This window comes from Coregonus clupeaformis, chromosome 5 (genome assembly GCF_020615455.1).
Source record: "Coregonus clupeaformis isolate EN_2021a chromosome 5, ASM2061545v1, whole genome shotgun sequence".
NCBI classification, from domain to species: Eukaryota; Metazoa; Chordata; class Actinopteri; order Salmoniformes; family Salmonidae; genus Coregonus; species Coregonus clupeaformis.
Window position 1 is genome coordinate 18,396,359 of NC_059196.1, and position 125,560 is coordinate 18,521,918.

The 125,560-nt window shown below is 45.0% G+C and overlaps 4 protein-coding genes and 1 long non-coding RNA gene across 15 annotated transcripts; all 5 read right to left on the reverse strand.

The window, feature by feature from the left end:
* Window positions 1-26,580: 26,580 nt before the first annotated feature.
* LOC121567115 (SPARC-related modular calcium-binding protein 1-like) lies at window positions 26,581-46,282 on the reverse strand. Of its 2 annotated transcripts, XM_041877056.2 has the most exons (11): window positions 45,767-46,278; window positions 39,311-39,485; window positions 38,189-38,292; window positions 33,235-33,334; window positions 32,835-32,891; window positions 32,595-32,675; window positions 32,273-32,465; window positions 30,922-31,001; window positions 30,468-30,561; window positions 28,415-28,713; window positions 26,581-27,092 (listed from the first exon to the last, which is right to left on the reverse strand). In XM_041877056.2, the coding sequence occupies exons 1-10, from the start codon at window positions 45,842-45,844 to the stop codon at window positions 28,416-28,418; spliced, it is 1,260 nt and encodes a 419-aa protein (XP_041732990.2). In that variant the 5' UTR covers window positions 45,845-46,278; the 3' UTR covers window positions 26,581-27,092; window position 28,415. The 2 variants fall into 2 exon arrangements, with proteins under 2 accessions (XP_041732990.2, XP_041732991.2); XM_041877057.2 differs by lacking the exons at window positions 26,581-27,092; window positions 28,415-28,713 and adding an exon at window positions 28,767-29,555 and having other exon boundaries at window positions 45,767-46,282.
* Window positions 46,283-46,748: 466 nt separating this feature from the next.
* LOC121564090 (alpha-actinin-4) lies at window positions 46,749-88,070 on the reverse strand. 9 transcript variants are annotated; one of them, XM_041875614.2, is made up of 23 exons: window positions 87,722-88,070; window positions 61,686-61,800; window positions 60,961-61,080; window positions 60,085-60,171; window positions 59,087-59,174; window positions 58,697-58,775; window positions 58,517-58,598; window positions 56,650-56,735; window positions 55,523-55,615; window positions 55,027-55,257; window positions 54,512-54,659; window positions 53,958-54,108; window positions 53,649-53,757; window positions 53,245-53,385; window positions 52,639-52,821; window positions 52,235-52,369; window positions 51,763-51,942; window positions 51,104-51,250; window positions 50,860-50,898; window positions 49,903-49,983; window positions 49,432-49,497; window positions 48,919-49,077; window positions 46,749-48,737 (listed from the first exon to the last, which is right to left on the reverse strand). In XM_041875614.2, the coding sequence occupies exons 1-23, from the start codon at window positions 87,854-87,856 to the stop codon at window positions 48,579-48,581; spliced, it is 2,814 nt and encodes a 937-aa protein (XP_041731548.1). In that variant the 5' UTR covers window positions 87,857-88,070; the 3' UTR covers window positions 46,749-48,578. The 9 variants fall into 9 exon arrangements, with proteins under 9 accessions (XP_041731548.1, XP_041731547.1, XP_041731557.1 ...); XM_041875613.2 differs by lacking the exon at window positions 56,650-56,735 and adding an exon at window positions 58,023-58,108; XM_041875623.2 differs by lacking the exon at window positions 50,860-50,898.
* A 2,416-nt stretch (window positions 88,071-90,486) lies between these two features.
* On the reverse strand, window positions 90,487-98,932 carry LOC121564157 (calpain-9). Its single transcript, XM_041875651.2, has 20 exons — window positions 98,316-98,932; window positions 97,079-97,148; window positions 96,443-96,561; window positions 96,136-96,269; window positions 95,644-95,815; window positions 95,336-95,407; window positions 95,043-95,134; window positions 94,875-94,949; window positions 94,570-94,733; window positions 94,198-94,355; window positions 93,780-93,988; window positions 93,016-93,055; window positions 92,819-92,893; window positions 92,654-92,714; window positions 92,296-92,360; window positions 91,833-91,901; window positions 91,459-91,537; window positions 91,154-91,270; window positions 90,836-90,894; window positions 90,487-90,645 (listed from the first exon to the last, which is right to left on the reverse strand). Exons 1-20 carry the CDS (start codon window positions 98,562-98,564, stop codon window positions 90,619-90,621), a joined length of 2,106 nt encoding a protein of 701 aa, XP_041731585.1. The 5' UTR covers window positions 98,565-98,932; the 3' UTR covers window positions 90,487-90,618.
* Window positions 98,933-99,737: 805 nt separating this feature from the next.
* Window positions 99,738-101,096, reverse strand: LOC123484910. Its single transcript, XR_006658779.1, has 3 exons — window positions 101,062-101,096; window positions 100,720-100,870; window positions 99,738-100,499 (listed from the first exon to the last, which is right to left on the reverse strand). It is a non-coding gene; the product is annotated as an uncharacterized LOC123484910 (long non-coding RNA).
* Window positions 101,097-109,130: 8,034 nt separating this feature from the next.
* LOC121567116 (eukaryotic translation initiation factor 3 subunit K) lies at window positions 109,131-114,044 on the reverse strand. Of its 2 annotated transcripts, none has more exons than XM_041877059.2 (8): window positions 113,862-114,044; window positions 113,319-113,417; window positions 111,568-111,688; window positions 110,370-110,444; window positions 110,006-110,072; window positions 109,830-109,907; window positions 109,563-109,688; window positions 109,131-109,276 (listed from the first exon to the last, which is right to left on the reverse strand). In XM_041877059.2, exons 1-8 carry the CDS (start codon window positions 113,921-113,923, stop codon window positions 109,245-109,247), a joined length of 660 nt encoding a protein of 219 aa, XP_041732993.1. In that variant the 5' UTR covers window positions 113,924-114,044; the 3' UTR covers window positions 109,131-109,244. The 2 variants fall into 2 exon arrangements, with proteins under 2 accessions (XP_041732993.1, XP_041732992.1); XM_041877058.2 differs by having other exon boundaries at window positions 110,370-110,447.
* Window positions 114,045-125,560: the final 11,516 nt, after the last annotated feature.

Below are 125,560 nucleotides of genomic sequence, written 5' to 3' on the forward strand. Positions count from 1 at the left end.
TCTCAATTTGTCTGTCATAGTTGACGTGTACCTATGATGAAAATTACAGGCCTCTCTCATCTTTTTAAGTGGGAGAACTTGCACAATTGGTGGCTGACTAAATACTTTTTTTCCCCACTGTACATCTCCGAGTCCCTGCGCCAGGGGTTCATACGTCCCTCCACTTTGCCCACCTCCTCGAGTTTCTTTTTTGTGAAGAAGAAAGATGGAGGTCTGCGCCCTTGCATTGATTACCAAGTACTGAACAAGGGGACAATATGTTATAGTTATTCCCTACCTCTCATTCCATCTGTGATCGAGTCAATGCATGGTGGTACAACCTGGTGCGTGTCCGAGAGGGGGACGAGTGGAAGACAGCATTCAGCACAACCACGGGTCATTACGAATACCTGGTGATGCCTTACAGTGTGATGAATGCTCCTTCTGTCTTCCAGTCCTTTGTGAACGATGTGTTTCGGGACATGCTTGGTCGCTGTGTAGTGGTCTACATTGATGACATTCTGGTGTACTCCACTACGCGCACCGAGCATGTGTCCCTGGTTCGCAAAGTGCTGGCCCGACTGTTGGAACATGACCTTTATGCCAAGGCAGAAAAGTGTCTGTTTTTCCAACAGTCCGTCTCCTTCCTCAGATACCGCATTACCACCTCAGGTGTGGAGATGAAGGGAGATCGCATTTCAGCCATGCGTAACTGGCCGACTCCAACCACGGTTAAGGAGGTGCAGCGCTTTATTGGCTTTGCCAACTACTATCGGAGGTTTATCTGGGGCTTTGGCAAGGTTGCAGCTCCCATCACATCTCTGTTGAAGGGTGGGTCGTCCCGGCTCCGCTGGTCTGCTGAGGCTGACAGGGCCTTCAGTAACCTGAGGGTTCTGTTCACCTCAGCCCCGGTACTGGCCCATCCCGATCCATCACTACCTTCGTAGTGGAGGTGGATGTGTCCGAGGTAGGGATAGGCACTGTCCTATCTCAACGCTCGGGCACGCCACCCAAGCTCCGCCCCTGTGCCTTCTTCTCCAAGAAGCTCAGCCCAGCAGAGCAGAACTATGACGTTGGTGATCAGGAGCTGTTGGCTGCCCTGACCGTGTGGAGGCACTGGCTCGAGGGGGCGAAACACCCTTTCCTCGTCTAGACGGACCACCGTAACCTGGAGTACATCCGGGCAGCGAGGAGGCTGAACCCTCGCCAGGCCAGGTGGGCCCTATTCTTCACCCGGTTTGATTTTACACTATCTTACATCCCGGGTACAAAGAACGTGAAGGCAGATGAAGAAGAACGTGAAGGCAGACGCACTGTCACGGCTGTACGACACAGAGGAGAGGCCCATAGATAACACCCCCTTCCCGGCCTCCTGCATTGTGGCGCCGGTAGTATGGGCGGTGGAAGCAGACATAGAGCAGGCATTATGCACAGAGCCATCTCCATCTCAGTGTCCAGCTGGGTGCAGTACATGCCATATGTTGTCTGTGACTGTCTGATCTATTGGGCACACACGTGCCCCTTCTCTGGTCACCCAGGTATCGGTTGTACAGTGCGCTGCCTGACCGAAAAGTACTGGTGGCCTACCTTGGCTAAGGACGTGAGGGTGTATGTCTCCTCCTGCTCGGTGTTCGCCCAGAGTATGGCACCTAGGCACCTCCCAGCGGGTAAGTTACAGCCCTTACCAGTTCCACAACGACCATGGTCCCACCTGTGTATTGACTTCCTCACTGATCTTCCCCTCTCTCAGGGTAACACCACCATCCTGGTCGTTGTGGACCGCTTTCAAAAGCCTGCCGCCTCCTTCCTCTGCCCGGTCTCCCCACGGCCCTGCAGACTGCGGAGGCCCTGTTTACTCACGTCTTCCAGCACTACGGGGTTCCAAAGGACATAGTGTCTGACGGGGTCCCCAGTTTACATCCACGGTCTGGAAGGCGTTCATGGAACGTCTGGGGGTCTCGGTCAGCCTGACCTCTGTTTTTCACACCGAGAGTAATGGGCAGGTGGAACGGGTGAATCAAGACGTGGGTAGGTTCCTGCGGTCCTACTGCCAGGACCGGCCGGGGGAGTGGTCGGTGTTCTAGCCATGGGCAGAATATGCCCAGAACTCCTCCACTAACCTATCACCCTGTCAATGTGTTTTAGGTTATCCACCAGTTCTGGCACTGTGGCATCAGAGCCAGACCGAAGTTGCTGCGGTGGATGACTGGTTTCGGCGTGCGGAGGAGACGTGGAACGCTGCTCACGTTCACCTCCAGCGCGCCTTGCGTCGCCAGAAGGCCAACGCTGACCGCCACCGCATTAAGGCCCTGGTCCCGTGTAGCTCAGTTGGTAGAGCATGGCGCATGCAACGCCAGGGTTGTGGGTTCGATTCCCACGGGGGCCAGTATGAAAAAATGCATGCACTCACTAACTGTAAGTCGATCTGGATAAGAGCGTCTGCTAAATGACTAAAATGTAAATGTCTTGGTACCGGGTGATCGGGTCTGGCTCTCGACCTGGAATCAGTTCCTCCGCCTGCCCTGCAGGAAGCTGAGCCTGCGGTTTGTGGGGCCGTTCAAAGTCCTGAGGAGGATAAACAAGGTTACATATAGGTTATTACTCCCTCCAGATTACCGTATTAACCACTCATTCCATGTGTCTCTCCTCAGGCCGGTGGTGGCTGGTCCGCTCCAGGAGTCTGAGGTGTGGGAGGTCCCTCCGCCCCCTATGGACATCGAGGGGGCCCCGGCGTACTCCGTCCGTTCCATCTTGGATTCGAGGCGTCGGGTGGGGGGCCTTCAGTGCCTCGTGGAGTGGGAGGGTTACGGTCCGGAGGAGCGGTGCTGGGTTCCGGTGAGGGATCTCCTCGATCCCTCCCTATTGCGGGATTTCCACCATCGCCATCCTGCTCGCCCTGCTCCGCGTCCTCCTGGCCTTCTCGGAGTCCGGTGTCGGCTCCGCTGCTGGAGCTGCACGTCAAGGGGGGTACTGTCACGACTTCCTCCAAAGCTGCCACCTCTCCTTGTTCGGGCAGGCATCGGCGTTCGTCGTCACCGGCCTTCTAGCCACTGCCGCTCCTCATCTCATCATTCCATTTGTTTTGTCTTGTTTATAATAATATAATAATAATAATAATAATAATAATAATAATATGCCATTTAGCAGACGCTTTTATCCAAAGCGACTTACAGTCATGCGTGCATAAATTTTTTTTTTTGTGTATGGGTGGTCCCGGGGATCTAACCCCCTACCTTGGCGTTACAAGCGCCGTGCTCTACCAGCTGAGCTACAGAGGTTATAACAGACACCTGGTTCATATCCCCTCATCAGTACCTGTATAAGTGTTCCCTCTGCCCCCTTGTCTTTGTGTGTGATATTTTATTGTGGAGGATAGTGAAGCTCGGTGGAGCTCCATGTATTTTGTATCGCCAGGATATTTCCCTGTGTGCCTTGTACAGTGGGGAGAACAAGTATTTGATACACTGCCGATTTTGCAGGTTTTCCTACTTACAAAGCATGTAGAGGTCTGTAATTTTTATCATAGGTACACTTCAACTGTGAGAGACGGAATCTAAAACAAAAATCCAGAAAATCACATTGTATGATTTTTAAGTAATTAATTTGCATTTTATTGCATGACATAAGTATTTGATCACCTACCAACCAGTAAGAATTCCAGCTCTCACAGACCTGTTAGTTTTTCTTTAAGAAGCCCTCCTGTTCTCGACTCATTACCTGTATTAACTGCACCTGTTTGAACTCGTTACCTGTATAAAAGACACCTGTCCACACACTCAATCAAACAGACTCCAACCTCTCCACAATGGCCAAGACCAGAGAGCTGTGTAAGGACATCAGGGATAAAATTGTAGACCTGCACAAGGCTGGGATGGGCTACAGGACAATAGGCAAGCAGCTTGGAGAGAAGGCAACAACTGTTGGCGCAATTATTAGAAAATGGAAGAAGTTCAAGATGACGGTCAATCACCCTCGGTCTGGGGCTCCATGCAATATCTCACCTCGTGGGGCATCAATGATCATCAGGAAGGTGAGGGATCAGCCCAGAACTACACGGCAGGACCTGGTCAATGACCTGAAGAGAGCTGGGACCATAGTCTCAAAGAAAACCATTAGTAACACACTACGTCGTCATGGATTAAAATCCTGCAGCGCACGCAAGGTCCCCCTGCTCAAGCCAGCGCATGTCCAGGCCCGTCTGAAGTTTGCCAATGACCATCTGGAAGATCCAGAGGAGGAATGGGAGAAGGTCATGTGGTCTGATGAGACAAAAATAGAGCTTTTTGGTCTAAACTCCACTCGCCGTGTTTGGAGGAAGAAGAAGGATGAGTACAACCCCAAGAACACCATCCCAACCGTGAAGCATGGAGGTGGAAACATCATTCTTTGGGGATGCTTTTCTGCAAAGGGGACAGGACGACTGCACCGTATTGAGGGGAGGATGGATGGGGCCATGTATCGTGAGATCTTGGCCAACAACCTCCTTCCCTCAGTAAGAGCATTGAAGATGGGTTGTGGCTGGGTCTTCCAGCATAACAACGACCCGAAACACACAGCCAGGGCAACTAAGGAGTGGCACCGTAAGAAGCATCTCAAGGTCCTGGAGTGGCCTAGCCAGTCTCCAGACCTGAACCCAATAGAACATCTTTGGAGGGAGCTGAAAGTCCGTATTGCCCAGCGACAGCCCCGAAACCTGAAGGATCTGGAGAAGGTCTGTATGGAGGAGTGGGCCAAAATCCCTGCTGCAGTGTGTGCGAACCTGGTCAAGACCTACAGGAAACGTATGATCTCTGTAATTGCAAACAAAGGTTTCTGTACCAAATATTAAGTTCTGCTTTTCTGATGTATCAAATACTTATGTCATGCAATAAAATGCAAATTAATTACTTAAAAATCATACAATGTGATTTTCTGGATTTTTGTTTTAGATTCCGTCTCTCACAGTTGAAGTGTACCTATGATAAAAATTACAGACCTCTACATGCTTTGTAAGTAGGAAAACCTGCAAAATCGGCAGTGTATCAAATACTTGTTCTCCCCACTGTATTTTCCAGTGCGCCTGTTTTGCACTGAAGTGGTTTTGATGCATTACTGCGTAACTCTGTATTTGCGGAATAAAGCCTGTTATTCTGTGATTTACCCTCCTGCACCTGACTCCTTCGACATCACCTCATCACAGTTGGGCTTGTGTCATTGATAAGTCATTGTTTCAACGCAGCCTTATTATTCGGATGGATCCCATCCTCCTTTTAAAACGTGTTTTGTTACCAAAAGGTATTGATATTGTCATGATGTTGAAATGTTGAAGTTGCAATTGTGCTGGAATAGTGAAGGCAACTCCTGACTTGCGCTAACGCTACGTGGTTCAAAATAAATAGTTGTTTAGTAGTCCGAAAATGTCGGAAACATTACCTTGCTTGACCATGCTGGAGGTCATGTTACTGTTTGTTACATGCAATATGTTTTGTGGACATCACCGGACAGATGTTGCTCTCCAGTTTTTGTAATCAAACAAATGTGTGGTTGAATTTATTCTGCCACTGTGTCTTCTTATTGTCTCGGCCTTAGGCCTATATATCACTGTGTCAAGGCATATGAACTAACAGGTTATAGAGCAAAGAACGCAAATATCACAAAACATAGTTTGCAATATGGCTATTTTTTCTAGATTGGCTTCCCCAGTGATTTTACCCATGCACCGCTACTGGTAGTGGAGAAGTGGCATGACAGTCCAGCGCTCAGAGCACTACATACATGCACACACACAAACACACACATATAGACACACACGCACGTACGTGCGCACGCACACACATACACGCATTCACACACACACACACTTTTCCTCTTTCTCTCTCATGCTGAAGCCGCACAAAGAGAGGTTAATTAAATCTTTCAATTTAATTGATTTTGGTCTACTTCCGTTTGTTCGGTGTAATAAAACCTACTACTGTCTGAAATCATCTGGCGGGGGCCGAAATAGAGCAATAAATCCCACTGCAGTAGCAGTAAAAAAAAGAGTTGACCCTTCGTATTCAGCAGGAGTGAGTACATTTACATTTTAGTCATTTAGCAGACACTCTTATCCAGAGCGACTTACAGTTAGTGAGTGCATACAGTTTTCATACTGGCCCCCTGTGGGAATCAAACCCACAACCCTGGCGTTGCAAGCGCCATGCTCTACCAACTGAGCTACAGGAGACCCCTCCCTCGGCCTGTCCTGGCAGTAGGACCGCAGGAACCTACCCACACTGAGTACACTGTATATTCGACTGCGCATACAAATAAAGGAATTTAAATTGAATTCAAATAAATCAGTATATCTGCAGATGAATGAATAAATTCACTCACTCAGTCATTTATTGATGTATTCATTAATTTATCATGAATTCTACAATGTGGCTCACATGCCTGACAAAGTCCATACAGTACAAGTCTCCAGGGCAAGAGACTAACAACATGACTAATCATAAAGCCTGGAGTAAAACGGCCCGATTACCAGCAAGACCTGAGGAGGAAGACATCTCATAGGGACTCGATTTGTAACACTTCACCAAACCTCCTCCTCATTATGCTATAGCCACACAGACAGAAAGGCAACAACAATGGAAGAATAGGAGTCAACTGTAGAAGAGTATAACAGTATAACATACTAAGCAAATGGCACCCTATTCCCTATATAGTGCACTACTTTTGACTGGAGCGCCTTGGTCAAAAGTAGTGCACTATAAAGGGAATAGGGTGCCATTTGAGACACAACCTGACTCTGTAGCACCTGGAGTAAGAAGTGAATAGGTTAATTGAGGTCCAGACAGTGAGCAATACTTCAGCTAAGGCCAGTACATAAAGCTCTTTGGTTCTCCCAAGTTCAGTTCATTAAATCTTTACTGTCCCTGGGAGACAGTTAGAGTGCCTCATGAAAGAAACAAGATACAGTAAGCAGCTCAACCAACACACAATGGCTTATAGTTCCAACACGGTTCTTTAGTCAGCACGCATTTGTGTGTTATTCAAAGCACTATCATTATTATCAGGATCATTCAAACATGCAATTACACTTGGAGGTTATTTGTAAGGTCTAAATGGGAACTCATTCTGAATATTAATGATCACGGCCATGGCCACAGTGTACAGAACTTTTTCACAGCTCGGCACTTAATATGGAAACCTTACATTTATACAAATACAGTTCAGAGCTAACCAAGTAGAACATTGCCTCTTAGTTATAACATTATAATGTGCCCTCTCTGTAAACTACAGAGCACCAGGAAAGCCCAGGCTATCCCCATGTCCCCAGGTTGTCACTCTTAATGTCCGTGACAGAGGCTTGTGGGTATTTGAGGTTTTTGCTGTCGCCTGGCACGGCCCAGCTCACCTCCTGTCAGATGCTGTCACCATATCCTCTTGTCCTCTTGCTCTACCGCTCCGAGGCACTAAGCTGCCCAACCCACCCTGTGTGTTTGTGTGTGTGACTGGGAGAGTGTGTGTGTGTGTGTGTGTGTGTGTCACTCTGTGTCAGGCTGCACCACTCCCACACAAAGCCCAGAGACCTCAGCGTGACAGCAAGGGAGGATTGGATGAACAAGAGAGAAAGAGAGAATGAGATAATCAGGAAAGGAGTGGGTCTGAGAGAACACACTGATACAGACAACAGCACTTGCAGTTTTCATTATCTCTCTCTCTCACTCACACACACACACCTACACGCACACACACACTGTTTTCTTCCCTTCCCTTGTTGTTCCTAACGACCATTACATTTCATACGATATACCTGGTGGGTGAGAGCTGTGCTCGAGCAACAGACAAACTGAAAACAACAGAAAAACAGTGCTGCTGATCCCTCCCCCTGGACAGTCACGACTGCCCCCACCTGCATGCTTACACTCCTGTTACTGAAATAGGGCTGGAGTCAAGGCCACTCCTGCTCTCCTCCCTCACTTCTTCCCTCGTTCCCCATCCACTTATCCCCATCTCCCTTACCCTCAGCTAACTCTGCACTCATTCTTCCGTTCTCCATCACTGGGTATGTTCTCACTAGGTAGCTAACTGGATGACAGAGCTAACTGCCATGCTAACTGCCTGCTGCTAACTGAGGCATCCAGCGCAACAAAGTGTTAAACAGCAAAACCACCCGGGCAGAGAGATAACAGCCTAGACCAACACAAAGCTACAGGCTACATGGGGAGAGAAAACAAAACGCTCGCTCACGTTTAGAAAGAGAGAGCACCCTGTGTGTGTGTGTATGTGGGTATGTGTGCATACGTGCGTTTGTGTGCATGCGTGCGTTTGTGTGTGTGTGTGTGTGTGTGTGCACGGGCCGAAGTGCTGAATAATAGCCTCTGTGACTTTGTGCCAACGGACCAACAGTAACAATGAGAGCTGCACCACCCTGCCTAGCCCTGGGCTGACGGCCCTTTGCTCTCAAAAACAAACCCCGCTAACACAGCCAATGCAGGCAGGCAGGGGATTCACTCTCTATCTTCCACACAGAAAGGATTCCAAGGGCTGCAAGCTGATGGATAAGCACACAGCTCTAACATACGCAAACACAATTTGCACGAAAGCACATGAAAGCTGGTTTGCTGTAAATCAACATGTTACGTAACAACTCTTCGGATTAGACCAAGACTTCACACAAGAGTGCTAAGAGTTAAAGAAACGATCTCAATGCATGAGATCAACTTCTTATATCAGAAAAAAAGCTAAGTAAAGAGAGAGTCACATGCAGAAAATCTCTGAGTGGCTGATGGGAGAGTAAATTCAGCTGCATCTAGAACACTAAGCTGTGTTCTTCACCACCCAACACACACACACACACGTCCATCATTGGCACAGCAGCCTGTTTGCGTTTGGCCTCTGCCAATTCAAGGGTCATTGTGTGGATTGGAACGGAGTGTGGTGGCGCTTCAGCAGCCCTGAATCTTATTACACAGGACAGATTGATAAAGATCTGATGGAGCCTAAGAGAGAAAGAGCAAGCGAGAGAGAGAGAGCGCAAGAGCAAGAAACAGCGAGAGAGAGAGAAATAGAGAGAGAGAGAGAGAGAGAGAGAGAGAGAGAGAGAGAGAGATAAGGAAAGAAAGAGAGAGAGAGAGAGAAGGAAAGAGAGAGAGAGAGAGAGAGAGAGAGAGAGAGAGAGAGAGAGAGAGAGAGAGAGAGAGAGAGAGAGAGAGAGAGAGAGAGGGAAAGAAAGAGAGAGAGAAAGAGACGTGACTGCGGATGGTGTGCACGTTACGCACAGCAGAGACAGGAGCCCCTTCCTCGACGACAGCAGAACCGACCAATAGCGGGACAGCTGGTCCCACAGTGCCTGGATATAAGCCATTGGGAGTATGTGGGCGAGAGCAGTTGGGAACTTGGGCATGTGTCCCGACTCCTTGGCTACCGTGTTCCCATGTGTATGACGAGGCATCGCAGCGGGACTTGTGTTTCCCATGTGAGATATTCTACATGGATCTGTTTGGTTGAAGGATGTTAGGGTCAAGAGGGAGTCAAAACCAATCACTAGTTCCTCCAATCCCATAGGTACAGCATCAATACAGCGGACATAAAGACTATGATAAACTCCTGTCACCAAGAGACGGGGTCAGAACCACCTGGCATTTGTTCTGACTACACCAATCCCAAAAGGATCACCAGAAAGAATACGACCCTGTCAATCACATCCCCTGAAAGAGAGGGTGAAAACGAAAGAGTGTACAAGGCAACATACCCTACCCAGAGTCCTTTTTACCCAAGGGGTCCAATGAGAAGATCAGCCAACCAGGGCAGAAAAACAGAGCCTGCGTTCCAAATGGCACCCTATTCCCTTTATGTATGCCCTGGTCAAAAGTAGTGCACTATATAGGGAATAGGGTACCATTTGGGATGCACAGAGAGCAGGTCAAATACCCTCAATCCTGAAGAAACAAAAATTGGACATTATAATCCTCATAAATATTCATGGAAGCCATGTCAGAGAGAAAGGATAAGTCCACTGTGTAAATCAGCAGCCTGAACGAGGGAGTGGGAGAGAGGTGAAAAAAGTGACAATGAAATGGTGAGAGGAGAGAGGCTTCTTGTCACGAGTGTCAGTGTAATGCGGTGGAAGAAGTCAGGCGCAGGACACAGAACTCTAAGAAACGTACTTTACTAAACGAAGTAAAGAACACAACACAGAATACCTCCACACAGGGAGGAACTAACCCGCTCACCAACGACAACACGTAACAAAAAAACAATAACACACAAATTCCAAATGAGAGACAGGGGTAAATTTAGGGAATACAATCAAACATAATGGGGAACAGGTGTAAACAATAAAGACTAAACTAGACAAACACCGAAACATCGATCGGCAGCAGCTAGTACTCCGGGGACGACGAACGCCGAAGCCTGCCCGAGAAAGGAGGAGGAGCAGCCTCGGCTGAATCCGTGACACTTCTGTTCACAAGGGAAAGCTAATTTCTGTTTACTCTTACTGCAGATTATTCATTAATTGATCTAAGTTCTATTAAAATATTTTTAAAAATATGCCATTTAGCAGACGCTTTTATCCAAAGCGACTTACATTTTTTACATATGGGTGGTCACGGAGATCGAACCCACTACCCTGGCGTTACAAGCGCCTTGCTCTACCAATTGAGCTACAGAGGACCACTATGATGAGGGGAACCACTCCCCATACACACTTCTGTGCTGTTGTTCCCACACCAATAAGAAGTTGGCTCACACACTGAGACACACCCAACAGACAGACCAGACAACACGCTCCTCAGCACCACAGCTGGGCATGAGGAACAGCAGAGATGTACAGTGCACTGAACAGACACACACACACACGCACGCGCACACACACACACACACTGTGCATTCATAGACTGTACTACATACAGTAAGACCAACATACACACAGCATAGGAGCACATACAGGACATGCACACATACACCCCCACCCAAACTGCAGAGGGAGTGGGAGTGATGTTTGTGCTGGAGAAGGGAGCTCCCTCAGTCATCCTCAGACCGCCCCACATTGTCCATGCACTGCAACAGCTCCCTCTCTCCCTCTCTCCTGGAACACCCCGCTCACGTCTCACTGCTCAGCCTCACATTGCACGGACGCACGCATGCATACACACACACTACACATTGTGTCCCCTGTCTCCCCCACCCATCCTGCAGGGGTCTGCATAAACACCATGTTACTCTCCACCCTCGCACTAAACCTCTCCACTCCATCACTCCAAAGGCCAAGCGCAAATTTAGCTTCAACCAATCAAGCACCTAATTTGTGTAATTAAAAAACTGTGAAAATTGCTTTTGGGTGGCATTAGACAGATTGAACAGCCTGTGCACCCCTCAGAGAGCAATCAGGACTGTATTTCCTAACTGAATGAGATGTTTGTTCTGGGGAATTAGAATCTCTAACAGAGGAGAGAGGTGTGCGGTGGATATGCAGACTGTGAAACAGCTACACTCTAACCTCTGAGAGAGATAGAGAGAGAGAGAGAGAGAGAGAGAGAGAGAGAGAGAGAGAGAGAGAGAGAGAGAGAGAGAGAGAGAGAGAGAGAGAGAGAGAGAGAGAGAGAGAGAGAGAGAGAGAGAGAGAGAAACAGACAGACAGATTACAATTGTGTTTCCTCTAACAGTCTAGTCTGCATTCTGTATAATTCTACAAACAATATCCTGTATGAAAATAGCCCAAAATAGATCAATTGTGAGATGAGCACTTGGATACATTGAAGAGAAAATAATCCCTTTTGGGATACCGAACTGTAATGAAAAAAGGAGGAATGAAACATATAGCCTACATGTAGTCAATGTGCACAAACTGCCATCCAAGGAGCAATAAATAGTGGGTTATCCTCCATTAGTTTGGGGGTGGGGAGCGGAGGGATAAAATCTGAACTGCAGAAAATTGCCACACCGAGGAAAGCCCCACTACAGCCTGCCCCACCACAGCCTGCACTGAGCTGGGTGAATCCCCACTTCCCATCTCTATGATGCAAGCACAATTAATAGAGGATCAGTTTTAAAGGAGGACCAATTGAGCCTTGACTTGCACTTGTTTAAAAATGATGCTGCTGATTCGGTATAGGGTATAATGGTATATCTTTATCATTAGAAAAGCCCATTATACAATGTATTTTTGATGTTAGGCTATATATGGAGACATGGGGCAGGATGATGTTTGGGGTTGGGGGTGCTTTCAAGGGGGGTGGGGGGGTTTGACGAGTATTTTTTCTCAGCTCATACAGAAGTAATAAAGGTCTAGTTCACTAATTTTGTGAATTAGTGTTTTAATTTATTATTATTCATTTCGATTTATCAGGTGGTGCTGCAGCACCCTCAGCACCCATAATTCCCGCGGTTATGAATCACTCGGGCTCCCGAGTGGCGTAGCGGTCTAAGGCACTGCATCTCAGTGCTTGAGGCGTCACTACAGACTCCAGGCTGTATCACAACCGGCCGTGATTGGGAGTCCCGTAGGTCCGCGCACAATTGACACAGCGTCGTCCCGGTTTGGCCCGTGTACGCCGTCATTATAAATAAGAATTTGTTCATAACTGACTTGCCTAGTTAAATAAAGGTTAAAAAAATAATATATCACGGTGAACTAAAGGTCTCTAGGTTTCCAATTGATAGGCTATACGTTGAGCTTTATGCTATATCATAAAGAAACACTTTATGTCAACTAATAAGCTATACGGACACTGTTGAGTAGGCCTATGCAATTGACATAAGGACATTTGCCTTACATTTAATTGAATGGAGCTTTTATCCTTGGACAAATAAAGGTATTGGTTCTACACACTGTGCACACAGTGTTGAGTAGCCTAAAGCACGCTTCCATCTCTGCAACATCTTTAGTATTTCAATCACGCAGTGGAACACTTCAGGGTAGCTTCTATTGATAATATATGTGAGCGTGCATTTTATCAACACTGCCTTTTACAATATACGAAAATAGAGTGACAGGGTTCAATCTTGGTTATGCTCACAATTTTTCCATCAATATAATTTGCTTGATTGTAAATCCTACTTCTGATTACAACTTTGCATTTTCAATTATTATTAAATCAATGGATCAAATGCGAATATTAGAGCTACCCCACATGGTACATTGTTGTAACATATTTATCCATAGAGAATAGCCTACCCATTACCCAAACAAACATCGACCAAGTCAGTGTAGAGCAGATAGAAGATTGTTAAAGTGTCAAAAGCTATGAATTAGTCAATATTTCAACACATCTGACATGTCCTCAACATTCAAAACCGAACACTTTTCTAAACAGATTCTTACCTTATATCCTAGTTTTTAGTGTCGTTCAAAGCAGGTGTGGTCGTAATGCACATATTGCTGTAGTTAACATGAAAAACTGCTCCCGTTAATTTGACTGTTCTAGCCGCGGATCGACTCGCACTCTGACATACCCTCACAAACAGTAGCCTACACACGCTTAGTCAGTCTCTCTTACAAACAATCACATTGGAAGTGCGCGTTCGGGGAAGGGAGGGAGTTATCTTCAGGAGCGCGCATGGCACAGTGTTACGACCGCGTGTCATGCACTCGAGAAATGATTTATAAGCTAACCTACTTTCTTTGTTAATAACAGTAGTATTTCATGTGGTCTAAAATATGTACAGGTGGAACACTATCCGTTCCTCAATGTAATCACTGAGCTGACATTATTTGATGGGAGGAAAGCTAAGGTTTTCATCATATTGATGGAACCATGTCAGTGTCTGTGATAGCCTCAAAAATGAAGGATATGTATATTTTCAAAGTCTTGAACAGGGTCCTTTACTTTTTTTTTTTTACTGTTCACTAACTCCCTTGTTCCTGCTGATGTTTGCTGACCAAGCACATTTTCAGTGGATGGTACTCAATAACAGGCTTCCTAGTGGGGTGTTGTTCCCAATGATATTTGTGGAATTCTACTCCACTTCAAATAGGTAACGTTGAGAGAATCAGAAACATATGAATGGGAAGGTAGACTAGTGCCTCTTCACTCAGGTCTTTGAGAGAGGACACTTTCAGGAACAAGAAATAACAAATATAAAGATGTATGAATGACAGAGTGAAGAGAGTGGTGGCGAGACCAGAGAAAAAGAGAGAGAAACAGAAAGACAGACAGGGATGTCCAAGGAGAAAAAAGGAGAGAGAAAGAGTACCTCTACAGCGTCTCAAGTGTTTGGTTTTTGCTCACCTCAACTAGGACACAGTGGCAACCTCCCCCAGTCTTTCTGAGCGGCTCTCCAACAGGCCAGGACTGAGGCTGGCAACACAGGACAGTAATTGACCTTTTCCTCCGGTCATCTGTCTGATAGCTATCTCCAAATAGGATGTCACTCATCTTCTGCACCATGCACACACACACGTACCTTTAGCTTTATCATCCCGGTGGCAGGCGTATTGGAGGTATTTTGTAATATATCATCAATAACAATACATATTTCCACCGACTAGTACTGCTATATGTACCAGTGAGTTGTGAAGACAGAGCTGTGTATTTCTCCTACAGACGTTAGTGCCTTCAAGCATGTCGATGATTCAGTATGATCCTGTGATTATGTCGAGATGAGAAGTGAGCTGAGCTACAGTGGGGGAAAAAAGTATTTAGTCAGCCACCAATTGTGCAAGTTCTCCCACTTAAAAAGATGAGAGAGGCCTGTAATTTTCATCATAGGTACACGTCAACTATGACAGACAAATTGAGAAAAAAAAATCCAGAAAATCACATAGTAGGATTTTTAATGAATTTATTTGCAAATTATGGTGGAAAATAATTATTTGGTCACCTACAAACAAGCAAGATTTCTGGCTCTCACAGACCTGTAACTTCTTCTTTAAGAGGCTCCTCTGTCCTCCACTCGTTACCTGTATTAATGGCACCTGTTTGAACTTGTTATCAGTATAAAAGACACCTGTCCACAACCTCAAACAGTCACACTCCAAACTCCACTATGGCCAAGACCAAAGAGCTGTCAAAGGACACCGGAAACAAAATTGTAGACCTGCACCAGGCTGGGAAGACTGAATCTGCAATAGGTAAGCAGCTTGGTTTGAAGAAATCAACTGTGGGAGCAATTATTAGGAAATGGAAGACATACAAGACCACTGATAATCTCCCTCGATCTGGGGCTCCACGCAAGATCTCACCCCGTTGGGTCAAAATGATCACAAGAACGGTGAGCAAAAATCCCAGAACCACACGGGGGGACCTAGTGAATGACCTGCAGAGAGCTGGGACCAAAGTAACAAAGCCTACCATCAGTAACACACTATGCCGCCAGGGACTCAAATCCTGCAGTGCCAGACGTGTCCCCCTGCTTAAGCCAGTACATGTCCAGGCCCGTCTGAAGTTTGCTAGAGTGCATTTGGATGATCCAGAAGAGAATTGAGAGAATGTCATATGGTCAGATGAAACCAAAATATAACTTTTTGGTAAAAACTCAACTCGTCGTGTTTGGAGGACAAAGAATGCTGAGTTGCATCCAAAGAACACCATACCTACTGTGAAGCATGGGGGTGGAAACATCATGCTTTGGGGCTGTTTTTTCTGCAAAGGGACCAGGACGACTGATCCGTGTAAAGGAAAGAATGAATGGGGCCATGTATCGTGAGATTTTGAGTGAAAACCTCCTTCCATCAGCAAGGGCATTGAAGATTAAACGTGGCTGGGTCTTTCAGCATGACAATGATCCCAAACACACCGCCCGGGCAACGAAGGAGTGGCTTCGTAAGAAGCATTTCAAGGTCCTGGAGTGGCCTAGCCAGTCTCCAGATCTCAACCCCATAGAAAATCTTTGGAGGGAGTTGAAAGTCCGTGTTGCCCAGCGACAGCCCCAAAACATCACTGCTCTAGAGGAGATCTGCATGGAGGAATGGGCCAAAATACCAGCAACAGTGTGTGAAAACCTTGTGAAGACTTACAGAAAACGTTTGACCTGTGTCATTGCCAACAAAGGGTATATAACAAAGTATTGAGAAACTTTTGTTATTGACCAAATACTTATTTTCCACCATAATTTGCAAATAAATTAATTAAAAATCCTACAATGTGATTTTCTGGATTTTTTTTCCTCATTTTGTCTGTCATAGTTGACGTGTACCTATGATGAAAATTACAGGCCTCTCTCATCTTTTTAAGTGGGAGAACTTGCACAATTGGTGGCTGACTAAATACTTTTTTCCCCCACTGTATCTATAAATAACACATGTTAATCATTAAATAATCTACACTGCGGAGAATCTTGCATGTATCAACAATGCAAATTTGGCAATTAAATACAGTGTGAAGGAGCCTTTGATGTTACTTTAATGAGTTATTTTCTGTTATCCTCCTTTGCTGATCATATATTTCATATTATTCTATTTCCACTGTGTTGTGGTTATAGGCTATTTATGAATATGAATCTGATGGATGCCATAAAGGAGCATGCACTGTGCATAAGCAACAATCATATGTTGATATTGTAGAGAACGGCGGGGCAAGGTTGCTGGCGTGAAAGGCAAACACCCTATTCATCACGCCAATAGGATTAGCCCACTTGGTGGGAATTGTAATGTGGCTCATATAGCAAGGATCGCTACAACATGTTCACAAAGAAGTAGATGAAACATGCATTAAAATTGAGTGGTTGCCAAATGGCACCCTATTCTGTATATAGTGTACTACTTTTGACCAAGGCTACTTTTGACCAGGGCACCCAAATTGTGAGTGACACATGATCGGTGCCCTGTACAGGATTCCATCCTGTCCCAAAAGAGTCCCTGTGCACTGTCACCAATTCCAGTGGTGGAAAAAGTACCCAATTGCCATACTTGAGTAAAAGTAAAGATACCTTAATAGAAAACGACTCAAGTATAAATGAAAGTCATGCAGTAAAATACAACTTGAGTAAAAGTCTAAAAGTATTTGGTTTTAAATATACTTAAGTATCAAAAGTAAATGTCATTGATAATATATACTTGAGTATCAAAAGTAAAAGTATAATCATTTAAAATTCCTTATATTAAGTAAACCAGATGGCACAATTTTTAATTTTTTATTTACAGATAGCCAGAGGCACACTCCAACACTCAGTGACTCCGCCAGATCAGATGGAGTAGGGATGACCAGGGATGTTCTCTTGATAAGTGCGTGAATTGGACCATTTTCCTGTCCTGCTAAGCATTCAAAATGTAACAAGTACTTTTGGGTGTCAGGGAAAATGTATGGAGTAAAAAGTACATGATTTGCTTTAGGAAAATAGTGAAGTAAAAGTTTTCAAAATTATAAATAGTAAAGTACAGATACCCATGAAAACTACTTTTGGGGTTAAGGATAGGTTTAGGGGTTAGGAAAAATAGGATTTTGAATGGGACTGAATTGTGTGTCCCCACAAGGTTAGTTATACAAGACTGTGTGTGTGTGTGTGTGTGTGTGTGTAAGCTATTCCTGTGGAACGAGAACAGCTGAGGTAATCAACAATTCTGCAACGTAGCTCAACCAAGACGGTGCTGTGCCAGAAATCCATCCACTCTCAGACCAGTCGGATGGAGAAGTGATGGAGATGGAAGCAGTTCAGGGCAGGACAATGCTGCCAATGCAATGCTGCCAGTGCTGAGTCTTCCACAGAGATATACAGATGTAGGATCTTAATTTGAGACAGTTTGCTACAGCAGGAAAATAATCCTGCAGCAACAGGAAATGTGAATTATTATGTGGATTATAATTAATGGAATTATTAGAGGTTGATACATTTTTCTTAGGGCAAATCAAGTCTGACATTTTAAAGTGGAAATTGCAAAATGTAGAAGCCTTTTTAAACCTTGAATACACTACACATTTGCATTTCCTGTGTGCAGGAACATTCTCAGCAACAAAAGTGTGATCAAATTAAGATCCTACATCTGTACTTACTCAAAGTAGAGAAGTAGAGCAGGTGTTATGTTTTGATACTGAACACATCTCTGAAAAATACAGTAGCTCATTTTATAATGACTTACCACCATCCACAGCACAGACCCACTGGGCACACCACGTCATTACAATGTGGAAATGTGGGTAATATTTGGTTGAGATATTGATCAATGGGATTTCAGCCTTTATTCACCCACTCAAAAAGACAGCCAGAAGTTTGTTGAATTCCCAATGTGTTATCACTATGCTTTCAACCATGTAAAAGCACAACCAAGTTCAAATGGGAATAAAATGTCAGATAGTTTGTATTTATACAACAACTTAATGTGTTATCACTGTGCTTTTTTAGTTTAGTTGGAGACGTGAATCCAACATATCATTTGTTAACTTTTTGACAAGTTAATAGACTTTTTACTGTATTGCAAAAGTGATTTTGAATTGTGTTTGGTTGTCAACCAAATATCAACATTTGAAAGAGATGCATATTTTGTGCCACTGACTTAGTTTGGCTTTATATCCAGTTTGTCTTCAAATTAATAATTGATATGTTGGATTCACGTCTCCATCTCAACCAAAAATCTAAGATGTAAGAATATGACTAAATCAAATCAAACTGTATTTAAAGGGCATTTAAAGCTTAATTTGATTTAGTCCTATTCATTCATTTCAATTTTTGGTTGAGATGCTAGATCAGGGGTGTCAAACTCATTTTAGCTCAGGGGCCACATGGAGGAAAATCTATTCCCAAGTGGGCCGGACCGGAAAAATCATGGTATATATAACTTAAAAACAACAACTTCAGATTGTTTTCTTTGTTTTAATACGATCAACATACAACATAAAGCTGGAGCCTGAGGACAGTGTGTCCAAAATAGTACAAGCACAACATCACTATTAATCATAAAACACGTCAAGTTTATTTGAAAATTCTAAAGAAAAAGAACACACAAACACACAATGCCTCAGTGATTAACAGAACTGTTTCACAGATCACAGAACTATATCAGGGTGTCATTTCTCAGGCAGAAATGTAGATAAAAATAATGAAATCCTGTTCCCCAAACAAGTGCAAGAACTACAGAGTCAAGAATATGTTAAATATACAAATAAAATCAATTAAAAACAATAGCACATCAACATAAAAACATAAACATAAATCTGAAAGCGTTGCTCAAACTCCCGTAACAGTCCCGTTATTTTATCTTTGAACCGCTTCATGTCTGCCACATGTTGGGTCGCGCACACATTTTTCAGACAGGGGAAGTGAGCTACATCACCACCGGCAAGTTGCGTCTCCCACAATGACAGCTTCAACTTGAAAGAACGTATGCTGTCATAATACTGCGTGACAACTTTGTTGCGCCCTTGCAGCTGTTTGTTCAAGTTATTCAGGTGCTCTGTAACATCCACCATAAATGCAAGGTCCTGCATCCATTCTGCGGAATGAAATTCTAACACTGGTTTGCCCTTTTCTTCCATGAACTGTTCAATTTCTTCTCGTAAATCAAAGAAACGCCTCAGAACAGCACCTCGGCTTAACCATCTTACCTCAGTGTGGTATGGCAGGCCATAGATGTGGTCTTTCTCTCTGAGAAGGCTGTCAAACTGACGGTGATTCAGGCTTCTGGATCGGATGAAATTAACAGTTTGGATGACCACCTTCATGACGTTATCCATCTTTAATGACTTGCAACACAAAGCCTCCTGGTGCAAAATACAGTGAAAAGTCAAAAATCACATCCACCATTTGCAGATTGCACTTTCTCTCTGAACTTTGTCACAACGCCTGCTTTTTCCCGATCATTGAGGGCGCACCATCTGTAGCCAGGCTGACAGCGCGGGACCAGTCCACTCCGACCCTGTCCAGCGCGCCGACGAGTGCGGTAAAAATATCAGCTGCTGTCGTTGTATCTGTCATCGGCACCAACTCCACGAACTCCCCGGTGACGGTCAATGTGTCATCAACTCCGCGGATGAAAATGGCCAGTTGTGCAACATCTGTAATGTCCGTGCTTTCATCAATTGCAACCGAAAACGCAATAAATGACTTTACTTTTTGCTTCAACTGGCTGTCCAAATCCACTGAAAGATCGGAAATCCTGTCTGCAACTGTGTTTCTTGTCAGGCTGATATTTGCAAAAGCCTGCCGCTTTTCAGGGCACACAATCTCCGCTGCCTTCATCATGCATGTTTTTACAAATTCACCCTCACTAAATGGTTTTGAAGCCACTGCGATTTCATTAGCAATGAGGTAGCTAGCTTTCACTGCAGCGTCACTGATGTCTCGGCTGTGAGTAAACACAGACTGCTGTTTCTTCAGACCCGCCAACAGTTCATTCACCTTCTCTCATCTCCGCTGTCCTTGAAAGTTGTCATATTTGTCGGCATGAAGACTCACATAGTGGCGACGAAGGTTATATTCTTTCAGCACTGCAACATGCTCTGAACACACCAAACATACAGCTTTCCCATTCAATTCCGTGAATAAATAGGATGACCATTTTTCTTGGAACACTCTGCGTCCACTTTTCTCTTTTTTGAAAGAGACATATTGGGGCAATGAGGGTGCCAAAGCACATAATGTTAAAAGTAGAAGCCGTAATAAATATCGCGGGCAAAACAAAGTAGCTCATTGGCTGCACGTGCTTGACCTACTTGCTCTGCCCCGGTATAAACAGTTTGCTTGCTTAACACAATTGCTATTGCGCCATCCAGTGGACGCAAATGGAACAGCAGTTTATTTTATTGAAAAATTGCAGCGCATTTGTATACTTTTTTTTTTATTAAAAAATTTTTTTTTCTTTTTTTTTCAAAATCATCTCGCGGGCCGGATTAAACCCGTTTGCGGGCCTGATCCGGCCCGCGGGCCGTACGTTTGACACCCCTGTGCTAGATGCTCTCCAGTAGGAGGTACTGCCCATCTCTGACATTGTTTCAAAGGTACAAATTCAACATATTTCATACGAGGTTTGTGTATGTTAATAATTGGTTAAAATTATGACATAATCCTCTGATTGAAATTTCACCATCAAACTACAGTTTACGTTGATTAATTTTTACAAATCCAATGTATTTTCCACATAGATTCCACGTCACAATATGTTGACAAATTACGTTGAAACAACATTGATTCAACCTGTTTGTGCCCAGTGGGGACTGTGGTGGTGGAATTGCTTCATCTTTCATAACTGGGACCAGGAAGCCCAAGAGCTCAAACACCAGACTGCCTGCCATGCTTGTCGCCTCTTCAAATGCAACAGAGGGCAGCTTTTTTAATAATGCATCTGCCAATGTCTGGTACCCATAATATAGGTACCAGGCAGGCAGACAAGACAGGAAGCCTCGGTTTGGGACAGCCAATCCCTGTGTGTCACACTAATCTAAATTAAATCTGCACTGACCACTGGGAGGCAATTTCTGCTCTCCACAAAGAAAAACAAATTAGAGTTAAATCAATGCCCTCGGAGGTACGAGTACTGAACACGACACATCTGTTATCATGTCTTAGCTGAACTGTGACTGGGCGGGGTGGGCCTATTGGAAATCATTAAGAAGACACCTTGCTTTGAACTGAGGCACAGTATAAATAAAGCCCTAAGATCTCAGTTTTAACTCAAGGAAACCCCTTCACAATGGCTGGAGAGAATGCAGGAGGGGAAGGATGCAACACTGGGTGAGAGAGAAAGAGAGAGAGAGGATTCTGGAATAGGGAGAAGAGGAGAGAGAGGAAGGGAAGGGAATGGATGGCAGTGCCCTGTGATCATCAGTGTAAGAGCGGTGCCTTTTTTGCGTATGAAATTAGAATGAATATACTGATAACACTATATTAGCACTAAACTGCTCATGCCCTGAGGAGTGTCACAGTGTGCAAGCTGTCCAAAAGGAGTGAGAGAAAAAAGAAGAGATGATGAACAGGAGAGAAGGAGACTAGAGTAACTCAACAACAGAGAAAAGTGAGGAGAGAAGAAAAAGAGAGATATAAGAGCCTTATACACTGACTTGTGAGCTTGTCTCCTGTCAAAACAACTTGTTTGCCAACAGAGCATCTGAGAAAAATGATGAAAAATAGAACAATATTTAGATGTCATACAGTCATGCTGTATGACACATGGCAATTGTCAAGACAACAGAGAGAGATGCTGCAGGCAGCTCAAGCACACAACTTTAACCAGAGACTCCAACCCAATTAGCATGTGATTAGTTGGAAAGTCAATTAATTCAATTACAGGTGTGCTTTCTTAATTGGATCACTATGTTGTCTCAGTGAATTTCCACTTGAAAATATCAGACTTGATTTCTTAACAAAAAAATGAAAATCAGCCCCTACAAAAATGTCTATTAATTAAAATCCACATTATTCACATTTCCTGTTGCTGGCGGATTATTTTCCTTGTGTTAGAAAATGGTCAAATTAAGGTATCATATCTGTACACAAACACATTAATCCTCCTCATTCAGAAAAGAGCTCTGGGCCCGAATTCATGAAGCTTCTCAGAGTAGGGAGTGCTGATCTAAGTCAGTTTTGCCTTTTAGATAATAATGGATAAGATTACCTAGACAGGGAGAACCTGATCCATATCAGCACTACTACTCTGAGACACTTTGTGAAAACAGGCCCTGGAGAATGAACCAAATCCAGCTATGTGACTGAAAAAAAATCTGTATTTTATTTAATAAAAATAGCCACATTTATTGTGTGCCGTATGTAAAGTTGAATGTTCCAGACAAATCAACCCCACAGTGGAATCTAATAGAATCTCCTCTGTTTCCATCTCGTAAAGTCAGTGAGATGCATTGAACAGTAACAGCAGAATGGGAAAAACATAGATGTCAATATCCAAAGTATATGGTATTGCAAAAGGAGCTATGGATTGCATGAATTATAGATTCATCATAGCATGCAAATGTCTGAGTTTCTCAAGGGGCTGTGGTAGTGGGAAGGGGGAGTGAGATATGTCATCAATTTGGAGATTGCTGGGATATTTATCACCCTGTGTGACCTCATGGTCACTCTACAGCCATTGTCATGGTCTTGGCCCTTTGATACAGGACCCCAGTGGAGGGATCAACCACAATATCATATCACATATGTAGCATATGGATAACCTTACATATCCATCCAAACATTCACACAGGCACGCAAACACACACAATGCAACCACTCATTTTATGTATGAAAGCACTGAGGTGCTATTCTGCCTCTGGGCTGGCAGCATATCTGGCAAAATAGCCCCCTCTCCTGGTAAAATGTTAGAGATTACCTGAAATACTGGGTCTCTTGCAGACTTTTGACCTCACAACAAGAGTAGTTTTAAACACAACAATATCCCAATATTTAACACACAAAACCATGCATACCAGACAATAGTAAGATCATTGGCTAATAGTTTGCAATTCTTCAACATGGCAATAGCACCAACATAGGTGTGCACAAAATTATGTTGCAGATATGTTTATGTAATGGGTCAGATCATACATGATAAATTCACCCCTCAGCTTGAAATGTCGCCAGTGGCACCATCAAATCAGATCCTTTTCGTTGGCACGATTGGTTTGCACTTTGTCAAGCTAGCAGTCACAAGTGTTTGAAATCAGAGGACCACTACTAGTTCGAGGAGCCCATTAAAGGGACAGGGACAGTGGAGGAAGTGAAGCTGTTCGCAGTGTAGCAGACCCTTGTCTAACAGTCATGACGTTGGTTTCTCACGTGGGAGATCAGGGTTCAGATCCTGCACGTGACAGCAGCACAGTGAACCCAGTTAGATTTGCACCAAATAAGTGCCGCTCTCATTCTCACCAGGCTGTTTTCTGTCATAGGCTACTTGTCCAAACCTCTGGGAGAGGACTGTCTTGACCTGGCTACTCCTCTGGGAGAGATAAGCAGGCAGCCATTGAGAGTGAAAAAACATGTCTTGTTGTCATGCCTGAATCAGCCTAATGGCCTTTTTCAGTCAGTTCAAATGCAATTTGACCTATGTGACACCCTGGGCAATGACCCAAAGGATAATGGGAAATCGCTTCTGCTTCTTTTTCTTCTTCTGTGGATTTTTATGGCGGTTGGCAACCAGCTTTAAGGTTCATTACCACCACCAACTGGACTGGAGTCTGGACCAGAGACAGGGAAGGTTTAAATCCTACCCAATATTCTCGTCTCCTTAAGGAAACGAAATACATAATTAAATATTACATCCCCTGAAGATTTCCCCAGCTGTTCACTTAATATTGGCTCTTCAACCCCATTACCACTCAAATCTAATAACAATCGCTCCCTTTCACTCCTATATTTCTGGCACTGAAATAGAACGTGTTACACTGTTTCCATCTCCTCCTGACAATGATCACACCGCCCAGTCGGATGTTTCCCCACCAATTTCAATGTACTACTGAGCCTTGTGTGTCCCAGTCTCAGCCTTGTGACTACACTTTCCTCCCTTTTCTCTCGGCCTGATGACCTCCCTGCCTCCACCTTTTCCTGAATCTTATACAGGTGTCTTCCCTTTCCCTCCCTGTTCCACAACTCTTGCCATTTGTTTTTAACCACAGTTTTTATCAACCCTTCGGTTTCTGCTTTACAATTCCATCTCAACATTAGGATGTTTAAGAGCCTGCTTGATGATAACATCCACCTCCTCATTCCCCTCTACTCCCACATGAGCTGGTACCCAGGGGAACATCACAAATACGCCCATCTGTTTCACCCGATACAAGCACTGCAAAACCTCATACAATACATCCCGTCTGCTCCGAGACACACATTAATTTAAGCTCATCAGTGCTGCACATGAGTCAGAGCAGATTACTTCTCTGTCTGGCCTCACCTCCCCACCCACTCTGCAGCCAAGAGTATTGTCATCAACTCCATTGTGTAAACGGATAAATGATCCGTTGCTTTTTTTGTCACTGCCACCTTAAACTCAGGAACACTAAAAGCTGCACCTGTCCTCCCTGTTTTAGGGTCCTTAGATCCATCTGTGAATCTACTCCTTCCTCAACAGCTCTTACCCTCTCAAGCAACCCTAGATCGATCATTGGCTGAGGGAGCAACCAAGGTGGGATAGCAGGAAGAACCACAGAGGGGCTAAACTCCCTCCCAAACAGTCCCATCTCTCTCGCCATGCCATTGCCGATCCACCCAAAACTTGTATTCAGATGTTGTTCATGTTCCCAGCACTCTAGGAGCACCTTTTTTGTAAGATGGGTAACCGTATGTCCCTGTAGATTTACCCAATATGCCATGGCTAGCTGTTGTCTTCTTAACTTTCACAGCATCTCTCCCAAGTCTACCTGCATCGCTGCCACCGGGGAGGTCCTGAGTGCTCCACAACATCTAGCTTTTTTAAAGATGTCTGAGCTGCTGATCCATATGCTACACTTCCATAATCCAGTGATGACCTTAACAGCACTATATATAGCATTTTCAACGCCATTCTATCTGCCCCTTACTCCATTCCTGACAGGCAACGTATCCCATTCAATATTTTATTTCCTTTGACAACTAGTCTGATAATATGCTCTGCCCATGTCATTCGAGTGTCAAACCAGACCCCTAGGAACACTCCCACCCTCTCCAGATTCCTTCCATACAAGTATATTTCCTCCCCAGCCTTCCTTCTAGAAAAAAACACAGTCTGTGTTTTCTCAAATGAAAACTTAAAGCCCCACCTGAGGGACCAATGCTCAACTTCACTGATTGCTTCTTGAACTCTCCTGGCTGTATGGGTAATATTTCTCCCTCTCTTCCACAGTGTCCCGTCAACCGCAAACAATGACCTCCCAATTTCAGGTCTCACCTGGCAGAATACATTGTCAATCATAATGGAGAACAACACATGACTAATGACACTTCCCTGGGGGATACCATTATCTACTTCATAACTTTCTGACAGAGCTCCCACCCTCACTTGTATTGATCGCCCAAAAATATAAACTTTTATCCAGTTAAAAACCCTTCCTCCAACCGCCATGATACCCAGCTTGATAAGTACGCCCTCCTTCCACATCATATCATAGGCCTTCTGTACATCAAATAAAACAGATACCACCACCTCCTTATTTGCCTGTGCCTTCCATGTGACTGACTCAAGGCACAGTACAGGATCCATCATTCCCCTGCCTTTCCTGAACCCACTTTGATCTGGTGACATTAGTCCTCTACTCTCCAGGAAGTAAGTCAGCCTTTCCGTTATCATCCTTTCCATAAGTTTACATACGTGAGATGTCCACGCTATCGACTTATAGCTTGAAGGACTAGTAGAGTCTTTCCCTGGTTTCTGTATCGGCACCACTACAGCCTGCTTCCAACTTCCAGGCAGTTTCCCTTCCTGCCACACCTTATTGTAAAGGCCCAATACTTTCCCCATTTCAGTGTCACTGCGATGAGCCATCATGATGTAACACATCTTATCCTTCCCAGGAGATGCTACCCCAGCTTTAGCTAACGCGCTCTTCAAAATCACTGCTTTACTTTCAGGAATGTATTTTATGTCCAGTCCTCTATCAGTCACATTGTAGGCTTGAGCGCCATACGTCTCCATTTGTTAGTGATTCCTTCAAAAGATATTGGAAATTATTGTTGCATTCATCATAAACAAACACAGATGAAAACCCTAAGTCATTTTACTATGCCACTTGCTCCCCAGGTGGGTTAATCCATATAGGGATCTGTACACTGCATAAAACAGTATTGTATTTTTAAAATCCATTTTATTTATAGTCAACAAATATTTGAGCACGGTTTACAGATTAAAATGACAAAAACACAAGTTGCACTGTGGTTTTACAGCAGAAGACCATTACTGATAAACATGAATATGAGGAAATGATCAGAGCCAACAAGATAACACAAAAGACATAGGACACATTAAAATAAAGCGGCGACTATATTCTCTATTCTGTGTACTGTATATTCTGCAACGGTGCTTCAATTGAGGCCTTATGTTTGTGTTTTACAAAGTGCTGTAGAACTGGATCTTCCAATGACAATTTGACAGGAGTGGAGCAGAATTCAGGTCTTCAGGGCCTTTATTTACCAAGCGTTTCAGAGTAGGAACACTGTTCTAGAATCAGTTTTTCTTTTTAGATCATAATGAATTAGATTGATCCTAGATCAGCACTCCTACTCTAAGACACTTGATAAATACAGGCCCAGGACTTCAGGCTTGGATCTTCTGTTGCTCTATGCTCTCCTCTGCCTTCTCTCCTCGATTCTACTGACAGATACTGTAGGTAAAACAGGAAAGGATAGAAAAGGAGAGGTGAGGGGAGGAGACGAGTGGGGAGAGAGAGACAGATTCATGAATGACTGTCTTGTTTAATTCAACAGCACCTCTAACCTATGTCTTGTGGGCTTTAGTTCTGTTTCAGGTGAGTCGTTCTGAATAATTGGAGGCGTCCCTCATTATTCCTATTACTGTCACCAGGAGTGTCTGGGGGACAGATAAGTGTGTTAGGTAGAACCCCATTACAACAACTCTCACCTTCTCCCCTAGCTGTCACTACACCTCAGCTAGACTGAATTATTGGAGGTTAAGGGCGGGGTTGGATTGATAGCTAACAGGGTGGCCATTTTGGCTCGAGGTTTGTTTTGGTTTCTAAATGTACATAAACACACAGCAGCCTTTTAATTTATCTGACACCGAGCCAAAAACAGCCGTCCCTGGTGAGCTAGCACTAACCTTGAGGAGGTAAAAGAGCCTCTTTCTCTCCTCTGTCTCGTTCTCTCTCTCTCTCACCCTCTCGTATATGGAACGGAGAGAAGGAGAGAGAAACCCAAACACAGAGACCAATCTGGAGCTGGTATGGAGTGGGTATGGGCCAGTGGATGCTGCTGAGGGGAGGACGGCTCACAATAATGTCTGGAACGGCGCAAATGAAATGGCATCAAACACATGGAAACCATGTGTTTGTTGTATTTGATACCATTCCACTCCAGCCATTACCACGGCCTGTCGTCCCCGATTAAGGTGCCACCAACCTCCTGTGGTCTGGGCCCCTGAGGGACGTTGCTGACAGGTCTATACATTGGGGTGAGAACACACAGCTTCTGTTACTGCTCAAACCACATCTTGTCACAGTCTTCACATCCTTTAACCATTTGGCTAAATGGCATGACACTATGTATGTGTGGAGTTCATTAAGAGTGATCGATTCTCTCTCTCTCTCTCTCTCTCTCTCTCTCTCTCATGAAGAAGAGTAGAGAAATCCAATTTCCCAGCTAGAAAGGACTCGTTTTCTCTGACAAAACATGTACCTGGCACCGACCCCAACAAATAAAGTGTTCCACTTAAAAGATCCCTGAGTGGTTTTCTAAACCGATCTTGGACTTTTCATCAAATACAGTAGGTCTTACATAACATATACAGAAGGGCTAATCTCACAACTTAAAGCCTCTCAGCTCAAAGTGGTAACAAACTAAACATATCACAAAGCCAAATTTGAACCCATATTCACCTCTTCAGATGTTTTTTCTCAAAGCCCAAACCCACCTCACAACTACCCAAACCCACCTCACAACCTCAACTCTCTCCTAGAACCAAACCCACCTCACAGCCCCAGACAGGCACTGAGCTCAGACAGGGTGAGACCGCGGTCCCCGTCGCGGTCGCAGTACTGGGCAAACTTCTTAGCACAGCGTCGTGGCTTTACCCTCCTGCGCAGGTAGAGGCGGAGGGGCCGGGCCTCACGTTCAGTCAGCACTCCACTGTCATCCGTATCCAGCTGTCTGAAGTGCCAACGCAGCCCCCCATCCACCCCTGACATGTCCCACTCCTCCACCCCCAGGGAGGGGACCGAGGTGGATGGGGGAGGGGACATGGTGCCTGACAGGGGGGCGTCCGACACCCTGGTAAAGAAATTACACATTTCAGACCAGTAGCATCGCTCTTCTGCGTACAATAGTAATGTATTGGCTTGTATAGTCTTGAATTGAAATCAAATGTTTATTTTAAGATGAGCCACATGCAGAGAAAATCTAGCAGTGACTTCTTAAGAGGGCCTCCTGCTGACATACTGAAGATGACATTCCAATGTGTTTTTTACAGAACCACAGTGTCTGACTAGTCATTGAATCTACATTTATGAGATTCCTGCAGTCAGGATGAAATAATTCATTTCTCATAAGCACTCCATTCCTGAACCTTGCTTATCAGTCATATTGAACATAACCATATTCCAATTTCTGTGTCGAGCCGAAAAGAGCAAACAAATTATTTATAAACAGAAAGGCTATCGGTATGAAAATGATTTATTCAAGAGAACAAATGTATATCTAAAGATATGTTTGAAATATTTAATCACATACTGGAGTACTATCAGATCCATTACGGCACAACAGTCAATCAGTGGCCTGGTAAATTGGTAATGTATTCAGAAATCCACTATACTATCTGTCAGGGAATAGAGGAGGGTTTTGGAGAGAGCAGGGTGAGAGATACAGGGAGTTACAGATGGATGGACGGATATGTAAAACAGAAGAGGTTGAGTGAAGGAGAGAGTTGTGTGTATAAATTAACAGAGTGAAAAACTTTCAGATGGTGAGAGAGAAAGGAAAAGATGTACGGAGCATTTAAGTGGCCACGAGAAGGAGGAGAGATATAAGCGTGAGAAAGAGAGCGATGAACTGGAGAGAGAGAGAGATGGGATGAGTAGGTCCATGGGGTTTAATAGAGTGGTATGCAGACTGACCTGTAGTGAGAAAGAGAGGGATGGAGTCAAGATATAAACAGACGGCAGGGCGAGTAAGTCCAGTGGGTTTAATTATACTGAACAAAAATACAAACGCAACATGCAACAATTTTACTGTGTTACAGTTCATATAAGGAAATCAGTCAATTTAAATAAGTAAATTAGGCGCTAATCTATGAATTTCACATGACTGGGCAGGGGCGCAGCCAGTGGTCGTCCTATGCCCTCCCAGGCCCACCCATGGCTGTGCCCCTGCCCAGTAATGTGAAATCCATAGATTTCACATGAATGAGTTTCTCCCCACAAAAGGGCTTTATTACAGACAGAAATACTCCTCAGTTTCATCAGCTGTCTGGGTGTCTGGTCTCAAACGATCCCGCAGGTGAAGAAGCCGAATGTGGAGGTCCTGGGCTGGCGTGGTTACACGTGGTCTGCGGTTGTGAGGCCGGTTGGAAGTACTGCCAAATTCTCTAAAACAACGTTGGCTTATGGTAGAGAAATGAACATTAAATTCTCTGGTAACAGCTCTGGTGGACATTCCTGCAGTCAGCATGTCAATTGCACGCGCCCTCAAAACTTGAAACATCTGTGGCATTGTGTTGTGTGACAAAACTGCACATTTTAGAGTGGCCTTTTATTGTCCCCAGCACAAGGTGCACCTGTATAATGATCATGCTGTTTAATCAGCTTCTTGATATGCCACACCTGTCTGGTGGATGGATTGTCTTGGCAAAGGAGAAATGTTCACTAACAGGGATGTAAACAAATTTGTGCACAACATTTGAGAGAAATAATATTTTGGTGCATATCTTTCTGGGATCTTTTATTTCAGCTCATGAAAAATGGGACCAACACTTTACATGTTGCGTTTATATTTTTGTTCAGTATAAATAGAGTGGTATGCAGACTGACCTGTGAGGGCTGAGTATTCCAGACTGTTCAGCCTTCAGCTGCAGGGCTCTCACCAGACTCTGCAGGAACTCTTTCTTCCGGGCCCCAGGGCACCCTGGGAGCAGAGAGAGGGTGTTAAGGCAAGGCAAGGGGGTCAGTTTAAGTTGTAACTCTTGACAAAATGAGGAACGCCTACCCGCTATGATGTAAACTAGACAAGAGACCACATTGCATTCACCACAGCTCATTGACACAGTACCTACAGTACTCAATATAGACAGTACCAATCAAATGTACAGTGTTAGTGTTAGCCTGGTCCTAGATCAGTTTGTGATGTCTGCCAATGACTCTAGGAGTGACAATGACTATAGGAGTTGGCAGAAAGAGCCAACTGATCTGGGACCAGGATAGTAAAAACGAGAAAGGTCATTGTTGATCTATCCAGGTATAGTGAAGTACAGTATGAGGATCTGACCTGGTAGGGATCTGTCTCTGTAGTTCCTGTCAGGCTTGCTGCTGTGGGGCTCCTCCAGACTGCAGTCTGGCAGCCGGTTCCTGAAAGGGGCAACAACAGCCATGGGAATGATCTACATCTGCAGCAGTAACTCATAGACTCCTCTCCAACCATTTAGTCACTATCATCATACATCCCAGTGCATTTACCCAATGGTTTGCTCCCTTTTGCCATTTGTTATAATCTTTGTTATCATCCACCATTGACAGGAGGAGATGCAGTAGAGGCTACACTATACCCTATGAGCACAAGACGTTGAAAAGTTGAGACTTTCAACCAATTTTGCTCACAGGGGTGTCAGTGGCATTGTTAGTCAGAGAAGTATATGAAGCTAAGAGAAAATACAGTGGAAATGGATGGAAATGTCCATTAAATAATGCTATGCAACCAGGATACTGAAGAAGGTAATCAATAAAACCATAGCATTGCACTATCAAGACTTCAGCACGTGCAGGGGGCTGGTCTAGTTGTAGTGCTGCCACCAGACCACATATGCCCCTGGAGGCAGTGGTTCAATCCCCCGTTCTGCCACTCACCACTCACTGTTCCCTTTCCTCTATCTCCCCATCTATAGTACATACTGTACCTACTAAAACTTGAAAATATTTGTTTTAAGTAGTAGAAGGTTTTATTGGTTTCTCACGGTCATAGACTGAATTGCACACCAATTTATAATATAATTATATATAATTAATTATAATTAGATAATAGATCATTATCAAATAGTAAAATTCTAAACCAGCACAACACTTTAAATATAATACAATGTTAAAATATGCTATATTTGCTGGCCCATGTTGACTCCAATGCACCCCACAGTTGTGTCAAGTTGGCTGGATGTCCTTTGGGTGGTGTACCAATCTTGATACATATGGGAATTGTTGAGCGTGAAAAAAACCCAGCAGCATTGCAGTTCTTGATACAAACCGGCGCGCCTGGCACCTACCACCATACCCCATTCAAAAGCACTTAAATATTTTGTGTTGCCCATTCACCCTCTGAATGGCACACATACACAATCCATGTCTCAATTGTCTCAAGGCTTAAAAATCCTTCTTTAACCTGTCTCCTCCCCTTCATCTACACTGATTGACGTGGATTTAACAAGTGACATCTGATAGCGTTCTGAGAGTTCTGATAGCGGCTTGTGTGTGTCATGGGAGTGCAGTATGCATTTAGGTAAAGCTTTATTGTACTGCCTAGTTAAGCTGGTACAAGTCATTCCTATGTAACTACCTGATAATTATCAGGCTGTAAAATAAAGCGTTATCCACATTTCTCTATCCACTAGGTGCCTTGTTTGAGGCCATACCTGGCAGAGGTGCCTGGTAGAGGCCGTCCCGTGTCTTCCCTGACACACCAGCAGTACCCTGTGGTGACGTGGCACTGGATGGGGCTGTAGCGCCCGTCTGCACTGCATTTTGGGATGAAGCGCTCCTCCTGCCACAGAAGATGCACCTCGGCCATCAACGCTGCTCTCTCCCTCTCACACGTCTGATGACTTTCTGTGGAAGGACGAATGTACGCACACGCACATGAACACATATGTGCACACACACTAATCATTACAAACACTTAAACATTATCTCACAGAAGGGATAGCTATGGAAGCTCATTAAAAAAAAACTCCTTACCTGTAGGGTGTTTTACAGAACGATTCCCTTTGGAGTCAGAGTTCAACAGGATGGTCACCCAGAGCGGAGGAGCGGTGATTCCTGTACAGGAAATAGAGTGATATTAGTGTAAACAAACAATATGGTAGTATCATTCTGAAAATGTCCATCATTACGGGACGGTTTCCCGGAGACAGATTAAGCCTAGTGCTAGACTTAAAAGCATGTTCAATGGAGATTCTCCATGTCCACTCCTCTCACCTGCTGCAGACTGGGGCCTGCTAGGGTCAGCGGTGGGCCGGGAGGGACCACCCTCACCTGTGTCCACAGAGACAAGAACATTTCAAGGACCAAACTGACTGTGATTAAAGCCCGTACCAGAGTAGGTATGTGTGTGCCAGTGTTTGAGTGAGTATTTATATTAGTGTCAGTGGAGCACTATTGATTGATATACAGTACAGTACCTATGCATGTAAGTCAGGTGAATTCTCACCTCTTTGGGCTAACTCCAGATCAGCCATCTGTGTCATTTCAGACAAATGACTCATGGCACAACACAACACACCAGAAAGAGGGCTGTGTGAACTGTTTTATGGGTGGATTGATAGATGCTAATTCACAGCTATTTCCCATTGCCTGTTTGATCTAAACTCTGTCTCACCTGTGCAGTTGGGTCTGAGGTGCAGGACAGAGGTCCCACTGACAGGCTTCCCATCTGGAGTAGAGCACCAGCAGTACCCAGTTTGGTTGTGGCACTGCACCTGAGAAAGTGGGACATTTGTCAGAACCTATGTTTTGCCAATTTAATCAAAGCCAAGTAGTGAAATGTATGCTCACTAAAGGGTAGCCATAGACTGTTCACTCTGCTACCGTCCGGCAAACGGTACCGAAGCATCGGCTCTCGGACCAACAGGCTCCGAGACAGCTTCTACCCCCAAGCCATAAGACTGTTAAATAGCCATAAGACTGCTAAATAGTTCATTAAATGGTTAACCAGACTATTTGCACTGACTCTATGCACACTCACAATACTATATATACAGTGGGGAAAAAAAGTATTTAGTCAGCCACCAATTGTGCAAGTTCTCCCACTTAAAAAGATGAGAGAGGCCTGTAATTTTCATCATAGGTACACGTCAACTATGACAGACAAAATGAGGGAAAAAAATCCAGAAAATCACATTGTAGGATTTTTAATGAATTTATTTGCAAATTATGGTGGAAAATAAGTATTTGGTCAATAACAAAAGTTTCTCAATACTTTGTTATATACCCTTTGTTGGCAATGACACAGGTCAAACGTTTTCTGTAAGTCTTCACAAGGTTTTCACACACTGTTGCTGGTATTTTGGCCCATTCCTCCATGCAGATCTCCTCTAGAGCAGTGATGTTTTGGGGCTGTCGCTGGGCAACACGGACTTTCAACTCCCTCCAAAGATTTTCTATGGGGTTGAGATCTGGAGACTCCAGGACCTTGAAATGCTTCTTACGAAGCCACTCCTTCGTTGCCCGGGCGGTGTGTTTGGGATCATTGTCATGCTGAAAGACCCAGCCACGTTTCATCTTCAATGCCCTTGCTGATGGAAGGAGGTTTTCACTCAAAATCTCACGATACATGGCCCCATTCATTCTTTCCTTTACACGGATCAGTCGTCCTGGTCCCTTTGCAGAAAAACAGCCCCAAAGTATGATGTTTTCACTCCCATGCTTCACAGTAGGTATGGTGTTCTTTGGATGCAACTCAGCATTCTTTGTCCTCCAAACACAACGAGTTGAGTTTTTACCAAAAAGTTATATTTTGGTTTCATCTGACCATATGACATTCTCCCAATCCTCTTCTGGATGCACTCTAGCAAACTTCAGACGGGCCTGGACATGTACTGGCTTAAGCAGGGGGACACGTCTAGCACTGCAGGATTTGAGTCCCTGGCGGCGTAGTGTGTTACTGATGGTAGGCTTTGTACTTTGGTCCCAGCTCTCTGCAGGTCATTCACTAGGTCCCCCGTGTGGTTCTGGGATTTTTGCTCACCGTTCTTGTGATCATTTTGACCCCACGGGGTGAGATCTTGCGTGGAGCCCCAGATCGAGGGAGATTATCAGTGGTCTTGTATGTCTTCCATTTCCTAATAATTGCTCCCACAGTTGATTTCTTCAAACCAAGCTGCTTACCTATTGCAGATTCAGTCCTCCCAGCCTGGTGCAGGTCTACACTTTTGTTTCTGGTGTCCTTTGACAGCTCTTTGGTATTGGCCATAGTGGAGTTTGGAGTGTGACTGTTTGAGGTTGTGGACAGGTGTCTTTTATACTGATAACAAGTTCAAACAGGTGCCATTAATACAGGTAACGAGTGGAGGACAGAGGAGCCTCTTAAAGAAGAAGTTACAGGTCTGTGAGAGCCAGAAATCTTGCTTGTTTGTAGGTGACCAAATACTTATTTTCCACCATAATTTGCAAATAAATTCATTAAAAATCCTACAATGTGATTTTCTGGATTTTCTTTTCTCAATTTGTCTGTCATAGTTGACGTGTACCTATGATGAAAATTACAGGCCTCTCTCATCTTTTTAAGTGGGAGAACTTGCACAATTGGTGGCTGACTAAATACTTTTTTGCCCCACTGTACATACAGACACACTACATTGACACTCTCACACAAAACCCACACACATTCACATACACTGCATACACACACACACACACATATGCATACCAACACAACATAAATACAAACGCACACTTTTACACTCAACATACACTGAGTGCATAAAGCATTAGGAACACGTTCCTAATATTGAGTTGCACCCCCTTATTCCCTCAGAACAGCCTCAATTTTTCGAGGCATGGACTCTACAAGGTGTCGAAAGTGTTCCACAGGGCTGCTGGCCATTTGTTGACTCCAATCCTTCCCACAGCTGTGTCAAGTTGGCTGGATGTCCTTTGGGTGGTGGACCATTCTTGATACACACGGGAAACTGTTGAGTGTGAAAAACCCAACAGCGTTGCAGTTTTTGACACACTCATACCAGTGCGCCTGGCACCTACTACCATACCCCGTTAAAAGGCACTTCAATATTTTGTCTTGCCCATCCACACTCTGAATGGCACACATACACAATCCATGTCTCAGTAGTCTCAAGGCTTAAAAATCCCTTATTAACCTGTCTCCTCCCCTTCATCTACACTGATTTAAGTGGATTTAACAAGTGACATCAACAAGGGATCATAGCTTTCATCTGAATTCACCTGGTCAAAGCAGGTGTTCCTAATGTTTTGTACACTTAGTGTATGCTGCTGCTGCTACTCTGTTCTTTATTTTACTCGTATTACTATCCTGATGCCTAGTCATTTTACCGTGCCTTCATGTACATACAGTGCCTTCGAAAAGTATTCCGACCCCTTGACTTTTTCCACATTTTGTTACGTTACAGTCTTATTCTAAAATTGATTAAATTGTTTTTTTCCCTCATCAATCTACACACATTACCCCATAATGACAAAGCAAAAACAGGTTTTTAGAAATGTTTGCTAATTTATTTAAAATAAAAAACTGAAATATTACATTTACATAAGTATTCAGACCCTTTACTCAGTACTTTGTTGAAGCACCTTTGGCAGCGATTACAGCCTTGAGTCTTCTTGGGTATGACGTTACAAGCTTGGCACACCTGTATTTGGGGAGTTTCTCCCATTCTTCTCTGCAGATGCTCTCAAGCTCTGTCAGGTTGGATGGGGAGCGTTGCTTCACAGCTATTTTCAGGTCTCTCCAGAGATATTAGATGGGGTTCAAGTCCGGGCTCTGACTGGGCCACTCAAGGACATTCAGAGACTTGTCCCGAAGCCACTTCTGCGTTGTCTTGGCTGTGTGCTTAGGGTCGATGTCCTGTTGGAAGGTGAAGCTTCGCCCCAGTCTGAGGTCCTAGCACTCTGGAGAAGGTTTTCATCAATGATCTCTCTGTACTTTGCTCCGTTCATCTTTCCCTCGATCCTGACTAGTCTCCCAGTCCCTGCCGCTGAAAAACATCCCCACAGCATGATGCTGCCACCACCATGCTTCACCGTAGGGATGGTGGCCAGGTTTTCTCCAGACGTGATGCTTGGCATTCAGGCCAAAGAGTTCAATCTTGGTTTCATCAGACCAGAGAATCTTGTTTCTCATGGTCTGAGAGTCCTTTAGGTGCCTTTTGGCAAACTCCAAGCGAGCTGTCATGTGCCTTTTACTGAAGATTGGCTTCCGTCTGGTAACTCTACCATAAAGGCCTGATTGGTGGAGTGCTGCAGAGATGGCTGTCCTTCTGGAAGGTTCTACCATCTCCACAGAGGAACTCTAGAGCTCTGTCAGAGTGACCATCGGGTTCTTGGTCACCTCCCTGACCAAGGCCCTTCTCCCTCGATTGCTCAGTTTGGCCGGGCGGCCAGCTCAAGGAAGAGGCTTGGTGGTTCCAAACTTCTTCCTTTTAAGAATGAAGGAGGCCACTGTGTTCTTGGGGACCTTCAATGCTGCAGAAATGTTTTGGTACCCTTCCCCAGATCTGTGCCTTGACACAATCCTGTCTCGGAGCTCTACGGACAATTCCTTCGACCTCATGGCTTGGTTTTTGCTCTGACATGCACGGTCAACTGTGGGACCTTATATAGACAGGTGTGTGCCTTTCCAAATCATGTCCAATCAATTGAATTTACCACAGGTGGACTCCAAGTTGTAGAAACATCAAGGATAATCAATGGAAACAGGATGCACCTGAGCTTAACATCGAGTCTCATAGCAAACGGTCTGAATACTTATGTAAATAGGTAGGAACCCCTACCTGTCCCAGACCTGCTGTTTTAAACTCTAATGATCGGCTATGAAAAGCCAACTGAGATTTATTCCTGATTATTATTTGACCATGCTTGTCACTTATGAACATTTTTGAACATCTTGGCATGGTTCTGTTATAATCTCCACCCGGCACAGCCAGAAGAGGACTGGCCACCCCTCATAGCCTGGTTCCTCTCTAGGTTTCTTCCTAGGTTTTGCCTTTCTAGGGAGTTTTTCCTAGCCACCGTGCTTCTACACCTGCATTACTAGCTGTTTGGGGTTTTAGGCTGGGTTTCTGTACAGCACTTCGAGATATTAGCTGATGTAAGAAGGGCTATATAAAATAAAATTGATTGATTGATTGATGTAAATAAGGTATCTTTTTTATTTGTAATACATTTGCAAACATTTCTTGTTTTCGCTTTGTCATTATGGGGTATTGTGAGTAGATTGCTGAGGATTGTTTATTTTTTAATCCATTTTAGAATAACGCTGTAACGTAACAGAATGTGGAAAAAGTCAAGGGGTCGGAATACTTTCCGAAGGCACTGTATCTACCTCAAATAGCTCGTACCCCTGCACATTGATCTGGTACTGATACTCCCTGTAGATAGCTCCATTCTTGTGTATTTTATTCCTTGTGTTACTATTTTTCTTTTTATTATAATTGTTTGACTCTACATCATTGGTAAGCAAGCATTTCAGGGTAAAGTCTACACCCGTTGTATTCGGCGCAAGTGACAAATAAAGTTTGATTTGCTTAGATTTTCTGTAATTGAATTTGAATTGAATTTGAATTGAATTAAATTTGAAATACCTGCAGGAAGCTTCCGTCCGCACTGCATTCTGGGACGGTGTGGCTGCGGACACTTGACTCCAGGGCCTGACTACGAGCAAGCTGGCACTTGGACTGGGTGGAATCTGAAGGGGGATGTCCAGCAATGACCTCTACTACTTCCATTGGCATATATAATCAATGCAGAAGTGTGTATAGATTGTGTGTACTGTATATATCAGGGATGGTCAACTGGCGGCCCTTTTGAGGCCCTCGGATCAATTTCCACAACAACAAAAAAACTGACTGAGTTTTTAGGAACTCAGTCGGGGTCTCAACTTACTGTTGAGAGTTAGAATAGTAGAATACACAAGGTGCAATTTCGAAATGTGGTTGTGCATCAGCAGTTTTTCTCTTGTTATGTCAGTCAGTGATAGCAGTGGAGGCTGCTGAGGGGAGAATGACTCATAATAATGGCTGGAATAGAGTGAATGGAATGGTATCAAACATGTTTTGGGGGGGTTTTCATGTGTTTGATACCATTCCATTCACTCCATTACACTCCATTTCAGCCATTATTGTGAGCAGTCCTCCCCTCAGCAGCCTCCACTGACTGATAGTCAGTCAATTTTCCAATGTCAGCTTTTTTCTTCCAGATTGCTAAATTAGTTTAGCGGCCAGCTGTCTAAACTTGTTATCATGGTCGAATTACCAGACGGGGGGCCCCCCATTGATTTTGTTAGTCAGTCTCACTCAGATATCATATTAAAAACTGCAAACATTTCTCGCCACCCTATGGCAAAATGTGTAGAATTGCAGGAAATTAGCAGTAAAACAGCTCATTTTCCTCTCTGCCCCATGGCAAAATGAGTAGAATTGCAACAAATTTGCTTTAAAACTGCAACATTTTCTCTACACCCCATGGAAAAATGTATAGAATTGCACAAAATTTAATCGCAATGTGATTAACTGCAGCCCATCATGATGAGTTCAGATTTTTTAGTGGCCCCCACCCCCATCAAAGTTGCCCATCCCTGGTATATATGGTGAATAATAGATGGTATGTATATATGTGTATAGTGTGAATACGTGTGTATAGATGGAGGCGTCTATGACTTACTTTCATAGAATGTACACAGTTTATGCTCACTAAAGGGTACTTACCTGCACAGTGTGCTCGTGGTGCCGTCCGTAGCTGAGTGTTGATGCACTGGGCTCTCTGGAATGTACACAGGGACTTGTAAAGGCGTCCGTTGCTGCCACATACTGTCCGGTGGCGCCCCCTGTGGCAGTCCAGCGCACAGCCCCGGGGCCACATGTTTTCTGTGATCAGAAATGGCTGGACACAAGCAGCAACACAGGCAGTACAATGCAATTACACCCTGCTGACCTGTACTCTCATATGACACACTTTGACCCCCAGCAGCGTACTGTATCAGAGAAAGATTTGGAGGTTTGGAGTGCATTGGTGTGGATAGACTTAAGCAGAGTTGGTGAGAGAGCGGGATTAAAAAGGAGATATTTGTTGGTGCCTTGGCTAGTGATTACTCCGTCTGCTGCTTGTCTGGCACAGGAACAGCGTTTCAGTGTCACGCTAGGAAAAGCTGAGAGAGGGAGCACGTAAAAGATAAGCACTGCAGCAGTGAACACATGGTCAAAGTATGGGAACATTTAAAATAGAAACCAGGGAAATGAGTCTGTATGTGTGTGTATATATATCTTGGCCTTCACCTGCTCCTGTACCTGTGAGAGCTGGTTTTGCTAGCTCTGTAAATAAACAGGCCTAATTGAGGGGACGATTCCAGACCCTTCAGGCCCGCCTCACCCCCCTGCCTGTCAACTGTGGGCTCAGTCTGTAGCTCATTGACATGGCTGGAGTAAAGTATTGTATTTTGCAGGCCTGCATCCAAAGGGAAGATGCTGGAACATTTCTGTTCTGCCATCTGAATATTGCTCTAATACTGGACCATACACCACACATGCATGACCTCTAAAGTCTCTTACCTGTCCTTGAGTCACTACTTGAGTACATGACACACACAATCGTAGAGAATGTGACACTTATTCAGTGGTGTAAAGTACTTAAGTAAAAATACTTTAAAGTACTACTTAAGTAGTTTGAGGTCTGTACTTAACGTTTCTATTTATATTTTTGACAACTTTTACTTCACTACATTCCTAAAGAAAATAACATACTTTTTACTCAATACATTTTACCTGACACCCAAAAGTACTCATTACATTTTGAATGCTTAGCACGACAGGAAAATGGTCCAATTCACGGACTTATCAAGAGAACACGTGGTGATCTCTGCTGCCTCTGATCTGGTGGACTCACTAAACACAAATGCATATTTTGTAAATGATGTCTGAGTGTTGGAGTGTGCCCCTGGTTAGCCGTACATTTAAAAAAACAAGAAAATGGTGCCGTCTGCGTTGCTTAATATAAGGAATTTGAAATGATTTATACTTTTACTTTTGATACTTAAGTATATTTAGAACCAAATACTCTTAAACTTTTACTCAAGTAGTATTTTACTGGGTGACTTTCACTTTTTACTTGAGTAACTTTCATTTAAGGTACAGTTGAAGTCAGAAGTTTACATACACTTAGGTTGGAGTCATTAAAACTCGTTTTTCAACCACTCCACAAATTTCTTGTTAACAAACTATAGTTTTGGCAAGTCGGTTAGGACATCTACTTTGTGCATGACACAGGTAATTTTTCCAACAATTCTTTACAGACAGATTATTTCACTGTATCACAATTCCAGTTGGTCAGAAGTTTACATACACTAAATTGACTGTGCCTTTTAAACAGCTTGGAAAATTACAGAAAATGATGTCATGGCTTTAGAAGCTTCTAATAGGCTAATTGACATAATTTGAGTCAATTGGAGGTGTACCTATTTCAAGGCCCATCTTCAAACTCAGTGCCTCTTTGCTTGACATCATGGGAAAATCAAAAGAAATCAACCAAGACCTCAGAAAAAAAATGGTAGACCTCCACAAGTCTGGTTCATCCTTGGGAGCAATTTCCAAACGCCTGAAGGTACCACGTTCATCTGTACAAACAATAGTCCGCAAGTGTAAACACCATGGGACCACGCAGCCGTCATACCGCTCAGGAAGGAGACGCGTTCTGTCTCCTAGAGATGAACGAAAAGTGCAAATCAATCCCAGAACAACAGCAAAGGACCTTGTGAAGATGCTGGAGGAAACAGGTACAAAAGTATCTATATCCACAGTAAAACAAGTCCTATATCGACATAACCTGAAAGGCCGCTCAGCAAGGAAGAAGCCACTGCTCCAAAACCGGCATAAAAAAAGCCAGACTACGGTTTGCAACTTCACATGGGGACAAAGGTCTTACTTTTTGGAGAAATGTCCTCTGGTCTGATGAAACAAAAATAGAACTGTTTGGCCATAATGACCATCGTTATGTTTGGAGGAAAAGGGGGGGACTTGCAAGCCGAAGAACACCATCCCAACCATGACGCACGGGGTGGTAGCATCATGCTGTGGGGGTGCTTTGCTGCAGGAGGGACTGGTGCACTTCACAAAATAGATGGCATCATGAGGAAGGAAAATGATGTGGATATATTGAAGCAACATCTCAAGACATCAGTCAGGAAGCTAAAGCTTGGTCGGAAATGGGTCTTCCAAATGGACAATGACCCCCAAGCATACTTCCAAAGTTGTGGCAAAATGGCTTAAGGACAACAAAGTCAAGGTATTGGAGTGGCCATCACAAAGCCCTGACCTCAATCCTATAGAAAATGTGTGGGCAGAACTGAAAAAGCGTGTGCGAGCAAGGAGGCCTACAAACCTGACTCAGTTACACCAGCTCTGTCAGGAGGAATGGGCCAAAATTCACCCAACTTATTGTGGAAGGCTACCCGAAACGTTTGACCCAAGTTAAACAATTGAAAGGCAATGCTACCAAATACTAATTGAGTGTATGTAAACTTCTGACCCACTGGGAATGTGATGAAAGAAATAAAAGCTGAAAGAAATAATTCTCTCTACTATTATTCTGACATTTCACATTCTTAAAATAAAGTGGTGATCCTAACTGACCTAAAACAGGGAATTTTTACTAGGATTAAATGTCAGGAATTGTAAAAAACTGAGTTTAAATGTATTTGGCTAAGGTGTATGTAAACATCCGACTTCAACTGTATCTATAATTTTACTCAAGTATGACAATTGGTTACTTTTTCCACCACTGCACTTATTGCCATCATGAGAGCAAGGCTCTTTTTTGCTGTCCGAGGGCTTTCCCTGTATCCCTGCTATAGTATGGGTACACTGCAGCTTTTTCCAGCCTTATTCATAGGCACAGTGGTATCCCTAATCGTTAGTGGGATGCCCTAGGCCTAGACTGCATTTGATAAACTTCTATTGACACACCATGTGTCTTTTTTACATCAACATTCCAGTGAGGTGGGCGGAGGAGAGACGAGAACAGAGAGAGAGAGGTACTCCGAACGCAGCCCACAGGCTTGTGCTAAATTGCTAACACATGCTGCCCAATGCCAGACATCGCACTAAAAGCTAGGTATCACACATGCACTCACACATGGGTCCCTCTCTTGTCACTGACCTTCCCTCTCCCAATCCCACTCAGATAACCCTGGAGCCAGACCATGGCCTCGTCCGTTCCCTCACACTACTACCCTTGCCCCCCCCTCCCCGAGCCCCAGCCATCCTCCATCTTCAATACCTCTTTGTCTCCGGCTCTCCCTCATACACTCTGTCATAGCTCAGCAAATTTGCCATGGTGTGTGTTTCACTGTTTACATAATTTTCCCTGATTGAAAAAAAACTGCTACTGAAAGGACTGCCTGTGCTGCTAGGTCAGGGCATTATTTAATCGATTGATTCCTTGTGGAGGAAAGCATATTGAATATGTGTGTGCATGTTGAAGATCTCCGAGATAGAGGTAGCGTCCTCATTGTGACTGGAGGACGGGGGAGATAGCTTTCTAACTAGGAGACAGACAGAGGAGGAGTGTCCAGGTGCAAAGTGTAGCTAGTAGCCTTGAGCAGTATTCTCTGTTCAGGTGCAGTGTTACAATGTGTTCCCGGCTACAATTAGTGTCAGTGTTCTGGGCAGAACGTTGAGCAGTGCAGCGTGGACGAACAAGGTGACAGTGTTTTAGGCAACCTCGTGTTAGATTGACTGATTTTATAACTGTATATGAAAATATAGATATACCTCGAGAGAGTTTTGGCTAAGACTGTGAAATGCTGCTGAAAGACTAGCACACTTCTTTTTTACATCCATACCAGTAACTGTTATGTTTAAATAAGCCCCCACCCGTCATATGCGGAGTAAGAGTAGTGAATCAGTCACTTGTGAAGAGTTCTTCTCCATGAATCCCTATGGCATGGCAGGACAGCTGGACAGAGAAACAGGCTGTTTGTGCAATTCGTCATACGCCTGTAGAATACAAACCACCAAACATTGCACACACACACGCAGACATGCTAAACAGGTGCACTTTCACCACCGAGTCGTGTACAAGTACACCTTCTCTCACACTTCAAAATTGGCATGGTAACCAAACACACTGAAACCTGCAAACACATGTACTGTATGCACACACTCAAACACATATAGTGCCTTCAGAAAGTATTCATACCCCTTGACTTATTCCACATTGCTGTGTTACAGCCTGAATTCAACATTGATTAAATAGATTCTCACCCATCTACACACAATACCCCATAATGACAAAGTGAAAACATGTTTTTAGGCATTTTTGCAAATGTATTGAAAATGAAATACAGAAATATCTAATTTACACAAGTATTCACACCCCTGAGTCAATACATGTTAGAATCACCTTTGGCAGCGATTACAGCTGTGAGTCTTTCTGCACAAGTCTCTAAGAACTTTGCACACCTGGATTGTACAATATTTGCACATTAAAAATGATTCAAGCTCTGTCAAGTTGGTTGTTGATCATTGCTAGACAGCCATTTTCAAGTCTTGCCATAGATTTCCAAGCCGATTTAAGTCAAAAGTCTAACTAGGCCACTCAGGAACGTTCAATGTCATCTTGGTAAGCAACTCTCCAAGTCTCTGTTGGAAAGCAGACTGAAGTAATTTTCCTCTAGGATTTTGCCTCTATTCAGTTTATTTTTATCCTAAAAACTCCTTAGTCCTTGCCCATAACATGATGCAGCCACCACCATGCTTGAAAATATGAAGAGTGGTACTCAGTCATGTGTTGTGTTGGATGTGCCCCAAACATAACACTTTGTATTCAGGACATTTAGCAGTTTTACTTTAGTGTCTTATTGCAAACAGAATGCATGTTTTGGAATATTTTTATTCCGTACAGGCTTCCTTCTTTTCACCCTTTCCTTTACTGTAGGTTAGTATTGTTGAGTAACTACAATGTTGTTGATCCATCCTCAGTTCTCCTATCACAGCCATTAAATTCTGGTGAAATCCCTGAGCGGTTTCCTTCCTCTCCAGCAACTGAGTTAGGAAGGACGGGGTGTATTGATAAACCATCCAAAGTGTAATTAATAACTTCACCATGCTCAAAGGGATATTCAATGTCTTATTTATTTTTACCCATCTACCAATAGGTGCCCTTCTTTGTGAGGCATTGGAAAACCTCCCTGGTCTTTGTGCTTGAATCTGTGTTTGAAATTCATTGCTCAACTGAGGGACCTTACAGATAATTGTATGTGTAGGGTACAGAGATGAGGTAGTCATTCAAAAGTCATGTTAAACACTATTATTGCACAGAGTGAGTCCATGCAACTTGACTTAAGCACATTTTCACTGCTGAACTTATTTTGGCTTGCCATAACAAAGGGGTTGAATACTTATTGACACCAAGACATTTCAGCTATCATTTTTTATTAATTTGTAAACATTTCTAAAAACATAACTCCACTTTGACATTATGGGGTATTGTGTGTAGGCCAGTGACAAAAGTCAAGGGGTGTGAATACTTTCTGAAGGCACATGCCCGTTTTCCCTCGGGTATAAGAAAAAAAATTGTTTCAATATTTGCCTTGAGGCGGTTTCTGGGCTGTGGTCCGGGCTAGTTGTCCAGTGTTTGTCTACTCCATCTCCTCTTTAGGGAACATTGGCTTTATAGACTTTCTCAGATTCCACTCCATGGCTTGGAGGTAGGTGTGGCCCCTAAACACTGATCTTATATCAGCTTGTCATACTCTAGTACTGACCATAACCATTTAGTAAATACAACTAAACTGACTTTAGAACACTTTGAGAGCTCTATGACTCAAGGTAACAGGTATATGCCCTTAATTCATGGATGTAGCCAATCTGAATGAAAAGGGTTTTAGCACTGCTTGAGATGCCAACCACTCTTTTCTGGCTATTATAGTCTACTTCACTCAGCAAGATCACAGATGTAATATAACGTTTTGCACTCACGTTTAGTTTTTATATTTTAAAACGCACCATCATCGGTGATTCGATGTTGGTTTAAATTCAGGTGACAATCACAGAGAGAATAAAAAATTATAAAGAAAAAAAGATGCAAGTGAAAATGTAACAGTTCATGCTAGACTACGTCTCAAAATGGGCACTTCTGAAGTGTGAAAGTATAAATCCTTGAGGACTTACCGGTGAGCTCTCAGTTTGAATAGACTCTGAGAACAAGATGATGAGCAGCACGCGACAGGTGAAAGTCAGCACCAGCATACTTCCCACTGCCACAGCCCAGGCGCGTGGCTCCGATAGAGGTGTTGCGCGCGCTTCGGTCTCTGTGGCAAAGCGCGGTGCGCAAGTCGCCAGCCAAGCCAGCCTTTGGTAGCGCGGTTAACGCAAGAAAGGACAGATTTTTATCTTATCTTCTTTCTTTTCACTTTCAGCAGGCCATTTTGTTGGTGAGCGGAAGATCTCTTCACAGGTAGCACGACAAAACGGTTAGTTCCCAAATTGTTGCGCTTTTACGCAAAACCGGTGGCAAGTGATGAATAATCAGAAATAGTTCACGGGGAAATTTCTTCAAAATCTACACTATATTGTAAATATGGTTCTCTGTCATCCTGGATTTGAGCGTAGACTATATGAGCATCAGGACCTCCCCTGTCAAATCCCTACCTTGGATTTATTCCCAAATAGCCAGCCCCCTTCCGTTCGAGAATAACATGTGCATAACTGCTGCACAAATGGAACTGGTTGTCATACTTTAGGCCTACTTATTCACAGTGGGCTATTGTTTGAAAAGTAGATATAGCAATACACATAGTATTTTTATCTAAATCTACTAGTGTTTCATAAACGTTAATAGGCCCATTTGCTGAGGTTAAAACGGTCTACTCCTGGTGGTCTGTCTACTACTAGGCTACTGGTGGTCCTAAGTCTCCCTCACGTGGACATAACCATGCAGAATAAGCAGCCCATAGGGCAAGCAGCTGACCTACACTTATCCTACCAGGAGGAAATTACTGACTATTTGCTTACTTAAAAAAGGTAGTATGAGTAGGCCCATTAACTGTCCAGAGTCAAATATGACCAACAATATGTTTTACAGAGGATGCATAGGCTATGTATATATATTTAGAAGTAGGCCTAGAGAAAGGGAAAAAAGACAACCAAGTAGTAGTATTTTATAAGGAAACTTTATGTGTGCTTGTGAAATTCACTTTTAGACAGAAGGCCATTTTGCAGTTTCCAGTACAGCAGATAAGGTTTGATATTAAAGAGTACAAAAAAGAAGAAATCACAATTCCAAAGCTCAATGCTTTCCAGCCTTCCAGGTAAAAGTACAAGCTTTTGGCCCAAGGCTTCTTTTTTTTCCTCCAGTCCCTCTGGCTCGCTTTCCCCTCCCCCTAAGCTCCTCAACCCCTCCCATTTACAAATATTAAAGAAATAAAACCAATGTCTTGCACTTAATTTAGTCAATGAATTTCTTCAAATCAATTCTCTCTGAACTCTGTGATATTGGATATAGATAATTGCATAGATTGGTAGACAGTAATTTCCTTTTATTAAGACATAATGGAATGTTTATTAAGACTCTGGCGCCCTCCCTTCGCACTTCTTTACGCTGGGTCCCTGTCCGTCCTGCTGCAGAGAGAAGACGGACAGGGAGATGGAGGGTTGCTAGGGAGCGAGAGACAGGGCTGTAGCCATTAACAGGCACATTTTTAGTTCTCCCATTGTTTCCAACTTCCTCGGGGAACTCTCTAAAGCGGTGTTCCTATAGAAACAACTCAGCAGAGGGTAGTGTTAGGCCTTCACTTTGTCCATGTAAGCTTTACATGACCTGACATGCTGTGCTTCTAGGGGATATTTCTTAATATGTTCTTCAGTTGAAACTATAATAAATGAATAGATTGGGTAAACATGAGCACCTTATATGCCTCCATGTCAAAGTGATATATCACGAAAGCAAAGTTTCATAAATGGCAACATGTTTATGTCATGTGATGTTTACATAGCTATAAAGGCCTCACGTATACTTCCATCAACTAAATATGACAGGATTCCATATTTGACCGTTTGAAAAAACGTTTAATCCAAATGGAGACTCACAGTAACTCAAACCTATCTACGGTACTCAATGTGTGAAACTGCTATTGTTTTGCTCTATTTGTTGTTTTTGCTTTTAAAAATGGCACTTTTTTTGCCCTACAAGCCTGCAATGAGTATTCTGACTGTGTTGCGTACTGGAAAAATAAGTATGTACAGCATTGAACCCACTTACTCACATTTGCTGGAGAAAAGAAACAAACAAGAAAAGGAAAGTGTTGAGGTTAGATATCCGAGTTTCACTTATCCAGCAAAATGCGGTACGGGTATATGTCATTATTCTCTGTTCAACCCCCTGCCCCCCTCCCATTCATATATCTCTGTGTTCTAATACGCAAACTCCCCCCACCCCCCCAGCAAGATAAAATAAACACAAAGTAGTATAAGAATCAGAATAGCTCGTGCTCCCCCATCCCCAAGGCAGAGGGTGAAGATGGGACCAGTGTTCCCATCCTGTCCTGACCCAGAAGTGCACCCGTGGTTGCTAGTTTTCACCCCATAACATGATGTGCATTTGATTGTAGTTGATCTGTGAACAAAGTAAGTTACGTTCAATAACCGCTTGCAACAGCCAACCAGTTTGAGATGAAAACCTGCACACTCAGGGGCACTGCAGGACCAGAACCTAGAGGGAGCAGTAGCGCTGTCCACCAATCACTTCCCAGGACTCTCCACCTGCAGCCCCTCCCTCTTCTACAGAGCCAATCAAACCACTGGCTTCAGACTCACTCCCCTCTTCTCTCCTCCTCCTCCCACCCCTCCAGGTGACTGCAGGCTAGACCTAGAGGGGTGGAGAGAGTCTGCTCTGCAATGGGCCTGGCAAGCCTCTATGTACACCCCCTTTCACCCCAAACCTCATCCCGTCCCCCTCCCTCTCTCTCCCCCCTCTGGTGTGCTCTTAGAGGTCACTCTCCCCGTAGAGGGCGGTGGAGAAGGACATGTAGTCGAGGGCTCCGGGCTTTGCATCGGGGCCCGAGTAGGGCGCCATGCGAGCGATGCAGTACTCCGCCTGGTCTGGAGGCAGCTCCCGCCTCAGCTCCTCAGCCGTGATGAAGTTCTGACAGAGAGAGGGAAAGAAATGGAGGGAGAGGGAGGGATGGTGAATAACAGTGATAGTTGAGTAATAATAGTGTCTATTTCAGCCGTCTCAAGTAGCTGCAACACACATTCTCTCTCACACACACACACAAAATCACCACACGAGCCCAACACCATTCCACCCCCACAAAACCCCTAACCTTGTCTGCAGCCAGGATCTTGAAGGAGGCGATGACCTGGTCGGCTGTGTCTGTGTCCGTGGTCTCCCGGGACATGAAGTCTATGAAGGCCTGGAAGGTGACCACGCCGCTGTTGTTGGGGTCCACTATGCCCATGATGCGGGCAAACTCCGCATCGCCCTGGAAACCACCACCACAGAAAAACACAGGTTAACCCAGACACACCAAAGGAAATCAAGGGCATCATTGACCAATGACCAACCTCTGAGCAATTTTACCACTAATTCATTAAACATTTAACTTATCCATTTGAGTTGAATTTGACAACATGCCTCAACGATAAAGGTTAATATCTGCTAGGAGCAGGGTTGTTACGAGGGATTGTTACAAGAGACAGTTACTACACATTACGCTTACTATGTTACAGTAGCTACAACAGAAAGGGTCTTATTCTAAACTCAAGACAGAGGGAGAAAAATAAGGATTGAGATGAGAGAGAGAGCAGAAAAAGCAGAGAGATGCGGCAGGCAGTACCAGGCTGTTTCCAGTGGCAACGAGCAGAGCGCGGTAATTGTCCATGTCCATCTGCCCTGTGCGTTTCTGTTCCCAGGGACGGAGAGGAGGAGGAACAGATATGGAAGGAAAAGGAGAGCAATAGAGAGAGCGTGGATTCGAGGAGGACAGAAAAGTACGAGAGGAGGAAGACATGAGCAGATAGAAGCATGGAAAGAGGAGGAACAAAGGAGGGGAGGTGCGGAGAGGTGAGTGAAAAAAAGGAAAAAGCAAAAACAACGTTAAAGAGGAGTCAAATCAAGGCAATAAAACCAGCAGTGTGTTGGAGCCGAGGCTGGAGTGGAGGCTAGTGAGTGAGTGAAATGAGAGTGAATGACAGCACAGGCAAGCAAAGAGCCAGACAGAGAGCGCCCCCAGCAGGTTAGACAGGGGTAACAGCAGCAGCCCCTCTCTCCTCTGCTCTCGCCCCCCTGGCTTGTCTGCACTCCTTACCGTTTTGTTATTCTCCACATCGTAGCCCAGGCTGATCAGGCACGCCTTGAACTCCTCAGCCATCAGGCCCCCGCTGTGGTCCTGTGAGGTCACCATCAGCCAATTACAGAGCAAACCATGATGACGGACACCATGATGGACCAATCACAACACAGGGATGCCAGGTGGGAGTGGTCAGGTGATGATGGGACCACGGCATGCAAAACGAGGGTGATGTGGATGATGGACAGACATGTGAGGACAGACAAACGGATGTTAGATGTTAAACAATGACAACAGCATATGGGGAAAACACATCCGTGATACTAGACACACTGACAGGCACACCAGTGACAGTGAGGGGCCAGTGTCTCCAAAGGAGAGCAAAGGCAAAGTGCTTAGGAACACATATGCGATACTCAAGCACTGTTTAACTGTGTCCCATATATATATCTTTATGGAAATGACAACAAGTCCTCAAAGATCACCATAGTGCTAGTGACAGGACCACTTTGTCCCAAATGGCTCCCTATAACCCTCAAATTCAACTGGACCTCGAAGTTCCACAGCTTTTTTTCACTGTTCCCCTCTAATCAGGGACTGATTCAGACATGGGACACCAGGTGTGTGTCTTAATTATCAGGTAGAACAGAAAACCAGCAGGCTCTGGAACTCATTGGGTAATAGTTGAATACCCCTGCCCTGGTCAAAAGCAGTGCACTATGTAGGGAATAGGGTGCCATTTGGGACATAGCCTCTGTGTTGAGCCAAACACAGCATGCATAAAGACAGTGAGGTGAAGTAATGAGGTATGGTGTTGTGGGATGGTTGAGGTGAACTCAGGGGTTACACCCCCCCCCCCTCAGTGCACTCAGCTACACTCTACACATGCCCAGCACCAACCACCTCCAACCCAGGGTGAAACACTACTAGTTCTACCAGTGAATGTCAACAAACAAGGAATAGGTTCGTCCTCACAAGTCTAGTCCATTTCTTACTCCCACCTGAGTTTCCCTTCTGAAATAAGAGGGGGACTTAACTACTATGCATAAGACTTAAGAATATGCACACAGGAGTTAAGAGTAAAACACTCAACTGCAAAAGTTGGTGGCAATAACAGCATTCTCGCAGACATTTTTTAAATGGTATTTTACACAAAAAGATGCCCTCCTGTTCCCTCTCGCCTGATCCACCATGTTGACCCCCGGTGTTAACCCCTGACCTTGTCAAAGTGGTTGAAGGAAGTGCGGTACTCATGCAGCTGCTCCTGGCTGATGCCCTTGGCGTCGCGGGTCAGGATCTGGTTCTCGATCTCGTTGATGGTGCGGGCGATGGTGGTGAGGAGCTGCTCCCAGCCCACCCGCAGGTGCTGAGATGGAGGGAGAGAGGGAGAGGGAGGGCGGGAAAGATGGAGAGAGAATATACATTGAAGGTTAACCACATGAAGAAACAGTATTGAGTAAGGAGGAGAGATAGTAACAAGTGTAACGTGATATGTAGAACAGAGATGAACAGACAAACCGATCTAAAAGGAGGGAGGACAGCAAAATCCTCCAGGCTGTCATTGTAAATAACAATATGTTCTCAAATGACCCACCTGGTAAAATAAATAGGTCAAATAAAATAAATAATAGGACAGACGATGAACACCGTAGAAAATAATGGCAAAAAATAGTGACCTATTCCACATAGAAAAATAACAAGAGAAAGAGAACCAACAGATAGTTGAGAGCAGGGTGGCGTCCCAAATGGCCCCCTACTCCCTACATAGTGCACTACATTTGACCAGGCCTGGTCAAAGGTAGTGCACTATAAAGGGAATAGGGGGCCATTTGGGACGCCCAGGGGTGCACTGAAAAGTCTGTTTTTTTGTGTAGCTACCTCCATAGTGTAGGCGGTGTATTTGTTGTCGAAGATGAGGGCCTCCTGGATGAGCTGATGGTCTCCCTCGAGCTGGTCGATGTTGGGCTTGTACTCTATGATGCTCTGCTCATACTCTCTCAGGTTCACCAGCTGGTCCTCCAGAGTGCCGTTCATCTCAATGGATATCCGCCCAATCTCCTACACACACAAACAAACAATCACATATATATTCAAGGATCAGATCCCTAAAAAGGCCAGGGCCGGCGTGTATTCACTAGGCACCAAACGGAAGAAAACAAGCTGAAACAGGTAGGGTCAACCTGGATGCTCAATTTTGTTTCCCGTTACAAATCATTTTCTGCCGAATGCCATAATGAACACGACCCAGGTGGCACAGAGCCAATAGAACTAATGACACTAAGAGGGTTGGATCAATCTTATGTAGTATGGGTCGGCACAGTAAGGGTATGTCTCGGTTTCTTTACTGTACCTCCATTTTGGTCTGTATCCAGGGCCCGACGATGTTGGCCTGGGTGGCAAACTTGCGGCGCAGGTGGTCGTTGGACTGCTGCTTGGCCAGCTCCTCCTGCAGGGCCCGGTCACGCTGGGGCACCAGCTGTTCCACCTACAAACACACCACATGAGGGCGCCACAGTCAGCACAGAACACACTCATTCCCATAGTAGCAGCAATGCCACAAGGCTGAGGCTCCCTCAGGAGCCTTTTAGGTAGGTTAGGTAAGGTTATTAACTACCACGTGGAAATAGAACGAATTATATATATATTTGGATTCAATTCAAACCGGCAAAAGCAGTAATTGCACACATCGCAAAGCATATATGAACATACAGCCACAGGTTCACATTGAAAACATGCATGCACACACACACACACCTTGTCCCACTTGTTGTCGATACTCTTGGGGGTGATGGTGGTGTAGGGGTTGCCCCCGCTCAGCTTGATGCCATTGTACTGGGCAATCTTCTGCACCTCCGCCTGAATGGCCTGGATGGCCTCTCGCTCCTTGTTGGCCTCTGGGAGGGTAGACTTGAACTGCTCATGGGCTGTGATTAGGCCCTGTAAGAGAGAGGAGGAGGAGGAGGGAGAAGGATGGGAAATGAGGTGAAGGACAAAGTGAAAGGACAGATGAAAAGAAAGATCAGCATAGTATTACAGTACGTACCCATATCAGTCACATGAACTCATGGATACCATGCGTGCAGTATGAAGGAAGTTACCAGTAGTTTTACGAGCCATTGCTAAGTAGCATTAGCGCAATGACTGGAAGTCTACAGGTACCGTAGCATTGCTACTGTACCTGTAGATTTCCAGTCATCCCCATTCATTCTAAACGTTTGTTACCCAGTATGAGACTAGATTACAACTTTATTGACACCTACTGTTAACAGCAAAGGTCATGATGATACATTGTGATAGTGGAGACCCTATGGAGACACAAGGCAGTAAATGGTTGGTGATGGGTGTCCCCATGACTTTTACCTGGATCTCTTCGATGTTGTGAACGATGAACATGTCCTGCAGGTCCTCCATGGCCCCCTCCATCCAGTTGTTGAAGGGCGCCGCTCTCTTGGCGTACTCCAGGTACAGCTCGTCAATGGACTCCAGCTGCTTCTCTGTCCTCTGTGAGGGGAGAGAGGGAGGGAGGGAGGGGGAGAGACTGGGGTCAGGTGCCTGCTGGGAACACTAGCATCTATGTGACAGGGTTTCAACATAAGACACAGTGGGGTAAGAGAACCCTGGTAGACCGTCTGTGTGTGTATGTGTGCGTCTACCCATTTTCGCAGTGTAAACGTGTCCTTGTCATGACCTTAGAAGCATGTAGTGTATGACTAGATGGGAGTGTGTGAAAGGTGGCTGGCTGGGGGGGGGGTAGGTGGGCGCACCTCCAGAGACTCCCTGCGGCTCTGGGTGAGAGAGCCCAGGGCATCCCACTGCTCACAGATCTTCTGACAGCGGGCGTTCACACTCGGGGAGTCGTAGTAGTCCAGCTCACTGAGGCACGGGGAACACACACACGTAATTATTATCTTTCTACATGAGTCCTACTCAACCTGACCACAACCTCCATCCTTGCATTCTTCTGGATTATTTCTCCATTCATCTCTTCCTCCTGACTCTTCCCAGTCTCCCATCCACCCTCAGTCCCCTCCCACGATCTCCCATCCCTCCCTCCTTTTCTCCCGCTCTCTTACTTGAGTTCCTGTGCGATGGCAGCGATCTGCTCCACACGGTCCTGGTGGGCAGCCAGGTCAGACTCAAATGCCTCGTGTTTCCTCAGCAGAGCCTTTACCTCCGACAGGCTAGCAGTCTCATAGTCCTTCTGGGTCAGCATGGCCTCCTTACCTGGGGAGGGAGGGATGTTGGGGAGAAAAGGGTTAAAGACAGTAAGCCTCAAGATATCCAAACCCAAATCAACTCACTCAAACCCTTACTTCTACATTATAAATATGGTAAAAGCTCCACCTAGTACTTTGAGATCTACAGGGAGCGGGGGAATCAACAAGTGTCTAGGTAGAGTACGGTTGCAAAATTCCGGTAAACTTTCCCCAAATTCTAAAGTTTTCCAGAAATCCCAGTTGGAAGATTCCCAGAAGGAGGGAACAAGCAGGAAATCCAGAATCCTCCAGCCAGGATTTCTAGAAAACCTGGGAATTTTGGGAAAGTCACTGGAACTTTGCAACCCTAAGGTAGAGTGAGGGTAAAGGAGCAGTGTAGCCTGTACAGTAACTGGTGAATGTCTCCATACCATCGGTCCAGGACTCGTGGATGGTGGCTTTCTGACGGAACTTCTCGGCCAGGTGGTCAAGTCTCTCCAGGCGACGAATCTCGTTGAGCATCCACTCCTCGTAGCCCTTCTCCGCCCCCTCCAGGTTGTGCCATGACCCGTTGATATCCTGCAGCCAAGGAGAGGACACTGTGATCCACCATATAGTAGAAAGAACACTGTACTGTATCACAGCATTACTCTCTCTAGTGCAATTTCTATATAGATGTATTTGGTGATACGTATGCTGTTGTTATAAGTCATGTTGTCATGTCTTTTATACTGTCACAAACCAATTTCCCATTGTGGGACAATAAAGTGAACTACTATTATAAAGACCTAAAGAATAATGATACTGAAATAATACAGCAGAGTTTTAGGATGGACATGTGAATTGTCCAATAGATATGGATGGTATCATTGGTACAACTGCTCTACATGTCTAAACATCTAAAACTGAGTGAGTGTCCATGCGTCCGTCCGCCAGTCCCACTCACCGACACCATGCGTCCCTCGGAGGGCATGAAGGCGGGCCTGTTGCTCAGCCTCAGCTTGGTCTGCAGGGTGTTGAAGTTGATCTCCAGCTGACACTTCTCCTGCACCTTGGGGGGCTTGTGGACGCGGCGGTAGTCTCGGAAGTCCTCCAGCTTCTGCTGCATCTCGGCCATGGTCTTCTCTGGAGCCCGGTTCTCCAGCCACGGGATGGTCCGGCGGATCCATTCCAACAGCTAGGGCAGAGGAGGAGAGGAAAGGGGGATATAATGACACAAACAATGAGAGAGAAGTGTGAGAGAAAGGAAGACAGATGTTTATGCGAGATTAATACAACTGTAAAGGTAGAAGGGAAGTTTAGTGGAGAAATTGCCTATGTGGAGGTGATGAGGGGAAATATAAACTATGGATGTTACTAGAGGAGCTAGGGAAACAGACAGAGTAGATGTGTGGTGAGGAGGGAGGTACAGACAGACAGACAGACAGTGGGGTACTACTCACATCACTAGCCAGCTTCTCGTAGTCCTCCATCAGGTGCTCATTCTCCTGGTTGACAGCCAGCACCTTGCAGATCCTATTGGCTGCAGTCTCAGCCTATCACAGATGAGAATCGTCAGCAGTGCCAATAAACAGGTTGCTTGATATGGATTAGGTCGTCAACTCCAAGGAGCATGTGCACAAATGTGTGTGGCTTTTACCAGAGTGGGGTCAAATGTACAATTCAGACCAGCTGCCTACCAGTCGAAGAAAAAGACAACTGCAGTGCAAGCTCAAACTGAAGGTACTATGTACCGTGTGATGGCCTTACTTAACTAGAGTTAGTTTAAAGTCTAACTAGACAGAGTGTAATTTCTAGTTTTTAGCTATGAATAACTTAGTAAACTGAGTGAACACACAAAAACCACACATTAGCCGTGACTTGCACTCACACGCACAGGTTATTTAAACACCGTGCACACACAAATCCATTGGATGGCTGTACAGTAGTAAGGGTATAGGCTAATGCAGCATGCTACAGCTGACAATGGTTAGTTCCATGTACTCGGTGTGCCATCTTCACACTCTGTGCCTCAAAAAGCTACATGCTTCTCCTGTACAATAGGAGCATTCAGTCACTGGTTCTGTACCGCTTTTGTCCACATCAGCTGGTGTGTTTAGGGACTTAAACTTAAACCCCTGAAATAAAGAACCAGTAAGAAACTGTATTATGCCTTGACCTAGGAACTTCTAACAACACACTATGGAATAATCTCCATATAAAAACACATTATACACATTGAAACAGTTGTAATGTTAATAGTTGGACATTTGAACCGTCGTTAACAGTGCTTCCCGCAAATTAGTTGAAGTTTATTTCATCCCACTTTAGACTATACATTTCATAACTTGTTTGTTAGTGTACCGCCTTAACTGTAGCTATGGGAAACACTGCTAATGATCAGTCTATGGGGGCAGGGTTGAAACAGGGCAGTTATTGAGTAAGGAGGAGCGTGTGTGTTGTTGTTTCATAGAGGTGTACTGTGAGCCCAAAGCGTCAGTGAGCATCCTTGGCCAGTGTGACATTGCCAGTGACCCTGGCTGGTGTCACAGAGGTCAGGGGTTAAAGGTCGCGTAGTGGCGGTGCTCACCTTCTGGGCGCCAGAGAAGGCGTGATAGAAGCAGGAGACATAGGTCATGATGGCCTTCTCGTCGGGCCTCAGCGTGCCCACGATGTCTACACAACCATGGCCAGGCAGTGAACGGAGGGAGGTAGAGAGAGAGAGAGAGAGAAGTGGTGAAGCCAAGCTACCCAAAGCCAGAGGGTCCCGCCACACAGCGAGGTGGGGGGTGAGATGAGAGGGGGGGTAAGGGAGGGGAATAGACCCCGGACTCCACTGCTGCTGCCCCCCCCCACTCTGGGGCCTCCAATGGGTCACTGTGGGGTTACCATGGTAACCAGGAAAGAGAGAGAAAGCGTGACAGAGAGAGAGAGACAGAGAGAGAGTACCTCGGGAGAGAGGAGGGGTCTGCCGGGGCCACGATGTGGCGGTTGGGACACACCTCTTCACTCAATACACACACATCATGTTTAATCTTCTCTATGCAGATTATAATATTTCAATTGTCAAGCTGGTAATAGCAGAAAAGGTCCTCCTAGTCCTAAAACTAAAGAGAAAGGGTACACTAGTCTATCCAATGTCCATACTGTTTTTGTATTAATGATTGTTTTCCAAAATGAACAATGATTGCCCAAAGAACTGTATGTAACCCAGCATGGGCCCACTAGCAGCTTACTGTGGTGTTCTGTAGTGTAGGCAACAGTGGGACTGTGGCAAACAACAGTTCTGCACGCGCACATGCACCTCTCCTGAGACTGGAGCTCATAAACAACTTCTTAATGAATAAAAAACTAATTACAGCCCCGTCAGCAGGCTTCCTGTTCTCAGTCCACAGGGAGAGGAGGAGAGTGAAACGAGAGGAGTGAAAGGAGGAGAAGAGAACAGTAAGGAGGAGAGGAAAGAGAGAGGAGGGAAAAGAGGAGAGGAATAAGAGGGGGGAGGAACAGATGATGAATACAGCAGACAGAGAGCTAGAGGGGTTGTGGTGGAGGGTGAAATCACAAACAGATAAAACATATTTAAAGAGTTCTCAAGAGTCCCTCTGACTAGCCTACTCTCTGCTCAGACACAAACTGACCCAGGGCTGATTGTGATCTGTGTCTGATTTAATATGATCCATTTAACTACCAAGGGCCCCTGAAGCCTGATCCACTCCAAATGAATCACTATACACAGACAGGCCACTACACAGGAGCAAGAGGGCCCTGTTATTACCAGCAAGACTGTAAGATTCAGAGACTTAGTGTGTGTAGCGCGCGAGTGAGTAAGTAGTGTCCCGAACCAGTTTCCGATGAGGCCGACACCAATGCTGCAGGAGAAAGCCATGCTGGAGAGGAGAGGAGCAGAGGGTGGGGGTAGATGTGGAGGGGCAGGGGGGGTAAGGTGGGATGGGGTAGGGGTACCTTCTGGGCTCCAGAGAAGGCATGGTAGAAACTGGACACATAGGTCATTATGGCTTTCTCATCCGGACGGGCAGTGTTCACAATGTCTGTAGGGAAACCACAGTTACACACATACAGGCGGACAGAGACAGGGATAGTTATACACGTAGAGGGAGACACACACACACAAACACTTCACAACAGGTATACACACTGGAGGATAGAATTGCGAACACACAGACAAGGGAAATAGAGGATGGACAATCCAACAGCAAAAACAGTGAGAGTGAGATGAAGGGAGGGAGAGGGAGGAGGGGGGCTGGGGGGACAGTGGCTAAGGGTGTGTAAGGGTGACCACAGCAGCCGTGATGTCACACAACACATCCACCTGCACGCTGGAGTCATGTAGTCTTGGGATGGAAGAGTAGTCAGATGAATGAAAACATTACAGTATGAATATGCAGAAACACGCTACAATCTCACACACACAGGAGTAACCTGTGCCCCATGCATACCTTCTGCGTCCATCATCTTGGGGATGTCCAGGTACTTCTCGGCCACCTCAAAGGCATTGTTCAGGTTGGTCAAGGGGTCATCCTGAGCAACCAATCAGAGGGTGAGAAAACAAGCCACGGACGTGGCATGCACTCAAAGTGAGATGTGTGAGCTGACGGAGTGCGTGTGGATCCACTCACCTTCCTTAGCTTGTCGTAGTCAATGAGCTCTGGCCTGTGTCTGTGGATCAGAGCGTTGAAGGCAAGGCCATCCTTCCAGCTGTCAATATGAGAGAGAGAGAGATCAGAAAGAGACAGTTCTACGAAGCACATCCATAGGTTATGCACATACTTCTAACGTCTATCCTACGTTTCACCAGCAGAGGGCAGCCTTTCTAGAAAAGCTGGTGGAGTTTACCGGAGTGTGTGGGTGACGCAATGTTTGAACAGGCTTCACTACTGTGGAATTTTATAGAGGTCAAACAAAGAATGTCTTTGGAGAAATACTGTAGCCTGTTCCGGTCTCAGGTTCTGTAGTCAGGCACGACGTCCAGCAGCTGTCGAGGCTGTGTGTGTGTACATGTAGGCTACCTGATGTGGAAGTTCTGCACGTTGACATTTTTGTAGGGCGCGGTCTTCCTCTGGCACCACAGGAGCAGGCCCTCCTTGGCAGAAGTCTCTGGAACGGGGAGAAGAAGGAGAGTTAGATAACAGTCTATGGCAGGGATATTCAAATCCTACCCTGGAGGTCCGGAGTATGGAGTACTGCTGGTTCTGTTCTACCTGATAATTAAAATTGCACCCACCTGGTGTCCCAGGTTTAAATCAGTCCCTGATTAGAGGGAAATGAATGAAACAAATCTGTGGAACTGGCTTCAAAGTCCAGATTTGGCACCCTATTCCCTATATAGTGCACTACTTTTGACCAGAGCCCTATTGGAATAGGGTGACATTTCAGAGTCAGACGCAGCCTAGACCTAATTTCCACCATGTTTGAGACTGCAGTATAGATAGCCAACGGGTTTACTGCAGTACAGTGGAGCTGGGGAAGCTAGGGCTAATGATCTCTCCTGCCATTGTTTGTCTTAGTGCCAGTGAGAGCAGAGCAGGCATGTAGGCCAGACTTATATTCACTTGGCTAGGCTCACTCAACCTCCTCTGGTCTCAGCAGAACAGTTCAGAGCAGGGGAGGGGGTGTGTTTTTAGTGTGTGTGTGCATTGCATCTGAGAGACCCAGTTGCTTCCACTCCACTTCCCTGTGGAATCCCCTCAGCACATCTGTGATTTGAGTAGGAGTGTGTGTATGTGTGAGTGGAGGAAGAGGGAAATGCCTGCTCTGTTACTAGCATAAGAACACGGAGCAGCAATGGATCTAATGAATATGAGGGGTGATTTAAGGACAGTGACATCCCCCAGGTTCAAAGAATATGCTTTAAAATCAGTTATACCGTTTTCAGATGAGTTTCTGATTTAAAATAGAACAAGGAAGAACATAAAGCAAAGTTTTGTTTTCTAAAGCAACCTTAGGGGCACATTAAATCATAGCTGCCTATTGACTAGGTCTAATGGGGGGAGAGAGAGAGACTGACCCTCCACAGAGATGTCCTGGATGGCGAAGCGGAGGATGATTGTCCAGATCATTCCCAGGGTCATCTTGGCGTTGCCATCCACAATTTCTAAGGAGGAGAGAGAGAGAGGTTATCACTCACAAATATAATAAACATCAACTCAGTTATGCATTAGCCTGGTCCCAGATCTGTTTGTGCCATCACGTCAACTCCTTGTCATAATAGCGCAAACAGATCTGGGACTAGTTCTGCATATATTTGTAGACTTAAAATATGTAATTTATAGTGCAAATACAAATAGATAGACTGGGTAAGGCATGTATAATGCATTTAAGCAATGTCCCGAGTTGTTGCGGTGGCTTTGAACAGATAAGAGACAATGGTTTTGTCTGTCCCCCTGTGATCCTCCAACGCTTCATCATTGAGTCAGTCTGTTAGTTTCTATCACCCTCTCTCTGTGCCTGCCTCGGTCTCTCCATCTCTGTCCTCCTCTCTCTCAGTCCCTCTCCCTGGGGTCAGGGTGTTTCCAGCAGGTGACCCTTGACGGTATTGGGAGGTGGGCTGCTGATCAGGGTGGTGGAGGCTAGGGGGCTAAGCTGGAGCGCTGACAACTGGGCTGTGTGGATCATGCAGTAGGAATGAGGGGATGGAGACTGGCGGGCCGTTTGTCATGACAGCTGGAGCAGAAAGGTCATTGTCGCCGTCAGTCGGACTACACGTCCTTTCTCCTCCTGATTTACTGGCCTCTTGCCCCTCCCCTCCCCTCCCAGCCAAATGCCATCGCTCCCAAATGGGAGATGTACTTTGTAGGATGCTGTGAGCTTTGGAGTTGTTTGTCAATACTGTCCGTCTGTCCGTCTATCCGTCTGTGTGTCTGTGTGTGGTAGGTAAACTGACCCTCTGCACCGATGGACACCAGCTTGACACCCTTGCCGGCGATGTAGTCCAGTGCTTTGTTGACGTTGTTGATCTTGTGGACCCTCATCTTGCCTCTCTCGGGCTTAGGTAACCGTTCCCCTGTGGATGAACACACACACACACACACACACACACACACACACACACAGGCACATGGACACAAACAGCCAAAAACACAGGCAAACAAAATGCAGTGAGCCCAGATAGTCCCGTGACAAAAACAGCCCTTTCCACTGTGTCAGCAGAACAGACAGGCACAGCTCCTTTTAAAGACACAGTACCAACCTTCACAACACAAGGCTGCCAGTCAAAACAGACAGCATCCTCTACAGGGTCAAAACCATGGCCTACAACCAGACTACTTAGTTGAAAGGCATCAAAAGAACAGGAAACACTAACGCTTTAAAGAGTCCTTCTCTGGCACCGCACTCGGGTGTACCCAAATGATACTCTATTCCCTACATAGTGCACTACTTTTGACCAAAGCCCTGGTCAAAGGAATTGCATTTTATAGGGGATATGGTGCCATTTGGGACCCAGCCTCAGTTTAGCGCACAATTCAATCACTTCACCATCACAGTAAGTTGCAGCTCAGCAACCTGCCACAGCAGATTGGTGCTGAGTGCAGTAAAGTAGATTGGCGCTTAGCTGTGGTAGTAGCTCTCTGTATGTGTCATGATGATCAAGTCAATGGGCTGGCTCACCTGAGATGACCTCCAGCAGGAGCATGAGTTTGAGGCCATCCCTGAAGTCCTCCTCGATGTTCTCGATCTGCGTGCCTGCTTTCCTCAGGTGGGAGTTGCACCAGGCCGTGAATGTCTGGAGAGAGACGGGAAGTGAGGTCAGAGGGGGCGGAAGTGAGGTCACAGAGTGGTGTTGGAGGGCCAGTAGGGGGCACTCTTTCCTCTGGCCAAATAATAAATATCCCAATGTCTCAGGGCAGTGATTGGGGACATCTTTCGGATGGGACATTAAAACGGGTGTCCTGACTCTCTGTGGTCACTAAAGATCCCACGGCACTTATCGTAAGTGTTAACCCCGGTGTCCATACCATCTTGGCCACCTAATCATCCCCAGCTTGCAATTGGCCCATTCATCCCCCCTCCTCTCCCCTGTAACTATTCCCCAGGTCGTTGCTGTAAATGAGAATGTGTTCTCAGTCAACTTACCTGGTAAAATAAGGGTAAAATAAATATAAATGTAACAGACAGGAACAAACAGAAACAGGAAGAAGGGGGCTGCAGTTCCTCAGAGGGCACAGACAGTAGGCTACACGTGGCAGGAAGTGCACCGTGATTGGTTGACGTAATTCTGAATAGAAGTGCTTATGTAGTATCAGGACCCCCCGTCCGTACAATCATATTCATTATGATTAAAAAGGCAAAACTGATCCCATTTCAGCACTCCTACTCCGAGACTCTTTGTGAATACAGGCCCTGATCTCTTTAATTCAACTAACAGTAAGTATTTACCCGAGTGATTCAGGGGATAGTGAGTGAGTTGTAAGGTTGACATACTGAAGGTTATCCTATCCTGGTCACATCTGTTTGTACCATCATGTTAACTCCGTCACTCATTGTCATGCCAAACATGTTTCTGTGTTCAGTGACACATTCTTTAAAGAGCTCGCATGACAAGGAGTTGACATGATAGCACAAACAGATCTGGGACCAGGTTAACTGTAAACATTATAAAAAACTAGACCAGCACCCAAGATAAAAAGAACGTGTTTTATCCCCCATACATTAAGTCACGAGGCACTTTCTTTCTAGTGACAGTCATTGGAAAACATGTGTTTTGAATCTACTTATTTTGAAAACTTGTGGCACACACTATTCATTAGTGGAGGGTTAAAAACGTTCTTCCCAAACTCCTCATCTTTTTTTAAAAGGAAGAAAATAATCCCACAGAAAAGGAAACTAGGCAATGTCTGAAATGTGAGCTAAATAGTGTTCCTTTCTGACTGGGCTATTCTTTATCATCAGAAATGGCATCATAAGAGCAGCACTTGTGATTCTTAGCTCTGTGTGTAGTAGACTGGAATATAGCTTCTCTAATACACACCAACAACAAAACACACCGATTCCTGAATGGGTCAAACAGTAGAGATAGCGGACACTTTAACCCTTGCACGCCTCTCTTCTTGTCCAGTCAACGAGACCCAACATGGCTCCATTCAACCTCTCTGAGCTACCGTTTGAACACACCTCTTTGCCCTCTGCCACTCTCCCCCCTTTTAACTTCTGTTCACCGCCTCCCTGTATCACCCCCTTCTCCCCAAAAGCCTAGTTTCCCAACCCCAAGTTGGGATCAGTCGATCTCCCCTCCCTCCCCCTAGGATAGGCATGTCCCGGCAGGGTGTTATGATGTGTGTTGCGGTATGACAACATTATGACAGGGTGCTGGGCCTGGCCCTGCCGCGCTCCCCATTCAACTGGGCTGCCACACAAAGGGCCCATTGAGCGGCATGTATATAATGAGTCCCTTCCGCCCCCCCTCCCTGCCCTCCAGCCCCTGCCTGAGCGAGATGGGACCCACAGGGACAGGGGAGGGGCGGGAGGGCTGACACACAAACAAACATCCCCTGCAAACAATGCTCCCACACGGTGTAGCTAGCTATCAGCCTCTGTAACAGAGCAGGGCTGTGGCACAGCACAGTACCATTAACATGCACAGATAATTACCAACACAACATAAACTAACTTGAACATAGACAGAGTAAACCAGGTCACATTCTAATTATTCTAGCTAGACACCAATAGCCTATACGATACAAAACCACCAGTTGAAAATATCTATTGTATTCTACTTCCATGTTGTATTAACAGTGACACCACTAGGCTACTACTAACCCTATGAGGAAGTGCTAAGGCTCTGGCGCCATATCCCTAACAGTCATGATGTCACAGGGACATAGGTGTGCATCTCAGGAAGGGATTGGGCATGGCAGACCTGTGAGCATTAACAATGGCATTTTACACCTCAGCGTTGCTCAAGCGTTAAATCAACTTCCATAGTGAGCAAATAGTTTGCCCTTCTATGGCCAGGTATGTGTTGGTTGAGAGTGTGCGAGGTGTGCAGTACTAACAACTAGGTGACACTATTCTTGTCATGTTGAAGGACAGAGCAGGATCATTTCCACTCAGGTCAGATCCACAGGCCAAGTGGATTACAGGGATCTCTGCTCTCTGTCTTCAAACGATGACCTGGCCTAAAATTGGACACATTCACACAGGGCAACAGCCAGGAGGAAACATTGTCTCAATATCTGGAGATAAAAGCCATGTGTTTTTCATTCTAAAGCTACTTCCAGGGGTGGTATGGTATTCCTACCAGCTTGTATGTCCATGTTTGACTAACGAGGATCAGAATAACTCAGAGTTCCGCTGTGTTCTGCTCAATTTGACCACAGCAAAGTTCACCTTTGGCCTTTGGGTCAGGGCTGAGCCTCACAGGTGTTAACTTAAGGGTCATGTAGATCGCTGGATAGCCCAGGTTTTAGACAACAAGGAGACAAACAACTCAGGTCTCTGCCTGCCAGCCAACCGACCCACGACCAGCACTCCCCGAGCAGGAATGTAAGGGAGACGCAAGAACTGACAACCTACACACCCATTTCCTCCTCCTCCTGACAGACTTTCCCTGACGACGCACGCAGCTCCCTAATCAAACATCTGCTTTTGTGACACGCTAAACGGGTAAGGGTGTGGCTGGCTGGCTGCACCTAGAAAGAATGAGGTAGGCTCGCACACAATGTTATTGCACAACTGCCGTGCATTCCCCATGACCATGGTGTGGTGAAGAATCCCCACCCCCCACTGCTGTAATGAATGACAGCCTACCCAAATCACTCACTGATGTGCTCACTCTCTCACCATATTGTGCTTGTCCTGTAACTACACACATGTACACACAAAGTCCCACACAGTCAGTAACACGCCGTCTCCCAGTCAGAAAACAAGGCAGGCACCAACATGCAGCAGCAGGGCCAGCTTAGCTCTGGGAGCGTAGCTGGTAATCAGTGGCATGTCTGCTAGCGGCTACGCCCGACCGTGTGTGCGTGCCCTAAAACCATTAAGGTCTAAGGGACAACAGCTGACAGGCCCTGTCGGGGGGTACTGGGAGTGTGTGTTCTCAACTGTCACAGGTGAGGAAACCAATTAACAGAGAGGAAGCTCCCATGCTACTGATTATAAAGTTGTGAAGTTATTATCATCATTATGACTGCTCCTTTATGAGGTGTGGAGGGGACTGTGTGTTATTATGGAGCACCTGTGAGGATTTAGTCAGAGGCGACAGCAGAGGTGTGTGTCGTCCACCTCTGCGTGAGTACAGGGAGGGGGTGGAAGGTAGCAGGCAGGTCTGGGAGTCAACGCCTTGGCCGACACAAGGCCACCTATTCTTAGGCTACGGCTCAATTAGCTAGGTCTGCCTGCTGGCCAAGGCACTAGAGGTCTGTGAGGGGGTCATTGTCTCACGCAGTAGTCGAATAATAGCCACTCTGTTCAAACACACTGGAACAGGTAGCTCATTGCGCCTGCCCACAAGCACCACATGCCAGACTATTTCACTAGTTGACTACTCGGAGTAATAGCATTTTCCTGACAAGAGCACACTTGGAGCAGGAGGAAGCTTGGTTATCCGACACCACTTCCTTCAAGTTCATACATGTATGGAAGAATGACCAGGGCCCGTATTCATAAAGCAACGTAGGAGTGCTGATCTAAGATTAGGTCCCCCCTATCTATATAATCTTATTCATCTAAAGAGCTAAACTGATCCTGGATCAGCACTCCTAATCTGAGGCACTATCAATATGGGCCCAGGTTTCATTTGAGACACATTCATTGTAGAATGAACCTACCTAGTACTCAACAGAGCTTAACATGACACACTCACTGGGGAAGCTGACTGGCTATGCAATCTGGGAAGGCTGTACAGTGCTGACTCTCACCTACCCCGTGGCAGCTTTAGTGGAGCGGCACACAAACAGTCCCTGCTGCTCTATAACACTACCTCTCACCTTTAAGGCTCTCCTACAGCACACACACGATACATAGCGAGGGAACCATGCAGAGCATCAGCACACCCAGAGGGCACAGAGGACTGGTAAGGGGTGGTGGGGGTTTTTGAGGCGAGGTTGCACTAAAATGCAAAAGCACTGGCAGGGTTCGTTTTCCTCAGTGTTCAGCCTCTGCAACAGAGAGAGGCAGAGAGAGATGGAGACAGAGCCACACTCCAGCTGAATTCATAAACAGCTGTTTCTACAATATCAGCACTCTCTCAAGGTCAGCTCTACCATAGACAGCAACGCACCACTCCACCTTGGTCTTCCATTCTTCCATGTTGCCCACCTTTTATCATTGACTCAATACAGCAACACAAAAGGCAACCTTGTGGGAATTGGATTCTTTGATGGCCAGAATGTTTTTATTACTGTAGGCCCTACGGACCATGATTCTACTTACATAACGCCAGTCTCCAGTCCAAACTCACGCATGGCAATAATCTAGCTAGCTACCATAAGTACTGAGCACTCATCCTCAACCATTTTCCCAGACACTTTCTGTTGTTAGAGACAGTTAATGGTTGAGTAGTATATCCCTGGGCTGATCCAGACCTTATATTAAAGAAGTCCTGGGCTGTTCCCTTCGACTGGCTCCCTCCCTGGAACGGCCCATCTATTACAGAAGCCTTTAAAGAGTGTGCCGAGGTCGCTCTGCTCTCATTACCCCATCAGGTCTGGACAGGTGATCATTAACACACACACACACACACACACAACCTCCCTCTCTGTGTGTGCTGACAAGCAATCACTAAAAGAGGAACTCATCCGAGTACAGATTCTCATCCAGTGAGGAAGTGTTGTTTCAGTTTGTTAGTAGAAGTGACCATCAGGGCAAACTGCTGTAAACAGAAGCTGATAAACATAGTCTGATAAATGACAGTTTATCCTGACATCTCTAGTGGGCTCTCTTATGGTCGCCCAGAAAAACAGATGAGGAAAATCAGGAATGCGATTTGGTTGAGGTGTGACGCATGAAGATACAATGTAACATGAGCGTCAAAGCCCTCCAACATGACAGTGACCCACACATGATCTACACATGTTATGTGATGGCTGTAGGCTACACCTCTAGTGGGGAAGAGTCTCAGATTTTGTCCCAATAAATCTCTCCTTCCTCCTGAGGTGCGCACTAGTTCACTACACCCCACAAACATAAAAGCGTTGGATTGGTGGAGGCATGGGTTGGTGGGAGTTGCCTTAATTTCTTTCAAATCTGTGAAGGGAAGTGAACAAGTGCACACTTTGGAAGGAAGGAGAGATAATTGGGAGTGGGACACAGTGTGTTGCATAGCAATGGTGGGCAGGAGAGTTGTCCCCAGGTCAGGTTGACTCAACTAGAGGAAGCTCTGCCTAAAGAGAAGTAGCGACCTAGAAGTGTTAGTGCTGAAGTCCCATGTTGTTACTGGCCTTTCTTTTGAAGTCTCCTGCCACAGGGGGCTAGAACGGATAGAGAGAGAGAGAGTAAATACCGGGGGCATATTTTGTACTTTGCACGCACCGTAAAAACTTCCAGCAGAGGGAAGCAATGTTTATTTGTTGATTTATTTATGTGGCTTCCCTTCTTTGAGAGAGGCCGGGTTGGGTTTCACCGAGCAAGGGGGCTCTACTGCGCTGTTAACACTTTCAGTAACCTGCCTAGGGCCATATCCTGTTACAAGCCAAGACCTGGGGAATGAGCCAGGCTGGGAGGAGAGGTACAGCTACAGCGGTACAGCAGGATTGGGCCACACAGCCTACAGACCAGCATGTCAACTCTCAGGACAGTTAGGACACACCGTTGTGCAAATGTGGACTGTTGTGTGTCAATAATAGGGCTCTCATCACAGTCTGTTGCTTAATGTCAACAACTACCAATTAGCTTTTACGTTGTGTCAATAGTCAAGTCTTAAACACCTGCAGCTCCTATGTTCAATACACAAACCAAATTAGACAACTATCTGACCACAGACACACACACACACACACACACACACACACACACACACTTGACGTACATGCTGTAATTCTAGTTAGCAGCCTAGGATTTAGTAGGGCCGAGCAGGCAGTCCTAGGAGAATCTCTCAGATACCTTAAAAGGATGACAGTAAAAGAGACACCAGGTAGCGGTCACAGAGAGGTGAACAGGCCTAGTTGCATCCATTCAGCAGCAGCAGTAGCCTGGGGCATGGGCTGGTTAAAGTATGTAGGCCACAGGCAGCTCAGCTGACACAGGCAATATGGCCGCCCACCCTAGCCTCCCCCTCCCCGCTCAGTGAGAGGATAAAATAGTGTTTAATGAGAGGCTGGGGCTGTGGCAGTGACCTGAGAGGGAATCTCCCAGATGTGCACCGTTCCTTTGATCTGTGCTCCAATATAGACCCCCCCCCCCCCAATCAGGGAAGTGGAGGGGAGGGAGAGGAGGGAAGGGATGAGAAAGTGAGGGGGAAAAGGGAGAGAGAGAGAGAGAGAGAGAGAGAGAGAGGGAGGGTTGGTGAGGAGAGCCAGAAGAGCCGTCGAAGGAATGACTGCCATCTCAATTAGCACGATAGAGATGTCAGGAATGCCAACTATGTCTATCGAGAGCAAACTTCTGAGATGTGGCTGGTTTGGGTCATGGCGTTTTGGGCAAGAATACAGAAAGAGAGCAGTGAGGCCAGAGGGGGCCAAGCAGTAAGAGGAGGCGGCGAGAACAGACAGGGACCTCATGACTGAACTGTGGTGGGGGAAAAACTAGAGTAGAAAAAAATAGAGTCCACTTTCACCACTGTTATTATTTGTATTTAGTCTGCCAAGGCAGCAGCTACTCATCCTGGGGTCCAGCAACATTAAGGCAGTTACACAAGTTTAAAAACATTACATTAACAACAGACTTCACAACACATTAAGTGTGTGCCCTCAGGCCCCTATTCTACTACCACATATCTAGAACACAAAATCCATGTGTACGTGTGTTATCGTGTATGTGTGTTGTTTCACAGTCGCCGCAGTTCCATAAGGTGTATTTTTATCTGGGTTTTTTAAAATCAAATTTTACTGCTTGCATTGGTTACTTGATGTGGAATAGAGTTCCATGTAGTCATGGCTCTATGTAGTACTGTGCACCTCCCATAGTCTGTTCTGGACTTGGGGACTGTGAAGAGACCTCTGGTGGCATCTATTGTGGGGTATGCATGGGTGTCCGAGCTGTGTGCCAGTAGTTCAAACAGACAGCTCGGTGCATTCAACATGTCAATACATCTCACAAATACAAGTAGTGATGAAGTCAATCTCTCCTCCACTTTGAGCCAGGAGAGATTAACATACATATTATTAATGTTAGCTCTCTGTGTACATCCAAGGGCCAGCCATGCTGCCCTGTTCTGAGCCAATTGCAAAAAAAATTAAGTCCCTTTTTGTGGCACATGACCACACAACTGAACAGTAGTCCAGGTGCGACAGAACTAGGGCCTGTAGGACCTGCCTTGTTGATAGTGCTGTTAAGGCAGAGCAGTGCTTTATTATGGACAGACTTCTCCCCATCTTAGCTACTGTTAAATCAATATGTTTTGACAATGACAGTTTACAATCCAGGGTTACTCCAAGCAGTTTAGTCACCTCAACTTGCAATTTCCACATTCATTACAATATTTTGAGGTTTAGTGAATGATTTGTCCCAAATACAATGCTTTTAGTTTTTGAAATATTTGGACTAACTTCTTCCTTGCCACCCATTCTGAAACTAACTGCAGCTCTTTGTTAAGTGTTGCAGTCATTTCAGTTGCTGTAGTAGCTGACGTGTATAGTGTTGAGTCATCCGCATTCATAGACACACTGGCTTTACTCAAAGCCAGCGGCATGTCATTAGTAAAGATTGAAAAAAGTAAGGGGCCTAGACAGCTGCCCAGGGGAATTCCTGATTCTACCTGGATTATGTTGGCAAGGCTTCCATTAAAGACCACCCTCTGTGTTCTGTTAGACAGGTGCCTGAGGGGGCACACACTTTCTAGTAGGCTTACATTTAAGATATGGCAAATGGGAGTGGCAATATTGTCCGCTATTACCCTCAGTAATTTTCCATCCAAGTTGTCAGACCCCGGTGGCTTGTCATTGTTGATAGACAATCATTTTTTAACCTCTTCCACACTCACTTTACAGGATTCAAAATTACAACGCTTGTCTTTCATAATTTGATCAGATATACTTGGATGTGTAGTGTCAGCGTTTGTTGCTGGCATGTCATGCCTAAGTTTACTAATCTTGCCAATGAAAAAATCATTAAAGTAACTGCCAATATCAGTGGGTGTTGAGCCATCTGATTCCATTAATGATGGGGCGGAGTTTGCCTTTTTGCCCAAAATGGCATTTTTCCTATTTTGTTGCCTTACAACATGGAATTAAAATGGATTTTTTGGGGGGTTGTATCATTTGATTTACACAACATGCCTACCACTTTGAAGACGCAAAATATTTGTTTTATTGTGAAACAAACAAGAAATAAGACAAAAAAACTGAACTTGAGCGTGCATAACTATTCACCCCCCAAAAGTCAATACTTTGTAGAGCCACCTTTTGCAGCAATTACAGCTTTAAGTCTCTTGGGGTATGTCTCTATAAGCTTGGCACATCTAGCCACTGGGATTTTTACCCATTCTTCAAGGCAAAACTGCTCCAGCTCCTTCAAGTTGGATGGGTTCCGCTGGTGTGCAGCAATCTTTAAGTCATACCACAGATTCTCAATTGGATTGAGGTCCGGGCTTTGACTAGGCCATTCCAAGACATTTAAATGTTTCCCCTTAAACCACTTGAGTGTCACTTTAGCAGTATGCTTAGGGTCATTGTCCTGCTGGAAGGTGAACCTCCATCCCAGTCTCAAATCTCTGGAAGACAAACAGGTTTCCCTCAAGAATTTTCCTGTATTTAGCGCCATCCATCATTCCTTCAATTCTGACCAGTTTCCCAGTCCCTGCCGATGAAAAACATCCCCACAGCATGATGCTGCCACCACCATGCTTCACTGTGGGGATGGTTTTCTCGGGGGGATGAGAGGTGTTGGGTTTGCGCCAGACATAGCGTTTTCCTTGATGGACAAAAAGCTCAATTTTAGTCTCATCTGACCAGAGTACCTTCTTCCATATGTTTGGGGAGTCTCCCACATGCCTTTTGGCAAACACCAAATGTGTTTGCTTATTTTTTTCTTTAACCAATGGCTTTTTCTGGCCACTCTTCGGTAAAGCCCAGCTCTGTGGAGTGTACGGCTTAAAGTGGTCCTATGGACAGATACTCCAATCTCCGCTGTAGAGCTTTGCAGCTCCTTCAGGGTTTTCTTTGGTCTCTTTGTTGCCTCTCTGTTACCTGTTTGGAGAGCTCCTTGGTGTACATGGTGCCGCTTGCTTGGTGGTGCCGCTTGCTTAGTGGTGTTGCAGACTCTGGGGCCTTTCAGAACAGGTGTATATATATATACACACTGAGATCATGTGACAGATCATGTGACACTTAAATAAAGTCCACCTGTGTGCAATCTAACTAATTATGTGACATCTATTTAAGGGCTTCATAGCAAAGGGAGTGAATACATACAGTTGAAGTTGGAAGTTTATATACACCTTTGCAAAAATACATTTAAACTCAGTTTTTCACAATTCTTGACATTTAATCCTAGTAAAAATTCCCTGTCTTCGGTCAGTTAGGATCACCACTTTATTTTAAGAATGTGAAATGTCAGAATAATAGTAGAGAATGATTTATTTCAGCTTTTATTTCTGACATCACATTCCCAGTGGGTCAGAAGTTTACATACACTCAATTAGTATTTGGTTGCATTGCCTTTAAAATTGTTTACTTGGGTCAAACGTGTCGGGTAGCCTTCCACAAGCTTCCCACAATAAGTTGGGTGAATTTTGGCCCATTCCTCCTGACAGAGCTGGTGTAACTGAGTCAGGTTTGTAGGCCTCCTTGCTCGCACACGCTTTTTCAGTTCTGCCCACAAATTTTCAATACGATTGAGGTCAGGGCTTTGTGATGGCCACTCCAATACCTTGACTTTGTTGTCGTTAAGCCATTTTGCCACAACTTTGGAAGTATGCTTGGGGTCATTGTCCATTTGGAAGACCCATTTGCGACCAAGCTTTAACTTCCTGACTGTCGTCTTGAGATGTTGCTTCAATATATCCACATCATTTTCCTTCCTCATGATGCCATCTATTTTGTGAAGTGCACCAGTCCCTCCTGCAGCAAAGCACCCCCACAGCATGATGCTGCCACCCCTGTGCTTCACGGTTGGGATGGTGTTCTTCGGCTTGCAGGCGTTCCCCTTTTTCCTCCAAACATAACAAATGGACATTATGGCCAAAGAGTTATATTTTTGTTTTATCAGACCAGAGGACATTTCTCAAAAAAGTACGATCTTTGTCCCCATGTGCAGTTGCAAACCGTAGTCTGGCTTTTTTATGGTGGTTTTGGAGCAGTGGCTTCTTCCTTGCTGAGCGGCCTTTCAGGTTATGTCGATATAGGACTAGTTTTACTGTGGATATAGATACTTTTGTACCCGTTTCCTCCAGCATCTTCACAAGGTCCTTTGCTGTTGTTCTGGGATTGAGTTGCACTTTTTGCACCAAAGTACGTTCATCTCTAGGAGAGAGAACACGTCTCCTTCCTGAGCGGTATGACGGCTGCGTAGTCCCATGGTGTTTATGTACTTGCGTACTATTGTTTGTACAGAGGAACGTGGTACCTTCAGGCATTTGGAAATTGCTCACAAGGATGAACCAGACTTGTGGAGGTCTACCATTTTTTATCTGAGGTCTTGGCTGATTTATTTTGATTTTCCTATGATGTCAAGCAAAGAGGCACTGAGTTTGAAGGTAGGCCTTGAAATACATCCACAGGTACACCTCCAATTGACTCAAATGGTGTCAATTAGCCTATCAGAAGCTTCTAAAGCCATGACATCATTTTCTGTAATTTTCAAGCTGTTTAAAAAGGCACAGTCAACTTAGTGTATGTAAACTTCTGACCCACTGGAATTGTGATACAGTGAATTATAAGTGAAATAATCTGTCTGTAAACAATTGTTGGAAAGATTACTTGTGTCATGCACAAAGTAGATGTCCTAACCGACTTGCCAAAACTATAGTTTGTTAACAAGAAATTAGTGGAGTGGTTGAAAAACGAGTTTTAATGACTCCAACCTAAGTGTATGTAAACTTCTGACTTCAACTGTATGCACGCACCCCTTTTCCATTATTTATTTTTTAGCATTTTCTGAAGCAAGTTATTTTTTTCATTTCACTTCCCCAATTTGGACTATTTTGTGTATGTCCATTACATGAAATCCAAATAAAAATCCATTTAAATTACAGGTTGTAATGCAACAAAATAGGAAAGACGCCAAGGGGGATGAATACTTTTGCAAGGCACTGAATAGCTACTATATTGTGATCACTACATCCGATGGATTTGGATACTGCTTTAAAGCACATTTCTGCAGCATTAGTAAAGATGTGATCAATACATGTTGATTATTTTATTCCTGTGCTGTTTCTAACTACCCTGGTAGGTTGACTGATAACCTGAACCATGTTGCAGGCATTAGTTACAGTTTGAAGCTCTCTTGAGTGGGCAACCTGATGAAAGCCAGTCAATATTTAAAAATCACCCAGAAAATATACCTCTGTTGATATCACATACATTATCAAGCATTTCACACGTTATCCAGATACTGACTGCTAGCACTTGGTGGTCTATAGCAGCTTCCCACAAGAATGGGCTTTAGGTGAGGCAGATTAACCTGTAGCCATATTACTTCAACAATATTTAACATGAGATCCGCTAAGCTTTACAGGAATGTGGTTCTGAATATAAACGGTCACACCTCCACCTTTGGCATTTCTGTCTTTTCTGTAGATCTTATAACCATGTATTGCTACCACTGTATCAAAGGTATTATCTAAGTGAATTTCAGAGATAGTCAGAATATGAATGTCATCTGTTACTAGCAAATTATTGATTTCATGAACCTTGTTAAGGTACATATGTTAATGCCTAGTGATGCTCTAGATGAAAGCTACCTACAAAAAAAAGACCTAAGCTAATTTTAAAGGCAAAGTGCAGTCAAAAATGTGATTTTCCTTTGTTTTATATACACATTTCCACACTATGAGGTTGGAATAATACTGTGAAATTCACATTTTTATTGTATATAGAATCAATGTACCATCTAAACCGCTGTGATATTTTCCACAACCAAATTTATTTTCAGCTGGTGTACAAAACCCAAAGGAAAAACGGCAAAACAAAACTTAAGAACGGGAAGCATAGAAATAGCGCACATACAACAGATATACCGCTTCTTAGACTTGCTTTCAATGAGAATGAAATATTTTTAACTCACATTTCTATGTGAATTTGGTCAGGTCGCCCAAAAAGTTACATATTGTAGCTTTAATTGTTACCCAGAAATTATTTGATATAGAGATAAAAATGGCTGCATTGGATATTTAAGAGACCCTTACAGCCACTGGAGTCAGCAGCCATAGTCCCCCTGACTCAGTATTTGACATCACACTGCAACGCTTCCCGCCTCTCACCACCCGTTCACAAACACCTCGACTAATCAGCAGCCCGCAAATCAACTTCCTGTTTAACGAGCCACAGGACAGGAAACGGAGGCTGAAAGGGGGTGGGGGGGTGGTGGTGATGTCCATCCTTTAGTCTACATCCATCCAGGAAGGAGATTGTATTGAGATGAATCATTAGGAATGATAGTGATCATCAGCGTAACACTACCACAGCTAACAATGTAGAAACCAGGAAACTCAACCACAGGAAATGAAGTCAACTTTAGGGTGATACTCTATGTTGGTGCGTCTAAAATGTGTCGTAAATAGCTGAGCTCACTTCAAGATAAGATGGGGATAGTCATGTTTGTTCATGGGTTCATGAGGTATAGGAACACAACGGTGAAAAGCATCTTATGGTTTTATGTGTTGGTGCTTATTATGTGCTGTAAAGTGAAAGTGTAAACTTTACAAGGAACTACAGTCAAGTGGTTAAATCCCCCGCATTCTGAGCTTTGTCAATAGACCGCCCCATGTGAACATCTAGCAGTCTAGTGGTGTCCCTTGTTACTCATGACCTTTCCTGGTATTATACAGAGTGCTGACCAAGAACCACACCTCTAGTATAAATTAGGTAGTGACAAGTTGGTCCAAGTCCTCAAATTGTATTTTTAGGTCATGACATCCTCAAAGTCCAATGGCTCAGATGTGAAGTTTATAGCCATTTCATGCCCAATGACGTATGATCATCTCAATAACCGATTATTGTGAGCCGACGTCTTTGCCATGGAAATGCTTTCATAGCCGCTCAAGGATCACTTTCAGAGAATATGCCAAATGTAAATGAACCCAGCCGTGAGGAAAGGAGATAAGAGTGTGCAGACTAAATAGCGAGCTCCGGGCCTCATCCTTTTGGCAGTTGGCTTAGGGGAGGACTGGGCCTTTCCCATTTAAACCTCTACCCCAACTCACATTCCAGACTCAACTATGACATGGACACCTATAAATACATTGGGTACATAACCCAAATAAATCACACATCAGATGGAGAGATACTGTGGCAAGGTTCACATGTTAAATGTAGAGGGCATGACAGGAGGTAAGGAAATACATGGAAAATTAAAGGGTTTTCCTTCTGTCCCAAACCCTCCACCCCACCCCTACACAGAGGCGAGCACTTAAGGATTATGCCTTATCCTGATTCTTAAAATGGCAAACATGAGATAAGGATACATTTCAGTCCCCTCCCAGTTCGAGAACAACGCCTGGAAACACAACCATTGAATCCCACACAATGGAGGCATGCCGACTGACCTCTATGGGGCACATCCAGACCATAGTCTATGGCCCAGACATTCTGATAGACCATGATTTATGGAAAGGATTCTTCACCGGTTTGTACTATTCTGTATGTTAGTAGTCATAAAACTGAATGTCAATTATATACAAATCAGAGTATCAAAATGGAACTTGACTATTGCTTGAAATGAGAAATGACCTTCACTGAGTTTGCTATTGTACTGCGAGACCTTTGAGCGAGTTACATATTCCAGATTTCAGCCACCCCCAAAGACATTTATTTTCTTTCCAGAAGCACTTTCGCCACTTTTTGACCTTTAATAACAAAGCAGCAGTTCAGCCAATCCCAAAATAAGCTGATGTCATTACATGGCTCTGTGAGTTAGTCACAATCTGGCAGCCCCAGAGAGGGATTGGCAGATATCATCGTTAACCCTTTGTACAGACCTTTATTAAGTAATTGTATCATTCTAGGGATATGTCTCTGTCTGTGCTGGGTTAGAGGAATAGCTGTCCAATACTGCCAAACAGGGAGGATGTGTAGTGTGAGGCGAGTCACCCAACAGGATGGATGCTTTAGATATGGCTCAGATCAGTCTGCATTTCCTGCAGCCTCTATGAGTAAGCGGTGATTGAGGACATCAATGGGGCTGGTCACCATAATGATGACACGGTCTTTCCACATAATTCATCCAGATACGTAGGTTTACTCTACTGTGCTAAACGATGATGGGAGGATGGGTCACAACTTCAGCGTGTGGTTCCACCAATAGTTTCATCCATCACTCAAACTACTATTGAATTATTATTTTTTTTACAAATCTATGAAAACTGAGTTGTCTATTCATGTCATTTTTTTTGTATTACCAAAAAACACAACACAATTTGAGTAACATTATGGATGACACATACAGACAGTTTAAATATGTTATTTCCTGATTGTACAGAGGCTAAGCCACAGCATCTCCTTCTCAGTAGGTGCTTACCAGAGCGTGAAGCAGTCCAACCAGAGTGGATGCTGACCTTCTCCGCCTGGCCATTGAAAGGGGAAGCCATTACAAAGAGAAACAACAAGTGCAGGACAGTAAAGCACAGCTGAGGAGCGAATAGAGCAACCGCAAGCACTCTAAACAAAACAACTGTGGTCATCTGAGCAGCAAACACATGAGTGGGAATCAACCAGTGTAGCCTTCTTACTCAAACTATGAGTAAGATGTTCCTCAAGCCGGTAGTTCTCACTTTACTAAACCAGGCGTGAGGTATTTCAAACTTCATCCACAGACTCACTGTAACCAAACAGAGTGCTCGGTTGGGAAAACCACCTCCGCCTCATCTGCTTTGGCCCACATGACATCTCCAGCAGCCCACACCATCAGTAAAGCTGGCCAGGCAAGATTGTGGGGGTGAGCAGTTTGCTTGACACCTACACACAGACATTCTTCTCAGTCTGTGGTCAAGCGACAGCACATTTTTATCAGGTTACTGTGAACTTCATGCTGCCCTTATCCCAGACATCAACGTTGAGACTGAACTGGAGTACCAATGAGCCATTTGGTCAAAGACAGAGGAATATGGGGGAGGATAGTCATTTCCTCAAATCAAATGGGTGTAGCTGGAATGACCTCCGTCCTAAAACGAAGGAATTTGTGAACGGTCGGCAACAGTCTTAAACTTCAAGGCTCCAACTCCACTTTGATGTAAGAAGAAATGTTCGGTGGGAACGCTGGCATTTGTGCCCAGCTGAACATGCTTAGGTAATCCTTGGGACTCGTTTCACAGCGATTGTGGGAGAGAGATAAAGGGAGCGTGACATTTCTGCTTTATTCCAGACATTCCCACTGGGGCAGGAGAGTGTAGCTCCGGCCTTAGTACCCTGCACCTCATCTGCTCCAAATCTGTCACATCCTCCTCCATGGAGGTTCTCAGAGCCAGCCTCCGCAATAGCACAGCCTGGAATCATCCCTTTAGTAGTGATAATCAGCCTGGTCTGCAAGATCAGAATCTATGAAACATGAATGCTCTATGGCAGGGTTCCCCAACTGGCCCTATGGTGGTTTTATTTGGCCCCCCACGCTGTCTGAGCAAACTATTTATTTATTATTTTCATTGTTGGACACCAGGAAATCAGCTCCAAGTGATTTTAATTTAAGAAATCGGTTCAAGTATTCCCACGCATAATAGAGACATCTGATGGTATACAAATGTAAGCAAGGTTTGAAATGATGTTTTAGTCAAACATATCGTTTTGGACTTTTTACAAATTATTTGTAATTATGTTCTGGCAACCCAACCTAGTTGATGATCCTATGGATTCCACGGCTCATTTTATGAAACATAGCCTAGGCTTATAGATTAAATAGTCATGACGCGACTCAACTAATGTTTCATCTTGTGAATACTCGTGTTAAAACACCAGAAATTGGTTCAGACTAAAGCCTTATGGCAGTGGAATAATCAATCATAAATACCTTTCTCATTAACATTAAGTCAGGCAAAGGCTTTAAGATCAAGATAGAAACCAGAATGTGACAGAGGGGAAGGTGAGGGCTATTTGTAGAAAGCCTTTGAAAGGCAGGAACAAAATCAAAATGTGGAGGATAGAGAGAAAGAGAGGGAGCACGAGCCTGAGAAAATGTGACCAAACGAGAAAGGCAGGCTGGCCCAGTAGACAGCATTGTCACATTAACTGCCTCTTCCTGCCGTTGCCTGCCTGTCGCACTCGTTGCCTTATAAGGCAACGCATTTAACTGTCTGTCACTGTGGTGATGATGTAACAGCTTACAAAGTGCACACCCCCCGCACGCACACAAAGTAGTTTTTTTTCTTCAGAAACACCTGAAAAAAACATCTTTATCAGATGAAAAAGTTTGTTCCAAAAATGGCCTGCATCTTAAAAAGACAACCCCAGATCATTTCACAACATTTGTGTCCTGGATGTGTTTATTTGTTCAAAAGTCAAGGAATGTGAAACACGACCCCCTCCCCCTCCCCCATAGGGGAGCTTCCAATGAGCCAGAAACAAAAAGCAGGCACCAGGGAGAGAGAAAACCCGCTGCATTGCTGCTGAAGCTTCTGTAACTGTGCAAACAGCAACCTACTACTTCCTGCCTCTGGAGAAGGAGTCATGCTCCCAGTCCCAGGAAAGATCTCTTATAGCAAAGTCAAAATGTGTGCATATGCGTGGCTTGAGATACCCTGCAGTGGAGGCTGGTGAATTATACCGCTCTGTGGGTCATTAGGTGTGGGCAGGAGGAGGAAGTAAGAACCCACCCCCACCTCCGACAGACACTCCACAGCTAACCCTACATGTCTGACACACACACACACGCAGACAAGACAGGCTCTCACACACACACTCAAAATGGCTGCCAAGAAACTCTTCAACACATATTGCAAAGGCATATACAAACATAGTTACACACTCACACAGACACAGGATGCCAAGATTCTTACTTAACTATTGTCCAAATGGCTATTGCCTAATCGGACCCATCCACAGTCGAGCGCAGACTCACAAAGCTGTCACCCAACACGTAAACATCCAAGCAGCCTTTTCTAAACAGAAACACTGATCTCAAACATTATGAAGACGACGAGGAGGGGGCGGGGATGAAGGAGAGAACACATCACCAGACACCACACCCCTCTTCTACAGTCAGGGGGTGTGACAGGTGATGTGTGTGATGTGGTGAGAGTGGGCAGGGAGGGGGAGGGAGCCCTGGAGCTCAGCCCCTCTGCAGCCCCTTCAGAACCTTCCCGGAGCAGGATCTCTGGCTCGGCCACAACATCACTGACTGGGGAGAGACTGACTGCGACCCACTTCACCTCCCTCCCCATCCACCGTCCCTCCCTGGGGGTCTCCACTGCATCATGTCATAAACACATGTACAGTACTTAACCCCACCTCCCTTCCCCATTCCACCCAGTCTAAGTGGATTTGATACAATGAGCCCGTCTCAGATTGACCCCCACAGAGACAGTAGGCCTGGGGTGCTAAACCATGGCGGGGGGACGGTACCATTCATGCAGGTGGGGGATATTACAAGGCCGTTGAGTGTAATCCCCTCTTAATGACTTTCATAATGCACTGGAGTCCCCCCCCCCCTGGGCTGCTGCATGGACCAGTCCTATGTAAGCATCAGAAACTGATATGTTCACATTCTTACATCCTGGAAATGAATTACACTGGCCTAGTCTCTACAGAGCACGGTAGTAGAGCAATGCCAAAAACGTTGATCTGTGTACATCTCAAAGAGACTGAACAAGATCATACCAACAACAATTCAAAGAAGAGTGGTATTACACTGCGACACGAAACACCACAGAACAACATGTACTGTTCCTCTCGCCGTGCTCTTGTTTCATTAGCGCTGGTGGTGTGAACACTGAGGCGTTCATTCACACATGAGATTCACACATCTGTCTGGCTGGGGCTACGCTGCTGCAGGTTGTTAGGCTTTCCAGTACACAGCTGCGGTGGTGGGCCCCTGTACAGAGCGCTCTTTGTTAAAAGCTCTCGTTAAATAATGCCTTTGGGAGCTTTGATTTGATTTGTCAGAGAGATTGTCTGGTGCACTTCCCTGGCCTACACGGCTCTTTGAGGAAGGAGAAGAGAGATGCAGGCAGTTGGGTGATTACCCAGTGAGTATAGGAGAGGAAGGATTCACTGGGGGGAAACATATCTATGACGCACACCCTGGGCCTGCTGTAATAGGACCCTCTGTCAGCTGGCCAGTGACCCACAGGGAAAGGCAGGTCACAGTACAGACAGAGATAGCGATAAACCACCCAAAGTCCTTTTCTCATCTCTCATCCGGCAGGTTAGCCATAAACTGGCCTGGTTAAGGGGGGGACCTCACGCTGCGCTTATGACTCCAAATCTCTCCTACTGTGTGGAACTAGAAGACACAGAGTAATCTGATTCTGAGGGCTACTTATACAACTGGAGTTGAATAAGGAAGCAACAGAAAACCACAGAAACCACAGCCTTACTTTCCCTTTCCTGCTACTCCCTTGAGATGGACTCTAGTAGTGGAGTCACATACTGGGCTGAACTAGGACAAACAAGCCCACGGGACTGGGTGAGTTTAAATGGGGGCAGCTACGGCACGAGATGAGCCAGTAGTCTTGGCACTTCATACTAGAGAGTTGGTGATGGCTGTGCCCAAAGTAGCCTGAATATCATCTCAAGTTAGAGGACAACCTTTATGAGTCTAATGGGTGAACTGTCTGGCATAGCTGTGTGCTTCTGGTCTTTATAAGGTTGTCTGTGTGCTAGCAACAGTCTCTGAAGAGCTGCCTTTGTGTTGCAACACACTCTAGGAAAAAAGACAGGCATTTCACTCCCTCCCTGACAATCTGCCGGTCTGCCTCTGTAAATGCCTGACTAGAAAGAGCGCCTCCCACACAAGGACCAGACCGAAATGTTAAACCACACTGGCTTGGTGATGAAGACGGAATCCAACCGGCTACTGGCCAAAAAAGATAAATATATAGCCTAAATCCTAAAAATAATCCTGTGTATTCCCATGGGCAGTGCTCTAATCCTCTTACAAACAGTCTTTTGTCTGAGCCCTGTACACTTAAGAGTCTTTCACTGGCGCTGCAGACAGATGCAAACAATGGGCCAAGGACAGAGAAAGTGTTGCTGTGGTTGGTTCTCTCTGTGCCCTCTGGATGCAGGGTAAAACCTTGAACCGACGGGCTGCGACACGACTCTGGGTGGCTGCTGGGTCGTGCTGTAAATATAAATAAAAAAAATCGCACTTGCCCTGCCTGCAACCACCAGGGGCTCAGAGTCAGACAAAGACTGCGTGTGTGTGTGTGTGTGTGTGTGTGCTGGTGTGTGTGTGTGTGTGCTGGTGTGTGTGTGTGTGTGTGTGTGTGTGTGTGTGCTGGTGGGTTTCTGCACTTGTTTATTGTCTGTTATTTTCCAAGGGCTGGGGGCGGTTAACAACATCCCAAGTCCCAACAGGCTTAGTTTCGAGACCCTCTCTCACACTGTGCCCCACCTACCAGGGTCTTCAATAATAAAACAATAAGTTACAATAGAAATGAGAGAGGGCCTCAGAGAAAACACTTCAAAGAGCTGCTTCTCTCTATGACCTTCCCTTATCATGGCTACAGGGTAGGAGGAGCCCCATAAAGGTATTGATTTAAACTAACAAGTATAGTATAGGCCCTTAAAAAGGCAGGGAGCAGTTCACTACAGAGTGGCCCTGGGCCGGGGGGGGGGGGGATCTACCACTAACCATACTGAGAGAACAGTCTGTGTTTGTGTGTACCATTGATTGGCAGCTAAGCCTGTTCACTCAAGGCGGTTTTGTTTGGTTGTAAATACACACCTGCTAGGAGTACCCACCAGCAGGTTCATCAGATCGAACCACATCCATCCAGACCACCCGGTCTCAACCCAAACCCAGCTGACCGACGGTTAAACCCATCAAACCTACAGTTTATAAGCCAACCCTCGCATCACTTCTATCCAAACAGATCTGTAAAGTAGGTGGTTGGGAATGTGTCCTTCAGCTCAAGGTTACCCTTGAGCAGTGTTCTCCACAGCTATGGAAAGTCACTGACCAAACGGCTTACCAATACTGTGCGTCTCTGGCCATGCCCTCCTGATCCTCCTTAGCCCTTCCACCAGAGCCATGTTCTTAAGCCCCCTGATCAAGCTGCCTCTCCTCCAGCTGGGATAAGGGTGGGATCATGTCACTGGACAGTAACTGCCTGGAGTATATCACTGATGTGGTTAAGATTGAGCCGTCCATTGATAGCATGCCCCTGGTGATGATGACCCAGTCAAAGTTCACCTTTAAAAGTAACTGGTCTCTGGTTCATTGAGAATTCAGGTGGACTGCATAGCTGAAGTAGGCATTCTACCAGCCAAAATGTCTGGGTTTGCACTGTGGAGGAGCCTTTCCTATAGCAGAGATAAAAGCCTTCAGCTTGCTGTAACAGTTGACTCACACAAACACACAGCATGTTCCTCTGAAGCAACAGCTTGATGTAAAGTACAAAGTAGTCTCTCGGCACATCTGCTCCCAGTAACAGAGTGTCCCTGTGGCCTGACACTGACTGGATATGATATGAAATCTCAGAACCAGCCTTTTATCCAGCCAGTCTTTCCTGAGGGGGTTCCAGTGGATTTGTGGGACAGATGTTGTGTAGGGTTCAGGCCAGGGTTAACTTCAAGCACATATTGGGGACATCTACCGCTGCTGCGGTGGTGGTGGCACTTGGCAAGACCAGTAACATGGGTCAATTGACAGAGATACAAATGATATCTAGTCAAACCTGGCAGGCTGCGCTAGAGGACAGTATTTCAGGTCCTTCACTTATGTCCCTGACCATGAGTGTTGTGGTTGAGCTAGCTAGACAAACGCACTGCTGACTAAAAGCCACTGTTGGTGGTTGTGACTCAAATCTGAAATTGGTTAGGACAGCCATTTTTCACTAAAGCACAATGCTTAACCTGAACTTCTAAAGAAAAGTATCTCATAGTGCAGGTGTAGGTAACCCAGGTCCTGGAGGGCCACAGGCACTCCATGTTTTTGATTTAACCGACCTGGAAGACCAGCTGTGTTGAATTTAGGCAATCACTGAACTGATCAATTAGCTCAGTTGGTCAGGTGTGGTGCCTAGTTGGAACAAAATCCTGCAGTACCTGTGGCACTCCAGGAACAGGGTTGCTTACCCCGGTCATAGTTCGTATGGGTTATATAGCCTATTAGCTAACTTAGCCCACTTCTGCATTAGAATACATACAAATAATACGCCTATATTGGTATCTATTTACATTACAATTAAATTAGAGTCTCAGACACAAGACCATGATTAGACAGTGGATTGTAGTAGTGGTGCTTTTAATAGCAGCACAGAGGGCCTCTGTTTTGCTCTAGGCCTGCTAAAAGCCCTTCTGAGCAGCACTGTGGTCTGGCTCCCCTGTGTCACTAAGCCTGGCTCTCTCACAGGTGCAGACTAAATATTGACTGGTCCACCACTGCCAAAAAGACTACCTGCTCCGAGGCTTTTATCAGAATAGACTTATGGTAGATACACACATCACATCTTTGCTGATTGAAGGGACAAGAAAATGCTCATGCATTTATTTTGCACACACACACCAATCTACTAGCGTTGACTGGCTAAATTGCCAGAACTTTGTTTATTTAGACGGAACAGTGTTTACCACCAACCCATGGCGAAACCCCACAGCAAATTCTCTGCTATGTGGAAAAACCAACTTCTCTCCTAAAGCCCCCTCCCACTCCCCTCTTTGCCTCCATAATAATGCAGCCCCACCCCTTCTGCAGAGACACCACCACCACACTTAAACACATTCCTTTCTCCGAATTGCCTACAAGCCCCCGAAAGCAAAGGGCCTGCTCCAATAAGCACTGACATACACATACACACAAACAAGCAGTACTTCAAGTTGATGTAATAAAATAAAACACACTGTCTCACATGTAGACAGAAACCACAGCCTGAAGTAGGGGAACTGCACATTGCACATTTGACTCCTGTCTTTAAATAATCCAAAATGAGATTTGGCGGTTGATATCTAGAGCCGAACACAGTGACATGTTGGCACCAGCTCAGAAGACAATCTCCCAACAGAGTAGTAATACTCTGACAAGTAGGCTACACAAGATGTACAAGTCACTAACATTAGCCACACTATTATAGCGTGTGTGCTGTTTTCAAAGACCCCATCTATGGCCTCTACCATGTGAAGGCATGATGGACCTCTGCTCACTCCCCTAAACAGACCAGAAAGAATGGCTGACACGAAAAACACAAACAGCCCCCCCTGACCACTTCCAAAACGGGAGCACCCAAAGATGGGTAGGACGACGCCCCTTGCCAAGCCCTCAATATGTGGCCACGCAACGTCCCTGCTAGCCTGCCTAACCTGGAGGACTTTCCCAGCACGCCACATTGTCCACATCTGCAATCCTGCAAAAACCCCTTTTTCAGCCAGGCAAAAAAAATAACAGGACACCCCGCCCCCCTGAAACCCCCTCCCCCTGCTACTAGCTATAATGGGCCACAAATGGAATGTTTCCCCCTGCATGCTCTTGCTGTGGGAGAGAGAGAAAAGAAGGAGTGAGAGAAAAAGGGAGCGAGGGAGAGGGGTTACATTCCATTCTGCTCTGTCCCTCTCGCTGCATGGTCGTTTTACATTCAGCTGATTTCAGATCAGGGTCAGCAGTTTTGCTCCCAGGCAGATGACAGGTCGATCACTGACGTGAGATCAGGGAGGGACCACTTGAAACCTAAAAAACGCCTAGGGGCCTGAGTCTACAACTGCAAAAAAGTGGGCAGCGAGAAGGCCCTCATGCAGATAAAACAATAGAAACTCAGGTGTAGTTTCTCTATTGGCGGAGACAGGAATATCCACACCCACAATGAAGTCTTTCCTGCTCATCCCTACATCAGCCCCAGTCACATAAACACACACTCGACAAAGGAGAGACAACTGGCTTCTTTTAACATGGAAATCAAAATTAGCCACTCCCAGTAGTCCGGTGCTTTGTGCCCCATTTCCCTAAAACAGCCATGGCCACTTATGGAGAAACCAAACCAGCCAGCCCCAAACTGACTGAGTCAGCCAGTCAAATGTCAGACTATCAACAACAATCACACTCATGCAAACAGCCAGGTACTTTGATAGTGCAGTGAATATAGGGAAATGAGGAGCGATACAAATTCACACTGATCTTAAACATATGTTCAATTAAATAATGTGAGAGGAGACCATATCAAAACAGTGTACAAAAAAGTGTTGCCATCACATCAGACTGACAGTGGTTGAGTTTTGGGTGGCTTTTACCCTTTTGCACATATTTGGTGGCTGAATGCCCTTTGCTTTGAAGTGGGTTGGCTAACTGGCATCCCGAGATATTTGCATGGACACCGATTCCAACATTGCCCAGCTAGTATTGCAAAAAAACAAAGAATGGCCTAGCTCAGAATTTTGTGTACTACATTTACATTTTAGTCATTTAGCAGACACTCTTATCCGGAGCGACTTACAGTTGGTGAATGCATACATTATTTTTCTATTTTTCATACCCCCGTGGGAATCGAACCCACAACCCTGGCGTTGCAAACGCCATGCTCTACCAACTGAGCTACATCCCTGCCGGCCATTCCCTCCCCTACCCTGGACGACGCTGGGTCAATTGTGCGCCGCCCCATGGGTCTCCCGGTCGCGGCCGGCTACGACAGAGCCTGGATTCGAACCAGGATCTCTAGTGGCACAGCTTAGTTACATGTTTCTCAAGCTGAAATTGAGCTCTCTGACGTGTTACATTGTAACCAGTGTAGTATACTGGACTAGACTGAGCAGGACGAAACTTGGGTGTTGTAAAAAACACTTTAGGTAAGCTATTAATTGACAATTTACTGTTTATTTTGACATTAGCACTTTTTTTTATTTTACCTTTATTTAACCAGGTAAGCCAGTTGAGAACAAGTTCTCATTTACAACTGCGACCTGGCCAAGATAAAGCAAAGCAGTGCGATAAAAACAACAGAGTTACATATGGGGTAAAACAAAACATAAACTTTGTCCATATTCTGTTTAATGCCTCCACTTGATGTCTGATTTCCACATAGGCTACATTAAGTACAGAATCATTGGTGGGAGGCATTCATTAACTTTATGCAACAACTGGCACAGCAGCGGTGAAAACGCCACAGGAATGTGCACTTAGTTCCACCGCCGACTTTTCTGAAATAAATGTTGGGTCTATGAATGTCACGCCTCGTCCAATCAAACTCCATGTTGAATTTCATTAGCCGCTGTTTTTTATTCCATACATTTAAAGATACACATTTTAAATGTGTTACAAAAATCTATACATCCTTCAATAACCGGTGTTGATTTCAGGAAAGAAGTCCCTATTGCCTGCGTTTGTAGGCCATCCGAGTCATATTTATTAACCATTGATAAGTTCTTCCTGTGAGGAAACTTTGGCCTCCGTTGCTTTATAGGCAGACATATTTAGAGTATCGACATACAGAGAGGGTAAAGCTGAACGCATGTTTAGGCTATATCAATTAGTTTAATGAATAATGCTGTGTCTCAAACGCTGAGTAATAATGGGCTGTAATATAATGCTCGGTGTGGTGTCACGCCACTAAAAATAATGCAAATCATTTTGACAGTAAGATGTGTAGCACTACTACACACCCTCAATCATCCCATACTGTTAAGCAACGTTGCTTGAAATTATCCTCAATTGTTCTCACTCCACATTTCACAATTCCAGGGCTTGATCATAGCATTAAAGGATTAAGTCTAGTCTAAAAACAGTAAAAATACTGGAAAAAGTGGCCTGCTGCTACGACAATGTGCGACGGAGAAAGTAGATTCCAAAAAACAAGAGAACTCAGCAATGGTTATCTGCTTCGATCCAGAACATCTGATAGTACTTTGAGGACACCCTTTCTTATGCTATTTTTGAGTCACATCGAAATTATGCATATAGCCATCTTGAATCTGGTTGTTCTCAAGAAAAATGCCAGAAATATCGCCTGGGAAATTAACAAGGCTGAATAAGCGCCAGAACTAGATAGGCTACAATGTTTCATTCCAATAAATAAAAAATCACCGCTGTCCTCAGTCGAGTGAGAAAATACCGGTTGCTGTCGAAATGACGCATATGGAAGGAGTTTTATAGCCCATTTCTTGTTAAACATATACCATATCGACATAGCCCATTTCTTGTTAAGAATATACCATATCGACACAGGAAAGTTCGTTACATTTTGACGGTATAACATTTCGTTGCTTTATAGATGCAACCAGGGCCCAAATTCAGTCCTCGACCTCTCCCTGCCATTTTACCTTTCTCTGCTGTTTCTCCCAGGCCGGGTCCAGCAGCAGGTCCCGGTCCCAGTCATTTTCTTGTTCTCTTGGGTCCATGTAAACGGATGGTCCTCCAGACGATGCTTGATTATTAGACGCGTGATAATCTACCATAGTGAGATAGACCGGCAGTCTATTAGCTATCTAAGGGTATAGAACGAGAAATAAAAGAGGATGTGACCCAGTTGCGGCAACTCTATTTGCTTTCAACGTTCGGTTAGGAATATCCGGTCTATACACTGACAATACCCGCTAAAAGAATGCTTAATCTCCACCCGAGGAGGGAGTGGTGTGGTCGCAAGCAAAGCGCCGCTCCTACAAAACTAGAGTAGGTTGTCAGGCCCATATAGTTCATGAATATTCAGTGAACTGCTTATTATTCATGAGCTGATGAAAAACTGCCCCCGAAAGGCTGGAGAACACATACCTTAGTAGTAGACTATAGCCTACTAAAAGTATTGTTCAAAAAAATATTATGCCTGATATGTAGCCTAATGTCTTTGTCAAGTTGCGTAAATCATTGCAGATGGAAGTATGTGCATGTTGCTAAATATATCATTGCAACATTGTATCAAAATGTAGATTACATTTATGCCGGCCCCTTGAAACGATACAATGTTGAAAGAAAATAATGCACAAATGTATTTGTAGCCAGTATAGACAGATTTACGAACTGAAACATTATTTGGAGTTCTATACTACAGTAGTTTTGATAACTACTACTTGTATAATATCCATAGAATATTAAAGTAACTGTACAGCGAAAATTTCACTTTTAGAAGTTCATATTCTGTTAACTCATATCCAAATAATGTTGTTGACTCATCTTATACTCGTATGTGGTCAAAGCATAAATTGGAAGCAATAAAACACTTAAAAAACCTCACCTCAAAGTTGTATCTCAAACAGACGTTTAAAAAAATGCTTGCTATTTCCTCATAGAGAATAGGCTGGCCAATCAGCTGACTACTCACAGTAACGTTTTTTAACAACCAGTATACACCCACACCATTCTGTTGTTGGGGTACGCCCACACCATTCCAACACAGAAAAGCTGCTTTTTAACATACTTATTAAAAATAAAATGGAAGGAAAACTATTTATCTCATATTGTAATTCATTTTAGTTCATATTTAATATAAATATGGACAGTTACTTGAAGCGCAAGCTACACAGGGGCAGAGCCATATATGCCTCTAAATATATGTCTCTACACCAGGGTTCTTCAATTCCGGTCCTGGAGGGCCGAAACACTTCTGTTTTTTATTTCTACCTGGTAGTTAATTGCACTCACCTGGTGTCCCAGGTCTGAATTAGCCCCTGATTAGAAGGAGAGGAAAAACAGAGGTGTTTCGGCCCTCCAGGACCGGAATTGAAGAACCCTGCTCTACACAGTGGCGCTTTCAGCATGGCAACTTTTTGGAACGTTCAGATAGAAATATGCTATGTAGAACAAACATGCCTCTCTTACATGTAGAATAAGGAATTGCGTCAGCTTTATTCATGAAATATCTATCTGCAACATTCTACAATGTTTCTTCTTCTTGCAAGACAATAATCAGATGGAGCCTATAACACGACCCACCCGTTTTATGTAATATTAATGAGGACATGCTACACCATGAATCATTTAGTCATTGAGCCCATTGGTATTGTTACCCTACTCAGATTTTTGTTGTCCCCTCATGAAGATCCTATGCTACCTCACTTGTGCCCAAACTAATAGTCCTTCATGCAGGTGCATCGAAACCAAAACCGTATGAAATTCACTTAGGCCTATGCTTTTGTTTGAAAGCTTGTCGTGTGTAAAGCGGCTTATATTTACAATTCAAATTTCATAGGCTGGGTCTGACTGACATGCCCAGACACTACATTATGTAGGTCACACTCTAACTGTGTGTCCATGCCAATTATCATCAGCGAGGCCCGACATACCATGTAAATGTTCGCAGGCCGCCCTCGCTCCCTTTAATGTTTTGTTATGTTTTCATGACTGCCAAATAGTGCCACATTCCTAATATACAGAAATCCCATGGGCATTGGACTCCATCCCCATTACTATAAGGCATCGTTGTGGTGTGTACAACTTCATGGTTAAATGACTACACATCAAAGCGTCATATCCATTTTATAATCATTTTTTTCTCATTGTAATGACAGTTAGGCCTATATTTGGCACCTATTTTTTCAAAAATCCCCAAAGTCAGCCTGTTGCAGGTGATGCTAATACATGGGGAAAAGGACAATTCATTCAAGGTGTGCTTGTGTGCATCTGCAGCTGTTCTCCTTTGATATCAATGTTTATTGATCCTAATTTCAGTTATTCAAGATTGTTTAATAAGTCTGGGGGGGTGTGTGTTGAGAAGAGTACAAAATGAGGAGCTGTACTTCTTCAAGCTCGAATTTTAGCTTCTGAGTTATTTAACACAAGCACAACAGGAAATTGCTTGAAAGTTTGCCACAGTCCCCCTGGGTCTGGTATGTGCTTTTTTGACTATTCTTATATCAAGACCGTCCATAGAGTGTGATGCTTCAAAGCGGATATTTACACATACCAAAAGTCAAGGTCTCTCTGCAGAACATACATTTCTCAAAACGTTCCGTGTCCAAGTCCACTTCTCTACACTTATTCAGTCTGCTGAAAAGGAGGCAACAGAAAGTTAAACAGAATGACAGCATGCACTTAGTTGCTATGATGACATAGTATTGTTATGGAATGACTAAAATCTGATGTTCGGCACAAATAACTGAAAGTCTTTATTGCAAAATAAATCTACTATAAAACTTTTAATTTAAAACAATGCTGCAACAAAAACCAGTTGAATCGGCGGAGGAGGGGCTGAAATTCAATGAGAGCGGGTCAGTTGTACATCGGGTCAGTTGTACATCGTCATGTGGAGCCACTACAAACAGAAAAAAGGTGAGACACAACAAATCAATATTTCATTAAATGGCTGTCCAGGCCATTATGGCATGTGTGATCATATGCAAAAGCTGTTTTTTCATTCATTTTAAGTCTGCCGTATTCTGCATGTTTACTAGGCTGTGAGAAAAAGAGTGGGTTTTGATCATCTGTGTCCTGTGTGCTCTTACCTGTCTGTAGCTGACTGATATGGTCCCCATTCCCACAATGTCATAGGCTTGAAATTTATCTGTGAATGGAGCGAACATGATGAATTAGACCAATTAGCCTACATACAAATGCACATCCCCCACCCCCACACATTTTGCTCTTGCATGATAATTATTAAAAAATAAAGAAATAAAAAAAGTGCACCCCAAAAGTAACATCTCAATCTTGCTTGTATTTCTCTTCACTCATTTTAAATCCCACATCAATTAGTCTTCCTAAATTCCTATTTGCAGCCCTTGTTGGACCACACCGTTCTCTACACCTCTGCCCTCACTTACGGATCATGCTGTCCAGTTTCATCAGCAGGTAAAGGAAACCGGGGTAACTGATTGTCATGTCCGGCTCTGTGTAGCGCAGGCCGATCAGCTGCAGGACGAAGTCATCCACCCGCATGCCTAGACCAGACCAGACCAGACGAGAACAGATCAATTCATGTTCAACCACATTCCCTGCCGTTTCAGCACTGTAAATGCTGTTGGCATACTGTTCATATGGACCAATAAGGACCGAACATGAAGAGTGGTGTTTTGGCGCCCCCTAAAAGGCACCAATGGAAGCTTGTCATATCATAAGTGTGTTCTACCTGCAGCTTTCAAGGCAGGTGAGACTTCAGGGTACTCCAGCAACTGGGATTTGTTCTTGTCAAACGTCATGAATATATCCTGTTAAGTGGAAGATCAAGACCAGCATGACTGAATAATATTTTCAGACAAATATAATTCAAATCACTTCACATGCTTCGGAACGGGTCGTATGATTGAATTAGCTCAGTGACACATGACTGAATCAGAAGACACAAGTCACTATTATATTTCCTTTAGCCAATCACAATGCGACTTCAAAGACACAAAGCATGCTTTAGCCAATCAAACTACTGTCCAATCTTCTCATCATATTGAAAGAACAAAATGATTAAACCTTCCACTGATATACGGCTTAGTATGGTTTAGACCTTACCGTCCATTTCCTGATCTTGTCCCACAGTGCCTGGAACCCCTGCCAGTCTAGCTGAGCTAACCCCCGACTCTGGGTTGACACCGCAGTCAAGGAAATGGTCCATCAAAAATGCATGGCAAAATTAAGGTATTGGTAGATCAGCAGACCAAGTGAGGTCATGGTGGACAAGTTACCCTACCTTTGTATGTCTATGTACATACATGGCATTTTTGTAACGTTTCACATTACATAGCCCTTTTTTATGGGAACTATGATCTTCAAACAGTCGGCCTAGCCGAGGCTCGAACCCCCATCGCCAGGGGGCACATGTGAGCTTAGACCGCTACACCAGAATCTGGCATACATTTAACCTATATTAACATGGTTATTGATCTATATCAACTAATGACCATATAGCCATGCTGAGACATGATGCACACTGGTTCAGCCATACATGTATTTCTTTCCCCAAGAGAAAGGATACATCCATGAGGACCACAAAGCTCTTGCAGTGCTCCAGGACCAGCTTCTTCTCGCTCCCCGCCAGCACTGCAGGCCACAGCCCAGGAAGAGAGCAGGAAGCCACACAGACAAAACATCAGTTAGGAACAGTTAAGACTTCCTCCTGCAGTGACATCACTACTTCCTGAATGTTCCCACAGTAGTTATGGCTTATGGAAGACTACTAAATCAGTAGAGGGATTCGTACAGTTTTCCAGAATTTCCCAGATGCATGTGGGCGAGGCAATGGCTACTGGATGACAGATGCCATTATAACAAGCTGTTGTAAAGGGTAAGTGTGTACAAGGTAATCAAAGGTGAGTTTGGACACAAACCCTTACCTCCGCATTTTATGGCCTCTGTTAGCAGGTTGAGAAGCTCCAAAGGTCGACACTCCCCTTTCTGTTGGGAGGTTTAAAAAAAAGAGAGTAAATATTGCATATCTTAGGCTAGAATAGAACAGTTTACATGGAACCTACTACATGGAGGTGGTGGCGTTATCTCACCTTGTTGCAGTGCTTCTTAAAGAGCTGTCGTGTGGCTTCAGGAGAGGGCAGAGCCGACATGTGTGGAAAGGAGGGCTGCAAGAGGGAGATCCACAGTGAAACACACAGGATCATCCATTTAGTCATATCACAAACACTCAACAGGGGGTGATGGATTGTGGATACTTTGGACTTCAATAGCATGCCATGACTTCTACCTGTGTAGGGCTTTCATCAGTGCCGGGCTTCTCAGCTGGCCTGCAAACACAAAGAAAATACAGAATCATATGGTTTAACTTGAGAAACAGACCTATTCATTGGTGGATAACATAACATATACACTGAGTGTACAAAACATTAGGAACACCTTCCTAATATTGAGCTGCACCCCCCCTTTTTCCCTCAGAACAGCCTCAATTCGTTGGGGCATGGGCTCTACAAGGTGTCGAAAGCATTCCACAGAGATGCTGATCCATGTTGACTCCAATGTTTCCCACAGTTGTCACGTTGGCTGGATGTCCTTTGGGTGGTGGACCATTCTTGATACACACGGGAAACTGTTGAGTGTGAAAAACCCAGCAGTGAAGCAGTTCTTGACACACTCAAACCGGTGCACCTAGCACCTACTAACATACCCCGTTCAAAGGCAATTAAATATTTTGTCTTGCCCATTCACCCTCAGAATGACACACTCACAATCCATGTCTCGATTGTCCCAAGGCTTAAAAATCCTTCTTTAACCTGTCTCCTCCACTTCATCTACACTGATTGAAGTGGATTTAACAAGTGACATCAATAAGGGAACATAGCTTTCACCTGGATTCACCTGGTCAGTCTATGTCATGGAAAGAGTGTGTGTTCCTCATGTTTTGTAAACTCAGTGTAATTTAGAGAGCCTTTTCTTGACTGAATGCCCTGATACCTTAACATATATCATAGGTAACTTTTCCTCCAACCTCCAGTCATGGACTGATCCACTCACGATGCATCGTTGCCCTTTTCTGTCAACACCCGCAGGATGAACTCTCCCTGCTGATTGGTCTCCGCGGTGGAAGGGATGATGACATAATGGCCGGGCGCCAGGCGACCGCGAATCACCAGCTCTGTTCGCTGGACGTAACCCTGGGTGCTGATGAGTGGGCGGAGCAAGCTCAGGTCCAGAGAGGACAGGTAAGCACACTCTGAGCATGCCTGGGAAGAAAGGGGTAGATACTGTAGTGTGTACACACATTTCCACACTGAGAAATATGCTGCCACGCTCAAATATTCCCTCACTTCCTCTCTTCTTTTCTCTGTCATATTTATTGTGGCTCATTTAAATCTACTCTGGTTGTATTTCCTGTTGGGTGTGTTTGTGTATGTGTGCATACATTCATGTGCAGGTGCGTGCGTGTGTGTACCTTGTAGATATCCAGGCCGATGCCCAGGTGGACTCCTCTGAGTCTCTGGTGCTTCTGCATGAGGGCCACCAGGAAGGAACAGGTCAGCTCAGGGTCACTGGGGTCATCGTCCTCCTCCAGCAGGGTCAAGTGGAACTGAGGGTTCTGCCAGAACCAGACTGGACACACACATATCCAGTACATAAAGATGATGTACAATACTAAATATTTATGTACAATACTAAATATGTATGTGCAATACTAAATATTTATGTACAATAAGGCACACACATGGATATCAATCTATTATTCTCTGATTATGTATGACTGAATTATTTGTTATGTCAGAGTTGGTGTGTGTGTGTGTGTCAGTAGGATTGTGCCTTTTCTTACCCCCTCTGCGAGAACCCCCGGCGGAGATGTGTGGTACCCAGCTCCCATGATGCATTGTGCAGTTCCATGGTCTCTGTGTGGCGCCCGGCACGCTCAGGGTCTCCTCACTCAGGTGACACACCTCCATCGACTCAAAGTTCTGACGGAAGTCTGACACCGCCATCCTGAGGGAGAGAGAGGGAGAAGGAGAAAGAGATAGGGGGAGAGACAGACAGACAGTAAAGAGAGAGAGGTTATTAATATATGAGAACATGTGAAGTATGGAGGCACAAAGTGAGAGTCTATGAAGAGAGAGGTCCACTTACCAGAACTCCCCATCCTCCTTCTGAACCCTGTCCAGACGCTTCTGCTCCTCCTCACGAACATGACTCCACTCAGGCCTTTGAACAGACAAACACACTGAGGAACCTGCCCCAAACACACAGACACACACAGTGGTAATGGCGTGATTAATGGGTTAATAGCTAGCTAACCCATTCATGTCACTCCAGGGTCCCTCCCACTCTGTCTTGCCCCAGGGGTTGTGAACACGGACCAGCTCCACAGTCTCAAACTTTGTCTTCACCTGAGGGAGTGGAGGAGTGGGGGAGACAGAGAGTCACCCAAACTGAAAACCTATTTGACTATTAAACACAGGAAACCCAAAACCTCTGTATGTGTGCAGGTTTTAGCTGGTGGCTTTGGATACTATTGGCCTTGGTGTGCGGTCATGAATCTGAGAGTGAATTTGACAGTGCTTAGTATCCAGCAGAGGGGGTAGTCTTACTTTTTCAAGCCCGGTTAAAGAGTACGCATGTCTGAACAGGATTCCAAACTCATTTCTCTGCTCAAGGGGGCCCTGTGGGAAAATCAACCCACACACACACAAAATATGTCAATGTGTAAGCAATGTAGAACAGATGGTTATACCACCGTATTCTGCTCACTGATACAATGATAGGAGTGGGTTTGAATCAAAATGCACATAGAAAAGGTTACACAAAAGAATTATTCCATCAGAAAGATGAGCTTGGCACCTACGTTTCATCACTACGTCCCCTGTAACTTCCCCAGAAACAGTACACGCACACTCACCTGGCAGTTGGCACAGTTGATGAGGGCTCCCTTGGCCAGAAGGGGCTTGAGGAAGGCTGCCAGGTCCTTGGGCAGAGAAGCCACAGTCAGCACCTCCGTCATACCGCCAGTCATGTCCACCATGGCCTCGTGGGGGAAGCCCATGTTCAGGGCCTGATATCCCCCCTTCAGCCTGACAGAGACAGTGAATCCCAACAGGTAAGTTCCGTGGTCAGAGTCCAGAGCAGCATTCCAGTGCAGTGGACACACTGGTACATCCTGGTATCATCGACTTTGGCCTTATGCAACTTCAAAGCAAGAGGATGTAATCACACTGACAAGATAGAATGATGTTGACATGCAGTTCTAGACAAACACAGAATTAAAAGATCAAATCCTTTGCTTCTGCATCCAACCTCATACACAAAGACAGTGTGTGTGTGTATGAGACAGGATAGCAGAAAATAAAACCGCATGCATAGAACACCAAAGATCGCAGAGACAGACACTGACTTGGCGTAGGCCTTCTCCAACAGAGCGCTCCAGAACTCTCTTTTCTCTGAGGAGCACAGGTAGATCAGCTTGCCCTTCTGCGTAGGCAGCAGGTCATCAACCTTCACCTTCTTCCACTCGCCGTACTGCCAGAACTATAGACAGACAGACACATACAGGTTTTAATTTTAATCTCAGAGATGGGCATCAACAAACTCCAACTAAATAGTCATTCGCCCATATCTCCTATATACAGGAGTGCAAATTCAATAACCCTTGACAAATACTGTACAGCCTAATGAGGTGTGTTTAATGTCCTGAGGCTGACCCGGAAGGTAAAGCTGCCGTTGTAACCCTCCTGGAAGCTCTGTCCCATGGGCACCACCCGCTCCAACAGCGGGCGATGCAGGGAGAGGGACGCCACCGCAGACAGGAACCAGCAGTCATCTAATCAGAGAGCAGGGAAGGACAGAGGGACAGGTAAAGGTATATTATATATCACATTCACTTCACTGGGTAAGTAGTTTGATGATGGCCACCTAGCGTTTACTGTACAGTAGGTCAGACATAGAATGAATTAATGACGTCAAAGCCATTCTGTACTCTTGGGTAGAACTTTCACATCATTGGGAGAAAATGTTGGGTAATAAGGAAACAGATCAACCGTATCCCAGCTTATTGTGGTACTGCAATGGCTGGAAACAAGACTACGGGCTCTATTCATTTTTTAAAAGCTGAAGCGTTACATATTCCACAATAGAAATTAAGGTAATTTCCGATTGAGCAGACATATGCAGCATTTACGGTGAATGAAGCTTCCACTAAAGCGGGAACATGGCCTTAAATTTCAATCACGCTGTAAAGCTGAACTTCTGCGATGAGGATTGAATAGGGCCCTAATATGTAAGGAAGCAGGTGGAAAGCCACTGCGTCGGTCAACATACATATGGAATATTCCACTTACTCAGAACTCCCTGACACACGTCCATACGTGTTGCTCCATCCACTATGAACTGTGCTGAAGGGCAGATATCCTGGGGAGAGAAAGCAACACAACATGCCTCAAACTTTTTGCTGAGTTTCCCCTTTACTGGGTAAGATGAAATGGATAACCACATACCAGGGACATACATCTACTCTGTTTACATTATCTAAAGTAGTGGAGACTTTAACCCAGCTGTCCTCACTCACAACTTTTGCCTTCACAGTTTGGTTTATTTATGATTGACTGAACACTACTAGGCCTACCATAAATAAATAAACTGAAAAAAGTGCCTAGATATACCGTGACAGGCATTGTTGACCTAAGACTCCATCTTCAATGGAGAGTAACAAAGCAAATACAACATGTATAAGGTTGGTAAGGAGACCTTTGTGTCTTTATGACAAAAACCAGCCAAACAGACTTGGCTCTGTCCAGTCCAGGGATTGGATGTTCATAATGTATGGAAACATTGTTCTGGGTGTTTTTTAACATTTAGCCATGACAGCTTGCCAATTGGCTAAGCCTTCTGAAGATAAAATCACTATGACCTAGTCCTGCCCTAATGCAGTAGTCTTCAATCCAGGGCCTGTATTCATTAAGTGTTGTGCTATAGCAGGGGTATTCAACTCTTACCCTATGAGGTCTGGAGCCTGCTGGTTCTCTGTTCCATCTGATAATCAATAGTACCCACCTATGATTGAGTAATCAGGAGCTTGATGCACACCCTGTAGATCAAGGCCAGGATGGAAGAACATTGTCCCAATGTCTGAGTTTCTCACCACCACTTCATTGACATTTGGTTTTGGGTTACAAAAGCTAGGCCCTATACCAAACATTGCCCACCCAACAAATATAATATGCATCTGTGGGTGTTTTGTTATGGCTGTTGTCAGTACAAGTCTGTAAATGCATGATTCTTAGCACATCTATAGGACCTGGAAGAGAAGTACAGTATATGACACACCCTCAAAACTTGCATTTGTCATGCATTGAAAATAACTGTCCAGAAAAGACATCTGTCCACCCGTTGTCCATGCAAAAATATATCACACTCAGTGTATTGCAATTATACATAACATGGTATGTTCGATGGTTTTATTCATTCACTTTTGTAAGAGATAGGTTTCCACTTAAATTAAGTATTTTCATTAATGCATTGGTATAAATGTTTTATCTTTTTTAATATAACCGTTATAACAATGTCATACTGCGCTACCTTTGGGCGTCTCCATTCCATCGCGGGTTGAAGAAGCATATCTCCCATTGGAAAGTCGTGGTCAACGAATAACCCATCATCCATTGAATTAGCGCCATTATCAGGTTTATGAAGAACTGGAGAAAGCTCGTCAGCGAGTAGTGACGATTGCCATCGTTTGGAGGTAAACGAGCTTCCGAGATCTTCCGTCGTTGCCTCTCCTGTACCTATTTCTGCGACCGGAGTCTGCTTGTCATTACTGTCACTCATACCGTCGCAATTATTTCTGAATGTCCTTACAAAACTGATAGGCTGTTTGTTGTAGAGTTAAAATATTGCGTGCAGCGAAACCCTACTTTTTGAACGCAATTGCTTTATCCACTTTTGAAGTCTTATCCAGGAGTTACCGTACCAACTTTTATAGAGTCTTCCGACTTTGTAGCCTTGAACCGATTTACCTTGTCAAATGTCCATTGGCCACACCCTCAGTACTGCACAGTAGCTCACCTGTGCAGCCTGCGAAAGTTGCTTGCGTGCGCACTTTGCGCTCTCATGATTCATAAGTCATTGCATGATGCCCCCAAGTCATATACACTGAACAAAAATATAAACGCAACATGTAGTGTTGGACCCATGTTTCATGAGCTGAAATAAAAGACCCAGAAATGTTCCATATGCACAAAAAGCTTATTTCTATAAAATGTTGTGCACACAGATTACATCCCTGTTAGTGAGCATTTCTCATTTGCCAAGATAATCGATCCACCTGACAGGTGTGGCATATCAAGAAGCTGATTAAACAGCATGATCATTACATAGGTGCACCTTCTGCTGGGGACAATAAAAGGACAGCAGAATGTGCAGTTGCCACAACACAATGCCACAGATGTCTCAAGTTGAGGGAGCGGCATTTGGCAGTGCCCTATGGTGGCGGTGGGGTTATGATATGGGCAGACCTAAGCTACAGTCAGTGAACACAATAGCATTTTATCGATGGCAATTTGAATGCACAGAGATACCGTGACGACATCCTGAGGCACATTGTCGCGCCATTCGTCCACCGCCATCACCTTATGTTTCAGCATGATAATGCACTGCCCCATGTCGCAAGGATCTGTATACAATTCCTGGAAACTGAATATGTCCCAGTTCTTCCATGGCCTGTATACTCACCAGACAGCGTGTTCCAGTTCCCGCCAATATCAGGCAATTTCGCACAGCCTTTGAAGAGTGGGCCAACATTCCACAATCAACAGCCTGATCAACTCTATGAGAAGGAGATGTTGCGCTGCATGAGGCAAATGGTGGTCACACCAGATACTGACTGGTTCTGATCCATGCCTCTACCTTTTTTATGTCTGTGACGAACAGATGCACATCTGTATTCCCATTTGTGAAATCCATAGATTAAGGCCTAATTAATTGATTTCAATTGACTGATTTCCTTATTTGAAGTGTAACTCAGTAAAATCTTTGAAATTGTTGCATGTTGCGTTTATATTTGTTCAGTGTAGCTTATTTCGTAATTAGTCTAAGGAATGTTTTGTGTGTAGTTATGACAAATGATGATTAGGCATCAATTGCAAAAATGTAGATTTCTTGTCCCCAGGCTCAGAACAGGCTTGAACAGGATACAGACAGCATTCATTTACTGACATGTAAAGCATACCTGCCAACTTTTCAAAAAACCTTGGAGGGAGATTTTGTCCTGGGTCCGCCTGGGTCCTGCAGTCGGTGAAAAGCAATTGCACTGCCTGCGTCTCAGAACTGCGGCCGCCTTGATCTCATGAGGTTATCATTGCCCACGTGTGCATGACGTCAGAGAAAGTCGGGATCAAGTCGGACACAAATCTAACCAGCATGCATTGGGCGGTGATCGCCGGTGATCGATTCTGCGCAGACCTGGCTCATCTCAAATGAGCCTCTTGTCTATGATCTGGCGGCATGGTTATACTGGCTTGTGGCCTTCTTGGAGGCCTTGATGATATCGGAGGGGGGCTCCCATTTGAAGCAGGGCTCCAGATTGGCCATCTTTATGGTCATTATTGAGGAGAGGCTGCCATGCAATGCTAGGCTGTTTCTTCTCTTGGTTTTGTTCAGTCCCACAACTGAAAACACCCTATCAGCATCTGCGTTTGCATGGGGAAACACCAGGACAAGCTTGGCGACGGCAGCAAGCCTCTCGAATTCTTTGGCTCCTGTCACCTATGGAAAATGCACCAAAACACAATGGAAAAACATACCTTGATTTTTGATTGATTAATACTGTAAGTATACTGTAGGTTGATCCATTAACAAAGTTCAGATAAAAACATGCATAATTTGCAACATGCATGACACATATATGCATGCAACAATTTTAAGCAACAGATGTAGCCAAGCCACACCTGCCAAAAGGAAAGTCAAAAAAGGAAAAAATTTTTACCTTATGCTTCCGGGTTGCCATTTCAGCCCAGAAGCTTTCCATTTCAGTTTCGTCCTGCAGGGATATCATTGGCATGGTCTGATAATTTAGAAACTCCTCACCCAGAAGGTCATGCTCCTCTGGCCCATGGTATGGGAGGAGATGGGGAAACCTATTTATGAAAGTAGAGTTGCAAGTTGTTACGTTTTAGGTATAGTCATCAACCAGCAGCAGTTCATACACATCTTTGAGGAGAAGCAACTTAAGAATCTCATGTGCAGTTTAGGAGTGAACACACCTCATCATAAAACACAGGGTATTTTAGCTAAGATGATAGACAATAATTAGAGAAAAAAAACTAACCTTTCAACAAAGTACAGGACATCTTCGATGTCACTTTCAGCCCTCTGCCGTACATCTACAAATTGTGCGTGCTTGATCAGTGGCTCTTCCAGTGGCAGCTTCTTAAGTGCATAGTCCACAGCACTTGTCAGGAAACACAACACAGCTTCATGGAATGAATCCACCTGCTGTGGTGTGATGTCACCCTCGTCGAGTAATCTGTTAAATTTAGCCCTGGTTGTGAACCCAATGTTCAACTTTCTTCCTGTCACAGATACAGCATATCGGTATAAGGTACAAGGCTAAATATCACATATCACAGTGTTTGATCATAATAATAGTCAAATACTAACCTGGTAAATGGTTTGCCTTTTCTTTAAAGGCAATTTCACAAGGCTCCTCATGGCACTGCAGTGCTGCTGGAACCATAAACTTGGAACATAGCTTGCGTACGAATTTCACCATCTATAACAGACATTTACAAAAATAGTAGGTGAAACCTGTTTTAGAGGATCCCTGCAGATATCAGCAAGAAACACAGAATGGAAAAAAACAGCAAAATCCAATCCCACCTCATCATGTAACAAAAATATTGATGACTGCTCTCTCTGAAGCAGCAAGTTGAAAGAAGTGAAAGTTGGTACGGTGGCTTGGAAGAACAGCAGGTACACTTCTGTCATGGGGTCAGTGAATGTCTGCACAAGTCTACTTCTATTGCACACATTTCCTGTATTTATGTTAAATTCTTTGGAATACATCTTACCTGTTCGAAATCAGCTGAGTTTACATTCACCACACTAAATCATGTTCAAACGCACAAACAAATAATTTCTTTCAAGATTTAAAGTTTAAGAGTGTGAGTACTCAATTGGACGACATTTCATTGTTACATACCTAGTCTCAGCTCAGCTTCTTATCAGACTTCTTGAGGTAGTGACCGTTTCTTCTCCTGTTGTCTTTTTCTGTCGCTAACTTCGGGGTGCAGCGCATATGGTTCAGTGGCGCTCATCAGCGCCATCTACCATCGGGGAGTTTGAAAAAAGGAACGAACGAGTCTCGGCCGATTTTTTTTGCATGAGAAATTGGATGTGTGGCGTGAGTGCGTGTGAAAACAGGCAAAAACGTGTGTCACGCGGCGAAAGCGTGAGAGTTGGCAGCTCTGGTAAAGTCAAAGATAAAATAGCACTCTCCTTACATGCTGACCAGAACGCGCGTGCGCCATCGCGCACATGTAGATTTTTTTCCTCCCACACCAGACGCGATCAGGGACACGCAGGTTGAAATATCAAAACATTTACATTTAAGTCATTTAGCAGACGCTCTTATCCAGAGCGACTTACAAATTGGTGCATTCAACTTAGGATAGCCAGTGGGACAACCACATCTTGATCACAGTAAGTACACTTCTTCAAACAAGCAGCTGTGAGCAAAGTCAGTGCAATCAGGGTAACTACATCTCGATCACAATAAGTACATTTCTTTAAACAAGTCAGTGCTAGCAGGTGAAATAAGTCAGGTGTTAGTTTAGACAAGACAGTGGAAGTAAAGGGGGGGGGTAGAAGGATTACTATTATACTATTCCAGGTATTCCTTAATGAGGTAGGGTTTCAAGTGTCTCCGGAAGGTGGTCAGTGACTCCGCTGTTCTGGCGTCGTGGGGGAGCTTGTTCCACCATTGGGGTGCCAGAGCAGCGAATAGCTTTGACTGGGATGAGCGGGAACTGTGCTTCCGTAGAGGTAGGGGGGCTAGCAGGCCAGAGGTGGATGAACGTAGTGCCCTCGTTTGGGTGTAGGATCATAGCCTGAAGGTAAGGAGGTGCCGTTCCCCTCACAGCTCCGTAGGCAAGCACCATGGTTTTGTAGTAGATGCGAGCTTCAACTGGAAGCTAGTGGAGTATGCGGAGGAGCGGGGTGACGTGAGAGAACTTGGGAAGGTTGAACACCAGACGGGCTGCAGCGTTCTGGATAAGTTGCAGGGGTTTAATGGCACAGGCAGGGAGCCCAGCCAACAGCGAGTTGCAGTATTCCAGACGGGAGATGACAAGTGCCTGGATTAGGACCTGTGCCGCTTTCTGTGTAAGGTAGGGTCGTACTCTGCAAATGTTGTAGAGCATGAACCTGCAGGATCGGGTCACCGCTTTGATGTTAGCAGAGAACGACAGGGTGTTGTCCAGGGTCACACCAAGGTTCTTTGCATTCTGGGAGGAGGACACAATGGAGTTGTCAACCGTGATGGCGAGATCATGGAGCGGGCAGTCCTTCCCCAGGATGAAGAGCAGCTCCGTCTTCCCGAGGTTCAGCTTGAGGTGGTGATCCGACATGATATGTCTTCCAGACATGCAGAGATGCGATTCGCCACCTGGTTATCAGAAGATCAGAAAATTAATTGTGTGTCGTCTGCGTAGCAATGATTGGAGAGACCATGTGAGGATATGACAGAGCCAAGTGACTTGTGTATAGAGAGAATAAGAGAGGGCCTAGAACTGAGCCCTGGGGGACACCAGTGGTCAGAGCATGTGGTGCGGAGACAGATTCTCGCCACGCCACCTGGTAGGAGCGACCTGTCAGGTAGGACGCAATCCAAGAGTGAGCAGCGTCTGGAGAAGAGAGGACGGGATAGGGTCAAGCGGGCAGGTTGTTGGGCGGCCGGCCGTCACCAGTCGCAAGATTTCATCTGGAGAGAGAGGGCAGAAAGAAGTCAAAGCATAGGGTAGGGCAGTGTGAGCAGGACCAGCGGTGTCATTTGACTTAATAAATGAGGATCGGATGTCGTCAACCTTCTTTTGAAAATGGTTGACGAAGTCATCCACAGAGAGGGAGGAGGGAGGGGGAGGATTCAGCAGGGAGGAGAAGGTGGCAAAGAGCTTCCTAGGGTTAGAGGCAGAGGCTTGACATTTAGAGTGGTGGAAAGTGGCTTTAGCAGCAGAAACAGAGGAAGAAAATGTAGAGAGGAGGGAGTGAAAAGATGACAGGTCCGCAGGGAGTCTAGTTTTCCTCAATTTCCGCTCGGCTACCCGGAGCCCTGTTTTGTGAGCTCGCAATGAGTCGTCAAGCCACGGAGCAGGAGGGGAGGACCGAGCCGGCCGGGAGGATAGGGGACATAGAGAGTCAAAAGATGCAGAAAGGGAGGAGAGGAGGCAGAATCAGGAGATCGGAGGGAGAAGGATTTAGCAGAGGGACGAGATGATAGGATGGAAGAGGAGAGAGTAGCGGTAGAGAGAGCAAAGGTTGCGATGGCGCATTACCATCTGAGTAGGGGCAGAGTGAGTAGTGTTGGAGGAGAGCGAGAGAGAAAAGGATACAAAGTAGTGGTCGGAGACTTGGAGGGGAGTTGCAGTGAGATTAGTAGAAGAACAGCATCTAGTAAAGATGAGGTCAAGCGTATTGCCTGCCTTGTGAGTAGGGGGGGACGGTGAGAGGGTGAGGTCAAAAGAGGAAAGGAGTGGAAAGAAGGAGGCAGAGAGAAATTAGTCAAAGGCAGACATCGGCAGGTTAAAGTCACCCAGAACTGTGAGGGGTGAGCCATCCTCAGGAAAGGAACTTATCAAGGCGTCAAGCTCATTGATGAACTCTCCAAGGGAACCTGGAGGGCGATAAATGACAAGGATGTTAAGCTTGAATGGGCTAGTGACTGTGACAGCATGGAATTCAAATGAGGAGATAGACAGATGGGTCAGGGGGAAAAGAGAGAATGTCCACTTGGGAGAGATGAGGATTCCTGTGCCACCGCCGCACTGACCAGATGCTCTCGGGGTATGCGAGAACACATGATCAGACAAGGAAAGAGCAGTAGGAGTAGCAGTGTTTTCTGTGGTAATCCATGTTTCCGTCAGCGCCAAGAAGTCGAGAGACTGGAGGGTAGCATAGACTGAGATGAACTCTGCCTTGTTGGCCGCAGAATGGCAGTTCCAGAGACTGCCGGAGACCTGGAACTCCACGTGGGTCGTACGTTTAGGGACCACCAGATTAGAGTGGTAGCAGCCACGCGGTGTGAAGCGTTTGTATGGCCTGTGCAGAGAGGAGAGAACAGGGATAGACAGACACATAGTTGACAGGCTATAGAAAAGGCTACAATAATGCAAAAGTGATCGGAATGAAATTAACTAAACATCTGGGGAAGCGAGAGAGCGGGGCCTCCCTCGATTATCTCCCGCAAAACAAATTGGCAGAACTGTCTTTGTTTCAGGGACAGTCTTCGTTTTGGGGACAGCTGCCGCAGACAGCTGCCACTGAACAAAACGAACTCTGAACCAACTATATTAACTTGGGGACAGGTCGAAAAGCATTAAACATTTATGGCAATTTAGCTAGCTAGCTTGCTGTTGCTAGCTTATACAGTGAGGGAAAAAAGTATTTGATCCCCTGCTGATTTTGTAAGTTTGCTCACTGACAAAGAAATGATCAGTCTATAATTTTAATGGTAAGTTTATTTGAACAGTGAGAGACAGAATAACAACAAAAAAATCCAGAAAAAAAACATGTCAAAAATGCTATGAATTGATTTGCATTTTAATGAGGGAAATAAGTATTTGACCCCTCTGCAAAACATGACTTAGTACTTGGTGGCAAAACCCTTGTTGGCAATCACAGAGGTCAGACATTTCTTGTAGTTGGCCACCAGGTTTGCACACATCTCAGGAGGGATTTTGTCCCACTTCTCTTTGCAGATCTTCTCCAAGTCATTAAGGTTTCGAGGCTGACGTTTGGCAACTCGAACCTTCAGCTCCCTCCACAGATTTTCTATGGGATTAAGGTCTGGAGACTGGCTAGGCCTCTCCAGGACCTTAATGTGCATCTTCTTGAGCCACTCCTTTGTTGCTTTGGCCGTGTGTTTTGGGTCATTGTCATGCTGGAATACCCATCCATGACCCATTTTCAATGCCCTGGCTGAGGGAAGGTTCTCACCCAAGATTTGACGGTACATGGCCCCGTCCATCGTCCCTTTGATGCGGTGAAGTTGTCCTGTCCCCTTAGCAGAAAAACACCCCCAAAGCATAATGTTTCCACTTCCATGTTTGACGGTGGGGATGGTGTTCTTGGGGTCATAGGCAGCATTCCTCCTCCAAACACGGCGAGTTGAGTTGATGCCAAAGAGCTTCATTTTGGTCTCATCTGACCACAACACTTTCACCCAGTTCTCCTCTGAATCATTCAGATGTTCATTGGCAAACTTCAGACGGGCATGTACAGTGGGGGAAAAAAGTATTTAGTCAGCCACCAATTGTGCAAGTTCTCCCACTTAAAAAGATGAGAGAGGCCTGTAATTTTCATCATAGGTACACGTCAACTATGACAGACAAAATGAGAAGATTTTTACCAGAAAATCACATTGTAGGATTTTTAATGAATTTATTTGCAAATTATGGTGGAAAATAAGTATTTGGTCAATAACAAAAGTTTCTCAATACTTTGTTATATATCCTTTGTTGGCAATGACACAGGTCAAATGTTTTCTGTAAGTCTTCACAAGGTTTTCACACACTGTTGCTGGTATTTTGGCCCATTCCTCCATGCAGATCTCCTCTAGAGCAGTGATGTTTTGGGGCTGTCGCTGGGCAACACGGACTTTCAACTCCCTCCAAAGATTTTCTATGGGGTTGAGATCTGGAGACTGGCTAGGCCACTCCAGGACCTTGAAATGCTTCTTACGAAGCCACTCCTTCGTTGCCCGGGCGGTGTGTTTGGGATCATTGTCATGCTGAAAGACCCAGCCTCGTTTCATCTTCAATGCCCTTGCTGATGGAAGGAGGTTTTCACTCAAAATCTCATGATACATGGCCCCATTCATTCTTTCCTTTACACGGATCAGTCGTCCTGGTCCCTTTGCAGAAAAACAGCCCCAAAGCATGATGTTTCCACCCCCATGCTTCACAGTAGGTATGGTGTTCTTTGGATGCAACTCAGCATTCTTTGTCCTCCAAACACGACGAGTTGAGTCTTTACCAAAAAGTTCTATTTTGGGTTCATCTGACCATATGACATTCTCCCAATCCTCTTCTGGATCATCCAAATGCACTCTAGCAATCTTCAGACGGGCCTGGACATGTACTGGCTTAAGCAGGGGGACACGTCTGGCACTGCAGGATTTGAGTCCCTGGCGGCATAGTGTGCTACTGATGGTAGGCTTTGTTACTTTGGTCCCAGCTCTCTGCAGGTCATTCACTAGGTCCCCCCGTGTGGTTCTGGGATTTTTGCTCACCGTTCTTGTGATCATTTTGACCCCACGGGGTGAGATCTTGCGTGGAGCCCCAGATCGAGGGAGATTATCAGTGGTCTTGTATGTCTTCCATTTCCTAATAATTGCTCCCACAGTTGATTTCTTCAAACCAAGCTGCTTACCTATTGCAGATTCAGTCTTCCCAGCCTGGTGCAGGTCTACAATTTTGTTTCTGGTGTCCTTTGACAGCTCTTTGGTCTTGGCCATAGTGGAGTTTGGAGTGTGACTGTTTGAGGTTGTGGACAGGTGTCTTTTATACTGATAACAAGTTCAAACAGGTGCCATTAATACAGGTAACGAGTGGAGGACAGAGGAGCCTCTTAAAGAAGAAGTTACAGGTCTGTGAGAGCCAGAAATCTTGCTTGTTTGTAGGTGACCAAATACTTATTTTCCACCATAATTTGCTAATAAATTCATTAAAAATCCTGCAATGTGATTTTCTGGATATTTTTTCCTCAATTTGTCTGTCATAGTTGACATGTACCTATGATGAAAATTACAGGCCTCTCTCATCTTTTTAAGTGGGAGAACTTGCACAATTGGTGGCTGACCAAATACTTTTTTCCCCCACTGTATATGTGCTTTCTTGAGCAGGGGGACCTTGCGGGCGCTGCAGGATTTCAGTCCTTCACGGCGTAGTGTGTTACCAATTGTTTTCTTGGTGACTATGGTCCCAACTGCCTTGAGATCATTGACAAGATCCTCCCGTGTAGATCTGGGCTGATTCCTCACCGTTCTCATGATCATTGCAACTCCACGAGGTGAGATCTTGCATGGAGCCCCAGACCGAGGGAGATTGACAGTTCTTTTGTGTTTCTTCCATTTGCGAATAATCGCACCAACTGTTGTCACATTCTCACCAAGCTGCTTGGCGATGGTCTTGTAGCCCAGTCCAGCCTTGTGTAGGTCTACAATCTTGTCCCTGACATCCTTGGAGAGCTCTTGGCCATGGTGGAGAGGTTTGGAATCTGATTGATTGCTTCTGTGGACAGGTCACTTTTATACAGGTAACAAACTGAGATTAGGAGCACTCCCTTTAAGAGTGTGCTCCTAATCTCAGCTCGTTACCTGTATAAAAGACACCTGGGAGCCAGAAATCTTTCTGATTGAGAGGGGGTAAAATACTTATTTCCCTCATTAAAATGCAAATCAATTTATAACAATTGACATGCGTTTTTCTGGATTTTGTTGTTGTTATTCTGTCTCTCACTGTTCAAATAAACCTACCATTAAAATTATAGACTTATCATTTCTTTGTCAGTGGACAAATGTACAAAATCAGCAGGGAATCAAATACTTTTTTCCCTCACTATATGTCCTGGGATAAAAACATTGGGTTGTTATTTTACCTGAAATGCACAAGGTCCTCTACTAAAACAATTAATCCACAGATAAAAGGGTACCGAGTTCGTTTCTAGTAATCTCTTCTCCTTTAGGCTTCTTCTTCTTTGGACGTTATATTGCGTTTGGCAACCAACTTTAAAAAGGTGCATTACCACCACCAACTGGACTGGAGTGTGTCTTTCAATCGCCCATGTGGGTATATGCTCCTAAAAACCAATGAAGAGATGGGAGAGGTGGGACTTGCAGCGTGTCACAAATAGAACCAAGTTATATTTTAGCGCCTGGCCACTCAGACGCTCGCGAGCAGTGTGGATGCAATGATTGAATAACATGTATGTGTACATTTATTTTGAAACGCACGCGACGTGTCCGGTCAGCATGTTAGGCACAACCACATTTTATCACAGGTTTAAAAAAAAGGAAATATACAGTCCCTATTTCTGGTAATAATTCATTTCCTGGAATGGACTTAAGGTTAACATCAGAGACTAGTTCAATGTAATCAGTGAAAAGATCGGGACACTTTGGGCCTGAGTTTGAATGGATAATTAACATTTATTGTGAAAGGTTGGTTTGAGGTATATGTACTGCTGTATAAATGTTTTATTGTGCATTCTGAGTGTTTGTGCAGATGTGTCTGGGTATCACTGAGATGTGGCCATGATGCTGGATACACCTGTGGAAAGAGGGACAGAAACAAAGGAAAATACAGGAGAGAAAAGGGGGAGAGGAAGACAGAAGGGAGCAGGAGAAAACAATGGGAAAGAAAGTCAACAAAATTGTCTTTCCATTAAAAGTCTTAGGTTACATAAAGCTACACTGACAGGGGTGATGGGGTGGAAGGAGTAGTTGAACTTTGAAAATGTATGCTAAAAGTGACTATAGACAAACAAAACAAAGCAACTTCAATGGATACCAGCAAACAAGACAGAAACTGGGACACAAGACAAGGAAACACTCACTCTCAAAGTCAATCTTTTCAACAATGTTCTTGGGCTTGACGCTCTCCTCCTGGTTAAAGATGAAGATCTGCCCTTCCTCGTTCTCCGTCCACCCGTACTTGCTCATCCACACCTTCACCTGCATGTCTGTATGGGGAGCAGGAAGTCAAATGAGCAGGGTGAAGTGAGATATGACTTGCAGATAATTAACACTGTAGAGTCACAAAGAAAGGAAATCAATAGGACAGCACTCTCCAAAATATATACATTTTAAATGAATGGTCTTACCAAGGGGATCACCCAGCATCTCAGCCAGAAGTCGATGCTCAATGTTCTGGTATGTGATTCCAACCACATGGCAGATAACTGTGGAGAGAGCAGCAGTTAGACAAGGCTATTATCACGTTTTTATTGCAATATTATGCAGTCATCAACTAAACTTGATTTCCAAATATTCTACTCACACTTGCGCACTGAGTCCTCAAAGCCTGTGATGCCGTCAATGAATTCCCTGTTCTCCTCCAGACTGGACTGTGTGACAGACACAAAGGAATGAGTACCATACAATCATACCATTATGATAACTGGATGTCACATTTCATAAAGATGTAATGAAGTCATGATAGGGGTTGTCTATTAGTACAGCCATCAATGTCCAGTTAGAGCCACAATGTACAGTCATGTTTAACCTCAATGTTCTGTTTGTAACCGCTCCATGTCAGGATCCCAAAAATGATCTACCAATGATTGGAAAGTTGAGTGAAATCAGCAGGGCAAAAGGCGGGTGAAACAAAGAGACAGACAAACAGATATGTATTGTGTACATACCCAGAAGGACTGGAAATGGCAGGTCTCCAGGAGGTTCCCCAGGTACAGGATCTGCCTTATGGGGCGCTCCTCCTGCTGCTTCACTGTAGTCAAGGAAAGGCACCACACACAGAGCAAACAACTGGCCACATAAGACAGTAATGTCCACACCATTACTCCAACACAAACCCCGGAGAACAACAATCAAACAAAACACATTTTTGTAGGCTTGGGCGGTATCCAGATTGCCATACTTTCATACCGACCTTGTGCCATACTGGATATTCTGTAATACCGGCCCTGAACACAAGGGGAGCTATTTTCCAACCTCACTGAGCCATTGTAATCCAAAGGTTAGCAATGCTAACAAGTACATGTAAAATCCCATAGAGAATGCTAACTAAATGTTAACGAGTGCTTTGCAAACATTTTATACAGTCTCTGATCTAAAGTATTTGCAGGACAGACATCCCAGCTCATAAAGTTATACAAGCAACAACAAAAAAATGCTACTCACAGTTTGCTGCGAGCACAAAACAAATATAAGACAGCAAGGCTCTTGATCCAGGAGTGGATTATCTGCTGTTACTAAACAAAGTTTGATTTTGGAAGAAGTTAACTACTTAGCTAGATAGCTAACTAGCTACCAAATTAGCAAACCAAATGCACAACTGCAGAGCATTTAGCACATTTTAGTCAGTTAACTTAATAAGTTATAAGATATCTAGCTGGCAAACATATAGTTGTGAATTCCATACTGTAACTAGATCACCTGGCGCATGCTGCACAACAGTGAGTGACTCACAAGACTCCGGTCTCTTGTCTCTCATCGTTGTGTAATTGTAAAACAAACACCACGTGACTGGGGACTACCAGTAAGCGTCATAATGAAAACATTTGACAGGTGAAATTAAGAACACAATCTTCTTTATCTAACATATTGTACAAGTTGACTGCAGGTATTTACTTAAAAAGTAGCTACAAATATTCACACAAAAAAAAAAAAACGTCTAATACATATTTCCAACGGTATTGAAAAACCATCCTGTGGCCATTTCCAAATACCCCGGAATACAGTATACCGCCCAAGCCTAAATGATTATCAGTGTTTTTGAACAAATTATTGTCAATGTTTTTGTTGACAGGGAGTACAGAAGTGGACAAATTGCACTTGTTGCAGGATTATACTACTAGATTATACTGAGCACCAAAAGGATACGTGTGTCTGGTCAATCATGCACTTGCACAGAGTAAAGTCTGTGTGTGGTAGGTTGGTCAGGGCCTTGAGCAGAATCTGCGACGTCACTGTGACCTGGAAGTAGGCAGGGTTGAACTGGTACCTTAAGGAACAAGAACAGCATCTCTGTTACTGATATAGCCATGAGTGGTGTTCTGCTTGCCCGAGAATGTACACCTTAAGGTCCAAGGACCTTATGTTATTTTCAGAGGTAGAATGGCTCTGGCAGCCAAAAACTCCATCTACATGTGAATCAGTTCTCAATTGCGATACGGTTCTAGAAACATTAAGCCCTTTACCTTCATATCACATCAAAATAATTTCACAAATGCAAAATATACACTTACTGTACACTGTTTTAACAGTCTTTATCACAGTTGAAGCAGACTTTATTTTTCAGTTACAAAACGTTTCTGGCGACCTTCTTCAGTTACACACAGGTGTTCGGAGCATGCTAGATAGTAGAGATGTGCATCTCTCCTTACAAGCATGATTCAATACACATGGGCTCCAACGCGATACAGGAACGATACTTTTAGTTTGAAACAATTCTGTGTGTTTCGATTTGATTAGTGGAACGGGAAGCGATGCACTAACAATTGTTGTATGAACACATTCATATCTAATACTGATGGAGCTCAGGAGCTGGATCTGTCTGACCTGACTTCTCTGAGTGGCCCTGTGTGTGTGAATGATGTAGTGTGTGAGCGGAGCCATTTGGCAGACCGAGCATCTACCACTGTTCATGTAAAAATTACCGAATGCACTGACTGTTTAAATATTTAGTACGGTGAACCTGGCAATCGAAAAGCCCCAATCAGCAGTTAGATGTGTGATCAGTTGTGTCCACTCCAGTAGCCTACACAGTTCCACCAGTAAAACACAATTTTCTACAGAGCATTTGGTAACAATGACCCAGCAAATTACATTAGTTGTCTAATTAATAAAGCCTATGATTTAATATTGCGAAAGCCATTTTACAAACATCTGAACGCTGAAGGTGACTCGGAGATGTAGCCTACGAATATTAGCACAGGGTAGACCTACCTCTCATTGGTGCGAGCAGCTGCGTTTCCCGCACTGTGCACAGTTGTTATCTGACTTGTAGATCAATGTCATGTATAACAGTTTGATAGGCTGAAGGAGAGGGCGCATCAATTCAGTCACAACAGATTGGAGGTATTTTCGGAATATGGCAGAAAAATAATAACTAAATAATGTTTGAATCGGTTTTCTTACCGATGGATGTGTCATTTGGATCGGTTTGGGCTCCCGCAGACTGATGCACTCGCATCTTAAACATTTGAACCGGCGACCAATGATTATCAGTGAACCGTCACTACGAGATAGCTAATTAGTACAGGTGGTCAACTTCTGTCTTACGTAAACACGCAATGTAACATGGAGATATGGCCGTGTGGGAACACTAACCCTATCAAGGTGTGTATCAATTTAACCTTTTGCTTTTGAAAATGATTTCTCGTTGATATGATAAAGGTCCTTATGCTTCGCTGTTCATTTTCAGACTGAGCGCAGGGGCTCTTAACAAAACTCCCCTGTACAGAAGAAGCCTTTGTCCAATGACTCTTATGTGTAATGTAACTGAACTGAGAGTCATGATCAAGGGCTGCTTGCCACCCAACAGGCAAATGGAACTACATATGTTATCCATTTTTTACAGGCCTTACAAACGTGATAGTAGTCAACAGACAGTCTGAGGTAGGGTGACTCACAATTTGAGGATAGCCAAATTGGCCTCTAGGTCGTAGGCATTTTCTTTAACTTGTGTTTCCACGTAGCGTTCCAGTGTTGAAAGGTTCTCTGGGTTGTATCTGAAAGAGATCATTAACAAAATAACATCAAGGGCATGGATTCAACAGATAGCCGACACAGCTAGTTAACTAACGTTACTTAAACTACAACACACAACAAGTTGTGCAAAAACATGCAGAGACCCAATCAATCTGCATCATAACCAACCAGCTGTCAAAGGATGTTGTTGTGCTCGCTAACTAACGTTAGCTTACAGTTTACCGGTACAAGCCGGTGTACCTAGCTAGCTAGTTAACGTTCGCTTACAAGTCATATTAGGTAAACCAAAGGTTTGTCAAACGTGCACGTCGTTAATGTTGGATATGTCTAATAAATTATTCCAACAGCTACGTTAACTGTAACTTTCTGCATACTTTCAAACTTAGCTAGCATTACGTAGCAGCAGCTAGCTAGCAAACTGAATGGGCTAGCTAAGCTAATATTTGTCAAACAAATTTCCATACCTATCAATTCCTCGTAAGAGCTTTCCCACGTTGGCTCTCATCTGTTCGAATGAAGACGCCATTTGGTCCAAACTGTTCTTGCGGTGTTTTTGGTGCTAAAATCTAAGAAATCTGCACGTGGACCGAAAAGTAGAAAAGAGAGCGAGCGGAGGGAGAAAAGGCTTGGAACGGAAAGGGCTGTGGTGACGCGATGTAAACGGGAAGTTGGATTACTGACGTACCACAGAACATTTTAGTCATTTAGCAGACGATTTTACCCAGAGCGATTTATAGTTAGTGCACACATGTTCATACTGGCCCCCCGTGGGAAACGAATCCACAACCCTGGCGTTGCAAGCGCCATGCTCTACCAACTGAACTACACGGGGCCCATGTACACTGAAACATGCATTGGAGACAGCCTAAAATCAACAAATCAGTATGTTTCATTTGTGAACATATAGACGAATGGCCAAATATATGCACAATATTTACAACTGACGAGCGTTTCGAATGACATGAATGCACCGAGGAGCGAAAATGTGATGGTTTTACTTCCATTATTTTCAATAGACTGAAACCACTATGGTTCCTACCCAAACAAAATGACAGTTGCATGGTAACTTTACTGCCTCCTATTGTTGTGATGGAGTATGAACTAGTACAATAAATATGTTGGTTGCTGTAAAATCAGTAGATTTAGTATTGCTCTCACATTGTAATATGTTCTATAGTTATAATGTTGTGGTAATTAGCTAACCAATTTACTCCAAGAGCAGGGATCATCAATCAGATTCTTGAGCGGATGGTCAGGGGGCCGGAACATAATCACAAATCATTTGTAGACTGCAATTTGACCGCAATAATCCCAAACATATATCATATTTGACTAAAACATAATTACGATCACATGTATCTCTCTATTATGCGTGAGAATACTTGGGAACAGATTTCCAAAATAATAATTACTTGGAGCTGATTACCTGGTGTTTTTTATGTCCAACAATGGTTTATTAAAACCACCAGTTGGGGAACCCTGCCCTAGGGCATGTGGCATGTGAAATAGCCTATGCCTTATGCAACAGTGATCTATTTTTCAGTGGTGATGTGTGGTTTCTAGGGGACTGCACAAGTTTCCATTTAAGACATTACTTCCATTTATGGCCAAACTTTTAAATGACATAGGCATTGATTGTCGTATGCATACCACAACTAATGTAGTAACCATATAGTCTAATTTCAAACCTGATCATCAGCCACGCCATCCCCTACACCTTAATTACCCTTTCGTTGTTCAAATGAAGGTAATCTGTGGTTGCTTGCTATATGCCTACACAATATATACAAAAGTATGTGGACACCCCTTCAAATTAGTGGATTCGGCTATTTCAGCCACATCCGTTGCTGACAGGTGTATAAAATCGAGTACACCGCCATGCAATCTCCATAGACAAACATTGGCAGCAGAATGGCCTTACTGAAGAGCTCAGTGACTTTCAACGTGGCAACAAGTCAGTTCGTCAAATTTCTGCCCTGCTAGAGCTGCCCCGGTCAACTGTAAGTGCTGTTATTGTGAAGTGGAAACATCTAGGAGCAACAGCCGAGTGCTGAAGCGTGTATCGCGTAAAAGTCGTCTGTCCTCGGTTGCAACACTCACTACAGAGTTCCAAACTGCCCCTGGAAGCAAAGTCAACACAAGAACTGTTAGTCTGGAGCTTCATAAAATGGGTTTCCATGGCTGAGCAGCCGCACACAAGCCTAAGATCACCATGCGCAATGCCAAGCGTCGGCTGGAGTGGTGTAAAGCTCGCCGCCATTGGACTCTGTAGCAGTAGAAACGCGTTCTCTGGAGTGATGAATCACACTTCACCATCTGGCAGTCCGACGGACGTATCTGGATTTGGCGGATGCCAGGAGAACGCTTCCTGATTACCTGATTGGAGCTACCTGCCCCAATGCATAGTGCCAACTGTAAAGTTTGGTGGAGGAGGAATAATGGTCTGGGGCTGTTTTTCATGGTTCGGGCTAGGCCCCTTAGTTCCAGTGGAGAGAAATCTTAACGCTACAGCATACAATTACATTCTAGATTATTCTGTGCTTCCAACTTAGTAGCAACAGTTTGGGGAAGGCCCTTTCCTGTTTCAGCATGACAATGACACCGTGGACAAAGCGAGGTCCATACAGAAATGCTTTGTCAAGATCGGTGTGGAAGAACTTGACTGGCCTGCACAGAGCCCTGACCTCAACCCCATTGAACACCTTTGGGATGAATTGGAACTCCAACTGCGAGCCAGGCCTAATCAGTGCCTGTCCTCACTAATGCTTTGTGGCTGAATAGAATTTAGTGGAAAGCCTTCCCAGAAGAGTGGAGGCTGTTATAGCAGCAAAGGGGGGACCAACTCCAAATTATTACCCATGATTTTGGAATGAGATGCTCGACGAGCAGGTGTCCACATACTTTAGTGTATGTCTAACACCAGTGGGTGTTTGTGTGCTATGGCCTTTGACAGACACACTGTGGGCTTGCTCAGACAGGGGATGGCAAAGACCAGGCAGGGGGTGGGGTGTTAAATGTCAGAGTTTTCTGACATTGATATGTGATATAACTAATGCAAAATGTGTATTCACTCGTCTACAATACAATAGTTAATTAAATGGTTACCGGGACTATCTGCATTGACCCTATCTTGCACTGACTATGCCTACTCTCAAAACGATGTATACACTATATACAGTGAATTCGGAAAGTATTCAGACCATTTGACCTTTTTCATATTTTGTTATGTTACAGCCTTATTCTAAAATGGATTCAATTGTGTTTTCCCCCTCATCAATCTACACACAACACCCCATAATGACAAAGCAAAAACAGGTTAGAAATGTTTGCTAATCTATTAAAAATAAAAAACTGAAATATTACATTTACATAAGTATTCAGACCCTTTACTCAGTACTTTGTTGCAGCACCTTTGTCAGCGATTACAACCTTGAGTCTTCTTGGGTATGACTCTACAAGCTTGGCTCACCTGTATTTGGGGAGTTTCTCCCATTCTTCTCTGCTGATCCTCTCAAGCTCTGTCAGGTTGGATGGGGAGCGTCGCTGTACAGCTATTATCAGGCCTCTCCAGAGATGTTCGATCGGGTTCAAGTCCGGGCTCTGGCTGGGCCTCTCAAGGACATTCAGAGACTTGTCCTGAAGCCACTCCTGCGTTGTCTTGGCTGTGTGCTTAGGGTCGTTGTCCTGTTGGAAGGTGAACCTTCGCCCCAGTCTGGTGTCCTGAGCGCTCTGGAGCTGGTTTTCATTAAGGATCTCTCTGTACTTTGCTCCGTTCATATTTCCCTTGATCCTGACTAGTCTCCCAGTCCCTGCCGCTGACAAACATCCCCACAACATGATGCTGCCGCCACCATGCTTCACCGTAGGGATGGTATTGGCCAGGTGATGAGTGGTGCCTGGTTTCCACCAGACGTGATGCTTGGCATTTAGGCCAAATAGTTCAATCTTGGTTTCATCAAACCAGAAATTCTTGTTTCTCATGGTCTGAGAGTCTTTGGGTGCCTTTTTGGCAAACTCCAAGCGGGCTGTCATGTGCTTTTTACTGAGGAGTGGCTTCCGTCTGGCCATTCTACCACAAAGGCCTGATTGGTGGAGTGCTGCAGAGGCTGTTCTTCTGGAAGGTTCTCCCATCTCCACAGAGGAACTCTGGAGTGCTCTCAGATTGACCATCGGGTTCTTGGTCACCTCCCTGACCAAGGCCCTTCTCCCCCGATTTCTCAGTTTGGCCGGGCGGCCAGCTCTAGGAAGAGTCTTGGTGGTTCCAAACTTCTTCCATTTAAGAATGATGGAGGCCACTGTGTTCTTGGGGACCTTCAATGCTGCAGGAATGTTTTGGTACCCTTCCCCAGATCTGTGCCTCGACACAATCCTGTCTCGGAGCTCTACGGACAATTCCTTCAACCTCATGGCTTGGTTTTTGCTCTGACATGCACTGTCAACTGTGGGACCTTATATAGACAGGTGTGCGCCTTTCCAAATCATGTCCAATCAATTGAATTTACCACAGGTGAACTCCAATCAAGTTGTAGAAACATCTCAAGGATGATTAATGGAAACAGGATGCACCTTAGCTCAATTTCGAGTGTCATAGCAAAGGGTCTGAATACTTATGTAAATAAGGTATTTCAGTTTATTTTATTTTATACATTAGCAACATTTTATAAAAACCTATTTTCACTTTGTCATTATGGGGTATTGTGTGTAGATTGATGAGGATATGTTTTTATTTAATCCATTTTAGAATAAGGCTGTAAAAAGGGAAGAAGTGCAGAATGCGCTGTATACACTCACACACACTACACTGACACTCTCACACAAACCCACACACATTCCATACACACACACACACACACAACACACACATAACGACGCCACACGCACGCACACACACTTTCACACTCATCATATGCTGCTGCTGCTACTCTGTTCTTTATTTTACTCTTAATATTATCTATCCTGATGCCTAGTCACTTTACCCTACCTTCATATACATATCTACCTGAAATACCTCATACCCCTGCACAGTGATCACAGTACTCCCTGTATATAGCTCCATTCTTGTATATTTTATTCTTCTTGTGTACATTATATATATATATATATATATATATATATATTTGTGATGTCACGAGAGGCTGTGTCCTGGAGGGACGTTACATCCCCCTGAGGTGGCTGCAAACCCAGACAGCTATGGCTCCATCTGCTGGTATGGTCGGGAACTCCAACCCTCTGTGGCCAATCTTCCCACGCAGCTGAAACCAATCAGGGGCTGATGGGCTGGAGTTGTTTTGGAAGGGAAGAGACACGGTCTGGAGGGGGGGTTGGAGGAAGAAGAGAATTGTGTTATAATTTCGTTAGTTGCCGAAGACCTTTAATAAAAATCCTTGTTTTGGTTGAACCTGGACTCCTTGCACTACTTGGGCAACCCCGCTGGAAGCGGTAGCCTCTCGTGGCATCACAGATGGTGGAGAATACGGGCATGCTCAAGCGTTAATAGTGCATGTCAGAGGAGGATACCGAAGGTTTGATCACCCAGTTTTCCAAGTTGGCCGTAGGCTCCCCGCCGACTGAAATGGAGGACATATTGAAAGCCCTTGTTGCTGGCCAGCAAGCCCAGATGCAAGCAAACGTGGCTCTCTTGGAGGAGCAAAAGAAAGCCAACCTTCTGAAGGCAGAGGAATTGCAGTTGCAGAGACAGAGGGTGGTCCAAAATACCCGCCCAATAAAGGCAAGTGACTTTATATCTAAGATGGGAGCTACCGATGACATTGAGGCATACCTGCATGCATTTGAGGCCACGGCCACTAGGGAAGCCTGGCCCAAGCAACAGTGGGTTGGTCTGTTAGCCCCCTTTCTAACCGGGGAAGCGCTGAATGCTGTCCGGGACCTGGGCCCTGACCAGGTTACTGACTATGATGCCCTGAAGTCTGAGATCCTCAGCAGATATGGACTCACAAAGTTTGGTATGGCCCAGCGCTTTCACAGTTGGACCTTCCAACCAGACCAACCTCCTCGGGCGCAGATGCATGAACTTGTCCGAATCGCAAGGAAATGGCTGGATCCGCAGAGGAATACAGCAGCGGCGGTGGTGGAGGCCGTTGTGGTGGATCGTTACCTACGCGCCCTGCCTTATGAGGCAAAACGGTTCATCAGTCAACAGGCCTTGACCACGGCTGATCTGACCGTGGAAGCTGTGGAAAAGTACCAGGCCACAGCGGAGATGCTGAATGCTTCCCGAAAAGACCCCAGGAGGGCGGCCCCACCACAAATGGGAAGAACCCGTCCAAAGGACCCCCAAGGTCTCGAACCCAGCCACGTCAGGACTTATCCCGGCTCCAGGGGGAGCCAGAAACCAGGCGGGTCCAAGAAGAGTACACCAGGAGGGGGAAACTCGACAGTGTTACCGGTGTGGGGAGATGGGACATATCTCCTGGCAGTGTGGGAAACCAGCCGATGAACCTATGCCCACGGCGGAGTCCTCCAGCTCAGCACCCACACACCGTTTTGCCTCGCTCTTGGGAGTCGTAGATGGCGGCCCAGATCGACCCCCCACCTGCCCGGTAACTGTGAATCACCATGATGTGGAGGCCTTACTGGATTCTGGTAGCCGGGCCACCCTGGTGCGTAAGGATTTGGTGGGCCCAACGTGTCTGACCCCGGGGAAAGTCCTCCCAGTTTCCTGTGTCCATGGGGACACCAGAGAATACCCCATTACTGAACTTACAATGACCAGCACACGGGGAACCATACACACGACAGGCGGGGTGGTTGATTCCCTCCCGTCCCTGTCCTAATTGGACGAGACTGTCCAGCCTTTTACCCACTCTGGAGAGAGTCTCAGGAGAGGATAACCCGAGTACCTCGGAAACGGAGAGGCAAGACTCATCCTGGGAAGGCTCCGGTGCAATCCTCCGAGTTACTCACTCCCGCCCGGGCTCTGATAGGGATGGCAGGTGCCCAGACCGACACCGAGACTGGTCCGGATACGGGAGAAGAGAACGCAGCCCAGGAAAGTGCTCCGTTCTCCAGTGAAGAAGACGTCCCAGGCACCCAAGAGCTTCCCCCTCTCACAGGCCAGTATGGTACGGCTCAATTACAAGATCCTACTCTTGCAAATGCCTTAAGAAATGTGCAGGTATTAGAAGGTGTAGTGTTAGGTGATAAGACAACCCCTACTTACCCCCATTTCGCAGTAAACCGGGGGTTAGTATATCAGATAGTCAAGAAAAATGAGGAAGTGCATGAACAGCTCCTCGTGCCACAGCCCTATCGGGCCACAGTACTCAACCTAGCCCACACACACCCGCTAGGGGCCCACTTGGGGGTAGAGAAGACTAAGGAAAGAATCATGCAACGTTTCTTTTGGCCAGGAGTACACAAAGAGATAGAGAACTACTGCCGTAGTTGCCCTGAGTGTCAGCAGGTTGCGCCAAAGCCCACATATAGAAACCCGCTCATTCCCTTGCCCATTATCGAAACTCCTTTTGAGAGGATTGGATTAGACATAGTCGGGCCCTTACCGAAAAGTGCCAGGGGACATCAATACATTCTGGTCATTCTGGACTATGCGTCCCGGTACCCGGAGGCCATTCCGCTGAGGAAGGCTACATCCAGACAAATCGCCAAGGAGCTGTTCCGTCTCTCAACTAGTCTGGGAATCCCAAAAGAGATATTGACGGACCAAGGGACTCCATTCATGTCCAGGGTGATGAAAGAACTCTGTGCTTTACTGAAAATCAAACAGCTGAGAACCTCGGTCTACCACCCCCAGACAGATGGCCTAGTCGAACGTTTTAACAAAACACTAAAATCCATGCTGCGGAAAGCGGTAGGGGAAGATGGGCGCAACTGGGATCAGCTGTTACCATACATATTGTTTGCGGTGAGAGAGGTACCTCAGTCTTCTACTGGTTTTTCACCCTTTGAGCTCTTGCTTTCCTACAGACCCAGAGGACTGCTCGACATCGCCAAGGAGGCCTGGGAGGAGCAGCCATGCCAACAGCGGACACTGATCGACCATGTAGGGGCTATGAGGGAGAGAATGAAGGCCATCTATCCCATGATGCGGGAACACATGGAGGCCAGTCAGCGGCAACAGCAAGCCTCCTACAACAGATCTGCTCAGCCCAGGGAGTTTAAGCCGGGGGACAGAGTGCTGGTCCTGGTGCCAACCGTTGAGTGCAAATTCCTGGCAACCTGGCAAGGACCATATGAGGTCATTGAACGCATGGGAGAAGTAAACTACAAGGTGAGGCAACCAGATAAGAGGAAAACTGAGCAGATTTATCATGTTAACCTTTTAAAGAAGTGGCACGCCAGAGAGGCGCTGTTTAGCTCTCTACCCCCACAGAGACCCAGGAACCGGCGCGAGAAGAGGTTCAGCTGGGTCCAAATCTGTCCCCACATCAACGACAGATGGCCCTGGAACTCGTGGAGCAGAACCAGGATGTCTTCTCCTCCCTTCCCCGGTCACACAGAGGTGGTCCAACATGAGATCCGCACCATGCCTGGCCGAACGGTAAACCAGCGCCCGTACCGCGTGCCAGAGGCTCGTAAAGTGGTTATACAGAAGGAGGTAAGGAAGATGCGGGAGTTGGGAGTAATCGAAGAGTCCCACAGTGCCTGGGCAAGTCCCATAGTACTAGTTCCCAAGCCAGACGGTTCAGTACGATTTTGTAATGACTATCGAAAGTTGAATGAAGTGTCTGAATTTGATGCATACCCAATGCCTCGTGTCGATGATTTAATAGACTCCTTGGGGCATGCTCGTTTCATAACCACTCTTGATCTCACAAAAGGCTACTGGCAGGTGCCCTTGACCCCGGCGTCTAAGGAGAAGACAGCCTTTGCCACCCCGGAGGGGCTCTACCAGTATACCCGACTTCCGTTTGGTCTCCACGGGGCCCCTGCCACGTTCCAACGCCTGATGGATCGAGTCCTTGCGCCCCACAAGAGGTACGCAGCGGCTTATTTGGATGATGTGGTTATACAAAGTCAGGATTGGGCCAGCCACCTACCCCGGGTACAAGCGGTGCTGGATTCGCTCAGGGAAGCAGGGCTCACGGCAAACCCGAAGAAGTGCAAGGTGGCCTTCAGTGAGACAAACTACCTGGGGTACACCATTGGGCGGGGGTTGGTCAAACCACAGGAAGCCAAACTGCGGGCCATACAGGACTGGCCGCAGCCCATCAACAAGAAGCAAGTAAGGTCATTTTTGGGCCTCGCTGGCTACTATAGACGCTTTATTGCAGATTTTGCTACCATAGCGGCACCATTGACGGAGCTGACGACCAAACGCCACTCACGAATGGTGAAGTGGAACCCTGCGGCGGAGGCGGCTTTCCGCAACCTGAAGCGAGCACTCTGCTCCAGTCCGATCCTGGTGGCACCAGACTTCAAGAAGGAATTCATGGTCCAAGCGGATGCTTCGGAGGTGGGTCTGGGTGCTGTCCTCACCCAGGCACATGACGGGGAAGAACATCCCATTCTCTACCTAAGCAGGAAGTTACTTCCAAGAGAGAAGAACTATTCAACGGTGGAGAAGGAATGTCTGGCTGTAGTCTGGGCCCTGGAGTCCCTTCGGTTCTATCTCCTGGGCCGACGTTTCATGGTGGTATCTGATCACGCCCCTCTGCAGTGGATGGCCAAGAACAAGGAATCAAACAGTAGAGTAACCAGATGGTTTTTGAGCTTGCAACCGTTTAACTTTTCGGTTGTCCACAGGGCTGGCAAGCACCACGGAAATGCGGACGCCCTCTCCCGGCGTGATGCCTTCTTCACTGCCTTTACCCCGACGAGGACGTCGGTCCCGAGGAGGGGGATGTGTGATGTCACGAGAGGCTGTGTCCTGGAGGGACGTTACATCCCCCTGAGGTGGCTGCAAACCCAGACAGCTATGGCTCCATCTGCTGGTATGGTCGGGAACTCCAACCCTCTGTGGCCAATCTTCCCACGCAGCTGAAACCAATCAGGGGCTGATGGGCTGGAGTTGTTTTGGAAGGGAAGAGACACGGTCTGGAGGGGGGGTTGGAGGAAGAAGAGAATTGTGTTATAATTTCGTTAGTTGCCGAAGACCTTTAATAAAAATCCTTGTTTTGGTTGAACCTGGACTCCTTGCACTACTTGGGCAACCCCGCTGGAAGCGGTAGCCTCTCGTGGCATCACAATATATATATATATATATATATATATATACAGTGGGGTAAAAAAGTATTTAGTCAGCCACCAATTGTGCAAGTTCTCCCACTTAAAAAGATGAGAGAGGCCTGTAATTTTCATCATAGGTACACGTCAACTATGACAGACAAATTGAGAAAAAATTGGTCACCTACAAACAAGCAAGATTTCTGGCTCTCACAGACCTGTAACTTCTTCTTTAAGAGGCTCCTCTGTCCTCCACTCATACCTGTATTAATGGCACCTGTTTGAACTTGTTATCAGTATAAAAGACACCTGTCCACAACCTCAAACAGTCACACTCCAAACTCCACTATGGCCAAGACCAAAGAGCTGTCAAAGGACACCAGAAACACAATTGTAGACCTGCACCAGGCTGGGAAGACTGAATCTGCAATAGGTAAGCAGCTTGGTTTGAAGAAATCAACTGTGGGAGCAATTATTAGGAAATGGAAGACATACAAGACCACTGATAATCTCCCTCGATCTGGGGCTCCACGCAAGATCTCACCCCGTGGGGTCAAAATGATCACAAGAACGGTGAGCAAAAATCCCAGAACCACACGGGGGGGACCTAGTGAATGACCTGCAGAGAGCTGGGACCAAAGTAACAAAGCCTACCATCAGTAACACACTATGCCGCCAGGGACTCAAATCCTGCAGTGCCAGACGTGTCCCCCCTGCTTAAGCCAGTACATGTCCAGGCCCGTCTGAAGATTGCTAGAGTGCATTTGGATGATCCAGAAGAGGATTGGGAGAATGTCATATGGTCAGATGAAACCAAAATATAACTTTTTGGTAAAGACTAAACTCGTCGTGTTTGGAGGACAAAGAATGCTGAGTTGCATCCAAAGAACACCATACCTACTGTGAAGCATGGGGGTGGAAACATCATGCTTTGGGGCTGTTTTTCTGCAACGGGACCAGGACGACTGATCCGTGTAAAGGAAAGAATGAATGGGGCCATGTATCGTGAGATTTTTAGTGAAAACCTCCTTCCATCAGCAAGGGCATTGAAGATGAAACGTGGCTGGGTCTTTCAGCATGACAATGATCCCAAACACACCGCCCGGGCAACGAAGGAGTGGCTTCGTAAGAAGCATTTCAAGGTCCTGGAGTGGCCTAGCCAGTCTCCAGATCTCAACCCCATAGAAAATCTTTGGAGGGAGTTGAAAGTCTGTGTTGCCCAGCGACAGCCCCAAAACATCACTGCTCTAGAGGAGATCTGCATGGAGGAATGGGCCAAAATACCAGCAACAGTGTGTGATAACCTTGTGAAGACTTACAGAAAACGTTTGACCTGTGTCATTGCCAACAAAGGGTATATAACAAAGTATTGAGTAACTTTTGTTATTGACCAAATACTTATTTTCCACCATAATTTGCAAATAAATTCATTAAAAATCCTACAATGTAATTTTCTGGATTTTTTTTATTCTAATTTTGTCTGTCATAGTTGACGTGTACCTATGATGAAAATTACAGGCCTCTCTCATCTTTTTAAGTGGGAGAACTTGCACAATTGGTGCAAAATAAATATATATTAATTTTTTACTCTGCGTAGTTGGGGAGGGCTCGTAAGCAAGCATTTCACGGTAAAGTCTACACCCGTTGTATTCGGCGCATATGACATTTGATTTGATTTCACAATATCATGCTATATAGCCTGCTGTCATTCTAACAACAGTAGATGCATATTTGTGTACAACGTTTTGCTCTCAGCAGGTCCTGCAAATATTTCCTCTCTTTTATTTTATTTTTAATTTCTTATCACCAATACTGGAGCAATGTGATGCCTTTGACTTATGTCCTTTTGTATTCAGAAAGTCAGAGAGTTCAATCAATTAAGTTTGCGTCAGAATATATTTTTAAAAGCTTTCTCATTAACAATAAAATGTTAGATAATGAACGCTACCACTCTGAAGCATGGTAATTAAAATGGTTTAATATTGAACACTTCTTGTTTTTCATGTGTATCGACATGCTG

Coding starts and splice junctions, on each gene's coding strand:
- LOC121567115 (XM_041877056.2), bottom strand. CDS start 45,844: ATGCTGGTGCTGACTTTCACCTGTCGCGTGCTGCTCATCATCTTGTTC. Junction 39,486..45,766: donor TTCAAACTGAGAGCTCACCG/GTAAGTCCTCAA, acceptor GCTTGTGTCCAG/CCATTTCTGATCACAGAAAA. Junction 32,466..32,594: donor TTCTGTAAAACACCCTACAG/GTAAGGAGTTTT, acceptor GTCCTTCCACAG/AAAGTCATCAGACGTGTGAG.
- LOC121564090 (XM_041875614.2), bottom strand. CDS start 87,856: ATGGTAGATTATCACGCGTCTAATAATCAAGCATCGTCTGGAGGACCA. Junction 61,081..61,685: donor CCTGCTGGAGGTCATCTCAG/GTGAGCCAGCCC, acceptor GTTCATCCACAG/GGGAACGGTTACCTAAGCCC. Junction 55,258..55,522: donor ACGAGAAGCTGGCTAGTGAT/GTGAGTAGTACC, acceptor CCTCTGCCCTAG/CTGTTGGAATGGATCCGCCG.
- LOC121564157 (XM_041875651.2), bottom strand. CDS start 98,564: ATGAGTGACAGTAATGACAAGCAGACTCCGGTCGCAGAAATAGGTACA. Junction 96,270..96,442: donor ACGGCAGCTTTACCTTCCGG/GTCAGCCTCAGG, acceptor GTCTGTCTATAG/TTCTGGCAGTACGGCGAGTG. Junction 95,816..96,135: donor TTGGAGAAGGCCTACGCCAA/GTCAGTGTCTGT, acceptor TGTCTCTGTCAG/GCTGAAGGGGGGATATCAGG.
- LOC121567116 (XM_041877058.2), bottom strand. CDS start 113,923: ATGGCGTCTTCATTCGAACAGATGAGAGCCAACGTGGGAAAGCTCTTA. Junction 111,689..113,318: donor AATTTGGCTATCCTCAAATT/GTGAGTCACCCT, acceptor TTGTTCCTTAAG/GTACCAGTTCAACCCTGCCT. Junction 109,277..109,562: donor TGAAAAGATTGACTTTGAGA/GTGAGTGTTTCC, acceptor CTCTTTCCACAG/GTGTATCCAGCATCATGGCC.